Source organism: Dendrobates tinctorius, unplaced genomic scaffold (genome assembly GCF_039654945.1).
Source record: "Dendrobates tinctorius isolate UK_male_01 unplaced genomic scaffold, ASM3965494v1 ptg000051l, whole genome shotgun sequence".
Classification (NCBI taxonomy): domain Eukaryota; kingdom Metazoa; phylum Chordata; class Amphibia; order Anura; family Dendrobatidae; genus Dendrobates; species Dendrobates tinctorius.
Genome location: NW_027361719.1, coordinates 1944422 through 2088600, shown reverse-complemented (window position 1 = coordinate 2088600; position 144179 = coordinate 1944422). Strand labels below are relative to the sequence as shown.

The 144179-nt window shown below is 41.2% G+C and overlaps 2 protein-coding genes across 4 annotated transcripts; one reads left to right on the top strand and one right to left on the bottom strand.

Moving 5' to 3' along the window:
* Nucleotides 1-23409: 23409 nt before the first annotated feature.
* On the top strand, nt 23410-87366 carry COL2A1 (collagen type II alpha 1 chain). The gene is made up of 54 exons (XM_073576682.1): nt 23410-23765; nt 26570-26779; nt 27998-28014; nt 28355-28387; nt 29855-29887; nt 29986-30039; nt 30452-30553; nt 34068-34145; nt 35374-35418; nt 35500-35553; nt 36468-36521; nt 36787-36840; nt 37789-37842; nt 37974-38027; nt 38403-38447; nt 38988-39041; nt 45480-45524; nt 45875-45928; nt 51298-51396; nt 52278-52322; nt 52536-52634; nt 53904-53957; nt 54510-54617; nt 58759-58812; nt 59090-59188; nt 61274-61327; nt 61520-61618; nt 62264-62317; nt 64685-64738; nt 66018-66071; nt 66186-66239; nt 67083-67127; nt 67406-67504; nt 67611-67718; nt 68019-68072; nt 68555-68608; nt 69399-69452; nt 69729-69782; nt 71303-71410; nt 71800-71853; nt 73809-73862; nt 74013-74174; nt 75785-75892; nt 78049-78156; nt 78519-78572; nt 78940-79047; nt 80183-80236; nt 81805-81912; nt 83206-83259; nt 83352-83459; nt 83558-83846; nt 84853-85040; nt 85211-85453; nt 85777-87366. Exons 1-54 carry the CDS (start codon nt 23672-23674, stop codon nt 85921-85923), a joined length of 4476 nt encoding a protein of 1491 aa, XP_073432783.1. The 5' UTR covers nt 23410-23671; the 3' UTR covers nt 85924-87366.
* A 7193-nt stretch (nt 87367-94559) lies between these two features.
* TMEM106C (transmembrane protein 106C) lies at nt 94560-143870 on the bottom strand. Of its 3 annotated transcripts, none has more exons than XM_073576678.1 (8): nt 143708-143870; nt 127874-128088; nt 126588-126651; nt 115422-115581; nt 112884-113024; nt 110762-110811; nt 102320-102373; nt 94560-98123 (listed from the first exon to the last, which is right to left on the bottom strand). In XM_073576678.1, exons 2-8 carry the CDS (start codon nt 128070-128072, stop codon nt 98009-98011), a joined length of 783 nt encoding a protein of 260 aa, XP_073432779.1. In that variant the 5' UTR covers nt 128073-128088; nt 143708-143870; the 3' UTR covers nt 94560-98008. The 3 variants fall into 3 exon arrangements, with proteins under 3 accessions (XP_073432779.1, XP_073432780.1, XP_073432781.1); XM_073576679.1 differs by lacking the exon at nt 143708-143870 and adding an exon at nt 143528-143678; XM_073576680.1 differs by lacking the exon at nt 143708-143870 and adding an exon at nt 143411-143663.
* Between the last annotated feature and the right edge of the window lie 309 nt (nt 143871-144179).

Sequence of the window (144179 nt, the reverse complement as noted above, 5' to 3'; positions counted from 1 at the left end):
GATACAACACCCTTCCTCAAGGTGGGCACAATTATTAGGCTGCTTGTTTTCCTCAGACAAAATGGGTCAAAAAACAGATTTAACTGACTCTGAAAAGTAAAAAAATTGTTGCAAGTCTTACAGAGGGATGCGGAACTCTTGAAATTGCTAAGATATTGGGGTGTGATCACAGAACCATCAAATGTTATGTTTCACATAGTCAACAGCGTTGCAAAAACATGTTAAGAGAAATAGACACACATTAACTGCCAAACATATGAGATGAATCAAACGTGGAGCGACCAGGAATCCATTATCCTCAAGTGCTGTCATATTCCATAGTTGGAACCTCCCTTGAGGCCCAGAAGAACAAAGGTGTTCAGTGTTCAGAGACATGGCCGAGGTAAGGAAGGCAGAAACCCGATCACCACTGAACAAAACCCAGAAGTAGAAACGTCAAGACTGGGCCAAGAAGTATCAAAGGTTTGACGGACTGATGAGATGAAAGGGATTTTTGACTGATCAGATGGATGTTCCCATGGCTGGATCAATAACGGACACACACCTCCACTTCAATTTAGCCGCCAGCAAGGTGGAGGTGGGGTATTGCTACAGGCCTGGTATTGTTAACGATGAGCTAATTGGACCTTTTTGTGTTGAAGATGGACTAAAAACAATCACTTCTTTTAGCAGTGTCTGGGTGGCTGTGCTTAGTGTTGCCCAAAAAAATTTTACGTCAACAGACTAAGAAACTGACATTATTATTATTATTATTATTTATTTATATAGCGCCATTAATTCCATGGTGCTGTACATGAGAAGGGGGGTTACATACAAAGTTATAGATATCATTAACAGTAAACAAATTTACAATGACAGACTGGTACAGAGGGGAGAGGACCCTGTCCTTGATATGTTTTATAAAAAGTGAGAAATGTATTTTTGTACATATTCAGTTGTTTATTTTTCATTCTTACCTTAACAGATTAACATAAACAATGGGAAAATGTCCGGTTTTCATCTAGTTGCATAATAATTCCGCACACTAATATTTGCCCAATAATTCTGCACCTATACATATTCTCCTAAGAAAGACAAAACCTCACTTTTACTTTCTTAAATATTCAGGTTTCGGGATTAATAACCTTGTGGATTGACCGACAGCACTGTAGTTGTTCAATACATAAATAAATCCTCAAAAAAACCAAATTGCTTAGAGGGATTGTCCACTGCTAAGACAACCCTTCTCATACCCCACGCGTGGCCCTGATAAAATAAGATAGCCTATACTCAACTCCCGTGTCGTCACCATTCCCGGCTCGCTGTCCCCAGGGCTCATGTGTGGTTGTTGTAACATGTGAGCCCTTAGGACAGAGAGCTAATATACAAACAGCAAAAAGCTAACTGGCACTTTCGCACCTGTACACACCAGTTTTCTGATTTGGAAGTGCCAGTCAGTTTTTTGTTATTTGTATATTAGCTCTCTGACCGAGCCCTCTGCATTCCAACCTGTGGCGGTTTTAATTGCAGCAGGATCCTACCTACCCATAAGTTCAGGCTTTAGCCTTAGAGTGTTATTCACACTAGACACGTAGGTTCCCAGCAAACTGGAGATCGCCTTGTCGTTGGCTGCTAGGCATGCATGAATTGTAGAGTTGAGCGAAACGGGTCGAAAAATTTCAAAAGTCGCCGACTTTTGGCAAAGTCGGGTTTCATGAAACGAAACCCGACCCTAGGATGAGGTCGGCTACGAGGTCGGCGACTTACGCGCCAAAAGTTTGTTTTGCGCTCTTTTTCAGCCAATCAGGATCCACGGACACTGTGGGCAACGTGATGACATAGGCACGGGTCACCACCATCTTTCAGAAGGGCATGCAAGTGATTGGCTTGCTTTGGTGGGCGTCACAGGGGGTATAAAAGGGCGTGCACGCCGACCGCCATCTTACTTCTGCCGATCTTAGCATAGGGAGAGGTTGCTGCTGATTCTGTAGGGAGAGCGTTAGGCAGGGAAGAAGAAAAAAAAACTGCTTCTGCTGCTTGCGATTTTGCCTGTACAACACACCAGTCACTGTGTGTGCAGTGCAAGGGGAGGCTATATTGTGGTGTATCAGTGGTGTTGGTTGTTAGGCTGCCTTCTAAGGCTTCCTGACGGCTGCATTGCTGTTTACCCACTGCTCTGCAAACTGCTTTTTTAAAAGCAATCCCAATTTTTTTTTTTGTCCTGCTGAGGTACTGAGCGTGCATTTTTTCACACCATACAGCGGTGCACACTCCTCACACAGTACCGTGTAACGGCTGTTATCACAGCCACAGTGAAGCTATCTGTGTGTCACTCTGTGAGAATAAGTCGAGGACATGTTCCGCTCTTACAGACCTGCACCTACTAGTTTTGTCTAGCTTTCAAACAGTTAAATATATTTGCTGTTTGATCGCATTCAAAACTATAGAGAGACAGCGTGTGTCAGTCCGTATACTTAAAAAACACGGAGCTTGACAATTTAACGTACACCGGACAGCCGTGTACGTGCACGCTCCAATCAGTACCGTGTAACGGCTGTTATCACGGCCACAGTGAAGCTATCTGTGTGTCACTGTGGAAGGATAAGTGGAGGACTTGTTCCGTTCTTACAGACCTACACTCTAGGGAGATTCCTATTCTGCCCAATTCTACAACACCTTGTAGTTTGTGATACACTAGCCAATTTCTGCCTGTGACATAGCGCTGTGATATTCAGTGGGCCTCACACAATCCAAAAGTGTCCAGTGTCCATAAGTGTGTGCAGAAATTCAAAATCTCCCTTATCCTCTAGTCACTTTTTTCACACCTGTGCCATCGAGCCTGTGACAGAGCGCTCAGATATTCAGTGGGCCTCACACAATCCAAAAGTGTCCAGTGTCCACAAGTGTGTGCAGAAATTCAAAATCTCCCTTATCCTCTAGTCACTTTTTTCACACCTGTGCCATCGAGCCTGTGACAGAGCTCTCAGATATTCAGTGGACCTCACACAATCCAAAAGTGTCCAGTGTCCACAAGTGTGTGCAGAAATTCAAAATCTCCCTTATCCTCTAGTCACTTTTTTCACACCTGTGCCATCGAGCCTGTGACAGAGCGCTCAGATATTCAGTGGGCCTCACACAATCCAAAAGTGTCCAGTGTCCACAAGTGTGTGCAGAAATTCAAAATCTCCCTTATCCTCTAGTCACTTTTTTCACACTTGTGCCATCGAGCCTGTGACAGAGCGCTCAGATATTCAGTGGGCCTCACACAATCCAAAAGTGTCCAGTGTCCACAAGTGTGTGCAGAAATTCAAAATCTCCCTTATCCTCTAGTAACTTTTTTCACACCTGTGCCATCGAGCCTGTGACAGAGCGCTCAGATATTCAGTGGGCCTCACACAATCCAAAAGTGTCCAGTGTCCACAAGTGTGTGCAGAAATTCAAAATCTCCCTTATCCTCTAGTCACTTTTTTCACACCTGTGCCATCGAGCCTGTGACAGAGCGCTCAGATATTCAGTGGGCCTCACACAATCCAAAAGTGTCCAGTGTCCACAAGTGTGTGCAGAAATTCAAAATCTCCCGTATCCTCTAGTCACTTTTTTCACACCTGTGCCATCGAGCCTGTGACATAGCGCTCAGATATTCAGTGGGCCTCACACAATCCAAAAGTGTCCAGTGTCCACAAGTGTGTGCAGAAATTCAAAATCTCCCTTATCCTCTAGTCACTTTTTTCACACCTGTGCCATCGAGCCTGTGACAGAGCGCTCAGATATTCAATGGGCCTCACACAATCCAAAAGTGTCCAGTGTCCACAAGTGTGTGCAGAAATTCAAAATCTCCCTTATCCTCTAGTCACTTTTTTCACACCTGTGCCATCGAGCCTGTGACATAGCGCTCAGATATTCAGTGGGCCTCACACAATCCAAAAGTGTCCAGTGTCCACAAGTGTGTGCAGAAATTCAAAATCTCCCTTATCCTCTAGTCACTTTTTTCACACCTGTGCCATCGAGCCTGTGACAGAGCACTCAGATATTCAGTGGGCCTCACACAATCCAAAAGTGTCCAGTGTCCACAAGTGTGTGCAGAAATTCAAAATCTCCCTTATCCTCTAGTCACTTTTTTCACACCTGTGCCATCGAGCCTGTGACAGAGCGCTCAGATATTCAGTGGGCCTCACACAATCCAAAAGTGTCCAGTGTCCACAAGTGTGTGCAGAAATTCAAAATCTCCCTTATCCTCTAGTCACTTTTTTCACACCTGTGCCATCGAGCCTGTGACAGAGCTCTCAGATATTCAGTGGACCTCACACAATCCAAAAGTGTCCAGTGTCCACAAGTGTGTGCAGAAATTCAAAATCTCCCTTATCCTCTAGTCACTTTTTTCACACCTGTGCCATCGAGCCTGTGACAGAGCGCTCAGATATTCAGTGGGCCTCACACAATCCAAAAGTGTCCAGTGTCCACAAGTGTGTGCAGAAATTCAAAATCTCCCTTATCCTCTAGTCACTTTTTTCACACTTGTGCCATCGAGCCTGTGACAGAGCGCTCAGATATTCAATGGGCCTCACACAATCCAAAAGTGTCCAGTGTCCACAAGTGTGTGCAGAAATTCAAAATCTCCCTTATCCTCTAGTCACTTTTCACTTTTTTCACACCTGTGCCATCGAGCCTGTGACAGAGCGCTCAGATATTCAGTGGGCCTCACACAATCCAAAAGTGTCCAGTGTCCACAAGTGTGTGCAGAAATTCAAAATCTCCCTTATCCTCTAGTCACTTTTTTCACACTTGTGCCATCGAGCCTGTGACAGAGCGCTCAGATATTCAATGGGCCTCACACAATCCAAAAGTGTCCAGTGTCCACAAGTGTGTGCAGAAATTCAAAATCTCCCTTATCCTCTAGTCACTTTTTTCACACCTGTGCCATCGAGCCTGTGACAGAGCGCTCAGATATTCAGTGGGCCTCACACAATCCAAAAGTGTCCAGTGTCCACAAGTGTGTGCAGAAATTCAAAATCTCCCTTATCCTCTAGTCACTTTTTTCACACCTGTGCCATCGAGCCTGTGACAGAGCGCTCAGATATTCAGTGGGCCTCACACAATCCAAAAGTGTCCAGTGTCCACAAGTGTGTGCAGAAATTCAAAATCTCCCTTATCCTCTAGTCACTTTTTTCACACCTGTGCCATCGAGCCTGTGACATAGCGCTCAGATATTCAGTGGGCCTCACACAATCCAAAAGTGTCCAGTGTCCACAAGTGTGTGCAGAAATTCAAAATCTCCCTTATCCTCTAGTCACTTTTTTCACACCTGTGCCATCGAGCCTGTGACAGAGCGCTCAGATATTCAATGGGCCTCACACAATCCAAAAGTGTCCAGTGTCCACAAGTGTGTGCAGAAATTCAAAATCTCCCTTATCCTCTAGTCACTTTTTTCACACCTGTGCCATCGAGCCTGTGACATAGCGCTCAGATATTCAGTGGGCCTCACACAATCCAAAAGTGTCCAGTGTCCACAAGTGTGTGCAGAAATTCAAAATCTCCCTTATCCTCTAGTCACTTTTTTCACACCTGTGCCATCGAGCCTGTGACAGAGCACTCAGATATTCAGTGGGCCTCACACAATCCAAAAGTGTCCAGTGTCCACAAGTGTGTGCAGAAATTCAAAATCTCCCTTATCCTCTAGTCACTTTTTTCACACCTGTGCCATCGAGCCTGTGACAGAGCGCTCAGATATTCAATGGGCCTCACACAATCCAAAAGTGTCCAGTGTCCACAAGTGTGTGCAGAAATTCAAAATCTCCCTTATCCTCTAGTCACTTTTTTCACACCTGTGCCATCGAGCCTGTGACATAGCGCTCAGATATTCAGTGGGCCTCACACAATCCAAAAGTGTCCAGTGTCCACAAGTGTGTGCAGAAAATCATAATCTCCCCTGTCCTATAGACACCTTGTACCTTGTTTTACATTACTGTATAGTTTGTTGGATTTTGTCTACATTTCTACAAAAAATGAGGAAGGCTGGTGGAAGAGGCCGTGGAATTGGGCGGGGGTTGGCAGCTGGTAATGATGGTGTTGGTGGTGGATCTGATGGTAGTGGCAAGAGCAAAATAGGACCGAATGCAGGAGGTGTTGAGCCTGCGTCATCGTCTGGCTCAATAAGGCTTCGAAGGCTTAGTTTTCTAGGAGTTGGCAAACCGCTTTTAAAGCCAGAGCATCAGGAAAAAGTTTTGTCTTAGATTGCTGACTCAGCCTCCAGCTCTATCACCTCCTCTTCTGAAGTTGTAAAAAGTAAAAGCACTGAGTCGTCATTGGAGGCTCATGTTCATGAACCACACCTTTCCTTGTGTCCTTCACCCCAACCAAGATTGAAGGATGACGCAGGCCATACTACTGATTACTCCATGGAGCTGTTTTCACATACCATGCCTGGATTATCAAGTGAAATGGTGAATTACCCAGGCCAAGATGAATCTGACATGGAGTGCACTGATGCACAGCCGCTGATAGATGATTCTGCTGGTACATTCACTCAAAGCACTACATTGTCCTCGCAGTGTACAGAGCCAGATTCTGACCCTGATGAGACTCAGGTGCCCCTTCCCGCACACTTTACCACCATACACGGTGACACAGAGGAAGGTGCACATGACATTGAAGAGGAGGTGATGGATGACCCAGTTGTTGACCCAGATTGGCATCCATTGGGGGAAGAGGGTGCTGCTTGAAATAGCTCAGATGAGGAGCATCCACAGCAGACATCGACATCGCAACAGCTGTTATCTGGCAGGCCCGGAGCACTCCAAAGACAGGTTCCAAAAATCAAAAGAGTTGCTGGACAGCTTGTCCAGAGGGTCAAAAGATCACAGCGTCCTAGGCCGCAAAATGTCTGCCAAAGTAGGAAGAGTGCAGTGTGGCACTTTTTTGAACAAAATCCTCATGATCAGGCCAAGGTTATCTGTAAGAAGTGCGCAAAGACCTTTAGCCGAGGGAAAAATCTGAAAAATTTGAATACCAGTTGCATGCTTAGACATTTAACCACCATGCACTTGCAAGCGTGGACACAACACCAAACCTCAAGTGCCACATGTGCAACTGATCACAGCGAAGGTAGCCAGCAACGCTACATTGTTTCCCCCACTGTAAGCCCACCGGTTAGCACAGCAGCAAATGTTGAGGTGAAAGAAAGTACTCAGTCTCTCATCCGCGTACACTGGGTTTGAACGCCCACATTGCCAAACTAATCTCGTTTGAGATGATGCCCTTTCGGTTGGTGGAAAGCGCAGCTTTCCGCGAACTCATGGCCTATGCAGTACCACGCTATGACCTACCCAGTCGCCACTTCTTCTCTCGCAAAGCCATCCCAGCCCTCCACCATCATGTGAAAGACCGCATTGTCCATGCACTCAAGCAGTCAGTGAGCGGAAAGGTGCACCTCACAACTGATGCATGGTCCAGTCGGCATGGCCAGGGCCGTTACGTGTCCATCACTGCGCACTGGGTTAATGTGGTGGATGCAGGGTCCACAGGGGACAGCGGTGGTGGGACAGTGCTGCCTAGCCCACGGTATAGGAAACAGTTGGCTGTAGGCATTCGACCCTCCTCCTCCTCCTCCTCCAGAAGCGAAAGCTCTTCCACAGAGCACAGTCGTACGAGCACTCCATCTGCAGCTGCCACTGTTGCACATGAGGTGTCCCCCTATCGAGCAGCTAGTGGAAAGCGTCAGCAGGCTGTGTTGCAGATGATGTGTTTGGGCGACAGACACACCGCCGAGGTGCTGGCCGAGTACTTGAAGCGACAAACTGAGTCATGGCTGGGCAGTGTACATCTTGAGGCAGGCAAGGTAGTTAGTGATAACGGCCGTAATTTTGTGGCAGCCATAGCCCTTTCAAAACTCAGCCACATACCTTGCTTGGCTCACACCTTGAACCTGGTGGTGCAGTGCTTCCTCAATAATTATCCGGAGTTAACAGCCCTGCTCCAGAAGGTGCGAAGACTGTGCGCGCACATCCGCCGGTCGCCTGTACACTCCATTCGTATGCAGAAGCTGCAGCGATTGCTCCACCTTCCCAACCACCACCTCATTATCGACATTGCAACAAGGTGGAACTCCACCCTGCACATGGTTGAGCGGCTGTGCGAGCAGAGGCAGGCCATAATGCATTTGTGGGAGGATACACGGCCAGGCACTTTGAGAGCAGACATGGAGTTGACAGGTGTGCAGTGGTCAAGCTGAAAGACCTCTGTAAAGTCCTTCAGTGTTTTGAGGAATGCACACGGCTGGTAAGCGCAGACGACACCATCCTAAGCATGAGCATCCCACTTATGCGTCTGCTCATGCAAACTTTGACGCACCTTAAGGAGCAGGCGTCTGCAGCCAATGTTGATGAGGAGGAAGAGGAGGAGGGAATCCTTGATGACATTCAGCCATTGTCTGCTCAGGGTCCTCTCCTGGACGAGGTGGAGGAAGAAGAGGAGGAGGAGGAGGAGGATGATGGGGATGATTACTTAGGGGAGGAGGATGCATCTCGTGGGGCAAGTGAAAATGTTGGCGTGGCAAGGTCTGGTACAGGGTTTGTGCGTGACTGGAGGGATGTGGATTTTCCAGAAAGTGCTCCTCCAACCAGCACTCGCAGTGCATCATTGACACTGGGAACATTGGCCCACATGTCAGATTATGCCTTGCAGATCCTAAAAAGGGACCCACGCATTGCCAAAATGATGAACGATGACGACTACTGGTTGGCCAGCATCCTGGATCCACGCTATAAAGGCAAATTACAAAACATCATGCCACAGGAGAACCTTGACCTAATATTGGCTAATAAACAAGCAACTCTGGTAAATCGGTTGCTTGAGGCATTCCCAGCACACAGCAGCGGTGATGGTTCTCACACGAGCCGTACGGGCCGGGGGCAGCTTGGCAGAGGTGTTCGTGGTGCACACAGCAGAAGTGGCGTTGGAGACAGGGGTTTCATGACAATGTTGTGGACTGATTTTTCAAGTACCGCTCACACAACTGGTAATACTGCATCGATGGAAAGTGACAGGAGACAGCAGTTGTCAACTATGGTTACAAACTACTTTTCCTCCCATATCGATGTTCTCCCACACAGGTCATTCCCCTTTGACTATTGGGCCGCTAAACTGGACACCTGGCCTGAATTGGCACAATATGCCTTACAGGAGCTCGCTTGCCCAGCTGCAAGTGTGCTATCGGAAAGAGTCTTCAGTGCAGCTGGATCAATCCTGACAGAAAAAAGGACCCGTCTGTCAACCCAAAATGTGGATGATCTAACCTTCATTAAAATGAACCATGCATGGGTTTCCAAGGATTTTGTCCCACCTTCCCCTGATGACAGGGTGACAGAAAAATGGCTTGCTTTGGTCCACCTCTTCCTGGGACTTGACCTATTTCGCCTTTTGCATCAGCTGAATGTCCAACATAAACATATACCACTTTCAAAAACTCCCTAACTGTGCTGCCTCCCCCCCCCATGGCCGTTGCCCTGGACAGGTGGGTAGGCCGACTCTTGGGCGCGGGCACTGGCACAGGGTCCCTCATAGTGCAATCAAGTGTCTCTGACGGTGGTGGTGCACACCCGCCGTCAGACACACCGCCGTACTATGAGGGGCCCAGTGCCAGTACCGACGCCCACGAGTGGGCCCCCCTTGCTTGGGCAGGGCCCCAGCATTTGCAATCTTTACCTCTCCCTGCTCCTCCGCTGTGTAGTCTGGGCCGTCAAATCCATACTGTGCCTGACACCGTCTGAGCCTGCCTCCTGATGTATAGACATATATTTTGAATGTGTATGCTATCCATACATGTTATCCGGGGATACGGTACCCTTTCTCACCTTTGTGCAATCACGTGCAAGCCATACTGGGCCTAACACCGTCTGAGCCTGCCTCCTGATGTATAGACATATATTTTGAATGTGTACGCTATCCATACATGTTATCTGGGGATACGGTACCCTTTCTCACCTTTGTGCAATCACGTGCAAGCCATACTGGGCCTAACACCGTCTGAGCCTGGCTCCTGATGTATAGACATATATTTTGAATGTGTACGCTATCCATACATGTTATCTGGGGATACGGTACCCTTTCTCACCTTTGTGCAATCACGTGCAAGCCATACTGGGCCTAACACCGTCTGAGCCTGCCTCCTGATGTATAGACATATATTTTGAATGTGTACGCTATCCATACATGTTATCTGGGGATACGGTACCCTTTCTCACCTTTGTGCAATCACGTGCAAGCCATACTGGGCCTAACACCGTCTGAGCCTGGCTCCTGATGTATAGACATATATTTTGAATGTGTACGCTATCCATACATGTTATCTGGGGATACGGTACCCTTTCTCACCTTTGTGCAATCACGTGCAAGCCATACTGGGCCTAACACGTCTGAGCCTGCCTCCTGATGTATAGACATATATTTTGAATGTGTACGCTATCCATACATGTTATCTGGGGATACGGTACCCTTTCTCACCTTTGTGCAATCACATGCAAGCCATACTGGGCCTAACACCGTCTGAGCCTGGCTCCTGATGTATAGACATATATTTTGAATGTGTACGCTATCCATACATGTTATCTGGGGATACGGTACCCTTTCTCACCTTTGTGCAATCACGTGCAAGCCATACTGGGCCTAACACCGTCTGAGCCTGCCTCCTGATGTATAGACATATATTTTGAATGTGTACGCTATCCATACATGTTATCTGGGGATATGGTACCCTTTCTCACCTTTGTGCAATCACGTGCAAGCCATACTGGGCCTAACACCGTCTGAGCCTGCCTCCTGATGTATAGACATATATTTTGAATGTGTACGCTATCCATACATGTTATCCGGGGATACGGTACCCTTTCTCACCTTTGTGCAATCACGTGCAAGCCATACTGGGCCTAACACCATCTGAGCCTGCCTCCTGATGTATAGACATATATTTTGAATGTGTACGCTATCCATACATGTTATCTGGGGATACGGTACCCTTTCTCACCTTTGTGCAATCACGTGCAAGCCATACTGGGCCTAACACCGTCTGAGCCTGCCTCCTGATGTATAGACAAATATTTTGAATGTGTACGCTATCCATACATGTTATCTTGGGATACTGTACCCTTTCTCACCTTCGTGCAATCACGTGCAAGCCATACTGGGCCTAACACCGTCTGAGCCTGCCTCCTGATGTATAGACATATATTTTGAATGTGTACGCTATCCATAGATGTTATCCGGGGATACGGTACCCTTTCTCACCTTTGTGCAATCACGTGTAATCCATACTGGCCCTGACACCGTTTGAGCCTGCCTCCTGATCTATAGACATATATTTTGAATGTGTACACTATGCTATCCATACATGTTATCCGGGGATACAGTACCCTTTCTCACCTTTGTGCAATCACGTGTAATCCATACTGGGTCTGACACCGTCTGAGCCTGCCTCCTGATCTATAGACATATATTTTGAATGTGTACACTATGCTATCCATACATGTTATCCGGGGATACGGTACCCTTTCTCACCTTTGTGCAATCACGTGTAATCCATACTGGGCCTGAGAACGGCTGGCGAGCTGTTAAGCAAGCTACAGCACCTGTGGTTTGCACACGTAAGTTTTTCATTTTTTCAGGAATGACGGTTAGGCCTAATTCCGGAACTGCGGTTGACCTGCACTTACTGGGAAATCATCGTTCGCGGGTAATAATTGTAATCACAGATCCCCATCACTAACGTTGTTCAGCGGATTATCTTCACCTGTAAGCGACAAACGCTGGCCTTTTCAGTGTAGCGCACATGCAGCCACGGACATGTAAGGGCATGACACACCAGTTATTGGCCAATCTCATGTGCCAGAGCCTCACGTGTCCCTCTAGTAAGCCGGACTCGGACCGCGGGGCATGACGGAGTCTCGTTCGTTAACGGAATTAAGCTTGCAATGTGTGCATCTTTTTTGTAGCTTGCATGGTTGAGGTTTCCCAGGTGGAGTCGAATTAAACCGTAGGCTCCACTCCTGGTGGTGCCCTTCTGGACATTCCTTTAAGGTTCAGCTTTGCAACCATACTGCCCACGTAAAACAAACACTTTGCCTTCATGAACGCTGTTTGGAGGGTCATGACTCGTGGGAATAACGCTGCCCAATCAGTTAACCTGCTAGAGAGATCCTTCGTTGCTCGCAAGCATGACATCACACTCCCTAGGAGGAAGGTAATGCCACTGTGGCAACCGTACTCCTGGGGGCGGCACAAGTGCATTGATGCCCAGCCACTGCTCGATGAATCTGCTGGTACATTGACCCAGACCACTACATTCCCCTCGCACGCTACACGGCCTGAATCTGACCCTGATGAAACTCAGGTTACCCTTCCCATATACAGTTCCATCTTACACGGTGACAAAGAGGAAGCTGCAGATGAAAGTGCAGGTTCGGCCCACCCACCATCAGACACACCACCGTACTATCAGGGGCCCTGTGCCAGTGCCGTCGCCAACGAGTGGGCCCCCCCTGCTTGCTCAGGATCACAGCACTTGCAAGGTTGAAATACTGTGCAGTGAGATGGAAGATGGGGACGACGAGGAGTCCAGACTAGTACAGGGATTCCCTAGCGAGGAGACTTATTTGATTGTTTTCAATGTTGGGACAGCAATTTTTGGGGAGCACTATACTCTGGAGAATGATAGATGGGGCCCACCATACACTGGAACATTCCAAAGGTGGACATCAGACACTGGAGCAGCATTTACAGGGCCCATTATACACTAGAGCATTAGAAATGGGGCCCATTGTGTTTGGAGCATTATTTGGGCCCATAAGACAGTGGAGCTTCATCCATGGGGACCAACATATACTGTAGCATTATGTGGAGCTCATCATATACTGTTTCAAACATTATATGGGACCAATGATTCTGTATGGAGAAATAGATGGGCCTTGTCATGAGATGTAAAAAGTGAAGTATTTTTCATTGTACTATACCGCTATTTCTCTGCCGTATCGGAGCATGATGAGTTGTGGTATGTGTTAAAGGGGCGCTCTTTCGCCCAGGGCACATGAAAACCTGGAGCCAGCCCTTCCCCCCCCACAACTTTAGCCAAATAAACCCCATTTTTCAGTGCGTAACTTGTATTATGAAGTTAATTAAGGTTGACAAGCTTAAGTAAGAAGAATTGATGCTTTTGGCATTCAAATGGGCACTGTAGGTGTGTTTCCTGTCCTCCTCTCACTGCCGACTTTTATTCCCCATTGACTTACATTGGGTTTCGTGTTTCGGGACGACCCCGACTTTTCCCTATAATCGGCCGATCTTGCTCGACCCGACTTTTGGAAAAGTCGGGTTTCACGAAACGAAACTCGACCCTAAAAAACCAAAAGTCGCTCAACTCTAATGAATTGGCCAAATTATGTGCTAAGTATCTCCATTACTTCTTATTATCTGGAGCAGTAATGATATTCATATTTCACATATTTACATGTTTTAGCACTACTGAGTGCAACTTTACTTGTTTGTTATATAGAGAACATAACCAATATAAAAGTCAAGTGGCCATGAAGAACAGATGAACAAAATAATTGTTATGGATAGTGTTGCTTACCCATAATATAGGAAAATAGGATGACCCCACCATGCTGGCCCGACGCATTTAAACTTTGACAATTAATTTAAAGGAGTATTCCCAGCTCCAATATCCTATCCCAATATGTAGTAGGTGTAATAATAATAATAATATTGGCAAATGCCTCCAATTAGAAATGTAGTTTAGTTCTTCTGATAATCTATGTCGCTTACCCCATGTGCAGGGCATTGTAGTAGCTTAGATATCCATGATTATGACCATTAGCAACTAACTACCTGTCACTATATGAGTGGTCATAACCATGGATACCTAAACTATAGCAATGCCTTGCGCATGAGGTAAGCGACATAGCAAACCAGACTATATTTCAAATTTACTACATTTCAAATTTCGTATTCTGTATCCATTTATAGGTGATATACAAGTGCTTCTCACTAAATTAGAATATCATCAAAAAGTTAATTTATTTCATTTATTCAATACAAAAAGTGTTTATTTCTGTTAATGTTGATGATTATGGCTTACAGCCAATGAAAATGCAAAAGTTGTTATCTCAGTAAATTATAATAATTAACAAAAACACCTGCAAAGGCTCCCTAAGCATTTAAAAAGGTCCTTTTTTCTGTTTCAGTAAGCTCCACAATCATGGGGAAGACTTCTGACTTGACAGATGCCCAGAAAGCAGTCATTGACACACTCCACAAGGAGGGTAAGCCACAAAATGTCATTGCTAAAGAAGTTAGCTGTTCACACAGTGCTGTATCCAAGCATATTAATGGAAAGTTGAATGAAAGGAAAAAGTGTGGTAGAAAAAGGTGCACAAGCAACCGCAATAACCACAGCCTTGAAAGGATTGTTAAGAAAAGACCATTCAAAAATTTGGGGGAGATTCACAAGGAGTGGACTGCTGCTGGAGTCATTGCTTCAAGAATCACCAGCCTACCACACACAGACGTTTCTAGGACATGGGTTACAAGTGTCGCATTCCTTGTGTCAAGCCACTCATGACCAATAGACAACGCCAGAAGCGTCTTACCTGGGCCAAGGAGAAAGAGAACTGGACTGTTGATCAGTGGTCCAAGGCGTTGTTTTCAGATGAAAGTAAATTTTACATTTAATTTGGAAATCAAGGTCCCAGAGTCTGGATGAAGAGTGGAGAGGCCACAATCCAAGCTGCAGGTCTAGTGTGAAGTTTCCACAATCAGTGATGATTTGGGGAGCCATGTCATCTGCTGGTGTAGGTCCACTGTGTTTTATTAAGACCAAAGTCAGTGCAGCCGTCTACCAGGAAATTTTAGAGCACTACATGCATCCCTCTGCCGGCAAGCTTTTTGGAGATGGAAATTTCATTCTCCAGCTGGACTTGGCACCTGTCCACACTGCCAAAAGTACCAATACCTGGTTTAAAAACAACAGCATCACTGTGCTTATTTGTTCTGCAAACTCGCCTGACCTTAACCCCATAGAGAATCTATGGGATATTGTCAAGAGGAAGATGAGAGACACCAGACCCAACAATGCAGACAAGTTGAAGGCTGCTATCAAAGCAATCTGGGCTTCCATAACACCTCAGCAGTGCCACAGGCTGATCGCCTCCATGTCACGCCACACTGATGCAGTCATTGATGCAAAAGGAGCCCCGACCAAGAATTGAGTGCATTTACTGAACATACATTTCCGTAGGCCAACATTTTGAATTTCAAAATCATTTTTCAAGGTGGTGTTATAAAATATTCTAAGTTACTGACATAATGACTTTTGGGTATTCATTGGCTGTAAGCCATAATAATCCACATAAACAGAAGTTAACACTTGAAATAGATCACTCTGTTTGCAACGACTCTATATAATATATGAGTTTCACTTTTTGTATTGAACTGAAATAAATTAACTTTTTCATGATATTCTAATTTAGTGAGAATCATAGAATGTTAGAGTTGGAAGGGATCTCAACGGTCATCGTGTCCAGCCCCCTGCTCAATGCAGGATTCACTACACCGTCTCAGACAGATGTCTGTCCAGCTGCTGTTTGAAGACTTCCACTGAAGAAGAACTCACCACGTCTCGTGGCAGCCTGTTCCACTCATTGATCACCCTCACTGTCAAAAAGATTTTTCTAATATCTAATCTGTATCTTCTCCCTTTCAGTTTCATTCCATAGCTTCTCGTGTTTCCATGTGCAAATGAGAATAAGGATGATTCCTCTACACTGTGACATCCCTTCAGATATTTGTAGACAGCTATTAAGTCTTTTCTTATCCTTATTTGCAAGCTAAACATTCCCAGATCTTTTAACTGTTCCTCGTAGGACATTCTTTGCAGTCCGCTCACCATCCGCTTCTCTGAACTTGCTCCAGTTTCTCAATGTCTTTTTATAATGTGGTGCCCAGAACTGGACACAGTATTCCAGATGACGCCTGACCAAGGAGGAGTAGAGGGGGATAATTGCTTCACGTGATCTAGATTCTATGCTTCTCTTTATACATCCTAGATGTATGTTTGTCTTTTTTGCTGCTGCATCACACTGTTGCAGTTTGTGATCTATTAGTTTACCTAAGTCTTTTTCACACATGCTGCGTAGTTCTATTCCTCCTATTCTATAGATGTAATTTTTGTTTTTCTTGCCCAGTTGTAGAATCTTGCATTTCTCTCTGTTAATTACCATTCTATTAGTCACTGCTCATTGGTCAAGCTTATCTAGATCTTCTCTAGTGTTATCTATCACTCCTAGCTTTGCATCGTCTGCAAATTTGATTAGTTTACCTTCGGTTCCCTTATTAAGATCATTTATAAAACTGTTGAATAACACTGGGCCAGGACAGAGCCTTGTGGTATCCCACTTGAAACACTTTTGCAATTGGATGTGCAACCATTTATTACCTCTTTGAGTATGATCACTGAGCCAGTTATGAATCCACCTAACTGTAGCCTTGTCAATCCCATACTTGGTCATTTTTCAACAAAGATAGTATGAGATACTTTATCAAATGCTTTTCTGAAGTTGAGATATACTATATCTACCGCATTTCCCTGATCCACCCAGTAAGTGATTCCATCATAGAAGGAAATTAGATTAGTCTGGCATGACTTGTTTGCTACAAACCCATGCTGGCTCTTGTTAATTACTCTATTCTTATCCAAGTACTTACATACATGCTGTTTAATACTGTGTACAAAGATCTTTCCTGGTATAGAGGTAAGACACACTGGCCTATAATTTCCTGGCTCAGTCTTCTTTCCTTTTTTTTTTTTTTAAATTCGTTTACTTCTTTCTTTTTTTAGGAAGATAGGGACATTTGCCCTTCTCCAATCCTCTGGTACTTCTCCTGTTTTCCAGAATTTTTCAAAGATTCTGGCTAGTAGTTCTGCAATTTCCTCTGCTAACTCTTTCAGTACCCTAAGATGGCCCAGGACGATCCTGCATGATCAGCGATACCCAGCAGGGGGGCCGATCACTGATGTGTGTCACACACAACGATGTCGCTGGCGAGATCGCTGTGACGTCACAAAATTAGCGATCTCGCTAGCGATCTCGCTAGCGATCTCGCTGTGTGTGATGGGGCCATTATGCTACCTAGCTGCAATTTGCCAAAGATCACCTGAACAAGCCAGAGGGCTATTGGAATAATGTTTTGTGGATAGATAAGATCTTTTCCATTTAAATGAGAAGTGTTTTGTTTGAAGAAATAAAAAGGGAATTACAGAATAAAATCCTCATCTGTGAAACATGGCGGAGATAGTATCATGGCTTAGGACCTGTTATACTGTGCCTGGGCTATCATTAATGGAACAATGAATTCTGCATTCCAGTATTTTGAGAATTATAAGATCCACCAGATTATTAAACGCACCCCAAATTTTAGGGAGGAAAATATACTGTAATTACCTGGGGGGCGGAGGCAGTGGAGCAGAATTCCAGGTGGCAGTGTCACTGCTTCAGGAAGCTAGCAGTGGTGGCCTCGGAGTAAAGTGATGCTGCGGTCCCCTTGCTGGTAGGAGGTGGTGTTTGGCAGAGGTAGGAATGGGACGATGCGGTGAGCCCCAGGCTGATAGGAGGGGATGTTCGGTGGTGCTGGGGCTCCGCCGACATTTTGTGAAAGCCCGGAGCAAAAGTACTTTCCATGCTTTTCAATGTGGTGGACTCCAGGAAAATGGTTGCCAAAGGCAGTGCATGCGCAATTGAGATCTCGGGAACCAAGTAGATGAGGTCTTGGTGCTGAGATCTCAATCCGTGCATGTGCCTCTTTGGCGACCTTTTTCCCGGAGTCCAGAGCATTGGAAAGCATGGCAAGTGTGGGGGCTCCGTGCTTTCACAAAATGTTGATGGAGCCCCTACTCCGAGGAACACTTCATCCTACCAACCTGGAACTTGCAGCGTCACCACACTTCTGCCACCACTGCCGCCAGAAGATTTCTGCAGCAGCGATCCTGGGACTCCGCTCCACGGCAGCCGGTAAGCTACATTCAAATTATCAGACGCACACCCAAATTTGGGGGAAAAATGTGCCTCTGATAATCCAAATAATATGGTATATCATCAAATTCTAAAGGAAAATTTCAGGATATCTTTTCATGAGCTGAATCTCAATACAACGTGGGTGATGCAGGAATACAATGATCTACAAAAGATAAAAACAGCCTGTACTCACATCTGGCTCTGGCCCTGTTTCTGTGACATTAACGCCTGATCTCTTGGGGCTTGGAAGACATTGTTATCCCTTCAACAAAATCTGAGGTCACTTCACTCTCACTTCCTTTGAACAAAACTGACACCCAGAAGAAGTAAAAGGTGCTCCAGTTAGCTGACTCCCTTCAGATGCCAGTTACATCTGAAGGAAGTGAAGGGTGCAAGGTTGGATTCAGAGCTTGCATAGCAAAGTAGCATCATGTGTTAGATGAAATGTGCTGTTTTCGTTTTAGAAAATGATCAGTAAACATTTGGACCAATGTGCTGTAGTACTTACCAATAAAAGGACTGCCATCCGCAATGGAGTATAATCCCTGATGAAGGAAGATGGTACCTCAGAAACACGTTGGATAATCAGAACTTCTTAGTTCTGTCTTTAATCATACAGAAATTCTGTGGAAGAACCTCAAACGAGCTGTTCATGGGAGAAAACTAGCCAACATAACAGAGTTGAAGCTGTTTTGTAGGGAAGAAGGAGCTAAAATTCCTCCAACCTGATGTGCAGGATTAATCAACAATTACCAGAAATGTTTAGGCGCAGTTATTGCTACACAAAGGAGTCACAGTTTTACTGAAAGTAAAGGTTCACATAGTTTTGTCATTCACAGACATATTAAATTGGATAATTTTCTTCATTTAAAAAATGACAAAGTTTATTATTTTTGACTCATTTGTGTGAGTTTGTTATCATTAACTGCATTTAGGACTTGTGAAAATCTGTATAGTTTTAGAGTATATTTACACAGAAATATGGAATATTCAGAAGGGTTCACAAACTTTCAAACTCCACTGTATGCTAAAAGACAATGTATTAGGTTATATATGTATGAAGGATAAACATGACGAAATAGGGTTTTTCTACAATACTTATAACAGTTTTCAAAATTTTCTTTGAAAACAGCATGTCGAGGGTTTTTTGATATCTCCATGACGTTCAGGACCAAGCAGTATTTACACACACTCCCCTGATGAATCTTGTATGAAGAAATGTGTCTAGAGCCTCTTCTATAACCAGGGAACCGAGAGAAGGTTGATCTGTGACCCCCTCTTGTACCACTATATGAAGGTCATTTAAGGATTAACTACTGATGTCTGGACAGATGAGCCTGTTCCGTTATTCCTTTTAATGAATCTCCATGTTTTCTGTTATCCACACTGTTGCCTGAACACCATTCAACATACCAACCAGGTTGCATAGTGTTGGAGTGCGGCATTGTTAGGGGACATTTTTAGCACTTTTTTAACATTGATATCGGTGTGCAGTTTTGTCACTTTTTTTCCATAGTTTTACTGTCTGGTTGTTGGCAATGGATCTGTGAAGACCAGGTTTTTTATTTTATTTTGACCATATAAAGGTAGCGTTTTATTATATATTCCCATTAATTGCTACATACCACCTCGAGGGTGTTGCTGCTTACTGTGTTAGAGCTGTACAACATTTTTTCTCAATTGTTAAATTCAGTGTTTTGACTTTAAATCAAGGACCCTATGATTGACAGGACAGATAAAGTATAGAATGTGCACATTTTAGAACATCTAGATTGGTGTTCCCCAACGTGTTATAAAACTACAACTCTCAGCCTGCCCTGACAACTTGTGACTGACTATGAGGGCATGCTGGGAGTTGTAGTTTTACAACATGTGGAAGACCACATGAACAGAAAACATGGAATTATATTACACAAAACATTTATTATAAGCTCTGTGCCACTGTAATTAATATGGTGCACATATTAGCCCAAATTATGATCATTAGTATAACATAAAACATTGATGGTATTGATTAGGTTGCCCGAGTGTGTCTTTTTTAGATAGTGGATCAGATGAGAACAGTTTTTCATACGTTTAGTAAAAAACACTTAGTCCATTGATGTCACTGCTGAATGCTGCTGCTAGTAAGAAGCCTGCTGGAGGTTGGCTCCTGGGATCAGATGTGCACAGTGCTGCATTGTTGGGGCACATTCCTGGAAGAGTGCGCCAGACTGTAGCTAGTAGGAAGTGGTATGTGACATCATGCCATCATATAGCATGAATAGCCAATTAGATTCTACCTATTTAATGTAGCCATGACTAGATTGAAAAAATGATCATACATTCCCAGGTGTAGCTACAGCCTACTGATGTATCAATGCAGAAATCCTTTGGTGTTCTCATTCATTCATTCATTCATTCATCAAACTCCATGTATATACCTATAGGAGCTGGATAATCTTCTCCAGGATGGCAAATGATCACATTATTGGCTTCACCATCTTGTTTAGGAGTGAGGGAAAATTGGATTAGTCCATAGTTTGTTCTCTTTCAAAGTTAAAGAGAACCTGTCACCATGAAATTCAGTCCAATCTGCTGGCACCATGTTACAGAGCAGGGAGAGCTGAGAAGATTAATATATCGTTCTGTGAGAAAAGATTCAGAATAACCTGTGTTTTCATCATTTAATCCTTTGATCTTTCTGGGGCTTTCAGTCCTGTGGGCGGTCCTATTAGTGACTGACAGCTTTCTTTGTATAATTAGGCATAGGAGTGAGCTGTCAGTCACTGATAGGACCACCCACTGGACTGAAAACCCCAGAAAAAGCAGAGGATTAAATTACTAAAACACAGGTTATTCTGAATCTTTTATCATAGAATGATTTATAAATCTGCTCAGCTGTCCATACTGTATAGCATGGCGCCTGTAGAGGGCATTGTATTTTCATGATGACAGGTTCCCTTTAAAACCACTAATGATCATCAATACAGCTCATATATAAAATTGTGACCCAGCCAGTTTGGCAATGCTGCCTTGATATACAAACTTCTGTAACACAAGTCATATTAGTTGTAACCCAGCTTTTCCTGATTAAGATATGACTGCTATGAATCTGAAAGATTTATACTTACTAGTGATTATTTTTTGAATTATAGGTGGAATCACTTTAACCAGGATTTGGAAAACATCCAAATGCATTTTAAAAAAATGTATATTTACACACATTACGATTACAATGTGGGAGTAAAACAGGTCTAATAATAAAAAATAACATGGTTATAACAAGGACACCATGGTAGAGAACGTCTTTTGATCATTTTTTTTGCTTTTCAATAAACCTGAGTATTATCATCAAGTACTTTCCAAATTACTTAAGATTTGAATCTTTCGAAGTCTCATGACTTGAAAGTGCCATTATCTACGTAATGAGAGACGCCATAGATTGGCTGGACAGCTCCTATTGTAATTGGTTCCTCTTGGGCAACACCCTTGAGACCTGCTTCATCCAATGAAATGTGTCAAGGAAATAAATGACTATTGGTCACATATACCACCCGGAGGGTATCCGATATGCTAATGTCCTTCTTAACTAAAACTCCTCCTTCACATCTAAGTTATTACACTTTTTTGTTTGAAAAGGATATCTAAACTAGATATTGTTATTTATCCAATTAGCACATACATATCCTTGTTAATAATATTTAATAAGAACAGACATACTGTATATAATATATATATATGCCAATCTATGGCATCTCTCATTCCTTAGATAATGCCACTTTCAAGTCATTAGACTTTTAAAGATTTAAGTCATTTGGAAATCACTTGATATATATTATAGGTTTAAATGACTGTTGATGTAATTCTTAGGGAAAATAATTGAAAGAAACAATAAATTCAGTAAATGATTTATGAGCAGATAGGAATTTAATGAGAAGTGAAATCTGATTTTGCTCCGACAAACATTTACTATGTACAGTACACGGAGCTCACAGTTGAAATCTGTAGGATCTATTGGCTGATGAAATAATAATATCGATTAATTGCCCAAATCAGGACAGTAACCAATAAATAAGCTCCAGTATTGTCTGCTGAAACATCCGACTTTAAACTGGAACATAAAGTTCAATTACTGACCCTCCCTTATAACACTTAGAGCCCAAAAGGGAAAAGCAGACAAACATAGCTCCCATTCAGCAGGACCACCTGGCCAGCACCGGCATCGCACTGGAAACCAGTTCCCTGCCTTAGAATGTTTAGGATGTAATAGAAAGATCATTCATGATTCAGTTCCACTCCCGTGATCCCATTAAAAGCATTCTGTGCAGCAGTGATACAATGTCATATCCATAGGGATAGGACAAGATGATACAATGAAGCATCTATGTGAAGAGGTGAGTATCGAATGAGGATGACAGGAGTATTGCAGCCAGGGATATAATGTTATATTCATGTCAAGAGTCAAATGAGGGTGAGACAAACTAAGCTTACAATGTATCAATGGGAAGAAATACATCCAATGGGACAAAGCTAAGGAGCCAAATGATCTGTGCAGCACTGATACAATGTAACATTTAGGTAAACACATAAAAGTCAAATAAACATGAAAAGAAGTGAAAGGAGAAACAAACTCTGCAACAATGTAACATCCATACAGACAACACAATAATGCGAAATTAAACTTTACAGCAGTGCATGCAAATTCAAGTACTGTCGAGAGCTACAGAAAACTAGACAGAGGGATGATAGATAAAGCGCCTGATAGATAATTACAAAATTTGGTTTGTAACAATTAATCCTAATTATTTTTTTCTTTTAGAATTATGCAGCAGACAATACCTGTGAATATAAATGGTTGGAATAGCATTGATAGATACATCTCAAAGATTCTAGCAGGCATCTCAGAAAAAAATAAGAGCAGTGAAGAAGCAGAGAGAATCCTAAATGTCCCATGCCTTGCCCTGAACCTGCGAAATGTGCTGTACCCCGGTGCCACCTGACAGAGCTGGAACCATCCTCAGCCTCACAATCTCAAGAACCGTAAGAACCTGGCAGACCTCCCCAGATCACCTCTCACACAACTAAAGTGTCTCCTGCACCAGGACTCCCCCAGCAAACTTTTCAGCAAACTCAGGACAGGAGACCTGTTTTAGCAAACTGGGATTTTTTTTCTCCACTTCTTTCTAAATAGTGGTACTTTTTTTTTTCCTTGACAGAGGAATGAAAGAGTGTAGGTGATGGGGGGGAGGCAGGACACAGGGAAGGGGAGGCTGAGACACTGAGAGGGGAGGGAGATAGGGGGACAGAGTGTGGCACGTCTAGCAAAGGGACCCTGCAGGAGAAGGAGGGGTCTGGTGGGATAGGGAGAGGGCAGAGAGGAGTGGAGGGGCTCAGATTTCAGCACTGCTGGGGGCAGGGGAGGACTAAGATGTGGGCATATACGTTGTCTTCAAGGCAGTCAGGACTATAATTTCAGTACCTTGGCCCAGAGCAGATAGTACTAAGTTTCTGCTGGGGCCTGGTACTGGATTCTCCTTCTTTTCCCAAGAAATCGGCTGCATGAAGACAAGATAACTTTTGGGGACAGTCAGCCTCCTCTCCTCCCCTTCTCTTCTTCATTTCTTCCCACAAAGCTTTTGCATGTCTAACATTTAGACATGTTTAACTTTGTGGATTCAAGGACACTAGTGCTGTTCGCAGCCATACAAGCGATATTATTAGCAGTTGTAAGATGCCAAGGTGAAGACATCCGTAAGTGACCAACTGTTTTATTTTATTTTTATTTTTTTAACCATTCTTTTTTTTATTTTCTCTTAGAATATATCCTGTATTTTAGACTTAAAATTGCACTTGCGAGGCAAAGCTGAGGGTAGCTTTGACGTTGACTGCCGCCATTCATTCCGGCAGGTTGAGCGTTAATCTAATCTCACCTGTAAATCTGTCAGGTTTTCATTGTAGCTCACTGTGCAGTGTGTAAATGTAATCTCAAGGTTATTGCATCCTTACCAGACACATCATCCAGACTTCTGTCCCCTACCTGGCAATTGCAAAACAGATCATTAATGGTGCATTGTATAAATACGCAATGAATTCCCAATAGATGGGGCTAAGTAGCAGTTTTGGATTATTGTGGTTTAAAGTTACTAGTTATTGCCTAATTCTTGCAAACTTTTATTATTATGTGTTACGTATATAGCGCCACATATTCCAGACATTATCCTTAAATATTCCCACTTACCTAAATATCCTGTAATATCCTCAAATATTAAGATTATACTGAGAAGATCAATCGTGACAGAAGCAGCTGAAGTAGCCATAGATGAGACACAGTGAAATTCCTGTGCTTCCACTTAGGGCTGCAAATATTAACCTTGATTGATGGTAAAAAAAAAAAATCCTAAAAAGATGAAGTGATATCACTTTAAAGACTAGCAATTTCCAATAGAATATTTTAATAGGTGATCTATATCATCCATCTGACTTATAGTTTCTAAGCAAGGTGTTAGCCCTGAGCGCAGAAGGCACAAAAGCTGCATTCTTTCCAGCAACTGATCTCTCCCAGTATTTAAGGATCACAAAAAAAAGGGAACTTTCCCTTAAGAGGCCGTGTGAACGTTGAAAGGCATTCCTGCCAGACGCGTCTCCTTCCAAAAAGAACCTTAAAATAGTTTTACTAAGCCATTGTTTGATGCCAGACCAGTGTCCTACAAAATCTGACGTTCTATTGTCATGACACCCAATGTCCCATTATCTAAACATAACACCCAATCGCATCAATAAAACGCTGAATTATAGTTTGAGGCCAAAAATTAACTGAGCGATAGATTTTACTCAGATATTGTTAAAGCTGGCAAAAAAAAAATATGACGGAATAGATGAGAAAGCACCTGGCTAATACGCAGACTGGGCAATTCTTCTAGAAAAAGCTTGAAGCTTTATTTCTTAGGAGAAATTTCTTAACTTGCTTGGGCAGGTCCCCAATGGTACAAAAAAAAAAAAATCCTTTACGAGACCTTTTAAGTCTTTGCATACTACAGATTGTAAATCCATTGCACTGCTAGTATGGAAAAGGCACGCTCCCTTGACTTTTTGCCATTTGATTACGTTGGAATCATTCTTCCATTCCTTAAAGAAAGTTTTGGGTTTTTTTTCCTGTAGCTGACATCTGCAAAAGGGGAAATATGTGCATGAAATATTTGAGCAGCCAGACAGAAATATTCAATAATTTCCATGTACATTTCATTAATGATAGTGTCATTTAAGACTGGGTCAACTATTTAGACCTGCCTAGAATTTGGTCTATTGGCCTTTTAGATAGTTGTTGTATTTTTTTTAACCCTTTGGATAAGTGAAGGCCCCAACATGGCTGGTTCAGAGGTAAAAAATCAAATATTTAAATGGAAGGGGTCATGCCAATACCTGTTAAGGGAATCTAAAAAAAAAAAATGGATGCTATCTTTTATAGGTATGTGGATGAGCTTTTATGATATGTTAGTGACCTGATTTGAAGACCCCAATAGACTATTGTAATAGTTTATTTGCACTAGGAGGATTGGCAGCAATGGTTTCCAGATGGGGTTGAAATGCTGCCCATATTTATTTAAACTGGCCCCTGACAGTGAAATGTGAATTGAAGCCTCTGTGTATTTTACAGAAAGGCCCATTCATACAGGGTCCTGTGGGCTACCCAAGCCTAGGCATGGCACCCAAAGGGAGCTGGCCTGAGCATAAAGACTCATAGATCAGCAGTGGGCTCATGATGAAGCCCCCTGTTTATAGCTATTTTATTTGCTTTTATAATCAGTTATATAAATATGCTTCTATTTCCTTAGGACTTCAGCTTTTATGACATTTTATTGACCTGATCATCACCTATGTGTCTATGTTCTATGCTGTCTACTGAGTGTACGCCACTGAATAATGCATTTCACTTGCAGCTTAAATCCAAAGATAATCGCATTTTGTAAAATATTATTAACAAAAAAAACCTCTATGGACAACAATTTGAAACAACTTTCCACTAAATGACCTGATAGAAACCTGCAGTTGATAACAAGCCGCCATAGTTCTTGTTGTAACATTATATTACAACTTCCTATATCTCAAGCCAGAAAACTTTGCATTAGGGCAATCTCCTCCCTCCTACCCCAAGCAGCCCCATTATTTCCTGAACTTAGTTCACCTTAATCTGTCTGGCTCAACACTGCCCCCGTCTGGTAATATTTTACATTACACCTCTGATTATTAATATACTGTGTATAATATCACCACACCATGAGAAGAAGAAAACTATTTTATACCAAGCTTACAGCAATCAGAGTAAATAATTTAGCAAATATCAAAATCTGGCTCTGCCAATATGTTATATATATATACATAAACACCCCATGTATATATATACTGTATATATATATATTTGTGTATCTGAACTCATTGAAATATATGACATTAGTATATGGATATTTATGTGATGTTTTTCATTTTTTTTATATTTCTGCTTCCTCTCTTTTTGCTGCCTCTTCCTTTGTCTTATACTTACTCCCCTTCTGGCACAGTGGATGCAGGGAGCTGCGTACAGGATGGGCAGAGATATAGTGACAAAGATGTGTGGAAACCAGAACCCTGCCAAATCTGTGTCTGTGACACTGGGACTATTCTGTGCGACGAGATAATCTGCGAGGAAAATAAAGACTGCCCCAATGCTGAAATCCCCTTTGGAGAGTGTTGCCCCATTTGCCCAACTGAGCCGTCCTCCACCACCAGTGGTCGTAATTTATTTATTTGTGTTTTATAAATAAATTACTTGTGCAAACCTATGGCTAACACCCTATTCCCTAACAGAATGGGCAACCATAGGTCCCTGCTGTAGTTGAAAAGGGCCCCTCCGGTTCAGATTTCTGCCTTTATAATATATGTATGTGCAAAAAATACGTATATCAGCACCAAGTGAAAAAAGTATATAACTTGTCTTACAGAACGGTAATGCCCATGAGATCAAAGCTTGGATACAACTAAATTACAGACATCACAAGTAGGAGCGGCTCGGTGGCCTTTTTTTCTGCCTCGAGTTGAAGCCACAGGTCTACACGCCTGCGGTTTCTTTTGGCAGTCAATGTGGAAGCTCCCGCTGAACCGACCGCGTGCACCTCTAAGTATAAGACGCTTATTAACCTGTTCATGATCCACATAAAAGATGGAACCCAAACAATCACTTTACGTTCAGAGGCAGAGGTTAAATCATGACGGAGGTTCCCTTTTTAACGACCGGTCCTGCATTATTAGCAATGCGATCGTTAACAGTATTTCTGCTTGATGACAAGCTCTTGTGGCCAGTGAGGTCCGTCCTCGATGGTATCAGGCAGGCTGGGAGATTTGCAGTGCGATGTGCAGTCATCATTAATGTGTGCTAATCCTTGTCAGTAATTAGGTTTTCCTGTAACTAATCATTTGTTTTAGCTCCCTCTATTTTTACTACTCAAGTAGAACATCTTTCAGCATCTGCTAACCAGCTTCCCAAATAAGGCTTTATTCACACATCACTATGTTTGATCAGTATTTCTATGCCAAAACCAGTAGTGTCAATCTTTCAATTATAGTTTTTCTCTGTAAGTTCGACTCCAGATACAAAATACTGACCGAATCCTGAGTGTGAATAAGCCCTTAGAGCTGTCCCCATAGACGCGTAACCATCTTGCACTGAGGATATCGGCAGTAGGATCGTGCAGTCCTGTCATAGATCCACCTGAGACAAATGAGTGAATCAGAACTAGAGGAAGTTCGATGTCGTGCTCTAACACATAACTTCTTCCAGGGAAGACAGGGAAGAAGGCCTTAATGTGTCTTACGTTTGCCTGTCCTATTGTCTGTGTACATTTATAGTCCGTTTTATGTATGTTATGTTTTCTTATGTCATTAAATCATCCATTGAATTTCTACCAGCTGACTTTTATCTCCTTTTTCTTTTCCTTTCCTCCAATAAATAGGGCAAAGTGGAATAAAGGTAATACTATGTCTTACGAGAATTTCGACATACATCATAGAATACAACTACAAAGTACACTAATGTACACACCTTAACATTAATGACAGCTGCCACCAGCGACATGGAAAGTCTACTGCCGACTTGTTCCACATCCACTCTAAGTATTATACATGGCTAGTACAATAATGTAATTATATATACACACATATATATATATATATATATATATATATATATATATATAGAATAGGCATATACAAACTCAATATGCCAATATATAACTCACATTACAATGCTGCTACATAACATATAAAGCATCTAGCAACTTTAAAGTATTTTTTCTGTTTTCTTTCTCTAGGGTCAAAAAGGCGAACCTGGTGATATTAAAGATGTAAGTGTGTCATTTTATTTTTATCTATCATCTATCTCATCTATCTGTCTGTCTATCTGTCTGTCTATCTATCCATCTATCTATCCATCTCAGAACTATCTATCTATCTATCTATCTATCTATCTATCTATCTATCTATCTATTATCTATCTATCCATCTCAGAACTATCTATCTATCTATCTATTATCTATCTATCCATCTCAGAACTATCTATCTATTTATTATCTATCTATCTATCTATCTATCTATCTATTATCTATCTATCCATCTCAGAACCATCTATCTATCTATCTATCTATCTATCTATTATCTATCTATCCATCTCAGAACTATCTATCTATTTATTATCTATCTATCTATCTATCTATCTATCTATCTATCTATTATCTATCTATCCATCTCAGAACTATCTATCTATCTATCTATCTATCTATTATCTATCTATCCATCTCAGAACTATCTATCTATTTATTATCTATCTATGTATATCTGTATAGTGCTGGACACAGACAGAAGGGGGCCCATAAACAAGAACAGTATAAGGGCCCTTTGCAGTCCAATAGTTCATCATAATGCACCACTTTATTTGTCAATGAGGTGGGAGGGGGCCTCAAATCATCTTGGGCCCCAATGTGGCTGCACAGGATGGACAATGATACAATGATCTATCTATCTATTATCTATCTATCTACAGTTAGTAGCCATCTACAGTATCTATCTATGTCATATCTATCTATCTATCTATCACATACCTACCGTATCTATTCCATTTATCTATCTATATCTGTCTAGGGATGGACGCAGACAAAAGGGGGCCCATGAACAAGAACAGTACATGGGCCTTTTGCAGTCCAATAGTTTGTCATAATGCACCAGTTTATGTGCCTGTGACAGAAGCTGCTTTGCAGGTGTAACGGGCACCATTTTATTTTGAGTATTGATGTGGCAGCATAGAATACACCAAAGACTAATGATATGTCCGCCCCAATATCTATCTATCTATCTATCTATCACATATATATCTATCTATCATCTATCTACAGTATCTATAATCTATTATCATCTATTATCTATCTATCTATCATCTATATATCTATAATCTATTATCTATCTATTTATCTATCTGTCTGTCTATCTATTTATATATCTGTCTATCTATCTATTTATCTATTTTCTATCTATATATCTATAATCTATCTATCTATCTATCTATCTATCTATCTGTCTGTCTGTCTGTCTGTCTATTTATCTATCTGTCTGTCTGTCTATCTATTTATCTATCTGTCTGTCTGTCTATCTATTTATCTATCTATCTATCTGTCTGTCTGTCTATCTAGCTATTTCTGCTGAGCATTTTTATCTCAGAGTTTAGTTACCAGCTTAGATTTACTATCTCTGTATATTTATAACATTTGCTCATTTTACATGACATAATATTGGATTCTCTACATATTTTTATACAATAGGTATTAGGACCAAGAGGACCTCCAGGACCACAGGTATAGAAAATCTATTCAAAATAATTGATTGATCCTTTAAATCTAATATCAAATACCTGAATCAGATTGATATTAAGATATTTTCTGGCCTTTTTCAGGGACCTTCTGGTGAACAAGGGCCAAGAGGTGATCGTGGTGATAAAGGTGAAAAAGTAAGTGAGAAACACTTTAAAAATTGTTTTGTAGGGAACTAATATAAGTTGTCAATGGTGGAAATAATCAATGAAATGAATAAAAAGTAATGCAGGTAACTGCAACTGCAACTAAATTCAGGTGGAAATAAGCAGAGCACAGAAAGTGCGAAACCAGCCAAAACCCTTACATATGCTCAATCCAACGAGTATCTAGTTCATGAATAAGTCTAATATGTTGTTACTACCCCATCCTCATGAATGCCCCCTACTGTATCCACCATATGACTGGGAAACTTTCCACCTTATGTACCTAGAAAGTTTCCATTGTCTGAATCAGGCTGATAATGTGCCCACTTGAATCATTCAAAATCAATGTCCCCATTTTATAAGCCTGAGTATGTAATGTGCCCATCACGTGTCTTTATTTTAGGGTTCACCCGGCCCCCGTGGAAGAGATGGCGAACCCGGTACTCCTGGAAACCCAGGACCCGTTGGCCCAGCTGGACCTGCCGGACCCCCTGGCCTTGGTGGAGTAAGTAGGCTTGACACTGACGCCCAATCTTTGTCACCGGTCTGTAAAGTTCACATCCCCAGCTCACATCCACTCAGCACATTTGCTCTACAACTCTAAATGAAGCTGACAGCATTGAAAGGCTCCACTGTTACCATGTACCTCATACACAGCCACTCTTTGTAATCCCTCAGTTTGTTTGCATTCCTCTGACACAAAATATCTTCTCTGCCCAGAACGTTTTTTTCCCCCCTATTTTGCTGGACACTGTACAAGTAGATGATTGTCCAACATCAGAGACTTGCAAACGAGATGCCCTCATACTCTCCCGCGGGTACAACCTGAACGCTTCCAGCTATGCTGCAAATGAAAATTGCATCCATATTTAAAGAAACTGATTAGGAGGGTTTTTTTTTTAATTTTAGTTTTTCTGCATTCTTTTTGGTTGTCCGCAATGACATTTTTTATCCTAATCTAGAAGACATAATAGAAATCTATCTCCAATCTACAAGAAAGTGACAATGACACAGATTCTTAAATTCTGTGCCAAGATGTAATCCCACTCAGAAACTCAGATATTCTGCCGTCACAAATAAAAAGTGACCTCAAAGACTGATCCGATCTTTTACAATCCATAATGAAGGCAATTCCTATAGATTCTACTGTAGAAGAATACATTATAATACATCCAATCCGCAATAGTACAGCACAAGATTGAGACCCAGTCTCTCTGGATGTGTTTTACTAGACTTGATTCCCCTTCTATCTTTTCTATTATATTGTCATTGTCATATACAGTATATATCATTCACAAATGATCTCTCGGCTGGACCCACACATTATTATTAAGTGCATCCCAGTCAATGGATCAGCGCCTTATATAGGTTATAAATTCAGTTTCTTCTGGATGTCACATATACTAAACATTCTGATGGAAGACACTAATAAAATAGGTTTTTAAAGCTGCTAAAAAAAACATATAGAGACCTGTTTAATATCCATTATATATGATGGTATGTGCTTTCTCATTATACCTAGCACAAGGAAATTCATCAATCTCTTGTGGGTTTGATACCGCAATGTCCTTTCTATGAATATGCTGTGACGTTACCTCCTCCAAATGTTCCATTTTGAATACGCTGTCATTGCATAGGGAAAGTTTAATTGGTTTTCACTTGGACAGATTGGACTATATATTTTGTATATTACCATTTACCACGAAAACTGAAAAAAAAAAAAAAAAACATAATACAAAATAATAAATACCGAAAAATTAGAACCTTATATTGGGGGTTATCTGGTTCATGCGCGGTTTTGATTGTACTGAACAATCACAAAAATGTAATAAGAAGTGTGTTCATTAAGCTGAGCAATGATAAAGCTTCCTCTATGGGCAAGTTAGGGGATGTGCACATCACCGCTTTAGGATGCCGCCAAGATTTTCCCTAGGCAATTCCACTTTGGGAAGAAGCCGGCGGTCTTTTTCTTGAAGCAGATACCCTGGCGACTTGGCCATTGTTTTCGCGGTGTCTTTTTTCAGTAAATTAAACTCTAATTATTGATCAGCTTTTTGACAAAAGTCGCCCATGTGATCATGCGACTTCTTTTTATCACTTCATGGTTTCTGAGCCCTGACGTGGTAAAAAGAAGTAACAAAAGACTGAACACATGCACAGCAATGCTATTTTCACTTTGCAGTGCACTATGTTTGCTTTTCGTGGTGATTTTTCAGGGGGAGATCCAAGCAGAATCCACCTGAAAAAGCTGAGTTCACCTACCCTTAGTTTCATTGCCCTCTATGCCATTTTTTTCTTTGTGCTGGCCTTCTAAGCATGCAACAAGTACGCGGTGTATACATTAGTGATGAGTGGATATGCTCGTTCGTTACTCGAGATTTCCGCGCATGCTCAGGTGGTCTCTGAGTATTTTAGCGTGCTCGGAGATTTAGTTTGTGTCGCCGTTGCTGCATGATTTGCGGCTGCTGGACAGCCTGAATACATGTGGGGATTTCCTAACAAACAGGCATTCCTCACATGTATTCAGGCTGTTTAGCAGCCGTAAATCATGCAGCTGCAGCGACACAAACTAAATCTCCGAGCACACCAAAATACTCGGAAGACACCTGAGCATGCTCGGAAATCTCAAGTAACGAGCATACTCGCTCATCACTAGTAAGCATGTGTGTGGCAAAATGGGATCGATGCCAAATTGTAGAACGTATTTTTTTTTTTAGCAAATTTCAAAATGATTTAAGGAGTAACCGTTGTCTTAATTTTTATTTAATCAATCAATGGTTCACATGAAAATAAGCAACTGTGTAATATATCTTATCAGAGAAATCTGCTTCTTTCTCTGCCAGAATTGATCAGTGATTATCAAAATTCTCAATTCTGAGATAAAATCTGAATTCAGTGAAAACAGACTCTCCCATTACTGAGATAGGAGATGGCGGCTGCTGGTGATGAGATCCTATGTAGATGGCACTAGGAGGAGGGAGGAGCTCTGCCTCTAGCTCCTCCCTCCTCCGGTCTCCATAGAATCTTATCAGCACCAACTGCCATCTTCTATCTCAGTAATGTAACAGTCTGTCTTCATTGAATTCACATTTTATCTAAGAATTGAGAATTTTGGCAATAACTGATCAGTTCTGGCAGAGAAAGAAGCAGATTTCTCTGATAAGATATATTACACAGTTGCTTATTTTCATGTGAACCATTGATTGATGAAATATAAATTAAGACTTTGGTGACTCTTTAACATTTAGTTTTTAGTGCAAATATGTTTTTTGGCAGACGACTCTTTAATAGGAGCGTTGTGTTCATTGGCAATATTGAGCCTCCATTATAAGGCACATCATGAACAAGAACAAAAATTTCTATTGCGCTTGTGTCAATAATATAATTTTCTATAATGGATATGAAACTGCAGGAAAGAAATGTGCTCATGTCGTTCATCCAAGGTTCACATTTTCTCAGGTTAGTAATAGTCGTGAGAAAATTTGTTCCAAGGTTTACCACATGGTGGCGCTGCCATGAGTTTAAAGTTCTAACCTTTACAGCTATTGATCCGGAGTCAATAATACAATAACAGATACAGGCGTACACCCATAATGATTGCAGGCCGTGCATGATTCATACATGGATAAAATACGATATACATTGTAAAGAGTCGCACAGGAAGCAGAGATTTGGGTTTTGAAAGAAAACCTTTCCATTCAATTTGTGGCTTGTTTTCAGTAGAAATTTTGGTTAAATGACAAAATAAATCATGGAAACGAGCCTACCATCTTTTGAAAAATAAAAATAGAATTAAGAACAAGCAAAAAAAAAAAACATTGTAGCTTTCCATAGAAAAGTGAACTATAAAAAATATGTGACCAGCTGGAAGACGGTATTATGTTATTATATATTAGACCTGACCATAAGATTATATTAGGGAAGGTATAGGTCAGGCGTTATATTATTCTGTAGCCTTGCTATTGCTCTTCATATCGTGGTATGCAATGAAATACTAATAACAAGCTCTGATTCCACAGAACTTTGCTGCTCAGATGACAGGAGGTTTTGATGAGAAAGCCGGAGGCGCACAGATGGGTGTTATGCAAGGACCAATGGTAAGAAAAACTCTTCCGCTCTAGTACTTGTAATAATTTGCATTACCACCTAGAGGGCAGTATAAGCAAGATGCCCAAACCTTACTGTAACTGGAGCTAGAGTGGGTCAGGTCTGAATGGACAATGTATGTCATCTGCTATACAGGAGGATAAAAGAAGAATTGTTACACAGCACATGCTATTATATAGCTATATATCAATAACATACTTTTAGGATATATATAAATATATATATGTATATAGTTATATGTGTGATATGTTAAATATATATCTTTAATACATTATATATAAATATATATATATATCATGCAGAGGTGGATACAAATCAAAAAGGGCCCCTGCGAAAGAACAATATATGGACCCTTTGCAGTACAATAGTTCTTTCTATATGAGCTAAGCTGTTTTGGAGGTGGTGGTGGCTCCCCTTACCTCTTGGGCCCCTGTGCAAGTGCACACACTGCACCAATGATATGTCCACCCCTGATATTATGTTACATTAAATACAATATAAATACAAATACATTGTATATATTATATATTAAATATAATATATTAAATATCATAATATATATGTATGTATATATTATTGTATACGGGGTTGGGGTAAATGAATTGGGCAAAACTGTTCTTCAAAAATTGTATGTGCCTTCAGGCTCTAGCCTGGAGTAAATGCCTACAGGTATAGAGACACCTAGTGGACTCATTTAGCAAATTAGTCTTATATTATTGTGAATTCAGTCCTTCTTGAATCTGTTAGTACCTCCGGCCGCACTGTATAGTACTGATACAGCTGTAGCAGGAGATATCACATAGAATTACTGGGACTTATTTCCATTCCTAACTTCAGTTTGCAAAAAAAATCTACATAATGAATCGCGTACACATAGCACCATGCTTGTTTAGACTTTACTTCGTGGTGGAGTGGAAGTCTTAACCATGCGGACAACAGCTACTGCTTTATAAACTCCCCAGTGAATTCCTTCAGGAAACGTCTGCTCTCCAGCCCCTCTTGGCAGGCAATAAATGAATTCTGGAGCTGGTAAACATGGCCGCCTTCCAGCTCCAAGCCTCTGAGAAGCCGCTTTAAATAAATATCGATGTGTTACTTAGTACACACAAGAAGCACACAGTTCCATACTATTCTGCTTTACAGAAGGCCATTGATTGCCTCTACAGGGGTTTTTCACTATCTAATTTAGATTTTACTCATGTTTTTTTCATGTCATAGGGCCCTATGGGACCTAGAGGACCTCCTGGACCAACTGGCTCTCCTGTAAGTATCTGTTATTAAGTGTCTCATTGACTAGAATCTCATTAACTTCTTTTAATGAACTTTAATTGGTTTTAAATTTAGGGACCTCAAGGTTTCCAAGGAAATCCCGGTGAACCTGGTGAACCCGGTGCTGCTGTAAGTAAAGTGCCTTTATTCGTATATTGTTACTAGTCAGTGGCCGTCCTCAGCAGGAGAGCCGCCTTCATTTTATGTGATGTAATGATGTTATGTCTATGGCAGGGAAATGGGGCATACACAGAACACTGGGGGAGTTATGTCTTCTCGATCTGTGATTATAGTAGACGTCCTCTTCCCTTCATGGTACATTTAAATTACCAATAGCGAATGTTTCTGCCCATAAACAGACATCTTAGTTAGATAAAAGAGTGTCTGCGTCTATAAAATACCGGTGTGGGCGTACAGACTAAACCAAACGATAAAGATAGACAGTGTCAGTTCAGGCTTAGTTATTAGTCCGTCAAGTTATTTATTTTTCATTATATTTTGCAAAATTGGCCAAAGGTTAAAAGTGAAATGCAGGTTTACTACTTTGTTCTGGAATAGGGGGTGGAAATTAGCTTCTGTATGTAAATACCTTACGATCATATGTTGGACTTGATGGACCAATGTGTTTTCCTAACCTTATTAACTGTACAGTGGGCACATTGTCAGCATGGCGGCTCAGTGGTTAGCACTACTGCCTTGCAGCGCTGGTGTCCTGAGTTCAAATCCCACCAAGGACAACATCTGCAAGGAGTTTGTATGTTCTCCCCGTGTTCACGTGGGTTTCCTTCAGGTACTCAACTTTCCACCCACACTCCAAAGACATAGGGATTGTAGATTGTGAGCCCCAATGGGCACAGTGATGTCAATATTTATAAAGTTCTGCAGAATATATTGGCGCTATATAAATAAATTATAATTATAATACACTCTTTAAAATATAAACCATTATTTGATGGGGGGAGGATTGCCCTCAAAAAAGTTTTCTTCTTGTGCTCAAATTTGTTTCAGACCATCATTAATTGTAATTCTGCTTTGTTTTCTAGGGCCCTATGGGTCCCCGTGGCCCTCCTGGCCCCTCTGGAAAGCCTGGTGATGATGTAAGAATCAGATTTCTATATTTATAATATGTATCAGTAGAAAGAAAATATTATATTGTCAAGTTTAAATATCATTTTTTTATGTGAGATTATGCTAAATAACTCATGTAACAAAATAGGCTTAATAAAAGTGTAGTAATACAAGTATACAAGCATATAAAACATATTTATAACTAGTGTGGGATTACATACATGCACTAACTGTTAAGGTCAAAATTGAGTAGATTGTTTTCTTCAGTATTTAACTAAGGTTTTCTCTCATTAGGGTGAAGCTGGAAAACCTGGTAAATCTGGTGAGCGTGGACCCCCAGGACCACAGGTAAGAGCTTTCTGACAATCATCACATTAAATTACACAGGACCATGTAGAGATAAAGGACTGGAAATGGCAATGATCAAGTTCCAGCAGTCATCAGAAAGCATAAAACCTGTGGTGTCATATATATATATATGTATATATATATATATAGTAAGACAATAAAATATCACTCCTAGAAGGCGATAAAAGAGTCTACAACTTATCATGCTACACTTCTCCTTCGAAAAGTCCAGACACTGAGGACATTGGCTGTACAGGTGGAATATTGGCTCCAAAATCCATGATGCTGTTAGTAGAAGATTGCTAATCTCACACTGAATTCTAGTCATGGAATATGGCATGAAGCAATGCTTGGGGATTGTGGATGCTACTATTATAAACCTTCACACTGTAATAATGGAAGTTCTGGTGGTGTGTTGATATGGTTAATGGAAAACCCACAATCCTGCTGGATGAACAATGGCAATTTTCATGAAAAGTAACACCTAGTGGAATATACAAATACTGGAAACCATCATACACCACTGTTGGAACATTGACACCAATACTGGAGAAATTACTATTTGGAGCCAAGTCATTTTAATGGAAGATTCATGCAATGATTGTTGGACGCCACATCCGGCTGGTGGCACAGTGACGGTATTTATAGGTCACATCATGATGACCTACTTGTGAGATATAGAATAAAGGACACCATATCTTGCTGCTGGATTGAAAGTGTTGTATCCCTGGATCACAGACGTTACTGTTGGAGGATATCATGTCTATCTGGATGGAGATATTATTATAAGACCTTTGTTACAAGCTTTATACACAATAGGGACCATGAATAACTTAGTCCTAGTTACATTTGCCCTATCCAATTATAGCAAACAAAGCTACGACACGTCACTTATTGTCTCACTCTAGACTTTTGGAAATTGTGCTAATCCCAATCATATTTTTATAGGGTGCTCGAGGATTCCCTGGAACCCCAGGACTTCCAGGAGTAAAAGGACACAGAGTATGTACTAAACTATATACCACTTAAAATTATAAAATGTAGAATACACCATAAAACATGGAGTGCCACTACCTATAAGACTGTTTAGTTTGTGCATATTATACATTAATAGGATTTCTTTCTCCTTATAGGGTTACCCTGGTCTGGATGGCACAAAGGGAGAGTCTGGTGCTGCTGGTGCCAAGGTAATGTCCTGATTGTAAAAGAATGCTGAGTGTCCGCCTAGGGATAGTTTCTACTTTTGTACGGGCTCTAAGACTACAACTTATATAGTAGATTGCAAGTGACTTTTATAGAACATATAGAATTTGTGAATTCCCATTATAGGCATTTATGGCATATCTGGAGTATATGCAACAAATTTCTGATAGATGCAAGTCTTCCTTATGGAACCGGCACCTATCTCAAAAATGGGCGCTGTGGAGAGGTGACAATGTGTGCGCCGTGCACTCCATTCACTTGTATAGAAATTATACCATAACTACTATGATACTTGTGATACTTAAAAAAGTCACTGACATTTACTGACTCACCTTGACATTTGCTTTGTACTCCTACAGGGTGAAGGTGGTGCTCCTGGTGAGGCTGGTGCTCCTGGCCCAATGGTAAGCAGCCTCTTTTGGCAGAGAATGTTGTAGATTGTTACTTTTCCAGTAGAGAGAGTCACTGCAGGATAAAATTTAAAGCCGGTTTATATTTTCATTACTAAGACAGGTCATATATTTCCTTTTAAAGGACCCTTCATTAATATCACTCTGAGGGTTCTAATACTGTCAATGTGTAACTTTTGTGCATATGTAGAAATACTCTATCGGAGCAGTAGGATTAGTCCAAACTATGCTTCCTTTGGCAGTGAGAGAATTGTCAGAAAATTCTGTGAAAATAGTCTGACAGGTCATCTGCACCTATACCGTCTATAACGACATGACATATATGATTAGAATATAAGTATATGATAATATATACATCTCCTGCCATATTAGATCATGTCAATTTTGATGGAAGCTGGTTTTTCTTTTGCTTCCAAAGAAGGACATAGGATCAGGTAGTGTAACCAAACAGTTCTTCATCCTGTGCTCTCCATGATTCCCTATAGCCAATGTTATTCATATTGGCAGATGGTTGACCTCTATTTTCCTTTATAGGGTCCACGTGGTCTCCCTGGTGAGAGAGGACGTCCTGGAGCTTCTGGTGCTGCTGTAAGTATTAAACACAGTTAAATCTAAAAAATAATACATTTATTTTTGAGGATATTCATATATTTTGCTGCTTTCGAAGATTGAAAACCAATTAGCAGGAGTGACTTCTTGTAGCCATCATCATGGGCTCTTCACACATTAGTGACCAGAGCTTTAGAGATACACATAACGGAATAGATTAAAGCGATTGTCTAAGGTTTTAGGTAACATAAAGTAATAAAAAATAAGAAATACTCACAAATAACCTCTAGTTCATACCTCCTGATATTTGGGTGATTTCACTTTTCATTTTCTCTTTTTTTCTAATGCAATGACGTATCCAACATAACCATTACCACTGCAGCCAGTGACTGGCCTCAGTAAGGTGCAAGCGCGTGTTGCGAGAGATTGAGGCAAGTGATTGGCTGCAGTGGTCATGTGAATGTACGTGACGTCATCACTGAGGGGAAGTAAATAAAACCCGTGGGGGATTCAGTTTTGATTAATTTTTTTTTGTTTTGTTTTGTTTTAGCAACTTTCTTGCTACTCAACAATTTGAAGGGTTTTTTTTACATCTCAGATAACCCCTTTTTGGGCGTCTGGAGCATAGAGAAAATTGACTTCCTATTTGCCCCCTGACCCAGATTTTCTCCAGACCATGTACCCCGGCAGTGTAGCTGCTGCAATTGCAGGCAGGATATCTCCGGTATCTCTCCTTAGATTACAAGTGCTTGTATCTTTGAAAATATGTCTGTCAGAGAAACCTGACATGACTTGCATAGTGAAAACAATTAGGAGTGCGAATAAGGATTAAGTTTTCATCCAGTCCACGGCTTACATGTACAGACTGGCGGCTCGTCATTCACACCAGCGCATGGATTAAAAATAAATTAAATGTAGACTTCCGAACTAAAGACAGGATTGATACAACTCGTTGTGCGAGCTTAACGATATTCATAGCAAAACCGCATTTGTGTGATGAGGATTACGTATGTACATACATGAAGGCACTAGATCTAGGAAACTGATGTGATCAGTGTCTGCCCTTAATCCCCTGCAGTAAGAGCACACCATGCCGGCGTATCTGTGGATGGCCTCTGTTTAGGCTTGTCTCCAACATTCCTCCTCCTCCATAGCTTCCCATGGCTCACTGCTGCCCGGTCACGGCCCTGAGAGTTCTCTCTGGATTTTATAATCACATAGTTTCATCTAAAGTTTCTTTTTCTCTACCTACATACAGTCCAATCACACAATTTGGGATGAAGATACGAGGCTGAATCTTGTCTGATTAGTCCCGATCATCAGAATCTGATCAAATAGAGAAACAAGTGCAGGGCGTTAAATGATTGTCCAATTAGGCTGCGTTCACATGCAGCGGACATGCTCACTACTGAAAATTTAGGCCCTCTGAGCTCGTCAAAGTCTTCCTCCTAAAATCGCTTAATGCAAGAAAACAGCTGTTTTAACCTCAATACCAGTACAGTCGGCCGCACAGTTTATCGGATAAAATGGCTGCTTCCAAATTCTAAATCAAGCAATTGAAACACCACAGATTTGAGGCCCACTAGAGAAACTTGGCTGATTTTTCCCCCTTAGAAATAGCAGCAGACATATACATGGGCTGGTATTGTAGCTCAACTCTATCAATATTAATGGAGATGAACCACAATACCACACACGACCTGTGTATGGGGTGGCGTTATGGCTGACACCCCCTAGATATGCAGACAAACCCTTTAAGGCCCCTATGCACTTTTCAGTAATGTCAGCCCAATCTGGTGGTCGACTATCTAATTGTATGGGGGATTGCAAACTCTAATTGATGATGTCAGACAAAAGAATAAGGCCCCTTTCACATAGTGCTCTTCCCCATGTTCAGTGGTCCCGTCAAGAATTATGTCCGAACTCACCGTAAAAAAGGATTTGGGCATATGTGCCATCATTGACTATAATTGTGTAGACAGAGTCACTGTGTTCTCTATCATGCATCATTTTCAGGTGTATACACCTCTTGGCGCAGTCTACTATGTCTGAGTGTCCGCCTCCATTAGGCATAAACACCTGAATCCCGTGCTGCACATGTTTGGATGTAAGCCTTGATGAATCCACCGGACGTTTGAGAAAACTCAGTGTGAAAGCACTCTAATTAGGGCATGTTGAGTTTTTTCCTGGAGATTTGTGCCCATGGCCTAGTCAGTCGAAAGGTTCAAGAGAGGCCTAGATGTCTTCCTGGAGCGTAACAATATTGTATCTTACAGTTAGGCTGGGTTCACACGTAGCGGAACTCTCGCGGAAATTACAGCGAGAATTCCGGAATTCCATTCCACGGGAAAATCGCATTTTAAATTCCCGCGATTTTCCCGCGGAAAAACTAGCATTTTGCAAGCGTAATTAGCTTGCAAAATTGCTAGCGTTTTCCAAGCGATCTGTAGCATCGCTTGGAGAACTGATTGACAGGTTGGTCACACTCGTCAAACATAGCGTTTGACGAGTGTGACCAACTTTTTACTATTGAGGTCGCCTATGCGGCATCAATAGTAAAAGATAGAATATAAATAATAATAATAAAAAAATATATATTGTTATTCTCACCTTCCGACACCCCGCGCAGCCTTCCCGCCTCTCTCCACGCTCCCGTTCCCAGTAATCCTTTGCGACAATTACCACGATGATGTCCGTTCTCGCGGGATCACCACGTCTCACGGTCATTCGCGATGACGTCGCGCGAATGACCGCGAGACTTCGCGAGAATGGACGTCATCGCTCGCAAAGGCTTACTGGGACCGGGAGCGTGGAGAGAGGCGGGAAGGCTGCGCGGGGCGTCGGAAGGTGAGAATAACAATATTTTTTATTTTAAATTCTATTTTTTACAGGGATATGGTACCCAAAGCCTGGAGGACAGTCTCCTCTCCTCCGGACCGTGGGTACCATCCGCACATGTTCTGCTTACTTTTAGCATGGTGTGCACAGCCACATGCAGAAAATAAGCAGAACAATGCATTCCTATGGGTGCGGGATCGCCGCGATTCCGCAAAATTAATGAGCATGGTGCGTTTTTTACCGCAAAGCAATTCTGCCGCGGTAAAAACTGCAGCATTAGCACAGCATTGCGGAATCCCATAGGAATGCATGGGATGCTTATTTTTCGCGTTTTTCGCGGCAAAATCACGCGGTTAAAACCGCCGCAGAAACACGAAAAAAACACCACGTGTGAACTCAGCCTAATTGTTAGGTTCTTTAGAAGGACATAGATCTGGGGATTTATTCTGACAGAATTTTATAGGCTGAACGGGATAGACTAATGTCTTTTTTCGGCCTTACTAACTATGTTACTATGTTACTATGTTACTACCTTCTCATTAGTGAAAACGCATGCACACGCAACCAAGCCAAGCCGCACGTATACAGAGGGTCCAGGAGGAATATCCTTTGACTAATCAATTTTAGGCACCTTTCAATTAGGTGAAATTTTGATTCTTGCCAATTGTTTGGAGATACTAAGTATTAGGCCGGGGTCACACTTGCGAGTGCAATGCGAGAAACTTGCGCGAGTCTCTCGCCTCAATGCCCGGCGGCCGGAGTGTGCGGCTGCATGTCTTTCTATGCAGCTGAATGCTACGGTCCAAACCGCTGGCGGCAGTGCCGGGTATCGAGGCGAGAGACTCAAGCCAGTTTCTCGCATTGCACTCCCAAGTGTGACCCCGGCCTTACAAACAGATGAGTAATTTACTATGTAATGAGTGACCCAATCTCTAAGGCTGCATTCAAAAATTGTGGTCACAGGGTGTTTTTTCTTTATGGTTTGCCTCAATTTTCCAAAATCATGTTAAGAATGCTGCAGTTCTGCTGCCATCGAAGCCTAAAGGAAAGGCAACCATTGTAACGTTGCATATAAGTGTATTATAAAGTAACCAATTACACAGGTGCGTCTGATCAGTGATACATAATACAGTGATGGGGCCGTTGCAAACTTAGTTGCCATCCTTTACTGTCCATCTAATATATAAAAGGCTCCAGGCTGCTATTACAGTTAACAGTAGATATAAAAACACAAGCGTTACCAAGAATGGTGAATTAATTCAAACGAAGCCAAGAGCGGGGCCGGCAATGGCAGGATTACAAAAAGAGTACTAATTCCTATGTCACCCCAAAGGCTGTTAGAAAAAGAAAAAGAAGAGAATCGTAGAATGTTTTTGGCAACTTCTAAACTAGAAATTGATTGATGCAAAAGAAGATTCGCTGTAACCATATGAGGACAAATAAGAAGGTTTATGAATATTATAATTGGATTTGGAATTGGCCTGCCATCCCTATGACTGCTATGTCCAACGTAAATCTGTAATGATCTATATGACCTCCACATTCTTTCCACTCCTCTGAATTCCTGTATAAATGCAGGTGTACAGAAACATATGCAATGTCACATTTCATCCACCTGGTGGCATTGTAGAGGCATTAGTTCTCACCAAATACTATTAATGGGAAAAGGCAAATGCTTGCAGTGTAAGACTATTGCCTCTAAGTGGCAACATTGAGTCAGTTTACACTTGTAGCTGTTCATGATGTGATTGATTCAATTATTGATCAATTATCTATCTTAATATTTCCCAACCTTTCATCATGAAAAAAATGATTTATAAAGTATTTTTTAACGTTCAGCGTAAATCCATTGATCAATGTATATTGCAGCCCATTTAAACGATTTTATTACCCAAGCTATGGAAAAATATAATTTCTCAACTGCAACATTGTCAATGTCAGCAAAAAATGTAAAATATGCAGTGTAACATATTAGCCAGTAGGTATCAATGTAGATGAACTATCAATAGCTACAATTACGATCTACTAGTTCAAAACTTAAACTTACATTATGTCATCTGATAATACATGATTTATTGAGGTTGAGGTATGTTTTTCCTAAGACTCTGTAGACCAAAGGATTTCAGTTCTTTGCCTTCCTGTGAAATTGTCCCTAGTGAGTGACCTCCTTCAGAGACGGGGGCTGATAGAAGTGAAATCATGCAAACATTGCTGCAGAATATGTTGGAGCTATAACTGTTAAAGCATTCATGTAATGCTCTATATTTAGAAGTGACGTGCTCCCGGGGGGCGGTTTCCTGCTCTGCCAGGGCTGGTACTTTTCTGAAGATTGATAGTTTGGACCAACAGCATGGTCATGTTGCTTCTCTGAATTGTGCAGTTACCCACAGCATGGTCGTGTTGCTTCTCCAAATTGTGCTGTTCCCCACAGCATGGTCGTGTTGCTTCTCCAAATTGTGCTGTTCCCCACAGCATGGTCGTGTTGCTTCTCTGAATTGTGCTGTTCCCCACAACATGGTCATGTTACTTCTCCAAATTGTGCTGTTCCCCACAGCATAGTCGTGTTACTTCTCTGAATTGTGCTTTTCCCCACAACATAGTCATGTTGCTTCTCCGAATTGTGCTGTTCCCCACAGCATGATCGTGTTCCTTCTCCGAATTGTTCTGTTCCCCACAACATGGTCATGTTACTTCTCCAAATTGTGCTGTTCCCCACAGCATAGTCGTGTTACTTCTCTGAATTGTGCTTTTCCCCACAACATAGTCATGTTGCTTCTCCGAATTGTGCTGTTCCCCACAGCATGATCGTGTTCCTTCTCCGAATTGTGTTGCTTCTCTGAATTGTGCTGTTCCCCACAACATGGTCATGTTACTTCTCCAAATTGTGCTGTTCCCCACAGCCTAGTCGTGTTACTTCTCTGAATTGTGCTTTTCCCCACAACTTAGTCATGTTGCTTCTCCGAATTGTGCTGTTCCCCACAGCATGATCGTGTTCCTTCTCCGAATTGTGCTGTTCCCCACAACATGGTCATGTTGCTTCTCCGAATTGTGCTGTTCCCCACAACATGGTCGTGTTGCTTCTCCGAATTGTGCTGTTCCCACAGCATGATCGTGTTCCTTTTCCGAATTGTGCTGTTCCCCACAACATGGTCGTGTTGCTTCTCCGAATTGTGCTGTTCCCCACAGCATGGTTGTGTTTCCTCTCTGAATTGTGCTGTTCCCCAGACCTCTAGCATAGACAGCATGGCCTCTGGAACATGGAGGAAGTGGTCAGATCCAGTAACATAGTAACATAGTTATTAAGGTTGAAGAAAGACTTTAAGTCCATCTACTTCAACCCATATCCTATCCTAACTTGAGCATAGAGTCTGCAGCAGCGCACCCTCCTTACTGGGGAAACTGACTTCTCTGACACTGCAGGGTGGCCGGAAACCTAAGCAATGAGCTGTATACTATCAAATTAACGATCCTTCCTCACTTAAGGACTTTTAAGAGGGGATTAATTGCAAACTTTCTAGAAATTTTCAGTTTTGCCTCTTTAAGAACATGAGACAACCTCTTTAACGCCTATGAAATACAAGAGTGCAATCTATTATTATTATTATTATTACTTACTATGTGCTTATATTTCTCTTTCAGGGTGCTCGTGGTAATGACGGTCTGCCCGGTCCCGCTGGCCCACCTGTAAGTTATCTAATCAGTTTTCAATACATTACGATTTACGTTTCATTTTTATGAAATTATACAATTTAACCTCCTGAGATATCATTCAGAAGTAGCTGGAATCAGGACTATTTTCCATTTAATGATTCAGTACTTTCAGTAATGTGATATTATGCTTTAGGATATTCAGCAATTACAATTTAATCATCCAATATACTGGTAGTAAAGTTGCCCCTTGTAATTGTCTGTTTAGATACAATGCATACTGTGCTAGTCCGGCTCTCATTTTCTCAGCAGCTGTCAAAATACTTAGGGCTAAACTGAGACATTTCACTGCCTTTAAATCACTCACAGTCTCATTTTGTTTACAGGGACCTGTTGGCCCAGCTGGAGCTCCTGGTTTCCCCGGTTCCCCTGGCTCTAAGGTATGTGTCAACCTACAGCAATTTGTCAAGAGGTCGAGTCAATCAGGCTTGTTATAAAGCAGACACAGTCCACAGGTCTGACAGCCTCTGAGTGGCCAGCAGGATCAGTGAACTCCGGCTACATGACATTAACAACAAATCGCGATACATAAGGCAGAGAAAAATTACGCCAGTGATCATTACATCACTGTAGGTTATTGTCTAGAAAAATGTTAGAAATTTGGAAATCCAGAGATAAATTTGGGGTATTTAAAGACTTAAAATCAAACATTAGATACAAAACATAAAAAAACACACTATAGCAGTAAAGAACTTGTGTATGAGACTGTCCGTGTCAGAAAATAAACAGCAAGAGACTATGTTTCTGCAGTGTAAAGTTCATATATCGGGACATACGCAGCAACATATACCAGGGAGCACTTACTTACAGGGCATCTAGTGCACAGGTGGCAGTGCTCAGCACAGAAATAGATGAATATCCATAAACCTAGAGAAGGAACTAGCTTCAATCGCTCCTTGAAACATGCAGTTTTTTATTTTAAACCAATAACACATAGACCGCCGTTTCGCCTGAACACATGCTCCCTCAAGGGGGGGCCAAAAAAAAAGCACATTACAAAGAGCAACTGTTGCTACATTGTTCTCTGGGCCTAGGTCAAAAAATTCCACCAAATTAACAGAAATGTTAGAAGTCAAAACAGTCAGACGTCCGTTCTTACTTTTTATTTTATCCATTTGTGAAAAACGGACCAATTTCCATTGGTGCGGCAGGATCAAATTTACGGCCTATTCAGTTATCAGTGATTTTTCTCGTGGACGTAAAGTAAACTGATTTCCATCAGTGTTTGGTCATTGTGCCAATTTTTACCATCAAAGTTTAATCAGGTTTTTTTTTAGAGCAAGAAGTTTTTTAAATCTTCTCCTATCAAACAAACGTGAAAACTGGATAGCATGCGGATGGCGCATGGATGGCATCTGAGTGCTGTGCTATTTTTTTACTGACCCGTAGGCCTGAATGGGCGAGTTTGATCTGTGATTTTGATAAAAATTGAATCTTCGTATTTTGGTGCAGACCACTCACACTTGGTCCACAAAAAAAAAAGCACAGCCATGTGAACAGCCGCATAGACTATACACGAATGCTGTCAGTGAAAAGCACTGATAGAACTTGTACATCAAAATCTACATCAGTGTTTGGTCAGTGTATCAGTTTTTGCCATCAGAGTTTCATCAATTTTTTTTGTACACCAAAAAAAAAATTCTGCAGGCTACTGAAGCTTCTCCTATTAAACAGTCAACACTAGGATGCAACTAAGAGGCCATCAGTGAGCTGTCCGAACCTTTTCACATACCCATAGACTTCCATAAAGGAGTTTGATCCAGGCCTCGTATTAAAAATGAACATTTTTTTTTACGGACACACAGTCTTCAAAAAAAATTTAGGTGTGAACAATACTATAGACTAAAACGGGTACTTGAAAAGCACAGAACACGTGCATGAAAAATGGACGTCTGAATGTTGCCTTATATTAATTTTTGTAATTTTCTTTTTCTCCCAAAATAACAAAAGAGGAGCGCAGATTATGCTGCATTTTTTTGTGGAATATAATGGCATATGCATATAAAAAGACCAGATACATCGGTCGCAATGGTGTTGTGCTATAAGTGCTTTGTGTCACTCCATCCACATATTAGGCCTAATAAACGCTAAAATAAGTGAAACATGTATTATCATAAAACATTTACTATCGGTTATTGATCTAATAGAGACGAATATACAGAAAAAAAGTTATAAAAAAATGTGCACCTTTGACACTGAACACAATAGCGCGTAACACAAGATGTCACCACCAGGGGTTTCAATGATTTATATTACAATATCAACAGTTTTGGACTATATTATTTTACCAGTATCTTTTTCTAGTTTCTAGTATTTTATACTATTACTATTAATAAAACAGAGACTAATACTTGGGGAAAAAAGCATACTAAAAAAACACATTAGCATGTAATGCACGTTTTTGCCACTGGGGGTCCTAATGATTTATATTACAATATCAACAGTTTTGGGACTATGTTCATTTACCAGTGTCTTTATTTTGTAGTTTCTAGTATTTTATACTATTAGTTATTGATAAAATAGAGAAAAACCTGTAATACACGGGAAAAAAAGTAAAATAAATAAATGTGCACCTTAAACACTAAATACATTAGCATGTAATACTGGTATTCACCACCGGGGGTCCAAATGATTTATATTACAAAATCAACAGATTTGGAACTACATACTTTTAAGAATATCATTTTTGTAGTTGCTAGTATTTTATACTATTAGTTGTTGATAAGATAGAGACTAATAAAAGGGAAAAAAGTAAAATAAAAATATGGGCACCTTGAACACTGAATACATTAGTATGTAACACTAGTATTCACCACCAGGGGTGTAATGATGTATATTGCAATATCAATAGGTTTAGGACTATATACTTTTAATTGTTCTTTTTTTGTAGTTTCTAGTAATTTATACTATTAGTTATTGATATAATAGAGACTAACCCACAGAAAAAAGTGAAAAAAAATATGTACACCTTAAAAACTGAACACATTAGCAATAACGTAGGTTTTCACCACCTTGGGTCCTAATGTTTTACATTACAATATCAGCAGGTCTTGGATTACAGACTTTTACTAGTATCTTTTTTGCAGTTTCTGGTATTTTATACTATAAGTTATTGATAAAATAGAGAATAACAGACTGAAAAAGTAAAATAAAAAAAGTGTGCACCTTGCACCCAGAATACATTAACATGAAATGCTGGTTTTCACCACCGGGGGTCCCAATGATTTACCTTACAATATCATTTGATTTTGGACTGTAGACCTTTTGGCTTTACCAGTACCTTTTTGTAGTTTTTAGTAATATCCAGAGTACCGTAACTCATAATAATACATTTTTAGGAAGTTGGATTCACATAATTCTAAAGTGAATGGTGGAGTAATAATACATTGGGGCCACTACTGCCTATTCCTCAGGTACCTGTTTCATAAGCAAGCATGATGTTGTCACATGAATAATATACTTGGCTTCTCCATGACTTCTTCATGTAACTGATAACGACTCTTAATTTAGGGATTCCCTTTGGCCTTGGATATATGCCCGATAATACAAAGAAAACTGGAACACTTTCACTAAGGCTGGGCTCACACTACCGTGTGTGATGCAAGAAACTCACACAAGTCTCTCGCATCCACACGCGGCGCTGCCGCCGGCACTCAGGACCGGAGCAGCGGCTGCCTAGAAACACATGTAGCCACAGCTCCGGTCCCGAGTGCCAGCGGCATCGCCGGGTGTTGATGCGAGAGACTCGTGCGAGTTTCTTGTATCACACACTACCGGTAGTGTGATCCCGGCCTAATAAGCGTGCCTTCACCCTACTTTTAGCTGGTTTTATGTCACGTTTCTAAATATTTAAAGGGGTCAGAGAAGAGAAGTTCGGTCTAAGAACAAGATGAGGGGGCTAGGTGCACTTTTATACAAGCCCCCCTCCAGGTTTGGAGGAAAACTCAGTAAGAAGCTTTGGTATTTCTATTCCCAGGAGTTCTAATTGCAGCAGTTGCCTTGGTAACTGGAACGCACAGGGGTCCAGCCCGGAATTTGGATATACAAGGCTCTTTTGTGAAAAAGAGACAGAAAAGAATGCATTAGAGCATGAATAACACCATGACCTTACATCCCGGATCCTGAAATATGCAGATAGACACAATGCCACAGCTCGGATGTGCTCTGCTTCATACTGACTATCCACATTTAGTTTAGATTTTATTCCCATAAGCTAATGACCTGCATCTGAAAAACTACAATTTATCCCGCAGGCCTAAAAAAAGACTAAATAGATTTGTTGGAAAAGTTTTTTTTGTAAAAGAAAAGCGGCCACAAGAACCACTTACCACTACAAAAGCTGCTCTACTGCCATCTAGATCCAGCAGATCTAGGTTAGTAGGATGGCGCCGGCTGTTATTATAATGGCTGCTACATCAATAAGCCATATTAGGGCTTAGGCTATAGAATCAATATGTAATGCAACCCTCCCCCCCACAATATCGCAAATCCCCCCGCAATAAAGAGAATCAGCCATATGGGACTTGGTATCTGATCTGCAGGACAGAGGTTATATTGCAGGAGGAGTGGAGCGCTTTGATAAGTTTTATGGGAAAGGTTTCAATATAACTTGTATAAGAGTCCAGTAGGCGGTCCTAATCACTGACTAACCATGTGACGCTACATGCAGAAATAATTACTGAGTAGAACCGCCCACCGGACTCATTAACATGATAAAATACAGGTTCTACTGAATCTCTTCCCACTATAATACATGTCAATAAGCTCAGCTCCTCCTGACTATGACATGCTGAGGATGCCCACAGATAGGTCTGTGTGTGAAATGTGACCATACTTTTCTTCTAAGTGCAAAACATTCATCCAGCCACTAGGTGGCATAGTGAAATAATACACAGACATTCCATACACATCTCATTTTGTCCCAGATACCTGCCATCCAGATAGTATTATGGCTCCACCACACCCAATAGGGCCAGCTTTGTTATAATGAACCAGAATAAAATTATATAATTACAATTATTAATATGAACATTATATTTTATGTTATTATATAACGTTAATAATTATTCTCTTACGACCTTCATGTAATAAGCATCACACACTCTTTTCAGTTCATAATCTATGTTAATACATTTCCAAAATATCAAAAGCAGTTAAGGTTCAAAAAAACCCAAATTAAGAACTGCAATAGGAATGCGTTAATTATCAAAATAAATGTTCTCAAAACAAATATAAAGCAGATACTCTCTACCTTCAGGGCCTGTGCACATGTTGCAGATTTGTCGCCTGTTTGTCAAGTTTTCTTCTGCGCGGATCTGTCACAAATCCTGAAGGGTTTCCTGATGCCAGCGTAGCGAATGAGAATCCCGAAGTCTTGTGCACACGGTGCTTATTTGTGACTTGCAAATTTGGTGCTGATTTAAATCTGCGACATGTCAATTCTTTCAATGTGTGGAAAAACCAGGCACCAAAAACACAAGTAAAAAAAATGCATAAAAAATGTGCCTATTTTACATTGTGTTATTCCAGCCAAGAGATGTCGAAATTTCTGCACCAAATGCCTAACGTGTGCACATACCCATATTGTTCCCAGGACGCTTTTGATGCAGCTTAAAAGGGTCTTCCTATTGGGTGGTTCATCTTATGACAATAATAACATGATGATTGTCATCGTCTTCACTATCGTCACCACCATCATCGTCATCATATATTGGGGATGTCTATTTAACCACCTATCTCATTCTGCCAGGGTGAAGCTGGTCCCACTGGTGCCCGTGGTCCTGAGGGGGCTCAAGGTTCCCGGGGAGAGTCTGGAACACCTGGATCACCTGGACCCTCTGGCTCTCCTGTAAGTTTCTTAAAGGATCTATTTTTAATTGAGAAATTGACAAATGAAATATCTAGATTGGCCAAATCAGAATGATTCACATATTTTCTGTGTAAGTCACCAAAGATTGGCCAACCTTTTATACGGTACAAGTAGTGCAGAGGGAGTGAGTATGTAAGAAAAGTGCTCAACCATAAGAATGTATAAAAGTAAATATGTCAGTGGGAATCTGTAGCCAGCTGCAGTGTAAGTTCCTCTAATCTTAGACTAGCTTCCCATTTATACAGTGGATTCTGCGGGATCTATAGGATGTATAAACTTGAATTGCCAAAAATTGTACTTATACGTATATGGAGGCATAAACTAAACTAAAATGGGCTAGAGGTAGTAAAAAAAAATTCTTTTGACTATATTTTGTCAGGTCTATGTATATTGTGGGGTTTTGATAACGTTTTTGTTCCCCCCAAAAAACTAGCCTTAACTTTTCCCTATGTCACTAGTCAAGTGTCAGCAAAGCTCTACCAATTACTAAAAAGGGTTTGCTTAACCTACTGGACATGAGAGGTACTGCAGCGACATGTTCTACATGACCCACTCACGAGTGATATAGAATTTTACTAGAGATTACATGATGTGATATTATTATCACAAGGTCAAATAACGTATCCCTGTATAATGATCTACATTTACCCCATTTACTAACTTTTTATCCTATTTCTCATAATGATTTTTCCATGATCATTAGAGCTAAAATGTTTAGCTTATGTCACCCCCAAATCATAAACCTGCAGCTCTAATCTCATATAATGCTGTGTCCATCTGGAATTGCAGAATTATACCCATACCTGCCTCTACCTATATAATCTATTGTATTAACTCATTGTTTTCTTTCATTATTATAGGGTAACCCTGGTACTGATGGTATTCCCGGAGCTAAAGGTTCAACTGTAAGTAACTAGTCTACAAGTATTCTATAACTTTCCTATAATAAGATGTCAGATCCTTCGCCACTAATACAGTATATGCTTCTTGTTAGAAAGACACATTACTACGATAATTAATAAACATTTCTTTAAATTACACATTATATTTCAGATGTTATCAATTATGTATCAGCCACATTCAGATAATACAATTTCTTCGTTTTCAACATTCTGCAGGGTGGTCCTGGTATTGCTGGTGCTCCTGGTTTCCCTGGCCCACGTGGTCCACCCGGGCCACAGGGTGCCACTGGCCCTCTTGGTCCAAAAGGTCAAACGGTAAGTGATCTCTATTCTCTACCTTCTTTGTTCTCTTTGGATGCTGATAGTGACTAATCATATGAAGTTCATGGCAGATCTTTAGACCATGCCAATAACTTTGTAGTAGACGTTTGATGAATAACTCATGAATATTAAATGGACAGAAAGAATATCTGAGAGTATGAGTGGAGGCAGGTGATGTTGAATAATCGACATAGCCAATAAGCTTGTTGGACTAGTAAATATAGAGAATCCATGCTCTACATGGCTTTGGGTTCCTTAGTTTAATTGTACGCTACATATTATATGTAGGTGAGTAAGTTGAAGGTCGCTTCTATCCATCATTGAAGAGACTTTGGGGCCAATTCATCAAAATGTTTATTCCAGAAAAGTGTTGTAAAAGCTTTTAAAAAGTCATTAAATTTCTGTGCAACGCGGAGATGGTCAAAAATTTTACGGATTTTGGAGTTTTCAGTTTCAATTAGTGCTTCCTAAATGGGCAGAGCTGGTCAGGCCGGGGGCTTGTTCATTCAAGTCATTAAAAGTGCCAGCGTTTTGTATAGCAGAAATGCGACTCCAATCACTAACTGGAATAACATTTCTGTTGAGGTGCACATCACTCAGATTTCATTACGTGTCTGACTGACTTCTGCATCTTGTACTCAAACAAGACTGGTGTAGCGGGAGCATGCACTAGGTCAGTCTTGATGATTTGGCCTCTATGGCTTTGATTCTTCAAGCAGTCTATGCCAGTTTTCTAGTGTAAAACTGCTTGATATGTCTCCAAATTTTTTCTCAATTCATTAGTCAGTTCGGGCCAGCAACTTTTTGAAAAGTGCGGTGTATAGCATAATGTGGCCAACCACACCTGATAAATTTATCCCAACTTACACCCATGGAATCACCTAAATTACAACGGAAATGTATCCCAATCACAAAATGGAGTACATTTGTTCTGGACGATCACGATGACTGAAAGTTGCAACACATTAATTTACAGGGGCACACTGCTTAATGAATTTGGCGCATCTTCCTCCAAAGCACTTTTCATCAGACAGTGCGCTGTGGGGAAAATATGAAAATTAATTCACATTAGTCATATCTGTAGATAGCACTGTTTCGGGGTTCTTGCCCATCATCAGTATAGAGTAGGATAATGTTTGGCTAAACATAAAAATAAGAAGAGGTTAAGTGTTACTTAGGCTATACAGCTAGAATTGAGCACCTGCACCAATTGTAGTACAATAAGACAATTAATGACTAATATGTTGCCTGTTTTTATTGTAGGGTGACCCTGGTATTGCAGGATTTAAGGGTGAACAAGGTCCAAAGGGTGAACTGGTAAGTATTGAAATGCCTCTCTTGTACACCTGTAGCCCCATACTGTGAACACAATAATTGCCAAAATACATGTATGATGAAATTTCCCCAATAATACTATTTATAATCCAGTAATGGGGCTCCACAAAGAATTTACATTAAATGATAATATTTTTGATTCACGATAGTTGTCATTATATACAGTATTTGCAATTACCTGTCTAAGAGATAATTTGAAAATTGAGCCACTTTTGGTAGCTCAAGTGGAAATACATGGAAAAATGAATCATTGACTGACTAGCAGCTCTCATATATAGAGCCAGTCCAGATAACTAATTCTGCCTCTCATAGATCAGTCATTTCCACAGACTTGTGATCAATCGGGTAGTGGGCAAAGACATTCCTCCTAAAATGGTAGATAGCATATTACTCATATAATCATGTATCCAATTTTCTTTTAGCTGGTAAGTTACATAGCTCTGAAAAAGCAAGAAACACAACCAAGAAATAAGATTTATATTGTAACTAATCTTTCATGCTCAATACTAATCTAGATTTCATCATGTTTTTTAGGGACCATCAGGTCCTCAGGGTGCTCCTGGTCCAGCTGGTGAAGAAGGCAAAAGAGGCGCCCGTGGTGAGCCTGGCGCCGCTGGTCCACTTGGTCCACCTGGTGAAAGAGTAAGTGTCAACCTTCAAATTGTGGAATCAATAACACTTCTAACATTTCTATCAGCATCAAAAGAGTAGATAGAGTACTGTACTCACAATCCAAAAATCTGTAAGGTAGGATTAGACTACACCACTACGTATGCAGGGTGGGTAACACTTTAATATAATTCCTCCTCTACTTGAAAATACTAATACAAATCAGAAGTTTAGCATTCTTCTACCATATCAGGTGGAGCGCCCAGCATCCTTTATGGTGTCTCCTTTCTACAATTAAAATATGACTCTAAAGGAAGTCTTATCTATCTATCTATCCCAGTCACTGCAAGCTACAATCAGGGCCGCCACCTTCAGAGTATCAGTGCGCGGCAGGCACAAGCCACATCTAGCTCCGTCGTGTCTAGAATAGAGTTGCTCCTGTGAGGCATGACATCAAGGAAAAGTGAGGAGCCTCATGGATTACACCGCTGTGCTCATAACAGGAAGTTGTTGTGCACATGTGAGGGGAAGAGAGGAGTGAGGTGAAAATGAGAGGAGTGAGGTGAAAATGAGAGGAGTGAGGTGAAAATGAGAGGAGTGAGGGGAAAATGAAAGGAGTGAGGTGAAAATGAGAGGAGTGAGGGGAAAATGAGAGGAGTGAGGGGAAAATGAGAGGAGTGAGGGGAAAATGAGAGGAGTGAGGGGAAAATGAGAGGAGTGAAGGGAAAATGAGAGGAGTGAGGGCAAAATAGTGAAGTGATTGGAAAATAGTGGAATGAGGGGAAAATGAGAGGTGTGAGGTGAAAATGAAGAGGTGTGAGTGTAAAATAAGAGGAGTGAGGGGAAAAAAGTGGAGTGATGGGAAAATGACAGGTGAGAGGACAAAATGACAGGTGTGAGGGGGAAAATGAAAGGAATGAGGGGAAAATGAGAGAAGTGAGGTGCTGCTGCAGTATGAGGCTGTGTATACAGAAGAGTGAGGCGCTACAGGTGGAGGCTGTGTATAAGGCTACATTCACACGTTCAGTATTTGGTCAGTATTTTACCTCAGTATTTATAAACCAAAATCACGAGTGGGAGAAAAATACAGAAGTGGTGACATGTTTCTAATATACTTTTCCTCTGATTGTTTTACTCCAAGTTTTAGCATACAAATACTGAGGTAAAAATAGCGACCAAATAATGTGTGAGCGAGATCTAAAGGAGATAAGTGCGGTGCTGCAGAAGAAGTAGGCTGTGTATACAATACGCTTTATTGCAATTAGTGCAATTTCTCTCGGGATCAAGTGTTTCCAATTGTATATGGAAGAGAAGTGTGAGTTGCTGGCGGAGGAGGAGGCCACTATAAAGGAGAAAAGCTGTGCTGCAGAAAAATGCTGTGTATAAAGGAGGAGCATGAGGTGCAGGAGGAGGCAGTGTAAAAAGGAGCATGAGTTATAGGAGGCATAAGACTGTGTTACAAATCTATAGTTTTGAATATATGATGTGAAATGTTTTTATGTGCAATATAATCATTATAATTAGTTATAACTAACCAGCGTTAGTTTTAATGCCTGGGCAACGCCAGGCTCTTCAGCTAGTATATTATAAAGTCTCATTATTATGAATGACTATATGCATTCACTCATTTCAGTTATTACTTACTTTAACCTTACAGACTAAAGTTATTGGAAGAATATTGTTAGGAACTGCAGAACGCACTAAATAAAAATAATAAAGTGCGTTCGCCGCTCGGGGTCCACCGTGCAGTAGGTGTTACAACCGCTGCTGAGTAATGGCAGATGAGCAATATGGCGATATAATGTGCACGGGTTCAACTTCACCCGAAGTGCGCAGAGCGGGCTTTGTTCACACACAGAGGCGCCGCAACAAAAACATACAAAAAGGTTGAGCCTGTTAGAGTCACAGGCCTCAGGTAAATGCACACACGGTATAAGGTCACAGGAGCAGGAACTAAGACAGAGGGACTGCGTCCGTCTAGACCTACCGTGTGTGCGGCGTCGCTACTGCGGACGCCAAGGAGGGCTGCAACTTCAGCGCGGCGCAGGACACTGCCGCTGGACGACACAGCTGCAAAGCAGGCGCTATGTCGGACGCTAGCGCAGAGGTGCGGTGTGCACAGTGGCCTAAGGCTTGCCACAGACTGGCGCAGACTACTGAACTAATTCCCTAACCACATGCGTAATATCAGAGGGAAGGGGTTTCATAATAAGTCAATCACCAGAATCATACATCCGTCACCATTCACACATAGCAGTATAGTCTATACTAGCGCATGGCGGAACAACCATGCGCGCTTTTTATAGCAGCCGGGACCTTCTGGAAGCTTCCAGATCTCCGAGATGGACCAATGAGATCTGGAGCAGGACCTGAGCACATGACTCCCGATCTCCAATAAGAAACCGTCTCATGAGCATGCTCAGTAGGAGGACAGAGGGACTTAGCCCCTGGAGAGATTTGCTGCAAGGCAATCTCCTCTGCGGTAGATAAAGAGCAAGAGACCGCAGAATGTAAGGGTCTGGATTCCTGCAGAGCATACGCAGGAACCTGACTCCTAACAAATATTAACTCAAATACAGCAAATAAATTACATAATGTATTAATATTAATTATCTACCACCGCCTTCCTATACTAATGAGACATATTCAGATATCACCACTTCATACCAGAACAAAAATATGGTAACTAGTAGTATAATTACTAGTCAGTGTGGATATATGCAAGCATACAAATGTGAAATATTGGAGTAATATTTTTTTTTAGATCTGGCACATATGGGCCCCTATGATGCTTTACATTATGTTCTCTTGCAAAAAAAATCATACTTATATGTATATTACACCAATATGCATATGATGATACGTATAGGAGCAATTCCGTGGGTTTGCACCTAAACTTAATGTACACAGGCTTCTTATTAAGTCATCACCTTAGAAACTATACTCAATTATACTGGCACACTTCCTTATTTGCAGATTCAAGGTCTTTAAATTACACTAGTTGCATTTCTGCAGCATATCTTGACCTTTAACATGAAATTGTGTTTCCTCCTTCAACTAACCTACCTATACCTGTTTTGCAATTGCCTCTGGTGATTCAACTATAACTTCCAAGCAGTATGCTCGCTGTCTTGGGGTCATATTTGATTCAGAACTTTCCTTTACTTCCAGTTTCCAATTCCTTACTTGTTCATGTTGTCTGCTTCTTAAAAACATCTCCAGAATCTGACATTTTCTCACCTTTGAAAATTCAAAAACTCTTATTATTGCTTTGATTCATTTTCATCTGGAAGACTGCAACTATCATCTAATCGGTTTCCCTCTTACTAAACTTTCTCCTCTTCAATCCATCCTAAATCCAGCACCCAGGGTCATATTTCTGTCCAGCCCCTACACTGATGCCTCCACCTTGTGCTAGTCATTGCAGTGGTTACCCATTTGCTACAGAGTTCAATATAAGCTTATTTCCCTCATTCACAAAGCTTTCCACAGTTCTGCACCACCATTCATCTCCTCCCTCATCTCTATCACCCTACTTGTGCTCTTCATTCTGCAACTGATATAAGATTAACAACCTCGATAATCCAAACCTCCAACTTCCATCTACAAGACTTCTCTCATGCTGCTCCAGTTTTCTGAAATGTACTACTCAGACAATCTGATTAATACCTTGCTTCCACATTTTTAAGTGTGCTCTAAAAACACATCTCTTTACACAGGGCTATCACCTCACTTCAGTAACCTAACTCTTCCCTGTTACCCCTTTCTAAGCTTTCCTGAGAACTGATCCCTCCTATTCATCTGTCTCCATCTCCTCCATGCACCCAATAGCACTTGGTAACTGTACCTAGACAGATATTGGCTGGTGACCGGATCATGCAGCTTATTTCAAATAGCCTATTTATTATAATGATGGCTGGACCGGACATGACAAGCACTTTTTACCTGTTGTGTCCCCCCTATCTTGTTATAGATTGTAAGCTTACGAGCAGGCTCCTCACTCTTCCTGTAATGCTAGAACTATGTGTTACTTGGTAATGTCTTTATTGTATATACATGTCTCTGCTAATTTGTAAAGTCCTGTAGAATATGTTGGTACTATAGAAATAAAATGATTGTTATTAGTTATTATGAAGTTGGAGTAATAACAGTGTGTGTTTCTTTCTCTTATCAGGGTGCTCCTGGCAATCGTGGTTTCCCTGGTCAAGATGGTCTTGCTGGTCCAAAGGTGTGTGGAAATAGATATAATATGTGTAAATTATGGTTCTGTTAGTATTATTATTTAATATGTCATTACCCCATATGTAAATTATAAACTAGATATTATCTAAAAAATAAATCTAAATCATTTTGTCTATTTAAATAAAAACTCTCTCAATGAAAGTGGTGCATTACTGGTAATGTTATCAAGAGAATCTAAATGATAGCACAATAGTTATTATATAGAAAAATACTCTAATGGTTTTTTAAACCAATATCTTAACAAGATTACCTTTTCCTTTTAGGGTGCTCCTGGTGATCGTGGTGTCCCTGGTCTTGGTGGTCCAAAAGGAGGTAATGGAGACCCTGGTCGTCCTGGTGAACCTGGTCTCCCTGGTGCTAGAGTAAGTGACATAAAAGAGAACATTTGGTCTCAGTGGCCTCTCTTCTCTGTAAAATGGAGCTTGGTCTTTGCATACTGTAAACATAGGTCAAATTACTACATACACTATAATACTACATACCCTATAAATACTATGTAACCTATAAACACTACATACTCCATATATTTTACATTACCCATAAATACTATATTAGTTATAATTACTACATGCAATCTAAATACTACATACTCTATAGATACTACATGATCTTTAAATATTACATAACCTATAGATACTACATGATCCATAAATACTATATACCCTATAGATACTACATGATCCATAAATACTATATACCCTATAGATACTACATGATCTATAAATATTAAATACTATATAGATACTACATGATCTGTAAATATTACATAACGTATAGATACTACATGATCTATACTGTAAATACTGTACACCCTATAGATACTACATGATCTATAAATATTAAATACTCTATAGATACTACATGATCTGTAAATATTACATACCCAATAGATACTACATCATCTATAAATATTACATACCCGATAGACACTACATTATCTTTAAATATTACATACCCTATAGATACTACATACATGATCTATAAATATTACATACCATATAGATACTACATAATCTTTGAATACTACATACTCTATAGATACTACAAACCCTATAAATTATGCATACCCTATAAATGCTACATACCTTATAAATACTACATTCCCTACACACATTAGATAACCCATACACACTAAATAACCTTTAAATACTACATACCCTACATATGCTACATAAAATAACCTATAAATAGTACATACCTTACAAGTATTACATACTGTTTACTGCATACTCTATAGCTACTACATAATCTATAAATACTACACACCCTACAGATACATAGCCTTTAAATACTACATACCATGTAAATACTAAATATCTAAAAGTACTAAATACCCTATAAATACTACATAACCTATAGCTACTAAATATCCTATAATTCCTACATTCCCTATAAATACTATATTCTCTATAATTACTTCATAACCTATAAGTACTAGATATCCTATTAGTACTATATAATCTGTCAATACTATATAACCTATAAAAGCAACATAACCTAAAAGTACTATATACCCTATAAATACTAACATAACTTATAAATGCTATGTACACTGCACATACTATATAGCCTATACAAACTACACAATCTGTCAATACTACATACCCTATAAATCCGACATAAATAAATACTACATATGCCATAAGTATTACATACCCTATAAATACTACATACTGTATTTGTAAGAGGTTTTTGAGGCCATTTATAGAACTGAATAAGGACATTTATTGTACATACTATTGTCCATTTTTATACGGCACATGTCACAAATGACCTAGAACCTAATCTTCACCTTGTCCTAATGTTTATATGAAGAATATTTTTACTCTTCTTGTCACAGCTGGGATATTTTATATCTAGCCATGAGCAGTTGTCTTGGAGGGCGATGTCATTTAATGTTTTGCTTTGGGATAGACTTCACCACTGACCTGTATACCTATGTGTAGGTTAAATTCTAGAGGCATAGCACCTAAATCATAAAAAGCAAAATAAGTTCCTGAACTGTCCTTGTGCCTAATACACATTGGCACACATTTACAAATGCTGTCTAATGCAGTAGTCATCAGTCAAACCAGAAAAATGTACCAAATTAATAGCGGTGGCGTTCCCTGTTACAAATTTGGTTCATTTTGCCCGTAGATAGATAATTTAGCTTACTTTAAACCATTAATTTAAAACAAATAATTGTCATATGTCAATAATAAATCTGTCACATTCTTTGACTCACTAAATCACATCTCTTTCTCTCTACACCAGTATGGTGCGGCAGCACATGTCTGTTCTTTTTGGTGAAAATCAATTTTATAATTGCCAAAAAGAAGGCCCAGTTTACGCCTTCCCAAATGATAAATGTCGGCCATTTTCATCATCAATTTTATGCCCGTCCAATGCACGTGTGAATATAATTTTTTTCAAGTTTACCAGCAAATATCTTTTTTTCCCCACAGGGTCTCACTGGTCGCCCTGGTGATGCCGGTCCTCAAGGAAAAGTTGGTGCAACGGTAAGTTTATTTAATATTATATTTTCTGTTATGATTTATTTATGCCTGTGTAATCCATTTTGGGTGTGTTAAAAATCACATACAATGTTGGGATCATCGATACGATCCCATAGACGAAGCTTAAAGTAGTAATAAACTAAACGGTATTTATATTATGGTACAAAAATAAAGACTTGTTTTTATCACTTTTAGGGTGCTTCTGGTGAAGATGGTCGTCCTGGACCTCCTGGACCTCAGGGTGCCCGTGGTCAGCCTGGCGTTATGGGGTTCCCAGGACCTAAGGGTGCCAATGTAAGACTATTTGCCTGCTGTTACCTGCCAATTTTCCATCCTGTAATATTCATAAAATGTATATCTCGCTCCTCCTTAAAAAGTTGTGATGGAAACTGTATCTTGAAGAATTGCTAGTTATCAATCTTTTCATAGTGGATTGATTTTCAGATTTTGTACCATAGTCTTATAAGGAAAAATATGGAGAAATAGTCAAAAAAATATATAAAATAGGGCTCATGAGAAGATTTAGGCCCTAAAATCCTTATCTGTATGTTATGTGAAATTCCCAGGTAGTTCCCCTCTCCACAATTACAGCATATGAAGGAAAATTGCCAGATGGTAATGCTGGCTAAAATGGCATGAGCCAATACTGACAATAACGTTCATTAAGGTTTTCTCCCACAACGTCTTTTCAGCTCCATTATGGATACAGATCCAGAATAATATCATAGAACATAGTTACATATATGTTAGATTCCCCCAATACTATATATTCTTCAAAATTATCTGGCATATATTTATATATACACGGTATATACTGTACTTCCATACAAGTTTTAGAACAAATGTCTTTGGCGACCCATTGCATGATTATATTATACTGACTTGCTTTCACAATATACAGTTATTCATTAACTATAACACTTTTTTCATTCATTTTAGGGTGAAGCTGGCAAGCCTGGTGAGAAAGGATTGGTCGGTGCTCCCGGTCTAAGAGTAAGCATTTTACCTTGCATGTCATACACTTTAAAACACAATGTTTCTTTATTCCTAGAATTCGATTCATTTATATTCACTATATAGAACCACAGACTATTTTTCCTTTACTAGATAAGGTGTACTGTATACCCCCCTATCTGTAGCTTGAAATAGAGCCGTTAAGGAAAAAAGAATACATACAAAATTAAATCCAAAATTGTTTAAAGGGAGTCTGTCAGCTCTAAAATCCTTCTCAAAGTTATCCTTGTGGGAATCCTGCATTAGGAGGAGGCATAAATTTTGTTTCAAGATCCGCTGGATAGTTTTTGAGAACATATTCTTTATGTTTATATGCAAATTAGATGTTCAGCTCCTTGTGGGCAGGGCCACACTGCACAGACCACTCCCATAGTCAGTTTATGTTGGTGTAAGGTTGTCCTGGAGCTTCTGACCCTACACATGATGCTCTGAGCATCTCATTTGTAGTTTTCTCTAAAAAAAAAAAACTACCCAGTGGATTTTGATACTTAAAGGCATATCTCTTTCCAGCACGAGATCTTCTACAAGGACCTGTGATTACTTTGATATGGATTTGAAGCAATATCTGTATACATGCTAGTACAAACTGTATACATAATAATTTGCTGCAGCCTTTGCACATTATCCAAGCAGTTTCCTCCTGTTTGGACAAAATGTTTGTACACCAGCCAATGGCGATAGATAAATGTTTGAGCCAATTGCTGGTTATTTAATTGTCTGTTTAGACAGGCAAACCACACTTCCCAAGAGCACAGAACGATCAGTAGAAGATCTTTCTTTGTGCTTAAAACATCATGTTATCGTCAGCTCGTTACTTGTTACAGAGCAATGTGCTGCTGAGAACAATTTTTTTTAAACAAACTACCAAAACTTTCTTCCTGATTTTTCAGATCTAGCTGCCACTTGAATTGTCCGCAGTAGAGTTGCATTCTAGGCCCTGAGACCCCCAACAATCACACAATAGACTTTTGGTCAGACATGAGCTATGCATTCCTGTCTGCTGAGCTGCGCACTTCATGGGAGTCTATTGTGCGATTCATGAGGGTCCCATGACCTGGACCCCCACTGATCAGCAAGAAATTCAAGACACAGCAAAATAAGAAAACTCAGGAAGAAAGTTTGGTTGCTCTTTAAAGGGAATTTGTCAGCAGGTTTTTGCTATGTAATATGAAGACAACATGAGGCAGGGTTTAAAACACAGATTTCAGGAATGTCTCTCTTAACAAACTCCAAGGTTTTGTTTGCTTACAGTGATTGTTTTAGCACCAGTAGCTTTTCATTGCTGGACACAGCAGCACATGTATTCTAGCCTGACATGTCCCCTCCTGTGATAGGTATCTCACTGTCTATGGACTTTGTACATGGAGAACCTGATGTGGGCGGGGTTAGCTTCCTCAGCTCTGCTCCATGCTAAAGCTAAAAACTGATTGTGTCAGAACGGCTGCAGCCAGTAATCTAAGTCATACATTGTTGGATTCAGCTTCTCTTTGTTTATATCAGGCTGCTCTCAGATGAGGTAGCGAAAACCGGCCGACAGATACCCTTTTAAATAGCTTAAAATATCTGACAAACGAGTGTGATAACTGGTGGTTATATTTGTGGCTGACATTAATATGTGGTTACTAATAGGCAAATATCTGGTACTATGAAACTAAAACTAGCCACATGGTAGTTCTGGCCGCAAAAGTATTTTTCTACCTATTAAATAGTATTAGCTCATATAGTAGTGTCATTCTTTTGATCCTTAACTTCCCTCACCTCCTTCTGTTCCTTTATCCTGATTCTTTTCTCCCCATCCTTTTCTAAGTCTCTCTCTATCCATCTGCCTTTTTCCTTCACTCTCTGCTCACTTTCTCTCTTTGGTTATCTCTGGATCTGCCCCTTTATCTGTTCTCCATTTTCCTCCCCCCCCCTCTGGCTCCTGGAAGGAGATTAAAAGCTGACTTTGGTGAGGTGGGAAGAACCCGAAGAGGCATGGTTAATACACACTGGAGAGGAGCGGAGCCAGGCAGGTTTCCTCTCCTCACTCACTTACTAGTGAGGAACAGTTGATACCTCCCTTGCGATGCTGTAGACAGGCGGAGCCCGTGTTTAAGCTCCCTTTCACTTATTAGACTGGACATGCCGTCCTCTCACATGCAGCCCTTGGTGGACAGCTTTTAGTGAACTTAGACAGCTATGACTTTCATAGTGCATAAAACTCTACATTGCGTTCTGTACCATTATAATCTTGTTATTATGTATCGTTAAACCCCCTCACATTTGTATATAGCTTAGTATATCTAATTATATTTAAATACAGATACAAAAATTTAAAACTGATAAAACAATATCTCTCTGTTTTAGGGTCTGCCCGGAAAAGATGGTGAAACTGGTTCTCAAGGTCCAAATGGTCCAGCTGTAAGTAGTAAAGATTTATGTCTGCTTTGTTTTCAAACACATATAATTTGCTGTAGACCCTGGGTTCTCAACCTGTGGTACTGTACCGCATGTCTACAGGGTGTGCATACTGTACTCATGCTGTGTTTTTAATACGGACAACAGTGCAAATTATAGCTTTGAGGGGACATTGGTGTAATATTTTTGAAAGGGCAGACTTGGCTTAGAAACACTGGAGAAGATTTAATAACTTTGCCCTATAGTTAGACAGTGGTACCTTAGAGTAGACAGTCTGGAATTGTGCTGGATATATCAATATATCTCAGTGGACGATAAATTTAGCGCATCTTTGGACACTCCTCAATTAGCTTACTTTGTGACTCTGTCTTGAGTCTACATTTTTATTATAATTTGGCTCTCACCTTTACAGTAAATCCACACCTCTTCTTCATGAAGCCAGACCCATTTCAATATTTCAATTTTTATATATATATATATATATATATATATATATATTTTTTTTTTTTTTTTAAACACATAAATAGGCCTAAAACTTGTAGCATTTCATCCCTTGACACAGTCACATTAGTGAGTTTATTGTTCTAAACTATGAGATATACTGTAGTAAGAAGTCTGCTGAAGTGATCTAGCATTACATTTGCACTTGCTCATTGCTAAGTATCACTCACTTGATCCATTGGTCAAATTAATGTAGCTTCATAGCTTCATATCACCATTGTCCAGTAGTTTTATTGTGAGCACTGGAATAACATTTGTATAAATAGAAAAGGATTAACCAGCTCACCCCAGCTAGGCATTCCAGGAGGCACAGATCTGCAAGGAACCACTTGTAGAAATGAAGAGAGGAGATGGATGTGCGAAACGCGTAGCTGTGTCTACACTCTTGATGGAATCTATGAATATTTGTTAATCCAATAAAGTTTTTGCAAGCTTAGAAGCTGGATCATTTCCTCTCTTCATAACATTTGTGTCCATCATTTTTATAACTTCACAACTATATGTTAAAATTGCATGACATGAATTCAGAATCCTCATGCTTGATATGTAGGGAGCAATTTGCCTTTATATCAAAATGCAAGTTCTAGTGAATAGATACTATAATATTAAGTCAGTCTACAGATAATATTCCTGTGACCTGTTGTACCTAAGAATGCATTCCGAGGTTGCTAGTCTATGACCAGATTAATAAGTCAATTACTGCCTATATTGCCTGCATATTGCTGACTTATTTTATGCCTTAAATTTATTTCTCAGGATACTAATATTGTTTCTTTTACAGGGACCTGCTGGTGAGAGAGGTGAACAAGGTGCTCCTGGCCCATCTGGCTTCCAGGTATGGTAGTCCAATATGGCATTGTCTGTGCTGTAATAGTAATATTTGTTCCTCTGTAGATATTTCATTGTGTAATGCAATGCTAAAATATTATTTATTTCTCTTGCTTACCAGGGTCTTCCAGGTCCCCCAGGTCCTCCTGGTGAGGGTGGCAAACCAGGTGATCAGGTGAGCAAAATGTATATTTCTGAAGCCATCCATTTATTGCTTTACAGAAGTGTATTATAGTTGCAAACTGATAAAGCCATAGTCGAAACAAAGTACAAAACAACAAAGTAAAGATGATGACGTAAAAAAAAAGCTGTTAAGACACAGCTAATAAGCTGGTATTATAAGAATCAAGTCAAAGTGAATACAATTATCTTGTATTCCAGAATATCATTAGCTGGTCCTTTCCTTATGTGTCATTATTTTTGTACTGTGTTTGTCTTATGAATTCATATGAGATCAAAGTAAGACAGTAGCACATCCAATATCAATATCATAACAATATTCATCAATACGGGTCAACATGTTTTTTATATATTTTGACAAGGTTTTGTCAAGCATAACTGAGGCAGATATAGTCACATTACTTAATGTTTTGGTCAAAATAGTCCAATGAACTAAGTACAATAGTTTTCTCAGCTAAAATAAAGGGATTTATTCAATTTCTAACAATTTATGCAGCTTCATTTTATGCTCAGTCGCTATTTTCACTGTGCCGAATTATTGCATAAATATGAAGAGAATGGGGATTCTATCGCCACCTATTGGATATAGCAATTCTAAAAGTCAATGTTCACTCTTTAAAGAGCTTTGTCACAAGACTTAGCATAAGAAGCCAAATCTGAATCTCCAGAGAGGTATTTCAGGGTTTTTTCTACTCATCAGTGCAAAGCAGGAGAACTGGTTGGTTGGGTGACAAGCCCCTGATAAGGGGTAAAAGGAGTAGTTTGTCTTTGCGTAGAGCACCAAGGAAATTATATCTTAACATTAAAAAAACTTATCACTTTATTTCTCCTTTTTTAGGGTGTTCCAGGAGAAGGTGGTGCCCCAGGTCTTGTTGGTCCCAGAGTAAGTAATGACGCAAACTCTCTACTTCATTCTACTTCAGAATATTATGTGATTTAGAAATAAACATATGCATACATCTACATTAACTCTATAAATCTACAGGTAAAAATACATGGATACTTTTAAAATGCATATTTCTATAACTATTTACAAAAACTTACAATAATACCAAATAAATGAAAAATATACCATAAAGATGATCCACTTATAGTTCTTGCACTTTAACGTAATTTAAAATTATTGTCAATCAATTGATCATTTTTACCACTTTACTTTAGGGTGAACGTGGTTTCCCCGGAGAACGTGGCTCCTCAGGTCCTCAAGGTCTCCAAGGTCCTCGTGGTATTCCTGGTACTCCTGGTACTGATGGTCCTAAGGTAGGATAAATTTAAAATATACATCCATATTTCTAGAGATAGCAGTATACATGGCCTAACAACATATTTGAACTTTTTGGTTATGTGTCATGTATATGCCTTGTAGGGTGCTAGTGGTCCAACTGGTCCAAATGGTGCTCAAGGTCCACCTGGTCTTCAAGGTATGCCTGGTGAAAGAGGAGCATCTGGTATTTCAGGACCTAAAGGTGACAGAGTAAGTGAAGAAGTTATTTAATTTTCCACTCCCATGTAGCTTTTTGGATTATATTTAACTAACATAATTTACGAATAGCCAAATTTATGATGTTGCAATTGACTGAAAAGTTTTCTGAACCGATCATAAACTAATAGTCTTCTCATATATGAACATACATTTGCATAACATTATCAGGCCGTCATTCCAAGCTCTTTGTGAAATGCATAATTTCTAGATCTAACACTGATTACCATATCTGATTAGATAACAGAGCAAATATTCTTAACATATTCATAATTATTTTTTCTTTTCAAATAGGGTGACACTGGTGAAAAGGGTCCAGAAGGCGCTTCCGGAAAAGATGGTTCTAGAGTATGTATAAAATATCTCTACAGTCTATGATAAAAATCCTGTCTAAGCCAACATTGTCTTATGTATAAATACTGTAAAGGGCATGGGACTATATCAGGCTCATGTGCTGTGGTTGAGCAATGTTTAGTCAAAGAACGATCTACATTTCTAAACTGTAGAAGGCAGCATAATTAAGACTTACTTGTCCAATGGTAAGGCCATTTTTAGTAAGTATAGGGTTCAGTGGTTAGATAACTGAGTGGAGAGGGTTCGTTGTCTACAGCCATGTATAGTACAGCTCAACTGAACTTTTATAACTCATTTCTTGATACATGTAGACTCTTATGTCTATATTAAGTGTAAAATAATGATAACATTACCGCAAAAGCAGTAGTATCATTATACCACATTGGAAGGTTCATTATTCGAGACGGTATAGGAAGAAGGACTGGAACTTTCCAAATACAACCATTCCAGCCATTCTAATTTTGATTTCTTTGCAGGGTTTGACTGGTCCAATTGGTCCACCTGGTCCTTCTGGTCCTAATGGTGAGAAGGTATGTACCATTTTATCTGTACGATAGCTATATTTCTTTTTTCAGACTGTTCCACCAACAACTCAACAATATTGAATATCCCACACTGATGGAAAACATTGGAGAAATATTGCTAAGTATGAAGTCTTATTCGTGGTGCGTTAGAGATCATTTGCACAAATTAGAAAACAAATTCCTTAAGTTGTTGCTCATTGTGTGCAATGCCTTTGTTAGAAATAATAAATGACCAAAGGGTCATAAATGATAAAATAACCAAAGGATGTCCCATTTCTGGAAACTCTACCAATTAGTTGGAAGCTTTGGAGGAATTCATAGCAAATTCAATTTCCCTTTAGCACCATCTTAGGGCAAAAAGTTTGCAATCAGAAAAAATATATAAAAATTGTAGAGTTGAAAATTCATGTTATTTAGTTGCCTACAGGAGACTATATCCTCAGATATATATGTAAGAACTTTATATAGACAACCTAAGATCTTCTACGGAATAGGTGTAAAAACGCTGCGGAATCGGCACAAAGAATTGACATGCTATGGAAAATAAACCGCTGCATTTCTGCATGGAATTTTTCGCAGCATGTGCACAGCGGTTTTTGTTTTCCATAGGATTACATGGTACTGTACATCCCCTGGAAAACTGCAGAGCTAAATCCGCTGCGAATCCGCACACAAATCCGCAACGTGTCCTTACGGCCATCAGACTCTTCTATGAAACAGAAATGATGAAACATAAATTTTTGTTGTAGATTTTGTGGGCTGAGGAAATGAATTGGTGTTCCTTTATCTCTTATAGGGAGAATCTGGTCCTCCAGGCGCAGTTGGTATCGTTGGCGCCCGTGGTGCTCCTGTAAGTACATTTTGCTTTTTGAATATTTTATTATTAGTATTCTGGTGCTTTTGGTAAAGAAAGGGAAGTATCACCAGTTGATAGACTAAACAAAACATCAGCCTCCACTTATTCCACTATATTAAGTTTTAATTCTAGATTAGTGCCAGATCGAATTTTAATTGTTAACAATTACAAGTATTAAAAGCAGGTTAACAATAAAGTTTTTGGGTTTTTGTTATATCAACCTTAATCTATGAATTATGGCAGCTTCTAACTTGATTTTCTCTTCTCTAGGGTGATCGTGGTGAAACTGGTCCACCTGGCCCTGCTGGTTTTGCTGGTCCACCTGTAAGTATAATGCCATTTAATACATTATCTCCTTATTGACCAGGGATATTTCTGTTTTTGCTTTTCCCTTCGCTCCCCTTCTTCCCAGAGCCATAACTTTTTCCATCAATATGGCCATGAGAGGGCTTGTTTTTTTCAGGATGAGTTTTACTTTTGAACAATGCCATTTTGTCATATCATGTTCTGGGAACCGTGAAAAAAATTGTAAGTGCGGTGAAATTGCAAAAAAAAAGTGCAATTCCACAATTGTTTTTTTTTTTTTTTTACCTTGTTTACTAGATGCTAAAACTGACCTGCCATTATGATTCTCCAGGTCATTACGAGTTTGTTGATACCAAACATGTATAGGTTCTTTTTTATTTATGTAGTAAAAAAAAATCTAAAGTTTGTACAAAAAAAGGCGCCATTTTCTGAGACCCGTAGTGTCTCCATTTTTCAGGATCTTGGTCTGGGTGAGGGCTTATTTTTTGCGCGTTGAGCTGGCGTTTTTATTGATACCATTTATGGGATAGATACAATGTTTTGATCGCCTGTTATTGCATTTTATTGCAATGTTGCAGTGACCAAGGAAACGTAATTCTGGCATTTTGATTTTCTTTCGCATTACACAGTTTACCATTCAGATTAATTCTTTTTAAATATTGATAGAGCGGACGTTTCTAAATGCGGCGATACCAAAAATGTGTTTTTTTATTGTTTTATTTTGAATAGGGAAAAAGTTAGTGATTTGAACTTTGATATTTTTTAAATATTTTTGAAAACTTTTTTTTTTACACATGCTTCAATAATCTCCATGGGAGACTAAAAACTGTTATCATCTGATCGCTTGTGTTACATATAAAATGCTCATCTGCTATGAACACCGGCAACTGCCAACTCATCGGCGCCCCACGATCATGTGACAGCTAAGACATGCATTCGGTTTGTGCAAGTTAAGCGTTTAACTAGTTTACAGCGGCGGGTGGATTGCAATTCCACCTGCAGCTGTTAGGGGCACATAATAGCTGATCAGATCAGCTGTCATGTGCCGAAAAAAAGGTGTGGGATCAATGTTGGAGCCCGTATCAAAGAGGGGGCGGTGACCTATGACGTACATATAACGTCATAGGGCGTTAAGGGGTTAAATGCTGTACAGAATAAATGATAACTTCATCTATTAACTAGAAATTGTATTGCAATAAACATTAAGGAGGGCATCAAATCAATATCTTTACTTACGTTGATGCTGCAGTTTCTTAGAATAGTTTAAGTGGGATTTATGAATATAACCATTAGTACATTCACATGGGTAAGGAGGAGAAAAAGTGCATTGATCAAGGCTCTCAATACCCTTGACAATGCCATTGAAACGTTCGGTTAGAGATTCAACATTCTTTCTTCTTGGGATCCACTCATGGAACTCATATTTGTAAGGGTTACTTACTGATTTAAAGAGAATAACAGGAATTTTAATTCCTTTATTTTTTGTCTTCCTAGAATCTGTTCATCTGTTCTGAGATGTTTTCTCCTTTGCCTTATAGGGTGCTGATGGTCAAGCTGGTATCAAGGGTGAGCAGGGAGAATCTGGTCAGAAAGGTGACGCTGGTGCTCCTGGTCCACAAGGCCCATCTGGCGCTCCGGGTCCACAGGTTTGCGCTTTATTTCTAAAATTAATAACTAGTAAAATCTAAAAACTAAATACAGTAATATAAACATCACAAGACGCACACCAAGGACATATTGTACCTGTAAATGCTTCCATTTTAGTAGTAGGTATTTAGAACAATCACCATCTCATAACTTGAACTCGGCAGTCTCTCAAGTCAGTCTCTATAAGAGGCTGCTGAGTTTGGATCAGAAGACCCATTCCCAGTCTGTGCTTTGCGGTCTGTGCATCACAGATGGTTGAAACCAGACTAAATTGTATATTCCTACACTAATTCTCTGGTCTAGTAAGCATACAAGATGGAAGATTATTGTTTGCAGCAAAATGTCACATCAAATATGTAAAATGTTCATTGTGATTTTGTTATTCTAGGGTCCAACTGGTGTTAATGGTCCTAAAGGAGCTCGTGGTGCCCAAGGTCCAGCTGTAAGTATATTATTTTTTTTATTGGCAGTATTAAACTACTAACTCCAGAACATATTCCTTCAAACATCTACAATAAGAAAAATAGGAATGTGTGAAGACCTTAACTCAAACGATGATACTTGGATTCGGCCTAAAAGCTATTGTCTTAATCACATGGACAGTGCAAGTGGCTGTTCTGATTGTTTCATAGCATAAATTCTACATAAGGATGGCTTTAAACCTACAATGGAAAATGAGTTAAATGCCCCAACATAATTGATCCAAATACTTAATAACTAGCTCAAAGAACTAGACAAACACTAATCATAGGGGTGTATAAAAAAAGCACCATGTTATCTCTAGGTGCTATATAGGTTCCAAAATATGCGGACAAAAGACCCACGAAAGCATATATTCATGTCACTAAATAGCTGCTGCAAGACCTGGGCCCAATCAGTAACATATAAAGTGCTGCAAATAGTGCTCCCAATAGGATCCTTACCAATGTGGGTACTCAGTAAGTCCTGTCGTCGCCCCGACGCGTGTTTCGCTTTCTCGTTGTAGGTTTGCAGTATTTAGGAGTTGCCCCTCCCATTTTCACATTACCTCTTGTGATTAGGTGATCATTTTGGTATGATATCCTTTGCTAAATATAAGGATGGCTTTAGTGCAGAAACATTTTCATTGGTCAATGTAGCAACTAAAAACGTGTGGCTGTGATCTGATAAAACCTCATGCACTAAGGTATTCTTCTGTGGATTTTCTGTTGGAAAATCCACTCACAAACTCAGGTTCCTCCGTGCGCACCATATTTTTACTTTACAGTCACTGGAATGTAGAGGCAGAGACTTCGATTCCAGTGATCTGTCTTTCACTGGGCTGCATGCTGTAGTTAGGATAAAATCACTCTTTTATCAACATGAAATTGTCACTGGAGCACTAGTAAACCTGCTGACAGGTAATTCTCCATATTCATGAACTCTATATAACCCAGCCCCCAGCACTGATTGTGTATACCATACATAGGCAGAATGTTGCCAAACAGCTGCCAATCAGTGATGTGGGTGGAGTTATACACAGCTCAACATTCAGAGAACTGCCAGATTTGTAACAGAAAAAAACTGATTCTATAAAAACTACAGCAAGCAGTTAAGAAAGTGATACATCTCTGGAATCAGGGTCTCTGCCCCTACATTATGCTGCCATCAGATGTGGTAGGAAAAACCTGGTGACAAATACCCTTTAAGGCCCTTTCACATGGCACAGTGTTCAGCACAATGATTGTTCGTACAAATGAGATAGCTTGCATGATTTCTCCCAATCACAGTGTGAAACTGTTCAGGAATCAAATGACAAGCGTCAAAAAGTAATTGATTGCTTATTTTATGATAAGAAAGAATATCATTGGTCGTCGGTGCTTTGTGTCTTTTATACAGGACATGTGCTACTGACATTAATTAAAGTGAAGGATGACAAATAATTACATTAATGCTGATTTCTATGAATCTTTCATCTCTATTGCAGTTATCTGTGGGCAGCTCTATAGGGAGGTTTACTGGGCGGCAAAAAAGATTAAAAATGTCTTTAATGTAATGTATTGCATGATCAGTTGACAAAATAATACGCTGCCTCTTTAAGAAAATTGGCACATACCAAACAAGCCATTATCACTTACTCTTGATAACGAGCCTTCGTTTCGTTAATGTTTCTTGCTCTATTGCTTTATATTGTTGTAAGCAGAGAAAAAAGGTCACATATGAATTTAGACCATCATGGCTGCATAATGATAAAGGTGATACAAGACACAAATTTATCAATTCATACAAGGAGCTAGACATAACAGATATTAAGAATATATTCTTTGGGACGTGGATAATAAGTTCTCTTGAAATAGGGTAAAGTTTTCCTTTTAACTATATGGTAACTGAAATAGTGTATAGAATGGTTTTGACTAAATCATATTTTCTTCTTTTTAGGGTGCTACTGGGTTCCCTGGTGCTGCTGGCAGAGTTGGTCCACCTGGCTCAAATGTAAGAAACTTGATTTAATTTAGAATTCTTGAATAATGGAAATATTAAAATCACAAGCCTTAGATTTTTCTACCATGTACCCAGGCACAAATCATATGCTATCTGCCATATTTCCTAATAACTAAATAGTAAAACACTTATATTACACAGGGAAACCCCGGTCCCCCTGGTCCACCTGGTGGTGCTGGAAAAGATGGACCTAAGGGTGCCCGTGGTGATGGTGGTCCACCTGGCCGTGCTGGTGATCCAGGTCTTCAGGGTCCTGCTGGAGCTCCTGGTGAGAAGGGAGAGCCTGGTGAAGATGGTCCTAATGTGAGTATTCACACACACTCAGTGTGATAATAATCCAATTTTCCTTTGGAAGCAAGAGTTAGCACTTGACTGTATGTCTGAAACACTTAAGGAGGCCATAAACCAAAGCTATGGGCCAAACACTCGTTTGTCCAACAGCTATTCTTCCTGATCTTTTGATATGCATGTAGTCTTGGTTATGAGAGTGAATGTGCTTTCAGTGAGAAAAGTGAGAAGTGATCCACTGCCTTACCATAACTCGTTTGACAGTGGCTTATTGCTCATTGGGCACTGATGTTCAGCATGCCTGATCCTTCTTATGTCCTTCTTATTTTGATAGGAAAAAGTTAGGAGCTCCCTTTCACATTATTTTGTTGACCAAAAAATTAGAAGGTCTTGGTACACATTAGATGGTCAGTCAAAGCTGGTGTGTTCGACTGACATTAAAGGGGTTTTCCCATGAACACTACATTTTCATCAACAGATCTAGGAATGAAAATAACTTCCATAATTGGGTGTGCTTAAATATAATGTTCCTGTGCAAATCATATAAAGCTGTGTACTGTGTAATGGCTGTCTGACCATACAGGGACATGGACTGATCATACCACAGCTCCTGCGCAGGAGAGGATGCAATATAGAGGATACAGACAGGACAGCACGGGATCGCAGCTGGTTCTTTATGTGAGGAAAACATTTCCCTGTCTGTTTTTAAGCAATGTTCTACTTCAAAGAAAGAACCAGCTGTGTTCCCCTGCTGTCCTGTCTGTATACTCTTTTTGTATCCTCCCCTTGCCCAGGAGCTGTGGTATGATCAGACCATGTTCCTGTACGGTCAGACACAGCCATTACACAGTACACAGCAGAGGCACATTTATACGATTATCTCAGCACGGGAACATTTTATGTAAACACATCCAATTGTGGAAGTTATTATTATACAAAGACGTATTGATCTATTGAACATGATCTGATCATACCACAGCTCCTGGGCAGGGGAGGAAGCAAAAGAGAGTATACAGACAGGACAGCATTCTTTTTATGAGGTAAAACATTTCCCTGCCTGTTTTTAAAAAATATTTTGCCTCAAAAAAGAATAATTTGCAATCCTGTGCTGTCCTGTCTGTATGCCCTTTTTTGCTTACCTTCCCCTGCCCAGGAGCTGTGGTATGATCAGTCCATGTTCCTGTAAGGTAAGACACAGCCATTACACAGTACACAGAGGGGCACATTTATAAGATTATCTCAGCATTGGAACATTTTTTTGGACATCCAAATGTGGAAGTTATAATTATTCTAAGATCTATTGATTAAAATCAACTTTGTTAATGAGACAACCCCATTAAGGACACAATTATTTGCCTATGTTGAGTGAACAGGGGCCTCTGTGTATGTATAACATATATCCTGGAGGCTTTTACAGAGCAGATGACATATGATCATTGCAGGCGCAGTTTAATTCAGCCTCAATTTTCCTGCTTTTAGCATAAACCAAATATTAGTAGCTTTATTTAGCAGAATTAGTAGTGCCGGCTATTACTTTCTCGCTATCAGTGAGCTGCTTGTTGCTGCTGAACCAATACAGTATATACAAGAGATATTCTAACTTTAAACTTGATTCTTGTTTTCAGGGTCCTGATGGTCCTCCTGGTCCTCAAGGTTTGGCTGGACAGCGTGGTATTGTTGGTTTGCCTGGTCAGCGTGGTGAGAGAGGTTTCCCTGGTCTTCCTGGACCATCTGTAAGTTTGTACATTTACCGTAATTGTTTTTATGCAATGACCTTGTAAATACTCTTGCATGACAGTAATAATGCAAATTTCCTTTATCCTCATATTCCAAAAGTGTCTCTTTTATCATGCAATATAAAAACACTTTATACTTGAGCATTCTAGGTATATACCTGTAGCTCAAAACTTTATTTAGGGCAACTTCTACAATATAGAGAGAGTAAGACGTGTAACAAACTCACTCTACAAATGTACATACTGACCAAACAGGGGTTAAAAAAAAAATTAGCAAAATCACAATTAATGCTCAAGACTTTGTTTTAACAATATGTAGAGACATAAATCCTATAAGCAGGTACAATATGATAAAAAAACACACGTTTTTATCAGAAACATCTAAAAAAGTTCTATAGAAATAGGGAAATCATAAATACATATACAGAAATCAAAATTAGAGCTGTAATCTTGCAAAAAGAATATACATACCGTACATTTGTTGTATAAATCTGCCATAAAGTATTTTGGATAAGTCATGTATAAAAACTAACACATTTGGCATAAATAGATAGTGATAGTGTATGACTTCAATATTTCAATATCCAACCTATAATTCCCAACCTCTAAATGGATGGCCACACCCTAACGCACGTTTCGCCTTATGCTTTGTCACGGGAATCATACAGAGACAAGTATAGATGGCTTCCAAATCCAACTTATAATCACAAGTTATACATCATTTTCACTATTGTATTAAAAATGTGTCATTTCTGTATGGATTTTAAAAGAATATTATTTCTTTAAGGTGTTCGCTCACGCTAGCATATATTCTCTCATGCAAGAGAATCAGGCTGATTATGCTAATGTCACTTGGCTCAAACTCTGAGCCGAGTGTCATCTGAGTGTGATACGATTCTCTCGCCTGAGAGAATTGATCCAATCACAGGTGTTGAGAAGATGGAGAACTTAATTTCTCCATCTTCTCCATTGTCTCTGTGAGCCTACATCGGACTGCAATTAGATGACATCCGAGTGCAATCTGATGTTTCACACGCAACTGTAGACTTGTATATCTGCGCATGATCCGAATATGGGAGACACAGCATGTTGCAATTGTTTTCTCATGCCGAAACGGCATAAATAAGTGCAGATCTGAGCTGCTCCATAGGATAACATTGGGTCCAGTGCTATCCGATAAAATATCAGAGAGCACTCGGCCATGTTATACACTAGTGTGAGCGAGCTCTACCATTGCACAGAATATTACTGCTGACTTTAGCTTTCAATAATCAAGCCTTTTCATGGCTCCATTGGAGTCAAGTAAAACTCAAATTCTAACCTTAAAGGGGGTTTTACACTAAGCGATATCGCTAGTAATATCGCTAAAACGTCACTGGTTTTGTGACGTTATAGCGATATTGCTAGTGATATCGCTATGTCTGATACTTACCAGCGACCGGCTCCCCCGCTGTCCATCGCTGATCGCGCGAGAATGTCGGCTCCATTTCTCGTCGGGCGCTTCCTGCTGGGCTTCCTGCTGTGACGTCCAGCGACGCGTGGAGGCGGGCGGGAGGTCGCAGGATCGCTGTGTGTGAATGGTAAGTATCGTGCGCTGCGTCGCTGCTAGATCTTTCTGTATGAAAGCTCACTAGCGATCATTTAGCGATGCACCAGCGATCCTGACCGGGTCGGATCGCTGGTTGGATCGCTGGTGCATCGCTAAATGTAAAAGGGCCATATAGTCAGTTCTTGATCTGTAGGGGCTTGTTCACATGTTGCAGCTTTGCTGCAGATGTTCTGTCCAGATTTCCATAAAAAAATAAACACTTGATTAAAGTAGCAACGGAGATTAAAAATCTCATCCTCACAGTCTGGATCATTTCCATAAGGAAATGTATGTGTTTTAAAGTGTGCAGTCTATCAATTATTTCAGTGGATTTTCCCCACTAAATTAACATCTGGAACACATGTGGATTTGGGGGCATAATCTCCAATGCTTTTTTCTGTCATACTTGAACATGCAGTAATATATGATGATGTATCGTACTCTTGTTTTATTTTTATTTTTTTTGCATTAACATAACAAGTTTGTTAAGCTGTGCACTGACTGTCCATGACTGTATGTGATTATATTCTGAATATTCTTATGTAAATCAAATATTTTTTTTTAGGGTGAGCCTGGAAAACAAGGAGGCCCAGGAGGTGCTGGTGACCGTGGACCCCCTGGACCTGTTGGCCCACCTGGCTTGACTGGACCTTCTGGAGAGCCTGGACGTGAAGTAAGTACAACATTTAGATACATAATATTAGGTACTAACCAAATAATAGAAATCAGACATGTTATCCAAGGAGTTTCATAACCATGGAACAAATGTCTGACTTTATACATTACTGATTTATAACAAGTGGCATGCTGACCTACCCAGCAAGCACAAACTACATGGAGAAAATAAATAATCCCAGGTATACAGCCACCTGTTCTTCATCATGATATCATAGGCTGGGCTGTAACACCTTCTTAAGTTTTTCTAGAGACACCACTTAATAACACTGGGGTGGTTAATTTGAAAAGCTATATAATTGTATGGAAACATAAAACTGATCTAAAAGAAAAGAATTAAAAACTATTATTTTTCCTTAGGGTAACCCTGGATCTGATGGTCCTCCTGGCCGTGATGGTTCTGTTGGTGTAAAGGTAAGATTGATCAGTACCTACGGTAATCTCTTTTAGATTGCATCATGTGACATCACAACCACTTTAATTTGCAATTTTATTAAGTAAATATATAGTTTTACATTATAGTAATCTTGATCAGATACTATAGATACTAAACTATCTGATACATGCATACTATATTCCTATTTAACCAAATTTTGTCACATTGATTATTTTTTTTCTATCTGGTGTAAAATAATGGTAATAATGATAATCCAAGCATTGAACTTTAGCCACATTGTTAATTTTATATAATAAACACAGAAGATAATATTAGACATTAATATCCATTACATGATGATCTCCATTTCTGGTAATCCTCCACCTTTTTTTTTTATCCCTTCAGGGTGACCGTGGTGAGACCGGCCCTCTTGGCGCTCCTGGTGCCCCCGGTTCCCCTGGTGCTCCTGGCCCTGTTGGCCCAACTGGAAAACAAGGAGACAGAGGAGAATCTGTAAGTATCTTATTCATTTGGCAGGAATTGACATAGGATTTTTTGCCTAAACAATGACCTGGAAAATTGATTGTGTTAATTGTTGCCAGTGGGTGCAACGTATTAGACGGCCAGAGAACAGTCAATTAGTAAATCTAATGTGTTAGAAGCAGAAAAATTGGGCAAGCATAAGGATGTGAGCCCATGAGAATCTACACCTCTGGTCTGATCTTACAAAAGAGGTACCGTAGCACAAATTGGTAGAAAAGTGTCTGCACATAGAGCACCTTGCAGAATATGGGGCTGTTTAGCCGCAGACAAGTGAAGAGCACTCATGCTATTCTTGTCTATTGACAAAGGTGCCTACAATGAGCAAGTGAGCATCGGAAATGTACCAAGGTGCCCTGCTTTGATGGGTCATGTCTTCCTGTACATCACCTGGTCGGCCTAATGTTTGTGCATCACTTGCCTCGAGAAGAGATGGCAACAAATTGCTCAATAAGAAGAAGAATGTATAGCTGGGAAACCTTTGGGCCTTCCCTTTTTGCGGATGTCACATTGACACTGACCATCCATCTAAACATTCTACAGACCACGTTCAGGAATGGATTAAGGAACATGATTTGACCTCCAAGGCCAAGATTTTGATTTGGCCACTAAATTTCCAAGACGTCTTTCTGATCAAGCATTTGTGGGATGTGCTGGTCATAAGCTGTGTATAAACTACTTAATGGTTTTTACAATATACCAGTCAATGATTCGCGAGAGAGTATTTTTACATAAATTTACAGATTATTTAACGCATCTTACAGTCATACTGTACTTTTTTATTGTAAAGTGGTCATGCCTCTCACTCTAAATTAATAATTGTACCTACTACTATAATTATGGCCACTTAACCACACTACCACCCTCGGAATTTTGTATGGAGAAATTTTATGAATAATGACTAGCAACAATGATGAGTAACATAAAAATGCACATTGCTATTTTGCCCCCTTTTTCTGTTTTCCCTAGATGTCTGCAACAATAGGTATACTCATTGTTTGTAAAATTATCCGTATCCTTCTTAACAAATGACATTAAGTGAACCAAAACTACATAACAGCATCTTATAACAATATATTTACCAGTTTGTTTGTTTTTTCTCTTTCAGGGTTCTCAAGGTCCTTTGGGTCCATCTGGTCCTGCTGGAGCTCGTGGTCTGCCTGTAAGTACAGTTATTTACAAGTATTAATGTCACAATAATGCTATAAAATAACTAATATCCATGGTGACAGAAAAAATTAGGCCGCGTTCACACATTCAGGTTTTTCATCCAGTCTTTAAAGCTAAGAGCCAGAAATGGATTCAGGAGAAAGAGAAGTCTCAGTCTTTTCTTTCCAGGTGTCTTCCACTTATGATTCGTTTCTTGTTCTTACTTCAAAAACTGCATGAAAAAAAATGAAAATTGGAAACCTAGCCTTAAAGTGACGTTGGGTGTTTATCAAGACAATTCTAATATACTTTGCTAATATAACGCCATCACATTCCACAGCACTTTACAGACATCATCACTGTCCCCATTGGGGCTCACAAGCTAGATTCCCTATCGGTATTTCTTTGGCGTGTGGGAGAAAACCGGAGAACCTGAAAGAATTCCACGGAAACATACAGGCATATACACTCACTGGCCACTTTATTAGGTACACCATGCTAGTAACGGGTTGGACCCCCTTTTGCCTTCAGAACTGCCTCAATTCTTCGTGGCAGAGATTCAACAAGGTGCTGGAAGCATTCCTCAGAGATTTTGGACCATATTGACATGATGGCATCACACAGTTGGCGCAGATTTGTCGGCTGCACATCCCTGATGCGAATCTCCCGTTCCACCACATCCCAAAGATGCTCTATTGGATTGAGATCTGGTGACTGAGGAGGCCATTTGAGTACAGTGAACTCATTGTCATGTTCAAAAAACCAATCTGAGATGATTCGAGCTTTATGACATGGCGCATTATCCTGCTGAAAGTAGCCATCAGATGCCTGTTCTTAGCTGAGAGGAGTGGTACCCAGTGTGGTCTTCTGCTGCTGTAGCCCATCTGCCTCAAAGTTCGACGCACTGTGCGTTCAGAGATGCTCTTCTGCCTACCTTGGTTGTAACGGGTGGCAATTTGAGTCACTGTTGCCTTTCTATCAGCTCGAACCAATATGCCCATTCTCCTCTGACCTCTGGCATCAACATGGCATTTCCGGCCACAGAACTGCCGCTCACTGGATTTTTTTTCTTTTTCGGACCATTCTCTGTAAACCCTAGAGATGGTTGTGCGTGAAAATCCCAGTAGATCAGCAGTTTCTGAAATACTCAGACCAGCCCTTCTGGCACCAACAATCATGCCACGTTCAAAGGCACTCAAATCACCTTTCTTCCCCATACTGATGCTCGGTTTGAACTCCAGGAGATTGTCTTGACCATGTCTACATGCCTAAATGCACTGAGTTGCCGCCATGTGATTGGCTGATTAGAAATTAAGTCTTAACACACGTTGGACAGGTGTACCTAATAAAGTGGCCAGTGAGTGTAGACTCCATGCAAATGCAGTTTAGAGAATTTCTAGTGGGGTCCATACCTTACATGGGTGCCTCAATTTATTTCAATATTGTTAACATAAAAAGGTTTCCGTGTCATGGAAATACATTAGAGATGGCATCAAATGTAAAATCTTTGGTGTGAATGTAAAAATTTATCAGGTCATACACATTTTATTTATAACTTGTTAACACTCATCTCTATTTTAGGGTCCTCAAGGTCCTCGTGGTGACAAGGGTGAGGGTGGTGAAGCTGGAGAGAGAGGACAAAAGGGACACAGAGGATTCACTGGTCTTCAGGGTCTTCCCGGACCTCCAGTAAGTAGAACTGGAAAAGAATATTTACGATACATGTTAGTGGTGCCTATAGCACGGCTGATATAAACTAGAATATCAATCTAGTATTTAACGTGCTGGAGAAATATGGTCTGTCCTCCCTGATGTATGGTATTGTGTGCCAGGCTGCTATAATAACCCTAGTGCTGGTACATACAGTGGGTACGGAAAGTATTCAGACCCCTTTACATTTTTCATTCTTTGTTTCATTGCAGCCATTTGGTAAATTAAATTTATTTATTTTTTCATAAATGTACACTCTGCACCCCATCTTGACGGAAAAAAACAGAAATGTAGAATTTTTTGCCAATTTATTAAAAAAGAAAAACTGAAATATCACATGGTCATAAATATTCATATCCTTTGCTCAGTATTGAGTAGAAGCACCCTTTTGTGCTAGTACAGCCAGGAGTCTTCTTGGGAATGATGTCACAAGTTTTTCACACCTGGATTTGGGGATCCTCTGCCATTCTTCTTTGCAGGCAGATCCTCTCCAGTTCCGTCAGGTTGGATGGTGAACGTTGGTGGACAGCCATTTTCAGGTCTCTCCAGATATGCTCAATTGGGTTTAGGTCAGGGATCTGGCTGGGCCAGTAAAGAATGGTCACAAAATTGTTCTGAAGCCACTCCTTTGTTATTTTAGCTGTGTGCTTAGGGTCAGTGTCTTGTTGGGAGGTGAACCTTTGGCCAAGTCTGAGATCCAGAGCATTCTGGAAGAGGTTTTCCTCCAGGATATCTCTGTACTTGGCCGCACTCATGTTTCCTTCAATTGCAACCAGTCGTCCTGTCCCTGCAGCTGAAAAACACCCCCATAGCATGATGCCACCACCATGTTTCACCATTGGGATTGTATTGGGCAGGTGATGAGCAATTTCTACATTTCTGGGTTTTTTTCAGTCACTGTAGTTGATATCACTGTTCTATAGAGTAGATTCACTGATGTTTGTCTTGTGCTACATACAATTTTGTCAAATGCTCTATGGCAACAGACTACAAACCATCCAGTTATGTAAGCTGACCATTTCCATGTTGACAATTCCATGTTGTCAAAATTATAGATTAAAATAAAGTTTAGGTATTGGCAACCTTACACACTAAAGCACCACAGCCAATACTTAAAGGCTATTGAGTTACTGTGTTAATCAATCTCTAGCTTATTTTACATATAGATGATGAATGCCATTGGAATTTCTTGAATTAAATCACAAGTATTACCATCATACATAGGGCTCGCAATATAAGTGCCATATATTTTATTTATTATTTTACTTTTAGGGTACTGCTGGTGATCAAGGTGCTACTGGTCCTGGCGGTCCTTCTGGTCCAAGAGTAAGTTTTGAATATATCCGAAAACAAAATAATATTAGCTAAAAGGTCATATTGCTAAATATCACTAATATATCTTATTTTAATCTATTTAGGGTCCTCCCGGCCCTGTTGGTCCTTCTGGAAAAGACGGTTCTAATGGTCTGCCTGGTCCAATTGGTCCACCTGGTCCCCGTGGTCGTGGTGGTGAAACTGGCCCTGCTGTAAGTATAGACAATGTGATCTTTACGTGAATCATTTACAATAATTAAGTATAGTTTGATAGTGACAAAAAATTCCTCTTTTCTGGTTATGTTAATAGGGTCCTCCTGGTCAACCTGGTCCACCTGGTCCTCCTGGTCCCCCTGGCCCTGGCATTGACATGTCTGCATTTGCTGGACTATCTCAACCTGAGAAAGGACCTGATCCTCTCCGTTACATGCGTGCTGACCAGGCCTCTAGTAATCTTCGCCAGCATGATGTTGAGGTTGATGCCACTCTTAAATCACTGAACAACCAAATCGAGAGCATTCGTAGCCCAGATGGTAACAAGAAGAACCCAGCTCGTACTTGCCGTGACCTGAAACTGTGCCATCCTGACTGGAAGAGTGGTATGTATAAAGCAATCATAAAAATGGATCTTTGTCTTCTTGAATTTCCATATAATCATTCCATTCTCAAATTCAAAAACACTTTCTGAAAAAATAGAAGAGGTTGTCCAGGCCTTCTATATTGATGAACCATTCCTAGGATAAGTCAATAATATCAGATTGACTGGGGTTCAACACTCAGAAACCCCACTAAATCAGCTGTTTGCAACCTCCACTATGGCCAGATGTATACAATATACAAAACCGGAATAGCACTACATCTCAGGCTCAATTACAGGACTTGGGTACTGCAGCTCAGCTCCCATTCACTTCAATAAGAGCTGAACTGCAGTGCCTGAGACTAGTCATTACACATTGGACAGCTCTGTACACTGAAATTGATGACTTTTTCTAAGGATATTGTTGGCAGAGGATTATTCAGGACACTCTGCAAGCATGTGACAACAGAGCTTTATTATTCAGGAACAATATATGATAAGCTTAATAGATCAGGAATAAATCATTTGTGTGTCTCTATCTGTGCAGCATCTACAGCAGGCTGCTTCTCTCATACACAGACACAGGAAAACAGGAAATACAGTCACATGCTCTCCCTGTGTGAGCCTCTGGGAGTTTTTTATTTGTTCTAACTTTATAAACAGCACACAAATCTAGCAACTGAACAGTCATAGACAGGAATGGAGTTGTTGCACCAAACATATTCCAACAGATATACAGTGAATCATGATCAACCCCTTTAAATTAAGAAAATAGTATATTAGAGGTTATTTAATTTAATTCATGGAAAGATATAAAGTGCTTTTTCCACAGTACCGGATACATTGTATGTGCAGCCTTGTGTAGACACCCATTTTACCTATATGATAAATTCAGTCTGTATTTTAGCTTAGGTTTTTAGATCAGGATTGTAGAATTTCATGTAAAAAAAAAATAATGTTGACATAATGGGACACCTAAAGCAGAAAAGTGAAGACTCTCTTTTAAATATCACGATCATTCTTTGCAGGTGACTACTGGATTGATCCCAACCAGGGTTGCACTGTGGATGCCATTAAAGTGTTCTGTAACATGGAAACTGGAGAAACATGTGTATACCCCAACCCAACCAAAATACCCAAGAAGAACTGGTGGACAAGCAAGACCAAGGACAAGAAGCACATCTGGTTTGGAGAGACCATCAATGGTGGATTCCAAGTAAGTTGTCTTCTATCTTCCTATTTTTGTATAATCTAAAAGTGTAAACACTAAATTAATAGTTTAATTTATTTATTGATGATAATAATATCTTCACCAGTGTAGATGTTACCTTTCTTGTTTCTTCGTTGGTCACCAACTTACATTTATTATTGTCTCTGTAACTGCAGTTCAGCTATGGCGAAGACAGCTCTGCACCCAATACTGCCAGTATCCAGATGACCTTCCTGCGCCTGTTGTCTACTGATGCATCACAGAACATCACCTACCACTGCAAGAACAGCATAGCTTTCATGGAAGAGGCCTCAGGCAACCTGAAAAAGGCTCTCCTGCTCCAGGGATCCAATGATGTCGAGATCAGAGCTGAGGGCAACAGCAGATTTACATACACCGCCTTGGAAGATGGCTGCAAGGTAAATAAAAATCTAGAAATACTCAAGAAAATATATTAAATAGAGTATAAACCATGAGGGTAATATAAATGTATATTAAGTAAAAGCAAAAATATGACTTATTCTAGCCTGTGTAAAGTGCACCTTATTGTATAGAAGCGATATTCCACCAAAAGTTTTCCATTTTAGTAGAGTTTGGGTCGGAGATTTAACCGCAAGACTAAATGTCAATAATGTGTAAGGAATATCTCTCAGCTTCCCAGTATATTGAGTCTGTTTTAAGGACAATGAGTTGATATATATATTTTATTTTTCAGCTAACCATTGTTTCTTATTTTTTTCAGAAACACACTGGCAAATGGGGCAAGACAGTTATAGAGTACAGGACACAGAAAACTTCCCGCCTGCCCATTGTAGACATTGCACCTATGGATATTGGTGGAGCTGATCAGGAATTTGGCGTTGACATTGGCCCAGTTTGCTTCTTGTAAAAACCCAAAAAAAAAGTAAATAAAAATAAATAAAAACCCTAAGGACCTGAGTACTTTCCAATCACTTTTAGGACTTCTGCACTGAATGGCTGAACCGACCCCAAATTACCATTCATCCACGCGCTTACATTTTGGACATTTTATTTTGTATTACAAGGCCAGAACTGGGCAGACTACGGAATAAAATCACGTTATTATTTATTTATTGTCTTCCTGTAAGACCTATGGGTCAGGTGAAGGTGTGACACTAACTGGCATGATTGAAGGCCCCCCTCCTAACCGATGTACGAAGTGCAGTTTAAAGCGACCCTCCCCCCCTCACAGTGTATTCCAGCAGAAGTACTGTGTGTCATTGAATGAAATGGTGCTATTGTTGTAAAAAAGTTTGTATTTTGTAACATCAACTGATATAAAAATAACTTTTTTGGAAAGTACAAGTTGATCTGAGCTTTGTTCTTTTTGCTTTTTTTTAATTATTCTGTAGATAGCAAAACAAAAAAGTTCCAGGATTTCAAGTTTGCCTGCCCTTTGTTTGTTTTTTTTTCCAATATGAGATGAAGGAAGTTTAGGGCAAAATCTAAAACTTCCCAGGTTTAAACTACCTCACACTAACTAAACAACTATAAAGACACAAGTTTAATCTTGAAGCTGAACTAAACACACAGTAGATGCTCCAGACGTGGATGGAGAGATCATGGCTTGTTTCATCGATAAGGTGCCTCCCTTATGCTTCTGGGTTTAGTTGAAGACTAAAAGATGGATCAAAGATCAAGGATCATGAGGAATCAGTGGAATAGAAAATGGTGACTTAAATGTTGCTATTTTATGGTGGAATGTGGACAATGCCAAAGTTTAGCAGCTAGAGTCAATAAAATCAGTATTGTAGTGGGCAAGTGGATGATTTATATTATTTAGGTCAAAGCCATTCAAACTTATATCCTTGTTGTTTTCCCAATGTATTTAAAATGTTGATCCCTGAATTTTTATCCTAAAATTATAAGTATTTCTGACTTTAAGGGACAAACAGGTAGACATTTTCGGCCAGAGGGGGTTGGGGGGGAAAGCAAGACCGTAACGGATTAAATAAAAATATGTACTATTTTGTATATGTAAAATAGATATTTTTTTTTATTTTGCAATACTGATTTTCAGCATGGTAGGCTAGTAAACATGTTCAACACCAACACTAATCTTTCTTGTGAAATAATTGTCTTACTGTACCTTTTTTTTCTCTCTTCTCATTTTCTCGTCCCTTCTATTCTTCCGCAATAAAGATAGAAAGCTTTTTCTATAAAAAATAAAACCCGTTTTGTTTGATTTTTTTTTTTATTTGTATTAAATTCCATCCTATGATGTAATCTTTGTTGAATGATGTTAATCTTATCTGGGATATTTCATGACAGAACGAAACAACACAAATAAAACTTTTAATTAAAAAAATAATTCACAAGGCTTTTTATTTTTTATTTGTTTTTTTGTTCTGCCACTATGTATAGAAACCTCTAGGATATATACTAGTAACATAAGAGAATGCTCAATCTCTTGAATATGTTTACTAATAGGGATGAGCAAATAGTTTTGGATAAGGGTTTATCCGAATATCTGCATCGGGGACCAATATACCTGGAGCGCTCCCGATGATCAGCTGTTCGGCTCCGCAGCTGCATGTGTCACGGCTGTTAGACAGTCACAGCACATGCATGGAGAGCCTGTGTGTTGGGCTCTCCACACATCTGTTGTGACTGTGAAATAGACGCAACACATGCAGCTGCGGAGCCGAACAGCTGATCATCGGGAGCGCTCCAGGTACCCAGGTTCCTGATGCAGATATTTGGTAAGCACTATAGTTATTCAGATAAGCTTTTATCCGAAGCTATTAGATCAACCTTATTTACTACAAGATAGTGAAGCCTGTACCTTCATATGGGATAACGCAGCAAAATTAACCCCAGAATTGTCATGAAAGCTTGCAGTCAGGCAATCAGCTGATCACTGTGGGTCCAGCATTGCAAAGCCATGGTGATCAGCTGACATTGCCAAAGGATAGCATTGCCCCGGCACACACCAGCCACTAATGCGCGGCCATGTAATGCATTGACAGGCTAAGTCCGCGAAAACTGGAGGTGTCCAAAGAGGCTTTCCAATCTGGCACATACGATAGGGGTCAGGGTCTCACCACAACTCTTTTCTTCCAGATGCTTTAAAAGGAAGCCAGCAGGAAAAATTACTAATATGGCTTGTAAAATGACTATCAAGATGAGTGACTCTCATTTTTGTTTATTCTGTTCCACTATCTTATCACATCCAAAAGTAGAAATAAGTAGAGATCAACATGTAGGATTTGTAAACATGAGAAAAGGCTAAGGCTTAATGCTTTCATTTTTTAATTACAATTAAATATTTTTTTTTAACAATCTCACCACTCCCTACAACTTTTTGTTCTTAAATCAAGGTGTATATATATATATATATATATATATATATATATATATATATATATATATGCAGCTCTGGCAAAAATTAAGAGACCACTTCCAAATGTTCAGTTTGTGTGATTTTTCACTTTATAGGTATATTTTTGTGTAAATTGTATATTGTTCTTTTAGTCTACAAACTTCTGACTACATGTTTCCGAATTTCCAAGCAATAAATTGTTTTTTTTTTCTGAAAAGGAGAAACGGACAAATTTTTTTTAAAAAATACAGTACTTTCAGACCTCAAATAATGCAAAGAAAACAAGTTCATAATCATTTAGAAACAATAATACTAATGTTTTAACTCAGGAAGAGTTCAGAAATCAATATTTTGTGGAATAACCATGATTTTTAAAAACAGCTTTCATGCATCTTTTGCATGCTTTCCACCAGTCTTTCACACTGCTTCTGGTGCAAAAATGTAAGCAGTTCTTCTTTGTTTGATGGCTTGTGACTATCCATCATCCTCTTGATTACATTCTAGGTTTTCAGTGGGGTTCAGGTCTGGAGAATGGGCTACACATGACAGGGTTTTGATGTGGTGGTCTCAATTTTTGCCAGAGCTGTATATATCTATCTTCCCAACTCTTAAGCTTTTTGTTTGGACTTTAATCCTATTTTGTTCAAGAAGACAAAATGTCCTAAAAAACAGTCCGTCTTCATATTTACCCACTAATGATTCCATTTGGTGTACATTTTCATTAATTAGTTTTTACTTTATATACACTCTTTTTTTGGCCAAAAGTGAACGAAGCTCATTTCTTTAACCACATAGAAGGTTTATAACTAAGAATTGTTTGGGTTTTTTTTTGGCTTTTGATAAATGTACACTCTTTTTATCAGGTCATTAGTAAATTGCAAATTATATAATTACAATTACCGGATATACTCGCGTATAAGCCGAGATTTTCAGCCCATTTTTTGGGGCTGAAAGTCCCCCTCTCAGCTTATACGCGCGTCATATCCGTATATGCTCAGCGGGGTCAGGGGAGCGGGGGTGTCAGAGATCATATTTCCCCCTTCTGGCGCGTCTCTGCAGCCCCCCGTCCCATGCCTATCTTCAGCGGTCACGTGGTTCCGCTCATTAAAGTCATGAATATGCACATATTCATGACTTTAATTAGCTGTACCACGTGACCGCTGAAGGAAGAGCTGCTGGAGACGCAGGGGCTGCAGAGACAGCGGCAGGATGGGGTAAGTATATGTGATATTCACCTGTCCCAGGTCCATCACTGCACGCTGCTCTGTCCTCCGCGTCCTCTGTCAGTGACATTCAGGCAGCAGAGGGGGCAATGATGTAGTTAGTGCGCACCCTCTGCTGCCTGAACGTCACTGACAGAGGACCCGAAAGACAGAGCTGGAGCAGCGATGGACCGAGGACAGGTGAATATCGCAGGTGCCGGGGCCCTGAGCCAGCGGTGACACCGGCACCTGTCCCCGCCTGCTCAGGACACCAGCACCTGGCCCCCAGCGACGAGAGGTATGTCATTTCTTTTTTATTTGCAGCAGCAATGGCAGTGTATGGGGCAAAATCTATGAAGCATTTTATGGGGCAGCATATGGGGGTATAATCTATGGAGCATCTTATGGGGGCATAATCTATGGAGCATCTTATGGGGGCATAATCTATGGAGCATTTTATGGGGCAGCATATGGGGCCATAACCTTTATGGAGCAGCATAAGGGGCATATTATTCTATGGAACATCTTATGGGGCCATTATTAACCTTTGTGCAGCATTATATGGGGTGTATTTTGTATGGAGCATCTTAGGCCTGTTTCACACTTCCGTTTTTGACCATCAGTCAAAATCTGCCGTTTTTGCAAAAAAACGGATCCGCCATTTTTTTTGGTGGATCCGTTTTTTTCCCCATTGATTTGCATTACCGACGGATCTTGACGGATGGCCATCCGTTGGATCCGTTTTTTTGCAGATCCGTCAATTTTTTTGCGTCCGCCGAGATGCCTTGACGGACCATGTAACGTTTTTTGTGCTGAAGGATCCGCTTTTTTATAGTGCGCAGGCCCGGAGGAATGATGTCAGGCGGAAATTTAACCCTGAAATCATTTCTGGCGGACAGAAAAAATTCTCTCTCTCTCTCCTTCCCGGGCAGCGGTTCCTTTAACATTCTTCATTCGGCGGATCCGTCAAAAAAACAGATCCGGTGGCATCCGTTCACATCAGTTAGGAATGGATCCGCTTTCCGCCTTTTTGGCGGATTTTAACTGACACAAAAAACCGAAGTGTGAAACAGGCCTTATGGGGCCATCATGAACTGTATGAAGCATTATATGGGGCTCCTGATTCAATATGGATATTCAAAAACATTTATCCTGCTGATGTCTCAATTAATTTTACTTTTATTGGTATCTATTTTTATTTTTGAAATTTACCAGTAGCTGCTGCAGTTTCCGCCCTAGGCTTATACATGAGTCAATAAGTTTTCCCAATTTTTTATGGCAAAATTAAGGGGGCGGCTTATACACGAGTATATATGGGTATATAACTTTTTTGTTACTTTAAGTAAGTACTTGTCAAACTTTGCTGCAATTGAAGCTTTTCAGAAAATTGCACTTCCAGCTGTATTTTAGATATTGAGAGGTAAGTTCATTCCATGACTTCTGAAATTTTTTCAAGATAGATGGCTGGTAGGGCATTTTTCTGATATTACAGTGAAGCTCATCCTACAAAAGCTCAATATGATTATGATCTGACATATATGCTACTGAGTTCATCAAAGACAATACACCAGATCTCATCCTCATCACCAATGCTGACCACGAGGGACAACATGAGGTTGAAAATACTATTAGATAGTATTATAAGTAATGTATAATAAAATATATTACTAGATATTATTCAATATTTTAAAATTAACATTTGGATTTTCAAATGTAATTTGCAGTGATAACAATAGTGGAAAGCCTTCAATGGCCTTGAAAAGACTTGTGTGACACACTGAGATCTCATGAGACTGTACTCAACCCTTTTCAAGCTCTATAACACAAACACAGCCTTAGTAATGTCAAAGTGACTTCAATTTGAAACAGATATTAAACAGTAGTAACCAACAGCAAAAATAATAATACAGCATGCTCACAGATTTTTCATATTTTTAAAAATTAAAAAATAGTCCAAAATATCTCTTAGGGTATGTGCACACGTTGCAGATTCTGCTGTAGATTTTCCTGCGCGGATTTTGCTAAATCCGCAGGTAAAATGAAGTGCGTTTTACCTGCGGATTTAGTGCAGATTTTCTGCAGTTTTTGTGCAGATTTCACCTGTATTTTTACACCTACGGATTCCTATAATGGAAGAGGTCTAAAAACACAGCGGAATCCGCACAAAGAATTGTCATGCTACGGATTCAAAACCACAGCAAATCTGCGTGTAAAAATACGCAGCATGTGCGCAGCGTTTTTTATTTTACATTGAATTATAATGGTACTGTACACCGCAGGAGAATCTGCTGAGGATCCGCAGGGCCAAATCCGCTGCGGATCCGCAGCAGAATCCGCAACATGTGCACATTCCCTTAGAGTAATTTGTGATCAATTAAGTCATGCTTTGCAGAACACTGACTTAAACTGCTAGTGTCGCTGCTGGAGGTAACATCATCATCCTACTGTAACTTAGATGTGTGATGTGCCACATATTCCCTAACAGCCTCCTCTACCATCTCCTCTTACGACACTTGCTGGAAGCAAAAGAGGCCCATTGTGAGATGTGTTTTGTAGCATTACTGCCTGGACAACTGGTCCAAATGGTGCATGCTCCAGTACCGGTTTACTTTAGTTCCGTTCTCCTGGCATCGCAGTAGCGGTGCTGATCGCTAGTGGGGCTAGAGGGACTCTAAACCTGTCTTTGCGGCAGAGTCCTGTGTCTCTAAACTAGCGCTCTCCTTGCCGAGCTCTGTGAGTTAAGAGGCTCTGGCATTCATTTCAGCGGCTCTGTGAAGTAACAGAGTTCGCCCCTGTACACACCGGGTCAGTGGTTAACCCGCCGGTGTTCACAGTTAGTACTCCGACATTACCGAGCAGCAGTTTACCATCTCTGCACGGTGGACCCCGGGTTGCGATCGCACTTCCTTATAATTTGTATTTAGTGCGATCCGCAACCCTAACACCCCAGAAAATGATGTAGGGGTTCCCCCTATTTTTAATAACCAGCTAAGGCATAGTAGACAGCTGGGGGCTGATATTAATGGGCTGGGAAGGTCCATGGACATCGTTCCCTTCCTAGCCTAATGAGACCAGCGCTCAGCCACCTTCGAAATCGAGCATCCATTAGAAGCGCCAATTCTGGCGCGCAGCTTCTTCTCTTCCCAATTGTACTGGTGCAGAGGCATCAGTAATCATATGGTCTATAAGCGCAGTGTGATTCAGCATCTCTGATGAGCATCGTAGTCACTACCTAGCGCCTGTAAATAGAGGTCACTTTACTGCTATTTTATGTTGAGACTTACAGATAAGTGAAATTCGATTGATTTGTACATACACACAGTGCTGACGTGCATTGTAGAGGGGATGCTTTAATAGTTTATACTGCATATGTGCTAGTCAATTTGTAAGGGGTACTCAATTATGTAGTAGTGAAATGTTCTCCCTTTACATATATGATGTATAGATTTGATAAGTTGAACTAGTTGCTTGCATGATAAAGATTTTGAGTGGAGCTGAAATTTTGCACGGAAATTTGTGTGGGATTTTACACTAATAAAATGCTGTTATTAACAATGTGGACCATCTTTTGCGAATCTTCTCCATCCCTAGTGGGTAGCATGCATACATATGTGAATTTAAACTGGAATTCTCTTTAAATGGTCATTCTACACGTAATAGGATTGCATGTAATTTCATCATGAGCCACACTGCCCCGATTCTAGTTTTTATGGATTTTTAGGGGTTAACTTTGTATTTACTGTCTGTGTGATATTTAAAATTATTGTTATAAACTATATCATTTGTATGACTATCGCTGTAATTCTTTTTCATGTGGTGGTAATGGTCTGAAATACTCTTATAATGGGTACCCCCATATGAATTTGAAGATGTTTATGAAGAATGGGTCTATATGTCCTCTTTTCCATATTATCTTAAGTTCAGAGCGTAAGGCAACATGCTCATATCATGATGCTTTCACCGCCATGCTTCACTGTCTTCAGAGTGTACTGTGGCTTGAATGCAGATGTTGGGGGTCGTCTGACGAACTGTCTGTGGTCCTTGGACCCAAAAAGAAAAATTTTACTTTCATCAGTCTACAAAACATTTCTCCATTGATTGGGGCTCACAATCTACAATCTCTATCAGTATGACTTTGGAATGTGGGAGGAAATCAGAGACCTAGAGGAAACCCACGCAAACACAGGGAGAACACACAAACTCATTGCAGATGTTGTCCTTGGTGGGATTTGAACCCAGGACCCCAGCGCTGCAAGGCTGCAGTGCTAACCACTGAGCCACCGTGCTCCCCATAGCTTCCATGTCCTTGCACTCTCTGATGCTGAAGCGCTCACAGTTCAGGTCCCAACTGTCAATCACACAGGAAATGGGGGTGGTGGGAGGTGACACGTGTACCCTCTGGACATCTTTACCACGTCAATTCATGACTTTCATAGGTACTTCGAAGATGTCCTCTTCTTATGGAATGGCCCTCCGGAATTGTATTCCAAGTTCATTTCCACTCTAAGCTCTTAACTCTTGTAACAAACATACTGTAGTTCTATCGACAATGACGATAATGTATATAAAGCGCTGTGGAATTAATGGCGCTATATAAATGAGTAAAATAAATAAAAGCTGACCAGTTTCAGAACAGCACTTGATAGATCTGTATCAAAGCGCTTGCAAGTGGACGTTCCTTGGCTAGGTAACCAGCCAAGTGACAAGCTGCAAAGTATCAAATTAAAAATCACTTTGCTCGGCGAACAGAGGATTTCTAATGAGCAGTAAATTGCTTGTTTTTACAGACATTTTGCAATTTACACTTCTTATATAAAATATACCATTACGGTATAGAACTACTTGTAAATGAAGGAGTCAGATGCACTTGTCCTTAACACAACCACATTTTAGCAATCATGATGATTTTTAAACAGAGAATATAAAATAAATACAAAAAATAAGTTCTCCAACGTAACATAAAAATGTAGGAACACGAAGGTTATTGTAGGAGTTTATTTATGTTATTGCATGAGAAGAACATCTAATGGACCCAGCCTTATTATTGCACTAGAACATCTAATGAACATACATGGAGGTCAAACAATAAATAAAAAACATCATTTTATGAATGTGTTGGTTTTTAATACCACTGAAATTAAACTAGTTAAATCTAGGTCTATGTGCAGTAATAAAGAGTTTGCGCTTCGTGGTGTTGCCAAAGCAACAATTAAATATAAATGTGCCCTATTTTCTCGTAAAGGACACAGAGAAAAGCAAAAAAATAAGACTATTATATATGAGTAAAGGCTGGCGAGCATTGTGTAACTAACGGAAATAAGAAAACTATAGACCCCCAAAAACACAGAAATGTTATCCTAATCAAGGAAAATAATGATCTCTATAGTTTTCTAATTATACACTAAAAGGGCTTCCAGAATTAGAATCAATGGCCTGAGAACCGGCAGCACAGACAATGCAAAACTCCTGTCCATGGGATAGGTTTACTACTGAATTAAGTAAATTGGGCCAAGCTGAAATACCACACATCTCATGAACAAAAAAAAGCAGACCATTAATTCTATCACTGCAAACCTCTTAAAGGGGATGTCCACAAGTAAAATAATACCGACTTGTCATTAGGATTGGTCATCAATATCAGGCATCCCACAGATCAGCTGTCTGCAGAGTCCAGTGTGGCTGGATGTGGACAGCTCACAGAGCTAGAGCACTACAGAATCAGTACACATCTAGTGGCAGCTCAGCTCTAAAGAGAACAGGGGCTGAACTGCAGTACCCAAGAGCGGCCACTACACAGTGTATCGAGCTGTGGTGCCCCAACTCTGTAAAAAGTGTTTGGTTCCGGCCGCCCTGGGACAACTGATCGATGGAGATGCCAAGTGTTCAGCCTCCACCGATGTGATATCGATGACCTATCCTAAGCATAGGTTACCAATATATAAATCCTGGACATTCTCTTTCAATGTAAATATAGTAAAATCAGAGAGGTCACCAATGGCCATAATCAAGATAAGAATGCAAACGGATTCTAGTTCATGAAATTAAACCGTTAAAACATGAAGTCTACAGTATTCCAAGTATTGACAACACACGACTGACCTTTAATAACTAACACCAACATGTGAGACAAGTGACGTCGAAATTAAAATGAGGTAAAACCAAACAGACATCGAGGTATAATATGTAATGCTCTGTGGAATGTTACAGGGAGTCTGCCTGCACAAAGTGACTCTGCAAACAAAGGGCAGCCGGCAGAAAGGGGTCACATAATAAATATCATACTGAACGTCCAAAACTGTTGCTGCCTTTTTCAGAAAAAAATTGTATACAAATACGCTAATGATGTGCTCAATGTACCACCACCATGTTCTCCACGTTTCTCTGCCTTGTTCTCAGCCAGAACTGTCAAATCAACGGTTCTGACAAACTCCATCTAATCCTTGGTGACCTTACTTCATGAAGGCCTTAAATGCTATAAATGCTTCATGAAGACTGAATAAATGCTATACCGACTGGTGAGCTTTTTTTCCCTTTATACATTTTAAATATAAAAACAACAGAATTGACATTTGCAGCAGTCAGTATAATGGTTAATAGCAGGACAAGTCATCTATATATCAGATAGGTGAGGGTCCAGCGCTTTGCCAATCAGCTGTTATCTGCTCCAGTGATTCCCAGATATAAGCGAAGTATCGAGCAGAACAGCACAGCTCCATACATTGTTTAGTGGTCTGTCCCAAATTAAGCACTTTATCTCCTATGTACTTAATAATACCAAAGCTGCAGTACCCAAATACAACCACAATACAATGTACGGGGCTGCGGTGTTCCACCCCGTATACTGCTTATATCCAGCAACTGCTGGAGCAGATAACAGCTGATCGGTGGGGGTGACAAGTATCAGACCCCCATCAATGGATAGCAATTACCCATCCTACAGATAGGTCCTCCATATACAAGTCCTGTATAATCCCTTTAATTCTTTATTTACAAGAGATGCGTTTAAGCTCTCTCGGAGATCACAAGGCAGTGTTCATATTAAGCTTTTTGAGATGTTCAAAAAACGTGTTTTTCAAAAAGAAGTTGCTGGGGCAGTTTTTTTTTTTCTTAAAGCAGTTTTGGAAGTTTTTTTTTTTCTGAAATACTGACTGCACTGTTTGATTAGACAGTGCCTAGTTTGGAGAGATTTCCTTTCCGTCAGCATTTGCTTCAAAGAAGTGACATGTACTAGGTCAGTGTTTGTAGTGAGCGACCATAGGCATTTTCTTTCAAAACTATTTGCAAAGTTTATTTTTATGATGAAATGGAGCAATAAGGAGAGTGGCGACACGGAGAAGGTGGCGACACGGAGAAGGTGGCGACACGGAGAAGGTGGCGACACGGAGAAGGTGGCGACACGGAGAAGGTGGCGACACGGAGAAGGTGGCGACACGGAGAAGGTGGCGACACGGAGAAGGTGGCGACACAGAGAAGGTGGCGACACAGAGAAGGTGGCGACACAGAGAAGGTGGCGACACAGAGAAGGTGGCGACAGTCTGCAAATTCTGCGGTGATAAAGTGTTTAATCTAAAAGAACTGTGCCCCTTTAAACACTATACTGGCTGCCACTATTTGACAAAAACACAATCTTACAATTCTTTACACTTTGTACAGTAGAAATTCTATGTTTTGCATATGTATTTCCCAGAAAATGGCCAGGAATCTGTATTCTAGAGAATACTGTTGTTTTTTTTTTCTTTTAAATTGGAGGATAATTCAATTCCCATAGTATAAATTTGCTCATCTCTAGTATATTTAGATTAGAAACACATTTTAAAAATACATTTTCTTTAGCTGGAGAAGCCCTCTAAGAATAAGCAAACATTCAGCACAAAGGTCAATACCATGTATAAAGGGAAGGTTACATTTTATACTGCAGCAGAACATGATTAAAATATCTACTTAAAATTTCGCAATGGCTCCGATACTTGTACCGGGCAATAAGTAGCTGTAGCTTTCGACAGTACAAGTATTTTAGCCGTTTCTCCAGTTTTGTTATTTTACTTGGGACACATTGTGCTGCTCGTTGTGCTATACACTGCGGCATGACATGGACAACTTAAAATAAATTTAAAACTTTGAAAACTCTGCCTTTAATCACTAGAAAACAGTTTATAACAGACTAAAATATAGTACAGAAAAAGAAGCACCAGTGCAATAAAAACAATGCCACTCAGAAAATAGTAATTGATCCTCTTCACCAGTATCCAGTGATCATGCAAACTCTGCATTCTCAAAAAAAGAAAAAAAAAAAAAAAAAAAGCGCCAGTGCAGATTCCAGTACTTTACATTGTAAACATGTGTGCCAAGCTGGTGCCATTGTAGCTTCATCGATTCTGTGGACGACGCCCGGGAGAAGATCGCATATTGCTAAGGATGCTTCAACTAGTTTATAAAGCATGGTGGTCAAACAGTATTGTAGAATTTGCACCACAATCGATATATTGGTAAGTCTCCAGGGAGCTCTGCGAGGTGTGCCCAACGTAGGAAAACTTCACTGATGTTCTGTAAGAGGGAGAGAATAAATCAGTAATGCAATGTCTTACCTGTTAAAGGGAACCTGTCAAATCCATGCTGCCTGAACCACGTGCAGCATTAAACAGACACCACCTGTGTGATGGCAGCCAGGTATGTTTTGAAGCGCTGCAGTGTTTCAGAGAAAGCAAACTTGGAGAGGCCAAACTGTGTGTGTCCGCTGACTAGTCCAATGTCATCTGTGAACGGCTTCTCCCTGCCCGCTCTAAGGGATTGACAGGTCTCACTATGTACACACATAAGGAGAGATCTGTCAGTCAAAGGGATTTGGGCAGGGAGAAGCCATCTACTACGGACTAGTCAGCCGAGACACATAGTCCCCGGGCAGCTTTTCAATGTTTTAGTGTATGCTGTAATCACACGTGTTCGGGCATTATTAATCTGAAACTGCATATCATAATAGACTTGCAAGACCACGGTACTGCTTATGTGCTACATTTATAAAACAAGACATAAAAATATTCCTTATAAATGGAGAAAAAAAAAAAAAAAGCGTTTGCTAGATTTTGTGCACACACAAACAGACGGGCCTTACAGACCGGACAGTTTTTTTTTTTTTTTACATTTTTGCCTTGCAGCAGCCACAATCGTTTTTTCCACTGAAGTGGCCATTTGAGGCTTTGTTTAATACAATACAAAACTGTATTATTTTAATGCTGTTTCAGGGTACATATAAAATTACTGTTTTATGTATATACACATATACAGCTCTGGCAAAAATTAAGAGACCACTGCACAGTTTTATAAAAATCAGCTTCTCCATGTCTGACAGCCATTCCATTCCAGTGTCAGTTGAATTCAAACCAGAGTACACCTCATTCTACTTAATGTGCTTCTGATTAGGTGATCACCTGAACCAAATCTTATTTAATGAAGGAAAGTATAAGAACCCTGCTGTGGTGTTCACAATCCTCTTGCAATAGGACAAGCTGGATGGCAAAACAAGTGCTAGTAATAACCCAAAAGTAATAGGAATGAAAAAATAACTTTTAACCATGCCAAAGGAGTTGAAAAGAAAAGTCTTGAGTGAGGAAAAGAAGGGCTCAATTCTGGTTTTATTATCATAGGAATACAGGGAGCATCATGTTGCCGCCATCCTTAAAATTTGTAAGACGACAATCCATTACAGCAAGGTCAAGCAGCAGACATTAGGGACAACAAAGCTGCAGACCAGCAGAGGGCGAAAACGACTCTCTACTGACCGGGATGACCGTCATTTTATTCCAATGTCACTCAGCAACCGCAGGATGACATCAAGTGACCTACAAAAGGAATGGCAAATGGCAGCTGGCGTGGAGTGCATGGCAAGAACAGTTTGTAACAGGCTCCCAGAGGCATGGCTCAAGTCATGTAAAGCTAGAAAAAAGCCTTTCATCAATGAGAAGCAAAGGAGAGCCAGGATGAAGTTTGCCAAAAACCATAAGGATTGGACCATAGAGGACTGGAGTAAGGTAATCTTCTCTGAGGAGTCTAATTTTCAGCTTTGCCCAACACCTTGTCGTCTAATGGTTAGACAGAGACATGGAAAGGCGTACAAGCCACAGTGTCTTGCACTCACTGTGAAATTTGGTGGAGGATCGGTGATGATCTGAGGAAGCTTCAGCAAGGCTGGAGTTGGGCAGGTTAATCTTTGCGAAGGACGTATGAATCAGTCCGCATACAAGGTTATCCTGGAAAAACAGTTGATTTCTTCTGCTCAGGCAATGTTCCCCAACTCTGAGGACAGGTTTTTCCAGCAGGACAATGCACCATGCCACACAGCTAGGTCAATCAATGTGTGGATAAAGGACCACCACATAAAATCCCTGTCATGGCCTGCCCAATCTCCAGACCTGAACCCCATTGAAAACCTCTGGAGTGTAATCAAGAGGAAGATGGATAGCCACAAGCCATCAAACAAAGAAGAACTGCTTACATTTTTGTACCAGGAGTGGCATAAGGTCACCTAAAAGCAGTGTGAAAGACTGGTGGAAAGCATGCCAAGACGCATGAAAGCTGTGATTAAAAGTCAGGATTATTCCACAAAATATTGATTTCTGAACGCTAAAACATTAGTATTGTTGTTTCTGAATGATTATGAACTTGTTTTCTTAGCATTATTTGAGGTCGGCAAGCACTGCATTTTTTTTTTATTTTGACCATTTCTCATTTTCTGAAAATAAATACAAAATTTAGTGCTTGGAAATTTGAAGACGTGTTGTCAGTAGCTTATAGAATAAAAGAGCTATTTACATTTTACTCAAAAATATACCTATAAAGAGAAAAATCAGACAAACTGAACATTTTGCAGTGGTCTCTTAATTTTTGCCAGAGCTGTATATTGCAAAAAAAAAAAAATATGGAAAAAAGGCAACTTTTTGGTTTACTTCACTTTTTAGATTTTTTTTTTATTTACTGTTCACATTTAACAAAAAATAAACGGAACATTTCATTTAGTAGATTCTTACGGTCACAGATACTCAACAAGTGTGTGATTTTTTTGTGATTTCTGCTGTACATAGCAATGCTGAAGTGCTGCCATGCATAGCACAGGCGATCAGACGATCGCAGCTTCAAAATCAAAATCAACCCCCCTGCACCATTAAAAAAAAGAAACACAATAACCCCCACCACACATACATATTTGGCTTCACTGCGTTCGTAAAAGTCAGATCAAAATATAAAACAAATTAGTCAGATAGGTAAATGACGTAAGGAGAAAAGAAAATCAAAACACCAGAATTAAAATTTTTGGGGGGCTAACAAAAGGTGGTCAAAACATAATGTCTGCCCCAAAATGGTATCCATAAAAACGTCAGCTCAGGGTGCAAAAAACAACCCATCACCCAGCCTGAGAGTCCAAAAAATGTTTTGGAAAATGGCGACACAAGCAAAATTTTTCCCCAGATTACATGTCTGGTATCTGCAAAGGAAATCATATTGTCAGGTCAATTTTACCATATAGTAACATGGCAAATAAACACAAAAAACAAATTGTGGAATTGCACTTTTTTTTTTTTTTTATTTAAAAACACACTTGGAATTATTTTCCACTTTATCACTCTGGTGTGACATCAGTGTATTAAGCTTATTTATGAGGCTGTGTTTATTACCACGGTTCTGTGACAACACTGAGATCGCTGCTTGCAATTATTCTTTCCTATGACATCACATATCAGTGATCTACGATATTATCGCGTTTATTTAATCACTTTGTGTAGGACATCACCGTCACATTGTTACTTTAATTTAAATCATTAATAAAGACAAAGCTGGAAGAAAGTATTCATTCGAGGAGAGATGATTCTTTACATTGTGACAGTGCTTTATATTTTACGCCCATATTATAATTTTACTGAGTTTATTATCATTATATTGCGCCGCAATATTTATTCTGGTGCAGTGACATCACTGCGTGCAATTTCAAGGGTGGGGGTATGTGAGGTGCGGAGGTTGAAGATGCACCTATGATCGATGCCTGAAGCGGCCCAATGATTCCTCATAACACAAAATTGCTCAAATTAACTAGAAAGTCAAAAAAGGAGGAAGACAATTAGCCACTAAAATAGCGCCAAATATATAAGGCCTGCTTCACAGTTTTTTTGGTCAGTCAAAATCCACTAAAATGGCAGATAACGGATCCGTTCCTGTACTGACCACAACGTTTGGCACCGGACCGTTATTTTAACGGATCTGTGAAAGGAATAATTTTAAAGGAACCGCTGCGAGAGAGAGGAGAGAGAGAATTTTTCAGCCGCCAGAACAGAGTTTAGGGTTAAATTTGCGGATGAGTGAAGTCTTTCGGGCATGCGCAGTGAGAAATGCAGATCCGGCCACCCGAAAAAACGTTGCATGGTCTGTTCGGGCATGTTGGCGGACGTCAAAATTTTGGCGGATCCGCAAAAAAACGGATCCAACGGATGGCCATCCGTCAAGATCCGCCGGTAATGCAACTCGATGGGAAAAAAAAACCGGATCCGCCAAGAAAAATGTCGGATCCGTTTTTTTTGCAAAACGGCGGATTTTGACTGATGGACACAAACGGATGTGTGAAACAGGGCTAAGACTAATTATACATCATACGTAGTTGTAGAGTGATAATTTACGAGAAACCTTCAATGTCAAGAAATATAAAAACATTACATAAATTATAAGGTACACATGAAGCAAAAAATAGCTCTACATACCGGACAAAGACGACAATGTTGTGCACTTTAACTGTGGTCAGGGTGCAGAAGTTACTGAAACAAGAAAAAGCCAATGAAGATTAACCGGTTAATATACATTTCCTACAAGCTTTACGTCTTCAAATATACACAGTGTGTTTGTGTGTATATATATATATATATATATATATATATATATATATATATATATATATATATATATATATATACACATACATACATACAAATAGTCAATACCTTCTGTTAAGGTTTGAAAAATTCACAATGGTCACCAGAATAATTTGAAACTGATAAAAGTAATTTTCAATTTAAAAACAAACAAAAAAACCCCTCAATCTAATAAAAATTACCTGGTCTAACAGCCTTTACTTTTAATACGTTTGTCTATAATTTTCTTTCTAATCACCTGAGACAACTCTCCTCAGCTTTCTTTGGCCCATGTTCAGTACGTTACACGCAATGATACCAAACAGCACAGTGACTACTCTTCACCCTTTACATAGGCAAGTTGGCTGATTACAAGCTTGTACACACCTGTGATGCTAACTACAATACACTTCTTCGTTTAACATGTCCCTATGTTCAGGCCATTTTCATTAGTTTATTTTATTAAATATTTTGGTTGATCCAATCTTTGTAGGTGGGAAAACTTGCAAAAATCGGAATTGTATCAAATATTTATTTCCCCCAATGTAACAGGGCCAAAAAAGCTAAGCACAATGTAAAAAGTTTGTGCGCCCGACGACTTTTTGCAGGTGGATTGAGCGGTGGAAACAGCCTGAAAAAAAAAAAAGTTCAAAAGAATGAGCAAAAAATTCTATGAAAAAAAAAAACTGGCAATATTCCGTTTTCTGAATGGCCTTTAACCGCTTCAGATTTCTAAAAATGCCAAGCCGTTAAAAGAAGAGACATGACTATCCTTCTGGCATTTTATGCTAGGAGGACTCTCTGTACTTTACAAAATCAGTCAATGGGAAAGCTCAAAGCGTCTTTTTTTGGTGCATTTTGCCAAAGCTTCTGCTTTAAAAAAAAAAAAAAAAAAAAAACATTAGTGGATTCTTCATTATTCAATGGAGTGGAAAAAAATGAACGTAAAATGACAATAAAAAAAAGAAATTCACAAAAAACATGGAAAAGCCCTCCCAAAAAAGTGTAAGAAAAAAAAAAAAACAAAGGAAAAAACACTCAGGAAATGCCAAAGTTTCCTGAAGCGCCTTCGCTTGAAAAACGTGGTGGGTTCACCTGAGTTTAAAAAGACCGTTGTGTGCAGATATCCTAAATGGGTTTTTATGGATAAACGCAGATGTCAGCCCACCATGCAAGCTGATCTGCTGGCTCTGGGTGCAGTACTCTGAAGTAGTGATGAGCGAGCAGCGTCGGACTGGAACACCTTGGGCCCACCAGAGAAAATCATTCTTGGGGCCCACTATGTAGCTGCATAGAGTTAAATACCAGACCACCAATTATGCGGTAAAACACGCTAATATCCGGGTATAATATAAGGTTGTACATGCCTTAATTATGTAGCAGGAATTGGGGTAGCCCCCTCATAGAATATAATGCAGCCATCTCATAGAATATAATGCAGCCATCTCATAGAATATAATGCAGCCATCTCATAGAATATAATACTGCCCCCCTCATAGGGTATAATACTGCCCCCCCTCATAGGGTATAATACTGCCCCCCCTCATAGGGTATAATACTGCCCCCCCTCATAGGGTATAATACTGCCCCCCCTCATAGGGTATAATACTGCCCCCCTCATAGGGTATAATACTGCCCCCCTCATAGGGTATAATACTGCCCCCCTCATAGGGTATAATACTGCCCCCCTCATAGGGTATAATACTGCCCCCCTCATAGGGTATAATACTGCCCCCCTCATAGGGAATAATACTGCCCCCCTCATAGGGAATAATACTGCCCCCCTCATAGGGAATAATGCACCCCCTCATAGGGTATAATGCTGCCTCCTCATAGGGTATAATACTGCCCCCCTCATAGGGTATAATACTGCCCCCTCATAGGGTATAATGCACCCCCTCATAGGGTATAATACTGCCCCCCTCATAGGGTATAATACTGCCCCCCTCATAGGGTATAATACTGCCCCCCTCACAGGGAATAATGCACCCCCTCATAGGGAATAATGCACCCCCTCATAGGGTATAATGCTGCCCCCTCAGAGGGTATAATACTGCCCCCCTCATAGGGTATAATACTGCCCCCCTCATAGGGTATAATACTGCCCCCCTCATAGGGTATAATACTGCCCCCCTCATAGGGTATAATACTGCCCCCCTCACAGGGAATAATGCACCCCCTCATAGGGAATAATGCACCCCCTCATAGGGTATAATGCTGCCCCCTCAGAGGGTATAATACTGCCCCCCCTCATAGGGTATAATACTGCCCCCCTCATAGGGTATAATACTGCCCCCCTCATAGGGTATAATACTGCCCCCCTCATAGGGTATAATACTGCCCTCCTCATATGGAATAATGCACCCCCTCATAGGGAATAATGCACCCCCTCATAGGGTATAATGCTGCCTCCTCATAGGGTATAATGCTGCCCCCTCATAGGGTATAATGCTGCCTCCTCATAGGGTATAATGCTGCCTCCTCATAGGGTATAATGCTGCCTCCTCATAGGGTATAATACTGCCCCCCTCATAGGGTATAATGCTATATAGATATATAGATATAGAGTTAGATAGATATAGATGTAGAAATAGATAGATATAGAGATAGATAGTAGATAATGGATAGAAAGTAGATAATGGATAGATATAGATAGAAAGATTCATAGAGATAGATAGAGATAGATAGAGATAGATATAAAGATAGATATAGAAAGAAATATAGATAGGTAGATAGATATAGAGATAGATATAAAATAGATAATGGATAGATAGATATAGAGATAGATAGCTATAGATAGAAAGATATAGAGATAGATATATAGATAGAGATAGATAATAGATAGAGATATACAGATATAATAATAATAATAATAATAATAATAATAATAATAATAATAATAATAATAATAATATTATATACATATATAGATAGATATAGAGATAAATATATATAGATAGATGGCTATAAATAAAAATAGATAGAGATATATATAGAGATAGATAGATATAGAGATAGATAGATAGAGATAGATATAGAGACAGATAGATATAGAAAGATAGATATAGATATAGAGATAATAGCTAGATATAGAGATATGTATAGAGATAGATAGATATAGAGTTAGAAAGATAGATATAGAGAGAGATATAGAGATAGATAGAGATAGCTAGATAGATAGATGGATAGATAGATATAAATAATAGAGATAATAGATAGATATAATAGATAGATATAGAGATAGATATAGAGATAGATGGATAGATCAATAGATAGATAGATAAAGAGAGAGAGATAGAGATAGATAGATAATGAGATAGATATAGAGATATAGTGTTAGATAGAAAGATAGATAGAGATAGATAGATATAGAGATAGATATAGAGATAGATATAGAGATAGATATAGAGATAGAGCTAACAGATAGAGATAGATAGATAGAGATATAGAGATAGAGATAATATATAGATAGCTATAGAGAGAGAGATATAGAGATAGATAGGTAGATAGATATAGAGATAATAGATATAGAGATAGATAGATATAGATATAAAGATAGATAGAGATAGAGAGAGCGGTAGATAGAGAGAGATAGATATAGAGAGAGATAGATACAGAGATCGATAAATAGATAGAGAGATAGATATAGATAATAGATAGAGATAGATAGAGCTTCAAACAAGCCATAGAGACCCTGAAAGACAAGGCATGCAAAACCTTCTATGCCATCCGAAGGAAACTCTACCATCTAAAGCCACCAGTGAGGGTCTGGTTAAAAATCTTCGACTCTATCATCACCCCGATCCTCCTGTATGGCAGCGAAGTCTGGGGTCCTCACACCTACCCAGACTGGTCAAGGTGGGATTCAAGCCCAACAGAAATATTCCACCTGGAATTCTGCAAGCACCTTCTCCAAGTCCATCGGAGCACCTCCAACAGTGCTTGCCGGGCCGAGCTGGGCAGATTCCCTCTATACCTAACGGTTCTAAAGAGGGCACTGTCATTCCGGGCTCACCTACGTAGGAGCAATCCAAGCTCCCATCACCATAAAGCCCTGACACATGTAGGGGAAACAGAAAAACCAGGACCCTCAGAACAGCTCATCCAAACCCAACCTGACCAGAAAACCAATCACAACAACCTGACAAAAGCCGGAATCAGGAAGATGGTAGACGAAGGCCAGGAGAGGTACGTAAGTGACTGGAAGAACGACATCATCAGCTCACAGAAACTGACCATGTACCAGAGTCTACAGAGAGACTACAGACTGGCTCCATACCTGGAGAAACTCCCGGACCCCAAAGACCGCAAGATCCTGAGCCGGTATAGACTCAGTGCCCACAGTCTGGCCATCGAATACGGCCGACACAGGCAGAGCTACAAGCCCAGGGAGGAAAGACTGTGCCAACACTGTGACCAGGAGGCCCTGGAGGATGAGACCCACTTCCTGCTACACTGCTCCAAATACTCAGCAGTGAGGGACACTCACTTCAGGAGACTCTCACATCTCTTCCCGGATTTCACCACCATGAAGGAGGAAGAGAAAACATACATCCTGCTGGGGGAAGAAGAGAGAGCAGTGGAGATAGCAGCGCAATATGTGAGCGAATGCCATAGACTGCGAGAAAGAGAATTATGATATGCCATGGACTTCTATGGCCCCCACCCTGGATATGCCCCAATCCCCCATCCACCTTCCCTATGCCATGGACTTTTATAGCCTCATCCTGGATCTGCCCCCATGCCCCCATCCACCTTCCCTATGCCATGGACTTCTATAGCCCCATCCTGGATCTGCCCCATCCACCTTTCCTACAGCCCCTTCCCAACATCCCTACAGTCCCTATCCCTATTCCCTTCTGTACACCTGCTTTGGCAAAACTAATGTGTATTTAGTCCTGCCAATAAAGCTTCTTTGAATCTTGAATCTTGATAGATAAAGATAGATAATAAATATAGAGATAACAGATAGATATAGAGATAGGTAGATATAGATAATAGAGATAGCTAGATAGATAGACATAATAGATAGATATAGATAGATATAGAGATAGATAGAAAGATAGATATAGAGATAGATGTAGAGATAGAAAGATAGATATAGAGATAGAGCGATAGATAGAGATAGATATAAATAGATAGATAGAGAAAGATAGATAGATATAGAGATAGATATAGAGATAGAAAGATAGATAGATATACAGAGAGATAGATATAGAGATATAGATAAATAGATAGATATAGAGAGATATAGAGAGAAATAGATATAGATATAGAGATAATATATATATATATATATATATATATAGATATAGAGATAGATACAGAGAAAAGATAGAGATAAATAGATAGAGAAAGATAGATATATAGATAGAAAGATAGATATAGAGATAGAGCGATAGATATACAGAGAGATAGATATAGAAATAGATAGAGATATATAGATAGATAGATATAGAGAGAAATAGATATAGAGGTAGATAGAGATAGATATATAGATATAGATATAAAGATAGATATAGAGATAGATATAGAGATAGAGCGATAGAAAGCGAGAGATATAGATATAGAGATAGATAGATACAGAGAAAAGATATAGAGATAGATAACGGATAGATAAATAGATAGATAGGTATAGAGATAGATAGATATAGATATTAGATAGAGATATATATAGATAAAGATAGATAGATATAGATGGTAACTAGATAGATAATAAATATAGAGATAATAGATATAGAGATAGATAGAGTAAGATAGATAGATATAGATAGACATAATAGATAGATATAGAGATATATATAGATAGATATAGAGATAGATAGATATAGAGATAGATGTAGAGATAGAAAGATAGATATAAAGATAGAGCGATAGATAGAGATAGATATAGAAATAGATAGATATAGATAATAGATAGAGATAGATAGATAGATATAAGAGAGATAGAGAGAGAGATATATATAGAGATATAGAGATAGATAGATAGATAGATATAGATAGAGAGAGCGAGAGAGATATAAAAAAAAACAAAAAACCACAATACTCACCTCTCCTCCTCGCTCCTACGCTGATTCCGGCAGCCGGCTTCAGTGTCAGGAGCTGCCCCCTCTGCCAGACACACAGCGGGTGCGCGATGTAGTGACGCCAGGAGCAGAGAGGACTGAGGGCGGCGCCGGCCCTGATTTACAGCTGTAGTCTGCAGAGCAGCTTACTGGGCTGGGGGCGGGGCCTCTGGGGGTGGAGACCTGAAATGATATTCACTGCTTCGCAGTGAATATTCATTTCTCTTTAGCAGTGGGGACAGGGGCTCCTGCCTCCTGACACCCGCTGCTGCTCCGCTGGCAGGGGCCCCCATAGCAGCTGCATGGTGTGCGACACACCACTGGCTGGGGGCCCCTGGAGCAGCGGGGGCCCTAGGCAACTGCTGGCCCTGTATGCCAGCAGGTGCCAGGGCCCACCAGATGCCAGGGCCCTCCGGAGAATCCTCCGGTTCTCCGGTGGGCCAGTCCGACGCTGTGAGCGAGTATACTCGTTGCTCGGGTGGTCTCCGAGTATTTTGGCGTGCTCGGAAATTTAGTTTTCATCGCCTCAGCTGCATGATTTACGACTGCTGGACAGCTTGAATACATTAGTGGAATGCCTTTTTGGTAGGGAATTCCCACATGTATTCAGCCTGTCTACAAGTCGCAAATCATGCAGCTGAGATGACGAAAACTAAATCTCCGAGTACGCCAAAATACTCGGAGGACACCTGAGCATGCTCGGGAAAACCCGAGCAACGAGTATGCTCGCTCATCACTACTCTGATGCAATTATGAGATGTGGATTCTCTTGGCACATGGGAGTGCATCTGCAGAGAGTGGATGAAGCCTAAGCCCCACTGGTCTGTTGTAATCCATCATGCCTGATTCTTCCATCAGAGTGTTAGAAACACCAGCTCCTGCAGCGTTCCCATGTGATGGAGGCTCTTCTGTGCAGGGACAGAACTCCAATCCACAGCGTCAATCACAAAGGGAATAACAAAATTCTTCTAGGACTTGAAGATAAAACTTCCAATGCTTTATTTAAAATAATAGAAATAAAAAAAAAAAACCTCAAATTGCAATAAAATTTTATTGGAAGTGGAGCTTTTGAATAATTTCTGTAAGGCGGTGTTCACATGTAGCGTTTTTTCGCATTTTCGCAGCGATTTTAAACACGCGATTTTGCCACGAAAATGAAAAAAAAAAAAGGCATCCCTTGCATTCCTATGGCATTCCGCACATGCTGTGCTAATGATGCGGATTTTTCCGCGGCGGAATTGCATCGTGGAAAAATATGCAGCATGCTCATTCTTTGTGCAGAATCGCGGGAAAATCCCGAAAATCCGCACACATAGGAATGCATTGTTCCGCTTACTTTCTGCATGTGCCCACCATGCGAGCAGTAAGCAGAACATTTGCGGATGGTACCCACGGTCCGGAGGAGAGGGGATTCTCCTCCAGGCGCTGGGTACCATATCCCTGTAAAAAATAGAATTAAAATAAAAAATTGTCATATTCTCACCTTCCGATGTCCCTCGCAGCGTCACCAGGCCTCAGCGATGCTCTCGGCAGGTCCCGTTCCCAGTGATGCATTGCGCCAATGACCTTTGATAACGTCGCGGTCTCGTCACAAGGCATTGCTAGGAACAGGACTTGCCGGGAGCATCGCCGAGGCCTGGTGGGATGCCGGAAGGTGAGAAAAACACGATTTTTTTTTTTTTATTAACATTAGATCTTTTTACTACTGATGCTGCATAGGCGGCCCCAATAGTGAAAAGTTGGTCACATTCGTCAAACACTATGTTTGACGAGTGTGACCAACTTGTCATCAGTTTTCCAAGCGATGCTACAGATCACTTGGAAAACGCTAGCATCCTGCAAGCTAATTACGCTTGAAAATCACTAGTTTTTCAGCAGGAAATTCGTGGGAATTTAAAATTCCTGTGGAAATTTCGCAACGTGCGCACATAGCCTAATTAGGATAAAACTCCCAATACTTTGAGAGCTAGAGAGCTTCCTTCCCAACACATCTGCTATGCGGCACAACTTGGAAGTTCCTAGGTATTAGATTATAACCAATATAATAGAAAAAGGTGAATTTAGACAACTTTTGCTTTTAAATGTGTACGGCCGCTTTAGTACGTCAGACCACCAACATTTACCCAGGAAGATCTAGTATCCGTTGTCACATGGTTTCACATACAATTTCTCATATACAAAATCTTGTTTTGCTCCATAAGTTTCTTTATAAAAGAAGTCGTATACTTACTATAAATAAGACAGGATTCCCCCCAATTCCAACTTCACTGTAAAATTCACCTGAAATAGAAGTTATTATTTACTCCATGAATCGCATTGCCGTATAGACGAGGGCCGCATCTAGACTATACGCAGGATTGCACAACGAATATTACACCGCTACACAGTTCTTCAAAATTAAATCATTCATTTTATACATATAAAACTGGAAAGCTCCCTACATAGAGTTGTGTAATGTAAAGGTTCTAGGCGCAACCCTTACGGTTACACCACTGAATATATAGGCAGTATGTTAAAAGGGTTCTCTGGTGCCACTCACTTCCCCCTCGAGAGGTGAGCAACACAGGTGACGCTACGTTGGCAGATCATCAGGTAATGAATGTGAACATGTGAAGCATCCTGCCATATTTGCTGACAGAGCTTCATTAGTGCTGCTCTGCACTCGATGCAAAAGTGATCGCTGCTGGAGAAACCCTTTAGAAGGGAATATGCCACCAGATTTTTGCAACCTCGTCAGGGAGCAGCATAATGCAGGAAAAGAGCCCCTGATTCCAATGATGTGTCACTCAGTTTATTGGGTGCGGCAGTTGTGACACAAACAGTTTGTAGATATAGCAGAGCTCAGATGGCTGCCCTCCACCCACACCACAGCTTTCTGTGTACACAGTATATTGACGGTAAGCTGTTAATCAGTGCTGAAGTTGTGGTTGGACCAGGAGTTAAAGCAAGTACTTAGTCTGGCAGTGATAATCTCCTGCTGATAAAACACTCATTGTATTGAAACAACAGCACACAACCTAATAAAAGACACATCCCTGAAATCAGTCTCTCAGCCCCTAGCTTAGTTTCCCTTTAATTAATATCATTAAATGGAATATCATAGCAGAAGAAACCAGTTGACAGATTCTATTTAATGATCATTGTCATATAAGTTGCAGCTTGCTCATACGAAATACCAAATTCAGGAGCTAAGGCTATGTGCACACGCTGCGGATCTGGCCTCTGCAGACAATGTACAGTACAATGTAAGTCTATGTGATTTACATTCCGCTGTGCACATGCTGCGGTCTTTCCACTGCGGAAAAGCTGCGGTTTTGAATCCGCAGAAAGAATTGATATGTCAATTCTTTCTGCGGATTCCGCTGCGGTTTGCCAACTATTCCATTGTCCAGGTGTCAAACGCAGGGGAAAACCGCTGGCCAATCCGCAGGTCATTTTAGCTGCGGTTTTACCTGCGGATCCGCAGATACAAATCCACGGGTGAATCTGCAGCGTGTGCACATAGCCTAAGAGGTAAAAATATCTTTACTAAAAGGATAAAATATAAACATTACACCCTACGATGCAAAGCTGAAGTATATGTCACATGTGGCTATAATACCATACAAAATAGATCCAGCTGTATGTCTCGGTTTAATTAAATTGATGATTAAAGTAAACATTTGCCAGAGCAATTCACTGACTGACCAATGTGTAAAACTAAATATTGTCTGACCAATGTGTGAAATTGAACAATGCCTGACCAACTGATTGGCCAGACCAATGTGTGAAACTACAAATTGTAAGCCCTACAAAATACTCTGCCAATGTGTTAAGCACACTATTCCTGACCAAATCACCTCCCTCCATTAAATAATAAATTTTATTTCTATAGCGCCGACATATTCCGCAGCGCTTTACATTTCAGAGGGGATTTGTACAGACAATAGACATTACAGCATAACAATAATCACATCGATAATAACAGATACCAAGAGGAATGAGGGCCCTGCTCGCAAGCTTACAGTCTATGAGGAAAAAAAAAAAAAAAAAATTTTACAATTACGGTATTTATTTTTTCATTAACTTTTTTGTTCAGAATAATGACTTTTTTCAGACATAAAAATCTTATTCCACCAAATATTTTGATCAATTTGCCCTTTTTTCCCCCCAAAAAATGTTTTATGGATGTATATGTGTCTTCCATTGGTGGCCTAACACCTTGCATTGTTCATGCATGTATGGTGGAAGCAAAGCTGAACTTTGGGATCCTGAAAAATGTAGCAAAAAAAGCATGAAAAAAAGCAATGTGTGAACATAACCTTAGATGGTAAAAACTGTGAAAAGAGAATAGAAGAATGCAGTAATTATACCAGTTTCTCGCTGAGCGGCTTGATGACAGACACATTGGTCTGCTGCTGGGTGCCAATGACCGTGTTCATGTACTGCACTTGGCTTATAAGGCTGTCTACATTGATGGAATAGAAGTTGGAATTGGTTATCTGCAGCGTGCTCTGTAACAGAGAACACAAGCATAGGTCAGACAATTAAATGCCTTTGTGCAATCCTACAAGCATCACCTACCCACAGACCACAGCGCAGCTGTGCAATGTACAACCACTGGCAAAAATTATGGAATCACCGGGCTTGGAGGATGTTCATTCAGTTGTTTAATTTTGTAGCAAAAAAGCAGATCACAGACATGGTACAAAACCAAAGTCAAATCAAATAGCAACTTTCTGGCTTTAAGAAACACTAAAAGAAATCAAGAACAAAAAATGTGGTAGTCAGTAATGGTTACTTTTTTAGACCAAGCAGAGGGGAAAAATTATGGAATCACTCAATTCTATGGGAAAAAATTATGGAATCACCCTGTAAATTTTCATTCCCAAAACTAACACCTGCATCAAATTAGATCTGCTCGTTAGTCTGCATCAAAAAAGGAGTGATCACACATTGGAGAGCTGTTGCACCAAGTGGACTGACATGAATCAGGGCTGCAACACGAGAGGTCAATTGAAACAAAGGAGAGGATTATCAAACTCTTAAAAGAGGATAAATAATAATAATCTTTATTTTTACATAGCGCTAACATTTTCTGCAGCGCTTTACAATTTGCACACATTATCATTGCTGTCCCCGATGGGGCTCAGAGGGTAAATCATCACACAATGTTGCAAAAGATGTTGGTTGTTCACAGTCAGCTGTGTCTAAAATCTGGACCAAATACAAACAACATGGGAAGGTTGTTAAAAGGCAAACATACTGGTAGACCAAGGAAGACATCAAAGCGTCAAGACCAGAAACTTAAAGCAATATGTCTCCGAATCAGGAAATGCACAACAAAACAAATGAGGAACAAATGGGAGGAAACTGGAGTCAATGTCTGTGACCGAACAGTAAGAAACCGCCTAAAGGAAATGGGATTTACATACAGAAAAGCTAAATGAAAGACATCCTTAACACTTAAACAGAAAAAACAAGGTTACAATGGGCTAAGGAAAAGCAATCGTGGACTGTGGATGACTAGATGAAAGCCATTCAGTGATGAATCGCAAATCTACATTGGGCAAGGTGATGAAGCTGGAAATTTTGTTTGGTGCCGTTCCAATGAGATTTATAAAAAGGACTGCCTGAAGAGAGCATGTAAATTTCCCCAGTCATTGATGATATGGGGCTGCATGTCAGGTAAAGGCACTGGGGAGATGGCTGTCATTACATCTTCAATAAATGCACAAGTGTATGTTGATATTTTGGACACTTTTCTTATCCCATCAATTGAAAGTATGTTTGGGGATGATGAAATCATTTTTCAAGATGATAATGCATCCTTGCCATAGAGCAAAAACTGTGCAAACATTCCTTGAAAAAAAGACTCATAAGGTCAATGTCATGACCTGCAAATAGTCCGGATCTCAATCTAATTGAATATCTTTGGTGGAAGTTGAAGAAAATGATCCATGACAAGGCTCCAACCTACAAAGCTGATCTGGCACCAGCAATCAGAGAAAGTTGGAGCCAGATTGATGAAGAGTACTGTTTGACACTCATTAAGTCCATGCCTCAGAGACTGCAAGCTGTTATAAAAGCCAGAGGTGGTGCAACAAATACTAGTGATGTGTTGGAGTGTTTTTTGTTTTTCATAATTCCATAATTTTTTCCCACAGAATTGAGTGATTCCATAATTTTTACCCACTGCTTGGTCTAAAAAAGTAACCATTACTGGCTACATTTCTTGTTCTTGATTTCTTTTAGTGTTTCTTATAGCCAGAAAGTTGTTATTTGAATTGACTTTAGTTTTGTGCCACGTCTGTGATCTGCTTTTTTCCTACAAAATTAAACAACTGAATGAACATACTCCAAGGCTGGCGATTCCATAATTTTTGCCAGGGGTTGTATGCCGGGACATAAACTAGCATCTTCTTTAATACATTGGTGACTAATTATTTATTTTTATTTATTTATTATACTCAATTATACAGCGCCATTATCGGCACTGTCTCCAATGGGGCTCACAATCTAAATTCCCTACCCGTTTGTCTTTGGAGTGTGGGAGTAAACCGGAGAACCTGGAGGAAACCCACGCAAACACAGGGAGAACATACAAACTTCTTGCAGATGTCCTTGGTGGGATCTGAACCCAGGACCCCTGCGCTGCAAGGAGGTGGCTCAGTGGTTAGCACTGCAACCTTGCAGCGCTGGGGTCCTGGGCTGAAAGCCCACCAAGGACAACATCTGCAAGGAGTTTGTATGTTCTCCCCATGTTTGCGTGGGTTTCCTCCAGGTTCTCCGGTTTCCTCCCACATTCCAAAGACATATCAGTAAAAGAGTTAGCAGCATGCGCTGCTTTTTTTTTTTTTTTAAATTGCTGCCCTACAAATTCACACAGATCTCCCATACATTGTACTTACTGTCATAGCAATGTTCACAATATCATTTTCCTTATCAAACCACACTTGGACCATTCTGATGCCACCATCTTGGACAAGAACAGTGCGAGGAAACAGGAAAAACACGACCAGACCACAGATTAGGAGGCACAGCAGAACGGAGAGAACGACGTAAAGTTTCCTGTCAAAATTGGAAAACAGACACGTAAAGTATTTTTAGGAACTTGTATAACTTTCATCATAGAGTAAAAAGGATCTTGCATCAGACTCTGCTAACCAATATATAGTGCACATTATGGGGACAGGGAATGACAGCCGCTAGCTGCCAACCGGTGAGCAGGGCAGGGCGAGATCACGAATACGCCAGACTCCAGCTATGTATCCAGTGCATTCTCTGATTAATCCAAGAAGCCACACAGGAAAATATTTATTTGTGATGACTTGGCTGATTGATAAGTGGACCGGAGCCATACAAACAGCAGCAGTCTAAAGTAAGATTCTCTTTAGAATGTGTTTAAGAAACTTCTGGATTTTCTTCTTCGCCTCATTGGGGGACACAGGTACTGTGGGTGCATGCTACTGCCGTCTGGAGGCTGACACTAAGTGGGAAAAAAAGGTTAGCTCTTCCTCCGCCGTATACACCATCGCCCCGATTGCGGGCGGAAACCAGTTTTTTGCTTAGTGTCTGTTGGAGGCACACGTCGGTCTGTCTCAAGACAGATTCTTTTTTTTTTTCCTCTTTTTCCCCATGAAGATAAGACAGGGGCGATGGACCCTATTGAAAGGGTCCGCTCTCCCCAAACCAACAACGGGCGAGCACGTGTGAGTGTCCCTCCACGTATCCTCTCCCGCAATGGGAATTTTTTTCCGATGTTCCATTTTTTTCACATGAACATGAGATAAGGTCGACGGATCCTATTGAAAGGGTCCGATCTCCCCAAACCAACAACGGGCGAGCACGTGCGAGTGTCCCGCCACGTATCCTCTCCCGCAACGTGAGATATCGTCAGACCACGGAGGTGCGATACGGGTGACGGACCCTATGGAAGGGGTCCGATCTCCCCAAACCAACAATGGGTGAGCACGTGTGAGTGTCCCTCCACGTATCCTCTCCCGTACCGTGGGACATGATGCCAGACTTAGCCCTGTCCTCCCTAGGGTATTGAAACCCTAGGCTGCACAGAGGCACAAGCGTAGTCCGTGCGGCCCCACTGCCCCATCAATGCTAAAGACTGCGGTGGGGCAAAGTGGCGGACGGTCCCTCTCCTCACCCCTTGAAGGGGTTAGATGAAGCTAGGGTGCCTGCACCGTCCTTGTTTCATATGGCCCCCCTCCCCTCTACCTGAGCTGAACGGAGGTGGATGGCCAGGGAGGGCTCCTGCAGTGAACGGGTGTCCGGCAGTGGCGGATCCGGTCCCGGCCGTGATTCTGGGGTCTGGCAGTTCCGCCCTCCCCCCCTTCCCGGGCATCTAAGCCGCGGCTTCAGCCGGCGCTAGGCCGCAACCGGAAGTCCCCGCCCCGGCATCGCGTCATGGCGGCCCTGCCCCCCGGAGCCTGGGCAGACGCCAGAAAAAATTTAGGCCCTGGCTTCAGGCCGAGGCTAGGCCGTAAAAGGAAGTACCGCCCCCAGGATCCTTTTTTTTTCCTTCCGGGGGCCGGCCTGCAGTGGTGGCGCGCAGATTCATTCAGCGCCTCACATGCTGAGGACACAGGGGACACAGAACTGTGGTAAGTGCTGCCCCCCAGCCCCACGGAGAGGCCACACTAACAGGAACAATGAGCACCCTCCCCCGGCGTTTTTTTCAGCAAGGAGGCCTGACAGGTACAGCATGTCAGGAAAACCTAAGACACATACGTTCTTATATGCTGCGTGCATCTCCTGTCAGTCTCCTTTTCCGGCTTAGTCTGCGCCCGCGAGTCTGAACGCGCTCAGGAGCCCTCTCCCCCAGTGTACCAAGTCCCTCGGAATGGGCGTTATCACTGTCGCAATCTATGGCGTCACTTACGAGAGCAATTGAGTCCCTTCGGGCCCGAGATAGGGGCAGGGACAGTGGCTCGTCTGTCTTAGAGGGGTCCTCTACCTCACAGGAGCCTCCGGCCTGCAGGGGCCGCTCTCAATCCAGGCAGACGCAGGGGATACAAACCCACACGGTGTCTCCCGGTCCATCCGGTGCCTCAGCATCCGTGAGCTCTGCTTATCGCTCCCCGTCACCAGCAGTCGATAGCGAACAAGGCTCGGACTACGACTCAGAGGTACCCCTTGACCTAGATACGCCAGGTGGTCAGGAAACATTTGACAGTCTCATAGAAGCCGTCAACCAGACTCTGGGGATTGAGGATGATTCCATTCTGGCTGCGCGCCATAAAGTGTCATTTAAGCGAGTCAAGCGTCCCCATAAAGTATTTTGCACTCACCCTGAATTTGAGGATATAGTGCAAAGACACAGGGAACGGCCGGACAGGCGGTTCTCGGGCCAGAAGGCATCGAGGCGAAGTATCCTTTTGCTCCGGGTCTTCGTAAAAAGTGGATGGAATCCTCAATGGTGGATCCACCTGTGTCGCGCTTGGCTACAAAAACTCTACTATCCGTGCCTAGTGGTTCTTCTATTAAGGATCCCACTGATCGTCTCATAGAGAACTTGGCTCGCTCAGTGTTTGAGGCATCAGGATCAGCACTCTCTCCCTCGTTCGCAGCAACGTGGGTAGCCAAGGCCATGATTTCTTGGTCGTCATAAACTTTGAACAGAGCCTTGCAGGACATAGACCTACCAGCGGAAGTATCAGAAATCACAAATCAGATAGCCATGGCAGGGGACTACTCGATCAATGCATCTTTAGATGCGGCCAACTGTGTGGCATTGCGGCCGCAAATGCAATCTCCATTAAAAGAGCGCTATGGTTAAGGACATGGCGGGCCGATTCAGCCTCAAAAAAGTCCTTGACAGCGCTACCATACCAGTGTGGCTGCCTGTTCGGAGAGAAGTTAGATCAGCTCATCACCGACTCCACAGGAGGCAAGAGCGGTTTTCTTCCTCAACAAAAGGTCAAACCGCCGTTTCGTCACCAGTTTCAGGCGCGTTTTCGGGCCCTTCGCAACCCCAGGTGGACGACAGCAGCTAATTCTGCCGCATCAGTGCGCCCCAACCAGAATAGGGACCGACAGGTCTCATATAGAGCCAACCCATTGGGGAGGATGCGTGCTAACCAGTCCAGGTCGAGGGGATCCAGGTCCCAAAGATCTTCAGCCAAATGACTCGGGGCATTTGTCAGGTGGCACCGGCAAGGTAGGCGGCCGCCTTATCCGGTTTCACCACGCCTGGCTCAATTTCGCACACAACACATGGGTGAGAGGAGCTGGTGTCCACAGGGTACAAGATAGAATTTGTCAGGTACCCCCCAAGACGATTTTTTCTTTCCCGTCTTCCCAAAGTGGATACCCGGGCAAAGGCTCTACTAGGAGTCCTCGATTTGCTCAGCCACAACGGAGTTATCGTTCCGGTACCGGAAAACGAGAAGACGCAGGGCTTCTATTCCAACATGTTTGCAGTCCCCAAAAAGGACAGGACTGTCAGGCCCATTTTGGATCTAAAGCTCCTGAACAAATTTATCAGGATCAGACATTTCCAGATGGAGTCTCTCCGTTCAGTCATATCGACAATGGGGCAGGGAGAGCACTTGGCCTCTATCGATATCCAGGACGCCTATCTACATATCCTCATTTTCCCTCCACATCAAAGGTCTACATTTTCAGTTTGCAGTGCTGCCCTTCGGGCTAGCCATGGCCCCCAGAGTGTTCACAAAGGTCATGGCAGTCCCCATGGCCATCCTGCACTCCCGGGGCATAGTCGTATTCCCCTACTTAGACGACCTCTTGGTCAAAGGCCCTTCAAGGCGGGCATGCGAGGAAAGTGTCAGCATTACGCTAGATACGCTTGTCCGCTTAGGGTGGTTGGTCAATGTAAAGAAGTCATCCCTTGTTCCAGCTCAGAGAATTTCCTTTTTAGTGATGACCTTCGACACTTGCCGAGTGTTGGTAATTCTCCCTAGAGACAAGGCCCTAGCCCTCCGACAGTCCCTCACACCATCCGTTTCTGCATGAGGATTCTAGGAAAAATGGTGGCAGCGATGGAAGCGATCCCGTTCGCCCAATTCCATCTTCGTCCCCTGCAGCACGCCCTCTTGTCAGCCTAGGACAAGAACCCATTCACGCTCGATCATCGGTGCCGGTTGTCCTCTCAGGTCAGACAGTCACTAGAGTGGTGGACAATCAGTTCCTCCCTTCTTCAGGGGAAACCCTTTCCCCAGATGAGTGGCTGGTGGTCACAACTGACGCCAGCCTTCTCGGCTGGGGAGCGTTTTTTCGCCACCACATGACCCAGGGACGGTGGTCGCCGCAGAAGGCATGTCTCCTGATGAACTTGTTGGAGATACGGGCGATCCAGCTGACTCTGCAACGGTTTCATCACCTTCTAGCAGGCCGCCCCGTCTGGATTCAGTCGGACAACGCCACGGCGGTGGTTTACATAAATCTCCAAGGGGGCACCTGCAGCAGGGCAACCATGCCCGAGGTAGGGCACGTACTCCGCTGGGCCGAGAGAACTGGGTGGCAGATTTCCTCAAGCGGCAGGGGCTTGCATCTGGGGAATGGTCACTACACCCAGAGGTCTTTCAGCAGATTTGCCAACGGTGGGAAGCACCAGATGTGGATCTGATGGCCTCCAAGGCAAACGCCAAGGTGTCCTTATTAGTCGCTCGGTCCCGGGACCCGCAGGCAATCGCCGTGGATGCGCTGGTTCTGCCATGGAATCAGTTTCGCCTCCCATACCTATTCCCCCTGCTGCCACTACTTCCGAGGGTCATCAAGAAGTTCAAGGCAGAAGAGGTGCCAGTGATTCTGCTGGCCCCAGACTGGCCTCGTCGGGCGTGGTACGCAGATCTAGTGCAGCTGCTTGTCAACGTGCTGTGGCGACTGTCAGAGCGCCCAGATCTACTTTTTCAAGGGCCAATCTGCCACCTGAACTCAGGGGCCCAGTGTTTGACGGCTTGGCCGTTGAATCTTGGGATTCTGTCGCAGGATGGGTTTGGGCGCAAAGTGGTTGCTACGATGGTTAGCGCCTGGAAGCCTGCCTCAGCATGAATTTACCACCACACCAGGGAGGTTTTCTTTGCATGGTGTCGAAGCAACGGTTGTTCGCCACTGAGATTCTCCATCCCTAATATCTTGGCTTTTCTCCAGTCTGGCCTAGACTCAGGCTTGGCCCCCAATTCTCTCAGGAGACAGATATCGTCTTTATCCGTCCTTTTTCAGCGCAGGATTGCTACCAACTTGCAGGTAAAGACTTTCATCCAGGGGGTCTCCCACTTGGTACCTCCCTATAAGGCACCTATGGACGCCTGGGACCTTAACCTGGTCCTAAGTGTTACACAGAAAGCTCCATTCAAGCCCCTACAGGATGTCTATTTGTCATACCTTTCCTGGAAAGTGGTGTTTCTGGTAACTATAACATCAATCAGGCGGGTCTCGGAGCTGGCGTTATCTTGCCGAGCCCCGTTTCTGACCTTTCACAAAGACAAGGTGGTTCTTAGACCAGCTCCTCCTTTTTTGCCAAAAGTCGTTTCCTCGTTTCACATTAATGAGTATATTGTCTTGCCCTCTTTTTGTTCAGCACCGGTACACCGTGTGGAAAAGGCTTTTCATACGTTGGACCTGGTGAGAGCTCTCAGGAGGTACGTGTCACGGATGGCACCCTTTCGTCAGTTAGACGCGCTGTTCGTGCTCCCTGAAGGCTGCAGGAAGGGACTCGCTGCCTCGAAATCGACCATAGCCAGATGGATTAGATTGACTATTCAGGAGTCCTACCACATCAGAGGCGCGCCAATTCCAGCAGGGATCAGAGAACACTCTACTCGGGCAGTGGGCGCCTCTTGGGCGCTTCGGCACTAGGCTTCGATGGAACAGGTTTGCAAGGCAGCAACCTGTCCAGCCTGCACACCTTTACTAAACATTACAATTTCCATACTCAGGCTTCAGCGGGTGCGAACCTGGGTAGAAGGATTCTCCAAGCAGCGGTGGCGCACCTTTAGACAGGAGGTGCACGTAGCTTGGATCGGTGAGTCAACTTCCTACCCAGGGACTGCTTTAGGACGTCCCACAGTACCTGTGTTCCCCAATGAGGTGAAGGAGAAACATAGATTTTTGTGATAACTCACCGTAAAATCCTTTTCTCCGAGATGCTCATTGGGGGACACCGCACCCACCCTGTTAGCCAAGTTGCTTTTGTTTATTTAATTAATATGCTCTCTGTATGAGATTAGGGTGGTTATTTTCTAGACATGTTGTTACCTGTATCTCCCCCACCTCATTGTAGATTTTAAGCTCTCTTATTTTGCTTTAATTATTGTATTGTTAACGTTGTTACTTATGACTTGTGTTTTGAAACTGTTAAACTGTAAAGCACTGCGGAATATGTTGGCGCTATATAAAGATTATTATTATTACCTGCATTAAGGTCGATGTTGTCTGATTTTTGTTTGATCTACTGCTTTTGCACCAAACTGGTTTCCGCCCGCAATCGGGGCGAGGGTGTATACGGCAGAGGAGGAGCTAACCTCTTTTTTTCACTTAGTGTCAGCCTCCAGGCGGCAGTAGCATACACTCACAGTACCTGTGTCCCCCAATGAGCGTCACGGAGAAAAGGATTTTACGGTGAGTTATCACAAAAATCCATGTTTCAATCCTCAGGATGTCAAATTATTTGTTTAAGATCAGTTGCAGATTTTCCCCATGGAGTTTAATCGGGAAATCAAAATCCTCAATATTAACACAGCTGACACCCGGCCCGTTAAATCCTGGCACACTGCGATCAAACATGATCGCAGTGTACCGGGGGATTAAGGAAGCATCGGCAGGGAGGGTGCTCCCTCCGTGCTTCCCCGAGACACCCAGAGCAGCGCGATGTGCTGCGCTGCTCTGGGGGCCACCTTCCCTGCCTTCGGGGGCCTGCAGGGAGGTGGCTTCCAGATTGCTGATCTGACACTTTGCAGTGCAGTGTCAGATCAGCGATCTGACACAGGCACTGCAGGAGGCTTCCTCCGTGCCTGCAGAGAGCAGCACGGAGGAAGCCTCCTGCAGTGCCTGTGTCAGATCGCTGATCTGACACTGCAAGGCAGTGTCAGATCAGCAATCTGACACACTACAGTAATGCCCCCCACCCCCCGGAGAATAAAATAAAGTGAAAAAAAAAAAAAAAAAAGTACACATTCAGTATCACTGCGTCCGTAACGACCTTCCCTATAAAACTGTCTCACTAGTTAACCCCTTAAAAAAATAAAAATAGAAAATGCAAAAAACAATGCTTTATCATCATATCGCCGAACAAAAAGTGCAATAACACGTGATCAAAAAGACGGATATAAATAACTATGTTACCGCTGAAAACATCATCTTGTCCCGCAAAAAACGAGCCGCCATACAGCATCATCAGCGAAAAAATAAAAAAATTATAGCTCGCAGAATAAAGTGATGCAAAAATAATTATCTAAAATTGTTTTCATTGCATAAAAGCGCCAAAACATAAAAAAACTACATAAATGAGGTATCGTTGTAATCATACTGACCCGAAGAATAAAACAGCTTTATCAATTTTACCACACACGGAACGGTGTAAGTGCACCCCCCAAAAGAAATTCATGAATTCATTCATTCTGCTTCCCAAAAATTGTAATAAAAAGACATAAAAAATGTCATGTGCCCGAAAATGGTACCAATAAAAAAAACAAAACTCTTCCCACAAAAAAAAAAAAAGAAAAAAAAAAAAAGGAGGACCTCACATGACTCGGTGGATCAAAATATGGAAAAATTATAGCTCTCAAAATGTGGTGATGCAAAAACTATTTTAACAATAAAAAGCGTCTTTTAGCGTATGACAGTTGCCAAACATAAAAACCTGCCATAAATAGTAAATCAAGCCCCCCTTTATCACCCCCTAAGTTAGGGAAAAATAATTAAAAAAAAAAAAAAAAAAAAAAAAAAAATGTATCTATTTCCATTTTCCCGTTAGGGTTAAGGCCAGGGCTAGGGTTAAGGCTGAGATTAGGGTTAGGGTTGTGTTGGGGTTAGGGTTGGAGTTAGAATTGGAGGGTTTCCACTGTTAAGGCCCATCAGGTGCTCTCCAAACGCAACATGGCGTCTTATCTCAATTCCAGCCAATTCTGCGTTGAAAAAGTCAAACGGTGCTCCTTCCCTTCCAAGCTCTGCCATGCGCCCAAACAGTGGTTTATCCCCACATATGGGGTATCAGCCTACTCAGGACAAATTGCACAACAACTTTTGGGATCCAATTTCTCCTGTTACCCTTGGGAAAATAAAAAATTGGGGGCAAAAATATCATTTTTGTGGAAAAAAATATGATTTTTTTATTTTTATGGCTTTACGTTATAAACTTCTGTGAAGCACTTGGGGGTTCAAAGTGCTCACCACACATCTAGATAAGTTCCTTGGGGGGGTCTAGTTTCCAAAATAGGGTCACTTGTGGGGGGTTTCCACAGTTTAGGCACATCAAGGGCTCTCCAAAGGCAACACGACACCCACAGACCTTTCCATCAAAGTCTGCATTCCAAAACGTTACTACTTCCCTTCTGAGCCCCGACGTGTGCCCATGCAGTACACTTCCCTTCCGAGCCCCGACGTGTGCCCATACAGTAATTTTCTCCCTCATATGGAATATCAGCATACTCAGGAAGATTGGACAACAACTTTTGGGGTCCAATTTCTCCTGTTACTCTTGGGAAAATAAAAAAAATTGGGGACTAAAAGATCATGTTTGTGGAAAAAATATGATTTTTTTATTTTCACGCCCGGGCGTTATAAACTTCTGTGAAGTCCTTGGGGGTTCAAAGTGCTCACCACACATCTAGATAAGTTCCTTGGGGGTCTAGTTTCCAAAATGGTGTTATTTGTGGGGGGGGGTTTACACTGTTTAGGCACATCAAGGGCTTTCCAAACGTGGCATGGTGTCCGATCTCAATTCCAGCCAAAAAAGTCACATGGCGCTGCTCTCCTTCTGAGCTCTGCCATGCGCCCAAATAGTGGTTTACCCCCACATGTGGGGTATCAGCGCACTCGGACAAATTGTACAATAACTTTTGGGGTCCTGCTACCCTTGGGAAAATAACAATTGGGGGTAAAAAGATCATTTTTGTGGGAAAAAATATGGATTTTATAATTTTACGGCTGTACGTTATAAACTTCTGTGAAGCCCATGGGGGTTCAAAGTTATCACCACACATCTAGATAAGTTCCTTGGGGGGGGTCTAGTTTCCAAAATGGTGTCACTTGTGGGGAGTTTCCGCTGTTTAGGCACATTAATGGCTCTCCAAATGTGACATGGCGCCCGATCTCAATTCTAGCCAATTTTGCAGTGAAAGTCAAACGGCGCTCGTTCTCTTTCGAGCTCTGCCATGCGGCGAAACAGTGGTTCCCCCCACATATCAGGTATCAGCGTACACAGGACAAATTGCACAATAACTTTTGCAGTCCAATTTCTCCTGTTACCCTTGGTAAAATAAAAAAAATTGCACCTGAAGTAATTTTTTTTGTAAAAAAAAAAGTTAAATGTTCATTTTTTTTTAAACATTCAAAAAATTGGTGGTTTTGAGCACCTTGAGGGGTGCAGTTTTTAGAATGGTGTCACTTTTGGATATTTTCTATTATATAGGCCCCTCAAAGTGGCTTCAAATGTGATGTGGTCCCTAAAAATAAAACGGTGTTGTAAAAATGAGAAATCGCTGGTCAACTTTAAACCCTTATAACTTCCTAACAAAAAAAAATTTTGGCTCCAAAATTGTGCTGATGTAAAGTAAACATGTGGGAAATGTTAGTTATCAAGTTTTTTGTGTGCCATATCTCTGTGATTTAAGGGCATAAAAATTCAAATTTGGAAAATTGCGAAATTTCCAAAGTTTGCGCCAAATTTCTGTTTTTTTTCACAAATAAACGCAAGTTATATGAATGAAATGTTACCACTAACATGAAGTACAATATGTCACGAGAAAACAATGTCAAAATCACCAGGATCCAAGGAAGCTTTCCAGAGTTATTACCTCATAAAGGGAGAGTGGTCAGAATTGTAAAAATTGGCCCGTCATTAACATGCAAACCACCCTTGGGGGTAAAGGGGTTAAATGTCTAATAGATTCAGGACTGATAACCAGGAAACTTGAGAATCGGGTTTCTCTTGTCCCACAGTCAGTATTCTAGAGAAGGACACCCCTGCACACATTTAACTCTCTCCATTGAAGTCTATAGCTGTTATAATGCAGGCTGCATTTCACAATTCCCTTAAAACAGACTAGTGAGAGCGGCATGCACAGGCTGGCACCACTAACTCACCTGTGCCTGTCTGCAGGGCTACACCGGGGTAAAGGAAGCTTACTCTCATGATGTAGGGGAGGCCTGGATCTGGTTACTCAGTGCTCTACTGGTGCTTGCCCATCGCTGCTCCGTCTTCCCTGACATGGGAACTATTTATTTAAATGTGTCGTTCAGGCTAAAATGAAAAGTCACACTGTTTCGACTCTCCTGTATTTCCTGCGGAGTTCGGTAGTCATGGACTGCACGTATGTGATTTACATAGTTGCCGTCACGAGCCGACTAGTCTCATGCCCGCCTCTCAATTATTTTCTATGCAGAAAGGCAGGCGGTGCCTACTCAGCATGTTGGTAAACCGCCGCATGCCTATATTCACACCCGTCACGATTCGGCAGTCTGTAGTCACATAGGTGACAGCAGACTTTCATTTCAGCCACCTGGACAACCCCTTTATTCAACTAGGACAAGTTGTGAAGCAGGTAAATAATTTGGCAACAACTCCTCTCCATACATCGTGAATACAGGTGCTGCGGTGACATAACCGAGAGTTGTCTTGACAAATATCATGCAGGGTGGAGGACATAATGGATGCATGCAGCTGATGATCACCCAACACCTCACATACAGATGGAAGATCACCGACACGTCCCAGTATCCAGCAGTTGTGTATGATACACCACAGAGGAATAACCCTCAGTCCTAATTTATCCCATCAAACTCAACTTTTAACGTCGGATTTCAGGTGGAAACACTGTGTCCTCATTATTCGTACCTAGGATACAGCACAAGCGCACATATACACACACATACACACTTACGTTCTCTGCGGCTGCAGCCTTTGGTCGCTGTATGGGATTAGTGCAACCAGCTCATTCACTTGCTCTAAAACAGATGAACAGAATTTACAGTAAAAAAATAAATAAAAAAAATAGAAAAGCGTGACAAAAAGAGATAGCAAAACACCATTCTTAAAAGGAATCTGTCAGCAGGTATTTGCTATGCAACCTAAAAGCAGCATGCCATAGGGGCAGAGACCCCATTCCAACAGTGTGTCACTTTCTGGGCTGCTTGTGGAGATTACAATAAAATCAGTGTTTTATCAGCAGGAGATTATCACTACAGGACTTATTGTTTCGTGCTTTGTAGTCCTCTTGCTCTGTAGTTGTCCACACCCACCGATTGGCAGCTTTCTGCCTATGCACAGGATACAGAGACAGCTGCCAATAAGTGGTGTGGGCGGGGTTTTACAGAGCTCAGCATTCTGAGCACGGCTAGATCTGCAGCAAAGAAAACAGAGATTTTACCAAAACTGCAGCAAGCAGCCCAGTAAGTGATCTAATGCTGGAATCGGGGTCTGTCTCTACATCAGGTTGATCTCTGATGGGGTAGCAAAAACCTACTGACAGATTCTCTTTATTAAAGGGGTATTCCCATCTCCAAGATCCTATCCCAATATGTAGTAGGTGTAATAATAGTATTAGCAAATACCTCCAATTAGAAGTGTAGTATAGTTCTTCTGATTCACCATGTCTCTTTCCTCATGTGCAGGCATTGCAGGACCTTAAGTATCCATGGTTATGACCATTGATATAGCGACAGTTAGGTAGTTGCTAGTAGTCGCAACCATGGATCCCTAAGGTCCTGCAATGCCTGCACATGAGGAAAGAGACATAGCGAATCAGAAAAACTATACTACATTTCTAATTGGAGGTATTTGCTAATACTATTATAATTACACCTACTACATATTGGGATAGGATCTTGGAGATGGGAATACCCCTTTAAGTATGATTAGAGATAATTATGAATTTATGGTTTACCATCAGGGGATCACGTGTTCAAGTCCTCTAGTGAAACACACAAAAAATATATATAAAAAATGAAAACGTTTTCCAAAAAAAAAATGTATACAAAAGTAGAAAGAAAAATTACTTTTTTGTGTAAAACTATGAAAACGAAATGAATACTGGATATTTGGCATTGCCACAGTTGTGACAATCTGTAGAGTGACTTCATGAAGAGTAAACTGATTTAAAGCCCTAAACTTTGTGACAAAACTAAAAGCCCCAATTTAGAATAATGTGTAACAGATGGGGGGCATCACCTGTTGGAATACAGCCCGTGCCCTGGCACGATGGGCAGGTAATGCTGTCACGTCCTGTAAACTCAACGTAGGGAAACTGCGCAATGTCTTCCTCTCTGTCCTTTCCATCCAGCAAGTCGTCATCGTCCTCAAGATGCGAGTTGCTAGCCTGCTTCGAGGACGTCACATGGCTGGTATAGGTAGACATAATAGACCCCATGTTCTGTGTTCAGCATCTGCTCCAAAAAATACAGAGTGTTAATCGAGGCACTCGAAAATGACCGGCATGGTCTAATCGTCTGGTGAAGGAAAGGACAAGCGAATACATGGTATTAAGAGGTTAAATTGTAGCATGAACACAAAGAATGAGATCAGGGCTATGTACAGTCAGCACATCCGAAACAATGAAAAACCACATCAGGGGCCGCAGTCAAAGGATAGGGACAATATAACTAACTGGTCTGCTCACACCACCCATCGTCACGTAGGAGCATACAAGGAGATGTGGCCAAGGAACAGAAATGTAATTATACAAAGAAGTTATATCTTTACATCTTGGACAACTTTCTACCCCTTTACATGAAAAAGAGCCATGGACAAAATACAGTGGAGTTTGGGAACCAGTAAGGCACTGGGCTTATGACTGTAGTAATCATAAGAGGTGACGGGGAAGCCGACCGGTAGGAGGACTCCAGTCTGGGAACCAGGATCTATTGACGCTGCTTTCTTTTAATTTGGGGTCAGATTTCATGGCCGATATACAGACCATAATGCCGGGACTGACCGTGGATCTTCTGTCCCAAACTTACATCCTCATAGGTCTGTAAATCTGATCAGATTCAGTAGCGCAGTTGTTAGCTCGGCCATGAAATACGGACATCGGAACTTAGCCCGAGGCTGGATTAGTACACTGTTTCTCCAGGAAAAAGCAATTGTATATTTTGTGATTTTTTTGTCAGCTTATCCATGGAAAACCCTTTTAAATTCTATGTAGGACTAAATAAAATGCGCTTTGATTCGGTTTTTTTTTTCCTTTCTGAATTCAACATTGTTATAGGAGGGTTCAGATTAAGAAACCTGTGGCCGATCCGGACTCAGACTCACAGGCCTGATAGATCAGATTAGCATTGTTTTTAGTCATTTTTCTTTTTTAACGTGAAGTTTTCGATAACATTTTTGCGCCAAATACATCAAAATTGTGCATGTGATTGTCTTCTTTTCCTGTCTTGAATTTTGTGACTTGACAGGAAAAGTTGCACGTTTTGCAAAGTGTAGAAAAAACACTTTATGCAAAATTGTTCCAGAGGGGGATTGGAGAAGAGAGGTGTCAAATATTATGACTTTTTTCTTTTTTACATATTGCATTTCATATATCTGTCTAAAATACCTGTAAAAGCCACAGACATAAAAAAAAAGAAAAAACAAAACTAAATAAACCACAAATGACAATTTGAACAAAAATGAGCAAATCTTTTGTTCAACTCTTTTCGTTGGTAACGTAAAACATTTTACAAGGGAGAAACACACAATATAGCCTAGAGGGTGGGAGAAGAGAAGGAGGGGAGTGGGGGAGACAGGAAAGAGAGGAAAAGAGAGGAAAGTGTACAAAAAGCTGTCTTTGAAATTTACATGTAACTAAAGGCCCCGTCACACTAAGCGACGCACCAGCGATGAAGACAACAACACGACCTGGCAAAGATCGTTTGTGCGTCGTTACATGGTCGCTAGTTAGCTGCCAAACAGGCAGATCTCCTAAACGACGCAGCAGCGATCTGTATAACGACCTCGGCGGTCGTTGGGAGCATGTAGTGTTTTAACGATTCAACCTACTCCCGCCTGCGCCGCAGAGATATGAGTCGCCAACGAGGTCGCTCGTCGTTTATAAAGGGTGTCAAACTCAACGATTCAGGTGCACCAGCGGGACGCCAACGATCATAAAACGGCCCAGGACGTTCGAGCATGATCAGCGACATCGCAGCGGGGGCCACATCGCCGCTGCATGTCACACATAGCGACATCGCTGACGATGTCGCTGTTGCGTCATCAAATCGGTGACGCTTAAGCAATCTCGCTTAGTGTGACGGGGCCTTTACACTTATTAAAATTATAGCTTAGTCCTTATTAGAGGGGTTTGGGTAAGTTCAATTTAAAGTGCACCTGTCAGCAGTTTTGGCCGCTATAGCATACGGTCACTGCCTTTCAGGGTTTATCTACAGCATTGTATAATTCTGTAGATAAGCCCCCCCCCCCGATCTGACCAGAAAAATAAGTTTTATTATACTCACCAGAGGTGGACCAGTCCAATGGGTGTCACAGGTCCGAGTCCTCCCATCTTCTTGTGAGGCCACCTTCCTGCTTCATCGCTCCCCAGCATCGCGCTCCTGCACAGGCGTACTGATCTGCCCTGAAGTACTGCAGTGTGCAGGCGCTGGGCCTCTCTGACCTTTCCCAGCACCTCCGCACTGCAGGACTTTGCTCTGCCCTCAACAGGGCAGAGAAGTACGCCTGCGCAGAAGTGAGATGCCGGGAATGAGGAAGCAAGCAGGAGGGCGGCGACGCAAGAATATGGGAGACGCCAGACCCGGATCTGCGACACCCATCGGACCAGACCGCCCCCCTGGGTGAGTATAATAAAACTTATTTTTAAGGTCGGTTCGCGGGCTTATCTACAGCATTATAGAATGAGGTAGATAAGCCGTGAAAGGCAGTGGCCATATCTTATAGCGGCCAAAACAGGTGACAGGTTCCCTTCAAGTTTCCATAGGGCCACCATCTTTCAAGCCTGATATTCTGCATTCTATAATGCTGTATATCTGCCCCCAACTAACCTGCAAGAAGAAAAAGCTTTTATTATACTCATCTGCAGGGTGGTCTGGTCCATGGGGTATCGCTGGTCCTGGTCCGTTGCCTCCTATCTTCTTACAATTGCCGCCATCCTTCTGGCTTCTTGTGGACAACACTATCCTATGTCATCAAAGCAAGAAGGAGGACGGCATCAAAAGAAGGGAGGCGCCGGACCAGGACCAGCAACACCACTTAGACCGGACTGCCCCACAGGCAAGTATAATAAAAGCTAATTTTGAGTCCATATTGAAATATACAGAATGCATTCAGACCATGACAAAGTAGCATTGCTGGTCATACATTTACAGACAGACAATGCTCATTGTGAAACAATCTTGAGAAATGTTTACTCCTATGGTCTGAAGGTTTTTACCTCACAAATAGTTCTAGGTTTATTGCTTCTTAATGTAAAACATAGAGATTTATTTAACCTCTGTCTGCTGTGGACTTAAGCCCCCGTCACACAAATTTTGTGACAGCTATCAGCGACCAGCCCCCCTACCGGGTATTGCTGTGGAAACCTCTGGACATATTTGGGGTCGCTGGTCACCCGCTGGCCAGCACGCATCGCTGCGTGTGACAGGCGGGACACCAGCGACCAGGAGCTGGTAACTAGGGTAAACGCAGGGTTTTTAAGGGGCACGCAGCACCTAGAAACCCGATGTGTACCTTAGTTACCAGCGCGCTGATGCAGGGAGTTGGTAACCAAGGTACACATCGAGTTTCTAAGTGCTACGCGCCCCTTAGAAACCCGATGTGTACCTTGGTTACCAGCTCCCTGCATCAGCGCGCTGGTAACTAAGATACACTGCGGGTAACTAAGCGACGTGCGTCGCTTGTTACCCGCGTGTCGCTGGTGCTGATCGCTGGTGAACCTGCCTGTTTGGCAGCTCACCATCGATCACATAGCGACTCACCAGCGATCCTGACAAGGTGATATCGTTGTCGGGATCGCTGTTGAGTCGCTATGTGTGACGGGGCCCTTATGCTATCCTTGGGAGTTTTTGAGTTGTGTGGGTTTATTGCCCATTGTCTGATGCTTGCCTTGTATCTCTGATTTATCTTAGCCCAAAGGCTGGCCACTAGAGGGCAAGGCTGAACCAGAGTTGCACATAGTTAAAATCACTATCTAAGGCAATAGAAACATGACGAAGATAGGAGCAGAAGTTGTGTACCTGTACTTATTCGTGTACACTGTTGTGACACCTGTATTAGTGGGGACGCCGATGCAGTGCTGTGAATTTTCCAGGTGTTTCTCTGTCTTGGTTCATGCTTCTCTGATATTCCAGACGGATGATGTTTAAAAAGCTCCTCTTTATATGTACTTAACCTTTGTATGTTAAAATATACAAAAGTGTACGCAATCATAGTATTCCTTTAATTTTGTACTTTGAAATAAAATTGCGTTATATTGCAAGTAGTAACCTTCTTTAAAGTCGTATCTGAACCTTAGTGTTAAAAAACTTGGATATACAGCCCCTTCTCTTAAAATTGTTCCTTCTAGAAATGTCTTAAAAATTGGACATCCAAGCTTTAACCCCTTACTGCCATGTGACGTACTATCCCGTCCACGTGCCCTGGGACTTAATTCCCAGGGACGGGATAGTACGTCACAGCGATCAGCGGCACCCACGTGGTGAGCGCCGCTAATCGCGGCCGGGTGTCAGCTGATTATCAGCTGGAAATAAAAAAAAACAAACAAACAATAAAAGTACACATATTTGGTATTGCCACGTCCGTAACGAACCGCCCTATAAAACTGTCCCATTAGTTAACCCCTTTAGCAAACCCCTTAAAAAATAAAAATAAAAAACTAAGCAAAAAATAATGATTATCATACTGCCGAACAAAAAGTGCAATAACGCGCGATCAAAAAGACGCATATAAATATCCATGGTACCGCTGAAAACGTCATCTTGTCCCGCAAAAAAACGAGCCGCCACACAGCATCAGCAAAAAAATAAAAAAGTTATAGCTCGCAGAATAAAGCGATGCAAAAATAATTATTTTTTATATAAAATTGTTTTCATTGCATAAAAGCGCCAAAACATAAAAAAAACTAAATGAGGTATCGCTGTAACCATACTGACCCAAAGAATAAAACCGCTTTATCAATTTTACCGCAGGCAGAACGGTGTAAACGCACCCCCCAAAAGAAATTCATGAAACGCTGGTTTTTGTTCATTCTGCGTCCCAAAAATCGGAATAAAAAGCAATCAAAAAATGTCACGTGCCCGAAAATGGTACCAATAAAAACGTCAGCTCGTCCCGCAAAAAATAAGACCTCACATGACTCGGTGGGTCAAAATATGGAAAAATTATAGCTCTTAATATGTCGTAATGCAAAAACTATTTTTACAAAAAAAAGCGTCTTTAAGCGTATGACAGTTGCCAAAAATAAAAACCGCCATAAACAGTAAATCAAACCCCCTGTTATCACCCCCTTATTTAGGGAAAAATAATAAAATTAAAAGAAAATGTATTTATTTCCATTTTCCCATTAGGGCTAGGGTTAGGGGTGTGTTGGGGTAAGGGTTGGAGTTAAAATTGGGGGTTTCCACTGTTTGGGCACATCAGGTGCTCTCCAAATGCAACATGGCGTCTGATTTCAATTCCAGCCAATTCTGCGTTGAAAAAGTCAAATGGTGCTCCTTCCCTTCCAAGCTCTGCCATGCGCCCAAACAGTGTTTTACCCCCACATATAGGGTATCAGCCTACTCAGGACAAATTGCAAAACAACTTTTGGGGTCCAATTTCTCCTGTTACCCTTAGGAAAATAAAAAATTGGGAGCAAAAATATCATTTTTGTGGAAAAAAAAGATTTTTTTATTTTCACGCCCGGGCGTTATAAACTTCTGTGAAGCACTTGGGGGTTCAAAGTGCCCACCACACATCGAGATAAGTTCCATGGGGGGGGTCTAGTCTCCAAAATGGGGTCACTTATGGGGAGTTTCAATAGTTTAGGTACATCAGGGGCTCTCCAAACGCACATGACACCCGCAGACCATTCCATCAAAGTCTGCATTCCAAAACATCACTACTTCCCTTCCGAGCCCCGACGTGTGCCCATACAGTAGTTTTCTCCTACATATGGGGTATCTGTGTACTCAGGACAAATTGGACAACAACTTTTGGTGTCCATTTTCTCCTGGTACCCTTGGGAAAATAAAAAAATTGGTGACTAAACCATCATGTTTGTGGAAAAAATAAGATTTTTTTATTTTCATGCCCGGGCGTTATAAACTTCTGTGAAGCCCTTGGGGGTTCAAAGTGCTCATCAAACATCTAGATAAGTTCCTTGCGGGGTCTAGTGTCCAAAATGGTGTCATTTGTGGGGGGTTTCCACTGTTTTGGTACATCAGGAGTTTTCCAATCGCGACATGGTGTCCGATCTCAATTCCAGCCAAAAAAGTCAAATGGCGCTGCTTCCCTTCTGAGCTCTGCTATGCGCCCAAATAGTCGTTTACACCCACATATAGGTTATCAGCGTACTCAGGACAAATTGCACAATAACTTGTAGGGTCCTGTAACCCTTGGAAACATAAAAATTGGGGGTGAAAAGATCATTTTTTTGGAAAAAATATGATTTTTTAATTGTACCGCTGTACGTTATAAACTTTTGTGAAGCCCTTGTGGGTTCAAAGTTCTCACCACATATCTAGATAAGTTCCTTAGGGGGTCTAGTTTCCAAAATGGGGTCAGTTGTGGGGGGTTTCCACTGTTTAGGTACATCAGGGGCTCTCCAAACGTGACATGGCGTCCGATCTGAATTCCAGCCAATTTTGCATTGAAAAAGTCAAACAACGCTCCTTCCCTTCTGAGCACTGCCATGCGCCAAAACAGTGGTTCCCCCCCACATATCAGGTGTCAGCATACTCAGGACAAATTGCACAATAACTTTTGCAGTCCAATTTCTCCTGTTACCCTTGGTAAAATAAAAAAATTGGACCTGAAGTATTTTTTTTCTGAAAAAAAGTTAAATAATTCAAGTAAAATAATTCCTGTGATGCACCTGAAGGGTTAATAAACTTCTTGAATGTGGTTTTGAGCACCTTGAGGGGTGCAGTTTTTAGAATGGTGTCACTTTTGGGTATTTTCTATCATATAGACCCCTCAAAGTGGCTTCAAATGTGATGTGGTCCGTAAAAATAAAATGGTGTTGCAAAAATGAGAAATCGCTGGTCAACTTTTAACCCTTATAACTTCCTAACAAAAAAAAAATTTTGGTTCCAAAAGATGTGCTGTATCTCTGTGATTTAAGGGCATAAAAATTCAAAGTTGGAAAATTGCGAAATTTTAAAAATTTTCACCAAATTTCCATTTTTTTCACAAATAAACGCAAGTTATTTGAAAGAAATTTTACCACTAACATGAAGTACAATATGTCACGAGAAAACAATGTCAGAATCACCGAGATCCATGGAAGCGTTCCAGAGTTATTATCTCATAAAGGGATAGTGGTCAGAATTGTAAAAATTGGCCCGGTCATGAACGTGCAAACCACCCTTGGGGCTTAAGGGGTTAAAAATGAGACATCTCTTTGTAAAGAATTAATTTAATTCACCATATTTGCAAGATTTTGTCTTGTGTCTTAAGATGTTCTTTACTTTATTGATTCTTACTTTTGTTATTGTAATTTCAGAGGACGTTACAAAACCATGTGAATAAAGACTTTTAGGAAGCGATATCTTGACCTCCTTTAGTATATCCTTAATGAATGTCTCTGATGGAGTCACTTTATTAAGGGTAACTTGGTCGGTTGCGGTCATAGTTTTGTGAGGAAAATTACCTCCTGGGTTCGTCAAATTTCTGTCTAAATTATTAACTTGATTTGGGATGGGGCGACATTCAAGGGATAGAGGTAGAGCAAATTCTCAAACTCCTTCGTTACAGGTGCGTTGGTAGCGTGTATGTTTTCATTTAAATAATAATTAAGGACCCCAGATGACCATTAGACTCGTTATAATTATTTTGTGATTGGATGCCTTTTTGAGTTTTCAGAGCTTGCATCCGATCTGTCCATGGAGTATTCAGGTCGAACAAGGTCAAAACTACTGGTTTGTAAGGCTGCGGATTCCATATTTCTCTCTTGAAGATTTACCGGTAAATCCTCTGTGTTAATGAACGGTTGAGAGCTCATCTCCTGATAGCTGGATCCTGATTAGCTTCAGCTTGTGATTGGCAAGTGGGAGCCTTTTCAAGTTCTCTTCATTATAGAAAGAATTGGAGTTATGATCCTTTGATTCGGATTGCTCATCTGGACATATTTCAGGAGAATAGATATGTGTTTCTTTATAAGGGATTTAAAGGGAACCTGTCACCCCCCCCAGGCATTTTGAAGTAAAAGAGCCACCTTATGCAGCATTAATGCTGCATTCTGTCAAGGTGGCTCTTTTATTTGGCGACCCTTCCACCGCAGAAAGGAGTGTTTTAAAAATTTGTCACTCACACCTCTAGTTTGTCCGGGGGGGGGGGGCAGGTCTTTCCCCCCGGACAGACACCTCTCAGCCATCAGTGATTTCCGCCTTTCCTTTTGGCGCCACCTCATCAGCGTTCTTTTTTTTTTCCTGGCGCCTGCACTGTAATATTGTTTCTTGGGCATGCGCAGTTAGCGCTGCCCGTCTACTGACATCACATGATGTCTTGCTTATCGCCCCTGCGCGGCTGCGCATGCCCAAGATTCCCAGCCCCGCAGTGTAAATAAATCAGAAGGGACTGCGGGGCAGGATCTCGGGCCACGCGTCCACGCAGGCGCTATAAGCAAGACATCATGTGATGTCAGTGGACGGGCAGCGCTAACTGCGCATGCCCAAGAAACAATATTACAGAGCACGTGCCAGGAAAAAAAAAAAAAAGACCGCTGATGAGGCGGCGCCAAAAGGAAAGGAGGAAATGACTGATGGCTGTGAGGGGTCTGTGTCCGGGGGGAAAGACCTGCCCCCCGGACAAACTACAGGTATGACGGACAAATTATAAAAACGCTTCTTTCTGCGGTGGAAAGGACGCCAAATAGAAGAGCCACCTTGACAGAATGCATTAGTGCTGCACAATGTGGCTCTTTTACTTCAAAAAGCCTGGGGGAGGGGGTGACAGGTTCACTTTAAGGGCACCTGTCAGTGCTTTTCTTGTCCTGGGATCCTTGTATTCCATTTGAATGGGCTGAATTAAGGCGATTCTTTCCATTCATTTATTTCTGTGATGCAGCTGATGGTACGAGGACAGTCCTTGGGGCCTTCAGCATCTTCCCAGCCAGCTTAGCAAAAGCTTGTTTCTTCATTAACCCAGGGAAATTACTTCTGTATTGTTGGTCTGCCATAATTCTGAGAATCTTCAGAACATTAGGTACTAAGATAATAAAAAAATGCTTGACATTGCTTCTTTTGCAAGGTTGTTCAGTAGCTTAGCAGTAACACGGCCGCTCCTGGTGCTCAGCAAGCTACACAGGCAAAAATTAGCAAATCTTTTGATGAATTTATCGCAAAACAAACAGTCACTAAGTGAGGAGGTATCTGCGCAAAAAACTGGTATAAATGCAAAGATGAATCATGGCCCTAAGTATATGTAATCTATATCAATGGCACATAACACAGTCACCTCACCGAGTTCAGACCTTCATACCAAGAATGTGGCCTGCAATCACCTGACCACCTCTGTGATGGCTAATGAATAACTTTCCTAGTACATCAGTCAGCACAAACATCTGGATTTGTATATTGCAAGCCTCGCCAACAAACCCCTCTTTGGAAGATCACCCCCTTATCCAGAGCAGCTTTCTGACAATCTTTAAAAAGACCGTTCCATTAAGGACCACTTTTCGATATACATAGTAACATAGTTATTAAGGTTGAAGGGAGACTTTGAGTCCATCTAGTTCAACCCATATCCTATCCTAACTTGCCCTAACATGTTGATCCAGAGGAAGGCAAAAAAACCCCATGTGGCAAACAGTAAGCTTCACATTGGGGAAAAAAATTCCTTCCCGACTCCACATACGGCAATCAGACTAGCTCCCTGGATCAACGCAATATTAAGGAGACTAGTGTATATACCCTGTAATATTATACTTTTCAAGAAAGGCATCCAGTCCCTTCTTAAATTTTAGTAGGGAATGACTCATTACAACATCATACGGCAGAGAGTTCCATAGTCTCGCTGCTCTTACAGTAAAGAATCCACGTCTGTGAGTATGCTTAAACCTTCTTTCCTCCAGACGTAGAGGATGCCCCCTTGTCCCCGTCACAGGTCTAAGAGTAAAAAGATCATTAGAAAGGTCTTTGTATTGTCCCCACATATATTTATACATTGTAATAAGATCACCCCTAAGCCTTCGATTCTCCAAATAAATAACCCCAAGTGTAATAACCTGTCTTGGTATTGCAGACCCCCTAGTTCCCTAATAACCTTGGTCGATCTTCTCAGCACCAGCTCCAGTTCAGCTATGTCTTTCTTATACACCGGAGACCAGAACTGTACACAGTATTCTAAGTGTGGTCGCACTAGTGACTTATACAGAGGTAAAATTATGTTCTCCTCATGAGCATCTATGCCTCTTTTAATGCATCCCATTATTTTATTTGCCTTTGCAGCAGCTACTTGACTCTGGCCACTAAATGTGAGTTTGTCGTCCACCCATACACCCAGGTCTTTTTCAGTGACTGTTTTGCCCAGTGTTTTACAATTAAGCACATAATTATACAACTTGTTCGTTCTACCCAAGTGCATGACCTTACATTTATCCCCATTAAAGCTCATTTGCCATTTATCAGCCCAAGCTTCTAGTTTACATAAATCCTCCTGTAATATAAAATTGTCCTCCTCTGTATTAATTACCCTGCAGAGTTTAGTGTCATCTGCAAATATTGAAATTCTACTCTCTATGCCCCCTACAAGGTCATTAATAAATATGTTAAAAAGAAGCGGGCCCAAAACTGACCCCTGTGGTACCCCACTGCTAACCGTGACCCAGTCCGGTGCTTCATTAATAACCACCCTTTGTTTCCTATCCCTGAGCCAGCTCTTAACCCACCTACACATATTTTCCCTTATCCCCATTGTTCTCATTTTATGTATCAACCTTTTGTGTGGCACCGTATCAAAAGCTTTTGAAAAGTCCATGTACACCACGTCCACTGCATTCCCTTGGTCCAGTCCGGAACTTACCTCTTCATAAAGCTTATCAGATTAGTCTGACAGGAACGGTCTCTTGTAAACCCATGTTGATATTGGGTCATAAGGTTATTCTTCTCCAGATACTCCAGTATAGTATCTCTTAGAAAACCCTCCAGGATTTTACCCACAGTTGAGGTTAAACTTACTGGCCTATAATTTCCAAGTTCAGTTTTTGTCACCTTTTTGAATATTGGCACCACATTTGCTATACGCCAGTCCTGTGGTACAGACCCTGTTATTATGCAATCTTTAAAGATTAAAAATAGTGCTATCTATGACTGTGCTTAATTCCTGCAGTACTCGTGGGTGTATCCCATCCGGGCCCGGGGATTTGTCAATTTTAGTGATTTGTAGACGCCGCCGTACTTCCTGCTGGGTTAAGCAGGTGACATTTAATGGAGAATTTTTATCCCTGATCATGTTAGGCCGGTTTCACACTAGCGCATTTTCAGCGCGCGCACGGCCGGGGGTAGCTCCGCCCCCGATCCGGCTCTCTGCCCGGCGTGCCCGCCCCTTCCTTGTAGCGCCGCCTCCTAGCGGACAGCGGCGCCTGCGATCGGCGCACCCTATCTTTAGCATAGGGTGCGCCGATCGTGCGCAGGCCGTGCGCTAGTTGCGCTTTGACCTGCGCTGCGCACTTTTGACGGTGCGCCGTGCGCGCCAAAATCCGAAAAGTTTGATTTTGGCGCGCACGGCGCACCGTCAAAAGTGCGCAGCGCAGGTCAAAGCGCAACTAGCGCACGGCCTGCGCACGATCGGCGCACCCTATCTTTAGCATAGGGTGCGCCGATCGTGCGCAGGCCGTGCGCTAGTTGCGCTTTGACCTGCGCTGCGCACTTTTGACGGTGCGCCGTGCGCGCCAAAATCCGAAAAGTTTGATTTTGGCGCGCACGGCGCACCGTCAAAAGTGCGCAGCGCAGGTCAAAGCGCAACTAGCGCACGGCCTGCGCACGATCGGCGCACCCTATGCTAAAGATAGGGTGCGCCGATCGCAGGCGCCGCTGTCCGCTAGGAGGCGGTGCTACAAGGAAGGGGCGGGCACGCCGGGCAGAGAGCCGGATCGGGGGCGGAGCTACCCCCGGCCGTGCGCGCGCTGAAAATGCGCTAGTGTGAAACCGGCCTTATCCGTCATGGGATTTTCTTGTGTAAATACTGTTGAAAAAAAGTCATTTAGCATATTGGCTTTTTCCTCATCCTCATCCACCATTTCACTCAGACTATTTTTAAGGGGACCAACACTATCATTTTTTAGTTTCTTACTATTTATGTAGTTAAAGAATATTTTGGGATTATTTTTACTTTCTCTGGCAATGAGTCTCTCTGTCTCAATCTTTGCTGTCTTGATTTGCTTTTTACAGAATTTATTTAATCTTCTGTATTTATTTAATGCCTCATCACTACCTACTTGCTTTAATTCTCTAAATGCTTTATTTTTATCTCTTATTGCACCCCTTACAGCTCTATTTAGCCATAGTGGTTTCTTCCTATTTCTCGCATGTTTATTCCCATACGGTATATATTGTGCACAGGTCCTATTCAGGATGCTAATAAACGTCTCCCATTTTCTTTGTGTATTTTTACGTCTCAGGATATCGTCCCAGTTAATTGCACCAAGATCATCTCTCATCCGTTGGAAATTTGCCTTCCTGAAGTTTCGTGTCCTTGTAACCCCTCTACTACACATCTTATTAAAGGATACATGAAAACTTATTAATTTGTGATCACTATTACCCAAGTGACCCTCAACCCTTACATTTGATATGCGGTCAAGCCTGTTGGTTAATATTAGGTCTAGCAGTGCCCCCCCTCTTGTTGGGTCCTGAACCAGTTGTGAAAGGTAATTGTCTCTCATCGTTGTCAGAAACCTGTCACCTTTGCTGGAACTGCAGGTTTCGGTTCCCCAATGTATTTCAGGGTAGTTGAAGTCCCCCATAATAATGACTTCTCCTTTAGTCGCTGCTTCATCTATTTGCTTTATGAGGATATTCTCTGTAGCTTCCATTATTTTTGGAGATTTATAACAAACCCCTATCAGTAATTTATTATTTTTCCCCCCTCCCCTTATCTCTACCCACAGGGACTCTACATTTTCATTAGATTCATATATATTATCACGAAGGATGGGTTTTAAGGATGATTTTACATATAAACACACGCCTCCCCCTCGCTTATTTGTACGGTCATTTCTGAACAGACTATAGCCCTGTAAATTAACAGCCCAGTCATGGCTCTCATCCAGCCATGTCTCAGATATCCCCACCATGTCATAATTATGTTCCAACAACATTAACTCCAATTCCTCCATTTTGTTGGCGAGACTTCTGGCATTAGCATACATGCACTTTATGTATCTCTCTGTACCTCTATTCTTTCTTAAATTATTAACTGTTCTAACCCCACCCCCCATGCCACCTCCACCCCCAATGTCATTATTTGTGCCCAGGTCTCTATCTGCACTGTCTTCCCCTCCTATAAAAGGAATACCCTCCCCCCCCCCCCGTCCCTAGTTGAAACACTTGTCCAACCTTCTAGCCATTTTCTCCCCCAGCACAGCTGCACCCTCCCCATTGAGGTGCAGCCCGTCCCTAGCATAGAACCTGTAGCCAACTGACTTTATGTGGCCATCAGAGGGTTGCTGACCGGATCAGCCGGTCTTCAAATATAAGCTGAGGACAAATTATCACTACACAGTCATTCGCAGCTTCAGAAGTGGTCATGTAGCATGTCACCAGACCAGTGATTGTCTGCAGCAGTCATGTGCCAGCTACTTCTATGATGACAGGGAGGATTGCCAGAGCATCGTTGCATCGCATTTCTTACCAAAGGCGTCCCCTGACTGCAGGCTCCGTACTCATGAAGCAGCGAGGCAACAAATCCCTTGCTGAGGTTATCATCTAGCTAGCCTGTCTGCAGGACTTTTCCAGATATTGTAAATCTACACCCCCAGTATAAGATATTTTGGATACTCACATTACAAACCCTTCTGCTTGGAGTGATCTAGTACAACTTCTGTGTGTAGGACACCCTGCAGATAATTGGGAAGCTTTGTCCTTGCATTCTTTGCATTCCACAATGGAAACGGGATTCACAATAGCAGTGAGACAATAAGGGGATGTCCACATGGGCTGCGGAAATTCACAGCAGAAAAATCAGCACAAACCATGCAGAAACCTCTGCAGACTTCAACCATCGCATAGCGAGAGGTGTAGTCCGCAGTCAATATCCGTAATATAAATTGGCACGATGGGGATATCAAATCCATATGGCCACTTTAGAGTTATCTGGAACGGGTTGTTTTTTTTTTTATTATGGGCCTAAGAACTAACAGGCAGGTAGTTGCTAACTACCTGCCTGTCCTACCTGGCGCACAGAGTGATCACGGACCGCTCCTACCGGCACTTCTGCAGCTCTTCCTCTTGCAGACTGATCTGTCGACAGAGATGGCGTCATGTTGATTGACAAAAGGCTCCCTGCAGTTAGGCAGCGACGCAAGCAGAAGCCACAGAATCACCGGCACTACCTGCCTGATAGTTCTTAGGGCTTGCTCAAGAAGCATATATGAGTGAGTGCCACCTGACGTTATACTATGGGGCAGCGCAGATCTGCGTTTCATTTTTCACGCCGAGTCGGCATGACAAAAAAAAAAAAAATGTGGCTCTGCAGATCGGATCAGGCTCATCCATTCAAACCTGTGCGTGCTTGTAAAAGATCGGACTGCACTCTGATGTCATCTGAGTGCAGTCTGAATTACGCAGACACAGATAGTAGAAAAGATGGAGAGGTTAGGTTCACGCACTTGTGATACTGCTGCCTCACATGAGAGAATCGGATCACACTCAGGCGATGCTCGGATCAGCGTTTGAGCCCAGAGTCATTAGAATAATCAGCCGATTCTGGCATGGCTTGTGTGATCCCATCCTCAGGCCCATTGTAAGGGAATAAAAGTCACACCACATTAGACCCCCGATTCATCGTTTGCGGGTTTTTCTTTTTCAATCACTTTTCTGTTTTGTCTTGCGGTAACAGCGAGGCGCCCGCGCTTCCAGAGATTTTATGCAAACTCAAAAACGCTTCTTGCAGTTTTCCCGTTTTGTCGTGTTTACTAGAAGTCACGAGCTCTGCGAAATGTAACAAAAACTGTGCCAAAAATATCTGCTCTGCAGAAAATAAAGTAAAAAAACAAAACAAACTACAGGCGCATACAAGTACAACAGACTATGAACAAAGGCAGAAATGTACAGAAGAATGAGGCAAAAAGAACAAGTAGACGAAAACCACGCAAACACCACAGCGAGCCTTTCCAACAATAATCCAGCTGTTAGTGTGTGCCCAAACTTTACATTAACCCTTGATAGGGATCTATTCATAGGGGCTGTTCTCTACCGGAGATCCTTGTATTAGTGGGGTCATGGAGGCGGAAAAACCTCTAAACACGAGGCGTCTCTCCTCCATAGGATCGGAGGGTGATTGGCTGCAGCGCTCATGTGATGCCGCCGTCAGCAGAAAAGCGGGGCACAGTCAAGGGGACGCCTTTTACATTCTCACCTCCCTGGGCCATTAATAAGAGCTTGTACCCTGGACCAACAAACATAAACATGGCTGCCTCCACACAGCAACTCTGGAGCAGTGACGTGGTATAGTTATGCAAAAATAGCAACACACCTCCACCACACACAAGAGCAGGCGCCATCTGCCCTAACTGGGACAGGAACATGAGCAGAATTAAAGGGGCGCTCCATAAGACCCGACTCTGTACAGGTCAGAGCTAGAGATACAGTCCCCTAGTCACGTGACAGGCGGGTCGGGGCAGGAGGAGGAGGCCTGGAAGGAGCCGCCACTCACCTGCCGGCTGCACGGGCGCCGGGGGTCCCTCAGTTATGCGCGGTCAGGGAGCAAAAAGCAGGAACTACGCTCACAACAGTAAGCCACAGGACCTTCGATGATGTCATGACCATGTGATCAGTCACGCGTATGGGAGGAGTCAAGATAGGTTGTGATTGTTTATGTGAAGAGTTGTTACCACCTGCCCTGAGCTCCCTGTGTGTGAGCCTGAGGGGACCACGTGACATAGGCGACCTGTGTAAGCGGAGCAGTGTGTAGTAAGCGGAGCAGTGTGTAGTAAGCGGAGCAGTGTGTGTATAGCCAGGTGCATCTCACAAAATTAGAATAGAATAAAAAAGTTAATTTATTTCAGTTTTTCAATACAAAAAGTGAAACTCTTATTCTATAGTCATTACAGAGTGACCTATTTCCAGTGTTTATTTCTGTTAATGTTGATGATTATGGCTTACAGCCAATGAAAACCCAAATGTCA

Coding starts and splice junctions, on each gene's coding strand:
- TMEM106C (XM_073576678.1), bottom strand. CDS start 128,072: ATGGGGTCTATTATGTCTACCTATACCAGCCATGTGACGTCCTCGAAG. Junction 126,652..127,873: donor CACGGGCTGTATTCCAACAG/GTGATGCCCCCC, acceptor CATCTGTTTTAG/AGCAAGTGAATGAGCTGGTT. Junction 110,812..112,883: donor AGCCGCTCAGCGAGAAACTG/GTATAATTACTG, acceptor CTTCTATTTCAG/GTGAATTTTACAGTGAAGTT.
- COL2A1 (XM_073576682.1), top strand. CDS start 23,672: ATGTTTAACTTTGTGGATTCAAGGACACTAGTGCTGTTCGCAGCCATA. Junction 66,072..66,185: donor CTGGCCCATCTGGCTTCCAG/GTATGGTAGTCC, acceptor CTTGCTTACCAG/GGTCTTCCAGGTCCCCCAGG. Junction 67,505..67,610: donor CTGGTACTGATGGTCCTAAG/GTAGGATAAATT, acceptor TATGCCTTGTAG/GGTGCTAGTGGTCCAACTGG.